The 144179-nt window shown below is 32.4% G+C and overlaps 11 protein-coding genes, 2 long non-coding RNA genes and 4 other non-coding genes across 25 annotated transcripts in view; 9 read left to right on the forward strand and 8 right to left on the reverse strand.

Annotated features, from left to right (window-relative positions):
• The window catches only part of LOC121220841 (pseudo histidine-containing phosphotransfer protein 6), a 1774-nt gene extending 1753 nt beyond the window's left edge, over positions 1-21 (reverse strand). Inside the window, exon 1 of the mRNA XM_041100488.1 lies at positions 1-21. This exon is cut by the window's left edge and continues 165 nt beyond it. The gene's annotated coding sequence lies outside the window, so the exon portion shown is untranslated.
• Positions 22-6394: 6373 nt separating this feature from the next.
• LOC107891675 (L10-interacting MYB domain-containing protein) lies at positions 6395-9736 on the forward strand. 3 transcript variants are annotated; one of them, XM_016816526.2, is made up of 5 exons: positions 6400-6997; positions 8284-8346; positions 8581-8919; positions 9008-9214; positions 9251-9736. In XM_016816526.2, the coding sequence occupies exons 3-5, from the start codon at positions 8581-8583 to the stop codon at positions 9632-9634; spliced, it is 930 nt and encodes a 309-aa protein (XP_016672015.1). In that variant the 5' UTR covers positions 6400-6997; positions 8284-8346; the 3' UTR covers positions 9635-9736. The 3 variants fall into 3 exon arrangements, with proteins under 3 accessions (XP_016672012.1, XP_016672015.1, XP_040956423.1); XM_041100489.1 differs by adding an exon at positions 7097-7303 and having other exon boundaries at positions 6549-6997; positions 9008-9736; XM_016816523.2 differs by having other exon boundaries at positions 6395-6997; positions 9008-9736.
• A 2345-nt stretch (positions 9737-12081) lies between these two features.
• Positions 12082-12983, reverse strand: LOC107891674 (uncharacterized). Its single transcript, XM_016816522.2, has 2 exons — positions 12573-12983; positions 12082-12445 (listed from the first exon to the last, which is right to left on the reverse strand). Exons 1-2 carry the CDS (start codon positions 12807-12809, stop codon positions 12260-12262), a joined length of 423 nt encoding a protein of 140 aa, XP_016672011.1. The 5' UTR covers positions 12810-12983; the 3' UTR covers positions 12082-12259.
• Positions 12984-22464: 9481 nt separating this feature from the next.
• On the forward strand, positions 22465-22556 carry LOC121221567 (small nucleolar RNA snoR114). The gene has a single exon (XR_005918955.1). It is a non-coding gene; the product is annotated as a small nucleolar RNA snoR114 (small nucleolar RNA).
• Positions 22557-26100: 3544 nt separating this feature from the next.
• LOC121221536 (small nucleolar RNA R71) lies at positions 26101-26207 on the reverse strand. Its single transcript, XR_005918926.1, has one exon. It is a non-coding gene; the product is annotated as a small nucleolar RNA R71 (small nucleolar RNA).
• Positions 26208-41844: 15637 nt separating this feature from the next.
• LOC107891672 (uncharacterized) lies at positions 41845-42854 on the forward strand. Its single transcript, XR_001682277.2, has 2 exons — positions 41845-42262; positions 42554-42854. It is a non-coding gene; the product is annotated as an uncharacterized lncRNA (long non-coding RNA).
• A 765-nt stretch (positions 42855-43619) lies between these two features.
• Positions 43620-43690, forward strand: TRNAG-GCC (transfer RNA glycine (anticodon GCC)). Its single transcript has one exon. It is a non-coding gene; the product is annotated as a tRNA-Gly (tRNA).
• Positions 43691-43696: 6 nt separating this feature from the next.
• Positions 43697-43780, forward strand: LOC121221566 (small nucleolar RNA snoR114). Its single transcript, XR_005918954.1, has one exon. It is a non-coding gene; the product is annotated as a small nucleolar RNA snoR114 (small nucleolar RNA).
• A 2394-nt stretch (positions 43781-46174) lies between these two features.
• LOC107891671 (uncharacterized) lies at positions 46175-49484 on the forward strand. Of its 2 annotated transcripts, none has more exons than XM_016816520.2 (2): positions 46175-46909; positions 49161-49484. In XM_016816520.2, exons 1-2 carry the CDS (start codon positions 46308-46310, stop codon positions 49177-49179), a joined length of 621 nt encoding a protein of 206 aa, XP_016672009.1. In that variant the 5' UTR covers positions 46175-46307; the 3' UTR covers positions 49180-49484. The 2 variants fall into 2 exon arrangements, with proteins under 2 accessions (XP_016672009.1, XP_016672010.1); XM_016816521.2 differs by lacking the exon at positions 49161-49484 and adding an exon at positions 48595-48989 and having other exon boundaries at positions 46198-46909.
• Positions 49485-60743: 11259 nt separating this feature from the next.
• On the reverse strand, positions 60744-64073 carry LOC107891670 (protein FAR1-RELATED SEQUENCE 8). Its single transcript, XM_016816519.2, has 2 exons — positions 63767-64073; positions 60744-63083 (listed from the first exon to the last, which is right to left on the reverse strand). Exons 1-2 carry the CDS (start codon positions 63845-63847, stop codon positions 60957-60959), a joined length of 2208 nt encoding a protein of 735 aa, XP_016672008.1. The 5' UTR covers positions 63848-64073; the 3' UTR covers positions 60744-60956.
• Positions 64074-64948: 875 nt separating this feature from the next.
• On the forward strand, positions 64949-68612 carry LOC107891669 (cis-3-alkyl-4-alkyloxetan-2-one decarboxylase). The gene is made up of 12 exons (XM_041100490.1): positions 64949-65369; positions 65460-65535; positions 65968-66053; positions 66150-66243; positions 66336-66412; positions 66522-66649; positions 66756-66827; positions 66968-67038; positions 67254-67329; positions 67475-67618; positions 67710-67796; positions 68488-68612. The coding sequence occupies exons 1-11, from the start codon at positions 65121-65123 to the stop codon at positions 67747-67749; spliced, it is 1113 nt and encodes a 370-aa protein (XP_040956424.1). The 5' UTR covers positions 64949-65120; the 3' UTR covers positions 67750-67796; positions 68488-68612.
• A 207-nt stretch (positions 68613-68819) lies between these two features.
• Positions 68820-69374, reverse strand: LOC107892585 (basic blue protein). Its single transcript, XM_016817650.2, has 2 exons — positions 69205-69374; positions 68820-69106 (listed from the first exon to the last, which is right to left on the reverse strand). The coding sequence occupies exons 1-2, from the start codon at positions 69362-69364 to the stop codon at positions 68907-68909; spliced, it is 360 nt and encodes a 119-aa protein (XP_016673139.1). The 5' UTR covers positions 69365-69374; the 3' UTR covers positions 68820-68906.
• A 1453-nt stretch (positions 69375-70827) lies between these two features.
• Positions 70828-71314, reverse strand: LOC107892917 (basic blue protein). Its single transcript, XM_016817936.2, has one exon. It carries the CDS (start codon positions 71234-71236, stop codon positions 70877-70879), a length of 360 nt encoding a protein of 119 aa, XP_016673425.1. The 5' UTR covers positions 71237-71314; the 3' UTR covers positions 70828-70876.
• Positions 71315-79392: 8078 nt separating this feature from the next.
• LOC121220842 (uncharacterized) lies at positions 79393-80077 on the reverse strand. Its single transcript, XR_005918064.1, has 2 exons — positions 79943-80077; positions 79393-79620 (listed from the first exon to the last, which is right to left on the reverse strand). It is a non-coding gene; the product is annotated as an uncharacterized lncRNA (long non-coding RNA).
• Positions 80078-80159: 82 nt separating this feature from the next.
• Positions 80160-87000, forward strand: LOC107891667 (pyrophosphate-energized vacuolar membrane proton pump). The gene is made up of 9 exons (XM_016816517.2): positions 80160-80302; positions 80459-81872; positions 83785-84359; positions 84468-84847; positions 85203-85289; positions 85372-85702; positions 85837-86247; positions 86382-86441; positions 86523-87000. Exons 2-9 carry the CDS (start codon positions 81623-81625, stop codon positions 86727-86729), a joined length of 2301 nt encoding a protein of 766 aa, XP_016672006.1. The 5' UTR covers positions 80160-80302; positions 80459-81622; the 3' UTR covers positions 86730-87000.
• A 13344-nt stretch (positions 87001-100344) lies between these two features.
• LOC107957518 (calcineurin subunit B) lies at positions 100345-103856 on the forward strand. 5 transcript variants are annotated; one of them, XM_016893049.2, is made up of 8 exons: positions 100364-100500; positions 100730-100782; positions 101053-101146; positions 101238-101362; positions 101520-101616; positions 101810-101919; positions 102430-102504; positions 103628-103856. In XM_016893049.2, exons 3-8 carry the CDS (start codon positions 101104-101106, stop codon positions 103676-103678), a joined length of 501 nt encoding a protein of 166 aa, XP_016748538.2. In that variant the 5' UTR covers positions 100364-100500; positions 100730-100782; positions 101053-101103; the 3' UTR covers positions 103679-103856. The 5 variants fall into 5 exon arrangements, with proteins under 5 accessions (XP_016748535.2, XP_016748537.2, XP_016748536.2 ...); XM_016893045.2 differs by having other exon boundaries at positions 100374-100500; positions 101053-101142; XM_016893046.2 differs by lacking the exon at positions 100730-100782 and having other exon boundaries at positions 100345-100500; positions 101053-101142.
• A 631-nt stretch (positions 103857-104487) lies between these two features.
• Positions 104488-112746, reverse strand: LOC107957517 (topless-related protein 1). Of its 2 annotated transcripts, none has more exons than XM_041100491.1 (26): positions 112496-112746; positions 112083-112211; positions 111753-111932; positions 111516-111629; positions 111272-111430; positions 110985-111162; positions 110775-110898; positions 110514-110623; positions 110223-110388; positions 110008-110117; positions 109863-109932; positions 109680-109753; positions 109501-109596; positions 109302-109397; positions 109092-109219; positions 108763-108997; positions 108523-108681; positions 108334-108423; positions 108007-108153; positions 106520-106630; positions 106227-106406; positions 105969-106097; positions 105792-105887; positions 105324-105458; positions 105077-105243; positions 104488-104956 (listed from the first exon to the last, which is right to left on the reverse strand). In XM_041100491.1, the coding sequence occupies exons 2-26, from the start codon at positions 112160-112162 to the stop codon at positions 104746-104748; spliced, it is 3345 nt and encodes a 1114-aa protein (XP_040956425.1). In that variant the 5' UTR covers positions 112163-112211; positions 112496-112746; the 3' UTR covers positions 104488-104745. The 2 variants fall into 2 exon arrangements, with proteins under 2 accessions (XP_040956425.1, XP_016748533.1); XM_016893044.2 differs by having other exon boundaries at positions 105324-105512.
• Positions 112747-144179: the final 31433 nt, after the last annotated feature.

The following is a 144179-nucleotide window of genomic DNA, read 5'->3' on the forward strand; positions in this document are numbered from 1 at the left end:
GGGTTTCGATATTTGCAGGGATTTAGGGTTTGAAGCGGGAATTTCGCACTCAAGAAGCCTTGGTTTCCACCGCTATTTATACTGTGGGAGTTGGCTAAGCTTCGACCTTAGATATTATAATGGTGTAATAATATTATCATATAACACAAGCATTCCTAATCCCAATGATAGCGCGTGGAAATACCCGGTTAATTTGGACATATACGAGGGTATTCTAGTCTCATCATGAGTTGTTAACTTCTATTAATTTTGTTGTGATAATTTGATTATTTGTTTCAATTTTTAATCTGTTTATATTATATATAATAATTTGATTTTACATTATATGTATTTATATTTTAATTATATTATTTATAAATTTAAAAAAAATAAACTTTGTTGAGAGACTTATTGAGACAAAATTATAGAAAGATTTAATGCACACTTCAATCCCTGAAGTATATCGCTTTTTTTACTTTGGTCCTTAAAGTTTTTTTTGCTCAATTCAGTCCATCAAATGTTTTCAATTTAATTACTAATATAATTAGACATTCTCAGTGTAGTCCCTTGGATGCTAAAAAACCCAGTGGGGATATCAGGCAAATCATATGCTACCCTATTATCATGCAACGACATCATTGTGACATAATCATCAGGAAAATGTCTTTAAAATCTTTTAAAATGAAAAAAATTACAGAATACAAAATTATTAAAAAGTAGGAAAATAAAGTTTAAAAAATTTAAAAATATTTTAGAAATTTAATATTTCTAAATTTTATAAATCACATTTACTAGAGTTTGAACGTGAGAATATTATTTCTTTAGGTGATTAATTTGGATAATTTTTATAAACCATATTTTTATAATTGGTAGATCTTTTTAGGTGATAAATTTGGATAATTTTTTTCAAATAATTTATAATTAAATAATAAATAACATCTAAGATTTTAATAATAATGTTTTTATAAATCACATTATTTTTCATCATCTAAATATTAAAGAAAATTATCCAAATTTATCACCTAAAAAGATTTACCAATTACAAATTTCAATTAATTGAATTATAAAACAAATATTGTTGGTGATATCCTTCCAAGAGACAACTACCTCATGTTTAAGCTCTAGTAAATATGATTTATAAAATTTTAAAAATACTAAAATTTCTATTTTTTATTTTTAGTAAAATTTATTTTTTATATTTTATAAGTTGTTCTGTTTTAATAATTTTAATAATTTGGAATTTTTAATAACTTTTTGTAATTTTATTTTCATTTTTTAAAGATTTTTTTGTGATTTTTAGATGATGAAATCATTGTATGACATGTGGCAATATATGATTGGCTTAATATTCCAATCATTAGTTTTTAACTTCCAAATGACTAAACTGGAAGGTCTGATAACGTTAAGGGTTAAAGTAGGTCAACAAAATTTTAAGGATCAAAGTGAAAAAAATGGTATATATAAGAAATCAAAATGTATATTATAAAAATTAGAAAATGTGAACTCGACTCCATCGAGTTGATACGTGAAAATTTTTGGATTTTCATAATTCCACCTGTTTTTCACTTTATAAATTCACTAGAGCTGTCGATGGAATTGGAAGATAAAATCATTACCAATGACACCACCAATTCGACCCCTCGATAAAATGGGTACAGTTAAGGAGTGTGAAGTAGACGTGCAGGAAAGGAGAGTGGGGGAAAAGGGGAGGGGAGGGCGTGCGAAATGGAGCCAAATCGAGGTGAATGTAGGATATAAACCTGACCAAGCAACCACACAAGCATTTACAGACTATTAAAAAAGAGAGTGACCTGCTGCCCCCGTAACCAGTCACCTCGCGTGCTGTCTGTTTTGCAGGTTAGTGCGGCGTTCACCCCTCCTTCCCGCCCGACAACTGCCTGCAGCCGGTAACTTGTCAGTCACCTCTCCTCTTACATAGAACCAAATAAAATATGTTAAAATTTACCATATTAATTATCCTGTAAAAATTTACATAAATATATTATTATAGTAAAGATATTGTTGAGCAATGTTCTAAATTATTACATGCAGTAAACATTATTAATTAATTTAACACTGAAAAATATTATGTTAACTAAATTTAAAAAGTTGTTTATAATAATATAAAGATAACATAAAATAATATATGAAATTATAATATATAGTATAGTAACCTATAAAACAAACAAACTAATAAATTATTTACCCTCCTCCATCTTCCCACATGCCACTGTCAAAACAAACAGACATCCTGCCCTGACCACCTTTTCTTTCTGTTTTCTGTTTGGTTTTCGAGAAAATTGCTGAATTTTACGGTCAGTTCATAGAAGTTTGGGGAGAATGGACAAAGAAAATAAGCTCCCACTAAACCGGTCCATGATAAGGTGACAATTTGAAGCTTGTTGTTGGTGGAGACGTGGCAATATCGGAGCGCTTGATTTTCATTTTGTTAGTGTTTTTCTCATGCACGATGAAAATCATATTGAAAAATGAACCAAGACGTGGGCTGTTGATCTAATATTAAAAAATTAATATAATACTAAATTTAGTGTACACTTGTTTTTTTTTAAACTGAATTTTGACCTTCATCTTTTTAAAAAAAAAATCAAATCACTTATTTATAATGAAAATATTAATTAAAACATTAATTTTTTTTATTAATATTGGTGTGATAACTCATGTGTATTTTATGTTAACATGACGTTATTTATCTTTTATGTCACATCAAAAAATAAATTAAAATTTATAAAAAATAAAAATTCATAAAAATAGCTTGAAGTATATGTGAATTCTCATGCAAACGGTCATGTTTAAAATTTTAACATCTTAGTCAATACTTCCGTTAAAAAATTTAGGGTAAACTATACCATTAGTCACTAAACTATGGATATGTTTTCTTTTTAGTCACTTAACTAAAAAAAAGTTATAATTTAGTCATTGAACTATTCGAAAGTTTTTATTTAAGTCATTGGACTGTTAAAATAGATGTTATATGGCTTTCTCTGTTCGTACTGCTTACACCAATCGAAAGCTCTCTTTCCCTTCTCCTCTACAATTCAATTTTTTTTCATATATCTTTGGACGTCACAAACTCGCAAACTAAAATTCAAACAATTTTTTTCTTCGATCTTTTACACTGATCATCAGATCGACTTGGATCTAAGGTCATTGATAGGTACTAATCCACTATACCGATTGTCGAATTGTCACTTAGAGCTCACTAACGAAACTTGTCCAGTGACTTTAATGAAAATTATCAAATAGCTCAATGGCCAAAATTGTAACTTTTTTTAGTTAAATGATCAAATTCGGCTTCTTCTTTTTTAAGATTGAAGCCAAATTTAACTTTTAAAAAAATAAATATCAAATTGACAAAAAAATGTAAACGTTGATTTTTAGTAAGCTTGATTGATACGGGTAAATTAAAGTTGTTGTTTTTTTTTTAATCATAAAAAAGAATTGGGTAAAAATTTTGTGTTGTATGTATGTGTATATGACAAATTGTGGGAACAATAGCAGTCCATTAACATTGGAAGAAGTGAATTGATGTATATAATGTACATATTATCGTATTAAATCATATTTAAATGTAAATATATTTGCATATGGTAATTTTAAAATGAGTAAATGTATGGATTATGAAATTGTGCATCAAGGTCGAGGCCTGCACATAAGACGCAGGCGGATGATGGGTTTAAGCATTATTTGAACTTAATTTTAATTAGATTATTATAAACAAGAAACCTCGACATTCTAACTTGTAAAGCATGCTTCTTTGACGTAAGCCAAAAGGCTCTTGTACTATGTTTCTGTTTAATTTGTCTGACTAATTCTTATTCTTCTATAATATCCTTTGTAGTTAAAAAATTCATGTAGGAGGTCGGTCCAAAATGCATTGTATTAATGAAACCCCAAAGAAACCTTAGTTTAAAGGACACACACTTTTGAAGGTGATTCTACCAATGTCTCCTAACCTTTGCATAGACTTCATAATCATGCTTTTATGCTCCCATGCTTATTTACGATACCCATTACCCATTTAAAACAATATTTTTTTAATGATAAATTGCACCCAAGTTATTAAATTATTATTACTAAGTTTATGTTTTGGTTACTTAACTTTAAAACATTACTATTAGAAAGTTTTTATTTAAGTCACTAGGTTGTGAATGGTCTTTTATGTTCGCACTAATCAACAATTCAATTTTTTTTTCACAAAACGGCTTTGAACGTCATGAATCTACAAACCAAAATCTAAACAACTTTCTTCTCCATTCTTTGACACTGACTGACAATTTGCTAGCCGTAATTTAATAAAAAAAATGAAAACTTAATAGCCCAATGACCTAAACAAAAACTTTCGAATAGTTCATTCACTGTTTTGTAATTTTTTAAAGTCGAGTGACCAGAACATAAACTCACTAATAGTTTAGTGACCTTAAGTACAATTTACCCATTTTAAACTTATATAGTTTTAATTCGAATAAATTATTACAAGTATTAATTTAGTTTAACTGAAATATTTAACTAGCCAGAATAAATTTGGATGAAAAATGCAAAATTGGGATATAGAAAATTTAAAGTCTGTGGTAACTACTATTAATACATAATTATGAATGTTCCAAAAATTGGGGGAATGGTGTCCTTAAAGTTGAAATGATGTCATTTATTATTCTGCTTCTATTGGGTTCGATTTTCAATTCATTTGAAAAGCTATGAGGTCATTGTTTTAGTAATTGTGAAACGACTCATTGCTCGAGATCTGTACTATACAATTACATTTCTTTCTTTCTTTCCTTATATAAATTTTGATGATAAGGACTTAAATTAATGGAATTCAAAGTAGAGGAATAAAATTTTAAATGTTTAAACAATAGATCAGCCGTTGAATTGGTGGGTAGATCATCGATTTATTAATTTAATCGTTTTTCTTGATTTGATAAATTTAATTAAAAAATTCAATTCACTTTTTTTTTTAATTCAACTCAATTGATCCAGTATGTTTTAAATAACCATAATCTTTAAAAGTAGTGTAATTGTGAATGCCTTTCATATTCCAAATTTGGTGTTAACTTGGGAATTCAATTGTGATTTTCAAGATATATTATTGCTTAGATCCCATAATAATTATTTTGTTGAGACAAATATATATATATATGAATGTATACAGGGGAGAGATTCATTTACGTCGTGGTTTTGTACTTTTCTGTAATTTCTTTATACGATTAATATTTTAATAATTCAACCATTACATTTCATACTCTATTTATATAAATTATGCAACATAAATCAGAAATTTTTAACTATTTGTTTCATGCAAAAAACTACAAACCATTAAATATATTGTGAAATTTGAACGTCGATGATGACAATGAATTGCAAAGAAAAGGGAGAAAATAGAACATACAGAGGAAAAAAAAACTACGGGCAGAAAAGAAGAAAATTCATTATGTCGAATTCGAATGATTCAAGAAGAGTATAGACTATGTCTATTTATAAGTTTGTAAAACCATATTTTAAACAAAATCTAATAGAAGTAATGCGGTAATGTTAAAACACCTTATTCTAATCAAATATCAAATAGAGGAAGTAAACTTCTACACAGATTCCACTTGTATAGCATGTACCGTACATTTGCCCTCACAGATCCCCCTATCTTGCTACTTGTATTTTATTTTAACAGGAATTTAGGTCACACAACACTAACATATATATTAATATATACAACATTTTATACCAATATTATAAAGATATCAAATAGATTCAAAATTTTACATGTATGACAAGTACAAGTATCTTGATAAATTCAATGGTTGGATCATTAAAATTTTAACCCAAATTATTTGATACATCATCAATGGAATTTTTTAGACTCCACAAGTAGAGTAATGGTTTGCCAAGTGTATTATAGGGTGTAATAAAAAATAAAAAATAAAAAATAAAAAATAAAAAATTAATTACATAAAAAATGACACTTGTCACACCCTCAACCCACTTGTGAAGTCTAAAAAACTCTACTGATAATATATCAAATAATTATTCAAATACTAATAGTATAAAGAGTTACGAAAATATGTAAAACTACTTAAGTTTGAGTTTCTTCTTATGGAATCTCATCAAATTTCTTTTTAACGATTTCTTCTCTCTTTTTTCTTTATCTTGTTGGTTAATATCTTCCTATAGTGTAAAAATTCAAAGTAATTCATGAAAAAGAAAGGGATATTCACATAAGAGTGAAAAAAAAAAAGGGCCTAGCAAACCCAAAGGTATCGTCAGGGACCAAAGGATGGACAGCAAAACCATGGCGAGAACCATGGAGCAACAAGACCCACACTACCTGTCATTGCCGGACTAAGGTTGAATAACGAGAAGGAGAGATCTTAAGGCTATTATGCCGAAAGCATAAGAGAAAAGCAAAGCAAATGGGAAAAATAAGCAGAGAGGCGAGCAATGCCAACCCGAAGGTTGGTAGACTAGTCACAAAGAAGGCAGAAGGTTAAATATATTTTCAATCCAATTTTTCATCTTTCATACCAAACATATCAATTATGTTTATTATCCTTCTACTTTTCTTCTCCATATTTCATATTTCCACCACACCAAACATAGCCTTAACTACTCTAAGGCCCCGTTCTTTATTCCGTTTCAAACTGACTTTTTCACCCAAAAGAACTTTTCTCTTGAAAGGAGCAAAGAAAAGCCTCCTTTTAGCTTAAAATTTCTCCATCCCAAAAGTGCTTCTCTCTAGACGGAGAAGCCAAAAAATTCTCCTTTTTCTTCTACTGTAGCTGCTTTTGGACGAAAATTTACCAAATACCCCTGTCTTCTCCCCTTTCCCCTCTGCTGGTTCCCTGTTCTTTCTCCTCTGCCAAACACACAAATTTCTCCAAGCTTTATACCCGATTTCTTTATACCCGAAAATTTCTCCTTTTATCTCCAGGCTTTATACCCGATTTCTTTTCCCCATTTTCAGCTTTCAAAGCTCTATTTTCTGTTCTTTGTTCCTCTTCCGCAGCAGGTGAGAGTTTCTTTTATATTTATTCTTCTGTTTTATTAGTTCTTCTCCTGTTTAATATTTTGAAGCTGTTGATTTGCTGTTGATTTGCTTTTCATTAAGAGTTTGAAGCTGTTGATTTGCTGGTATTTCTCTATACTGCTTTTGCTGTTAAGAGATGAAAAAGAATAATCGACTTCTCTTGCTGAACCGCACTCTAGCAATATGCAATTGACGTGCATGTTTTGGTTTACAATACGAGGATTTTTAGCCTGGTAGACTGGTTGAGGTGTGAGTTTACAATGGTGGATAACGAGTATGCGGGGTCTGGTAAGAGAGTTTACGTAGGAAGAGTGCTGGCTTTGGCTAATATGGGGTTTTGGTGCTTCAATCTGTTTGGGTTCTTGTTGCCTGTTTATCTACCTAAAGCTTTTAAGATGTATTACTCTGAAACTAAGGTCAAAGACTGATATGTTTCACAGCCGACTGGTTTGAGAAATGGCATTTTAAATTTGAAGGCTTTATTGAATTTCTGCTCTGCCATTGATCATATAGCTAATGCCGAATGCGATAAACTGAAAGTATTTATTATACTGTGTTGTCTAAGTATTTTGGACACCTGTGATTCCTTGTATTGGATAATGAAGAACTATTGAATAACTTACTGGCTAAACTGTTTGATAAGGTTGGCATGTTTGATCCTAAAAGGGATGTATAAATTGAACCTCTTGTTTGTTTATTTGAATGATTGGAAGAGAATTATGTTAATGTTGCTGGTCAGATTTTGTTCTAAGCTGTCTTTTAAGCAAGCAGTGATTATGCAGACAAGCTTTAGGTGGCTTGTTGGATTATTTCTAGATATTTTGAAATATTTAGCCTTTTATACTCTGACACTCACATGCTTGTTTTAAGTTTATTTATTTATCTTCTCTTTTTCACAGTAAATTATTGTAGCATGAAAAGCTTCATTATTTGGCATTGTTGTTTACATAGTTAAAAAAGGTTAATTTCATCTGTTTATACATCCCTTTTAGGATCAAACATAGTTAAAAAAAGGTTAATTTCATAGTTAATTTCATCTGTTTTTAATTGCATAGTTAAAAAAAGTTTGTTTATTTATCTTCTCTTGAATTCTTGGTTTATTATGCAGTAAGTTAAAGTTTTATCAAAGTTTTCTCTTATTACTAAGGTTAAAAAAGTTTAATATGGTTTACAATATATTTTGTAAATGACTTACAATATATTTAAGTTTAATATGATTGATTTACAATATATTATTTTTTAATTTATTTCCCCTTTACTATTTTCAGCTTATTCTCAATCAACATATTCTGGAATTCCTTGGTTCTTGGACTTGACAAAGTAAATCCCAGGTTTGTGAGCTTATTACGTTTCTTTTATTGCTTTTGCCTTGGATTCTGAATAGTTGGATGCAGTTAACATTGATGTATCATTTTGCAAAATTCTTTGGTAAAATTAATATTAGAATATGTATTTTCATATTAGAATATGTATTTTCATACACATGTAAACAAATATACTTATGGAATGTTTGATTTTCTTGATTGCTTTACTGGCTTCAACGAATATGTTCATATACACAATAGATGAGTACTTCGGCGGTTGAAGTTAGTGGTGACAAGGTGAAAGCAATGTGGGATAAGAGATTGACAGAAATATTTTGTGATATTTGTATTAAAGAGATATTGAAAGGCAATAGGCCTGGTACTCATTTTACGAGAGAAGGATGGTTGAAAATAATGACCAACTTTGAGAAAGAAACGGGAAAGGGTTTTTCACAAAGACAACTTAAAAATAGGTGGGATGCCCTAAAAAAAGAATGGAAAGCTTGGAAGAAACTTAAAGGCGAAGATACTGGTTTATGGTGGAATCCTATAAAAAGAACGGTTGATGCATCGGATGATTGGTGGGAGAGTAGGCTACAGGTACATTAATAATTCTGAATATTTTTGTTTTTTCTTATTTATGAGGTTATTGATAATTACTGTTATTAAACTATCATTTTATATGTAGGTTGTGCCTGAAGCTCAAAAATTTCGAACTTCGGGCATTGATCTCGAATTTGAAGGGAAGTTAAATCAAATGTTCATGGGGATAGTTGCAACAGGAGATAAAGCATGGGCACCTTCTTCTGGTATACTCCGGAGTGATTTTTTTGAGGATGTTACCAACGAAATACCTGAAGAGAATGAAGAAGAGAATATGAGAAATGATGTTCACATTTTGAATGATGTGAATATTTCAAATGATGTTCACATTTCAAATGATGTTCAAATTGATGGGAACGGCCAAAAAAGAAAAAACCCGGAGACATCAAGTTCACATTTTAAAACTGGAAGAAAGAAATCCTCAAAGCAAATTGGAGGGGCTGCTAGATTGTCCAGTCAAATAGAAAAATTATGCAATGCAGCTGACAATATGAGTCAAGCCACATCTAGTTTGACTCCTGTTATGGATCCATATGGTATTCCGCAAGCAGTCAAAGTGCTTGACAGCATGTCGGAGGAAGTTCCAGAAGCTAGTCCGCTATACTTTTTCGCACTTAAATTATTGCTCAATAAGGACAAGCGAATTATGTTTTTATCAATTAATCCCAATATTAGAGCTTTGTGGCTTAAGTCGGAAATGGAGGATAGTTGAACATTTTCTGATCTTCTATGTGGATTAAGAGATATCTATTATGTGACTAAACAACAACGTTAAACTAGTTTTATCAATATTTATTTATGTTTGGTTTTTGGATATTGAATTTATGTTCTATTTATTTATGTGTAATCTAGTTTTATTAATAGTTGTTTATGTTTGGTCTTTGGATATTGATTTTATGTTCTACATATTTATACTAAATTAGTTTTTATCAATAGTTGTTTAAATATGATTTTGGATATAAAATTTTTTCACAGGTGATGAGTATAGTTGAGGATTACAGTGGTGATGAAAATGATGATGAAAGAGAAAAGAAAGAGATTTTACAACGCATGGAATGTTTTAATCGATTATTCGTTGCTGCATCTTCTTTCGTACATTTATATTACGAGAAGTATATATCAAGGCAACCATGCATGGATTCAAAACAGTCAGGTGAGACATGGATACGAGAGATACTCGACGGTCATGAATCACGTTGTATGATTAATTTTAGGATGTCTAAAACGGTATTCACAAGTTTGTTGAGAGTTTTGGAGACAAGATACAACTTGCAAACTTCAAGAAACATATCTTCTACTGAAATATTGGGAATTTTTTTATACATCTTGGGCACCGGCGCAAAAGTTTCCCAATGTCGAGAAAGATTTCAGAGGTCTGGATCAACAATAAGTCGACACTTTGCAACTGTGCTTGAGAAAGTTTCAAGGATGCCCACTGATCTAATTGCACCCGAAGATTCTTTTTTTAGCTCAATACCCGAACAAATACGTAATGATTCTAGATATGTGCCGCATTTTAAGGTTAAAATTTAATTTTATATTACTATATTTTAATATTTTTGGTTGATTAAAAATATGCACGAGAGTAATATGATTATTTGTTCAGGATTGCATTGGTGCAATTGATGGTACTCACATTGCCGCTATTCTTCCACCAAATGAACAAATTCCCTATATTGGAAGAAAAGGTATCCCGACTCAAAATGTTATGCCAGTATGTGATTTTAATATGTGTTTCACCTTTGTCATGGCTGGATGGGAAGGATCGGCACATGACACTAGAATATTTCTTGATGCAATTCGAGATCCGAAATACAAATTTCCGCACCCACCAAATGGTTAGATATTTTTTATATGTATTTTTAAGTAATAAATTATAAGTTCTTTAATTCATAATTTTAATAAAGTAATATGATTAATTGTTTATTATATTATGACTTGTACGAAAATATTATCTTGTTGATTCTGGATATCCTCAAATGAAAGGTTATCTTGGACCATATAGAGGTCAGCGATATCATTTACCTGACTTTCGTAGAGGTAGACCGGTATCTGGTAAAGAAGAGACATTCAATCATTCACATTCATCATTACGTAGCGTGATTGAACGAACTTTTGGTGTTTTGAAAAAAAATAGGTCATTTTAAGGGATATGCCAAGTTATAGTTTTGAGAAGCAAACGATGATCATTGTTGCTACAATGACGATACACAATTTTATCCGAAAACATGTCGGTAGAAATGATGCAGATTTTATGGAATACGAAGATATTGATTTAGAAAATGCGCATGGTTGAGAAAGTGATGATGATGACGACGATGATGATGGTGATGATGACGGTGATGATAACGCTGAATCAAACAATTCAAGTGGTTTTGAAATGAAATTAACAAGAGATGCTATAGCTTCTAGTTTAATGAATTCACTTTAAATTGTAATGATATTGTAAAATTTTTAGTATTTATATTTGATATATAAATATTATCACTTTTTAAAACTTTTATCCAAATATATGTAATATTTTAATTTGTTAGGTTTATGTTTTCTATGTTATGTTAGTAAATATATGAGTTATATATTCAAATACATTTTAAAATAAAATAATAAAATGTGTTAAAAGCATTAATTAAAAATAAAAAATACTTTTTATAATAATATAATCGTGTCAATATCTAATTACAATATTTAATTTTTATATTTAAATATTTAAATATAGTTTATATATTCTAATTAATTTTTATAAATAATTAATATTAATTACTTAGGAATTTTTAAAATTAATATTATATATTAAAATATTAACAATAAGTTATAATAAATTATTTTTTATATTTTTGCTAAAATATCATAATATTAACTAATTTGAACATTATTTAAATACATATTTGTTACTTTATAATCTCATGTCTAAAATAGACATTTTATTCTTCAAAAACACTTTTTAACAGCAATGCCAAATACACAAATTTCTCAAAAGCACTTCTCAAAAGTAATAAAGAACTGGCCCTAATATATTATCAATGTGGGATTATGGTGTTTCTAAGATCACAACATTCTCCCTCATGATAACGAAGCCTCACCGTCTTAGTAGCATATCGCTAATAAGTTTTAGAGATGACTCTAATACCATCACAAGAAAAATTAAACCTCAGAAGAAGCTAGTATAAACACTTATTATGCAATTTATGTGAAATTCAAAATGCTTGCATTGGCATTTTTGGGTTCTTACAGGTATCTATGTGTGTACAAGCTCAACAAGAGAAATTCAATAAACGTTAAATAGAATACACGCAAATTAAAGGACAATCTATATACATACACCTCTATAGCCTAGCCTTCATTGCTTAACATGACTTTGCTTGATCAACAACAAAACAGCAATAACAACGGGTGCTGAAATCATTATCAAAGCCTGTACGATATTTGGTCTGGTAATCTCAGGGAAAAGAATGCTTCCATACTTAATTATGGCCGCACCCACCATTGAACCACCTCCTAATTTCAATACATAACTCAAATCTTCCTGTTTAAAAATCATAATCCAATCAAGTTCTGGGAGCAAACACAAAATCATTTGAATTTACATTGAAATGCATTAAATTTTGGATTTTTGAAGAATACCCATTTTCCATCAGCCAATACAAACTGACCTGAGGGATGAAGGCAGCATTGGGTTCATCGAATGCTGGAGTTTCTTCATCAGTTTGGGAGTCGAAGGCGCGAATGGGGAATGAGCGTTGAAAGGAAGTAGCTGAGGAGGGGCTGTTGTTGGCGTCGATGAGGAACTTTACGGAGCCCTTTAGCTTTGAAGCGGGATTAAGTCGGCCATGATTTGAGGCAGAGAAGCGGAGCTTGGGGGTTCCGGTTGCCATGGCGGAAGCTGCCATATCTTTTTCAATTAATTTTCTCCCCCTTGTTTTTAACAGCAACCGGGTGTGGCGGAAAGGGTTACAATTGGCTTGTTATCCTTCTTGCTTTAAAAACTAAAGACAAAATATGTTTTATCTTAAATATTTGGTTTTCAAGAAAAATGAAAATTCTAGTTTTTCTTTTCTGTCAGCACTTTTTTAAAAATTGGTATTTTTATTTTTTTATAAATTATTCATGAAAATAAAGGGCAAAATACCAAAAAAAGCCAATTTTTTTTAAATTTATCGAAATGGGCCCGATATTTTATTATTTACCGGAATGGGCCCTTTTCCCCTAAACCGCGTCCACGTCAGCGCGATGTCAGGGGACTTGTCAGCAAATCGTGTCCACATCAGCGCGGTTTGATGACGTGGCGGCAAATCGCGTCCACGTCAGCGCGCTTTGCTAACGTGGACGCGATTTGCTGCCACGTAGCTCGCCCCTGTGGACTCGATTTCGCCGTGTTTCCCAAGTTAGGATTTTTAGGGTTTTTAGGATTTTTGGAGAAAAAAGTAAATAAATAAGAGATTAGGGTTTCGTAATTAAATTAATTAAAATTTATTCAAAATTAGATTACGTTTCGTGTTTATGGGTTTTTAAAATAAAATCAAAGTAGGATGATTTATCAGAAGGATTTTTGAAGTCGCGGTCACGTGTACGCGCTTTTGCTACAGTAGGTCCTGGAAAAATAATTTCGAGTTGACGTTTCTGAGCAAATAGTTAAAAAAACACTTCAAGCAGGATGCTTTATGAGAAGAATTTGTGAAATCGCGCCCTCGTGGACGCGCTTTTGCTACAGTTGGTTCTGGAAGAAATAATTTTGAGTTGACGTTTCTGAGCAAATAGTTTAAAAAAACGCTTCAAGTAGGATGTTTTATGAGAAGAATTTGTGAAATCGCGCCCACTTGGACGCGCTTTTGCTACAGTAGGTCCTGAAAAAATAATTTCGATTTGACGTTTCTGAGCAAATAGTATAAAACAACGCTGCAAGCAGGATGCTATTTGAGAAGAATTTGTGAAATCGCGCCCTCGTGGACGCGCTTTTGCTACAGTAGGTCTTGGAAAAATAATTCTGACTTGACGTTTCTGAGCAAATAGTATAAAATCGCTTCTAGCAGGATGCTTTATGAGAAGAATTTGTGAAATCGCACCCATGTGGACGCGCTTTTGCTAAAGTAGCATGTTTGGGCTGAGGCTATAAATGAGACAAAAAATATTCTCAGAATGCATAAGATACAGCAGAAACAATTTAGAGAGGCTAAGAAGGTTAGAGTTTCAAATATGAGTGAACGTATTAGTGCTGTTATTTACTACGATGGTGAGGTTTGCCACACCATGAATGGTGTTTTTTTGTCGGAGAATACGGTACGACTGGTTTTTAACCAGAATATAGATTTGACAAAACTTCGTAAAAGAATTAGGCGTAAAATTTTCGGAACGACGCCAATGAAAGTTCTGTCTATTACATATCGATTTTGTTCTTCTGTTGATCCGGTGACATATGACTCATTCGACATAAAAGATGCTCGTAGCTTGGAGGTAATGGTGCAGACTCATCTTGCTAGTGGAGCACCTTATATTGAGTTATATGTACAATTTACATCGCCAAATAATGTACTTGCGACCGGTGTTCAAGATGTATACACGACCTTAGCCGACATTCGGTTAGCGGGTTACAAAACACAGAACAACCCATGTTTGGTAGCGGTATTGAATGCATATCCCCCACAAGACACTCTATCGGTGGATGGGACATGTACGTCGGTGGCTCGATGTTTGATGCTGGAAATACGTACTGGGGAACGATATCAAGTTCTAGTGGTTGGCAATCTACATACAATTGGGGACGTTATGAAATGCCCAGAAGAAGGGATGATGTACTCCCTACGACGTCAACCGGTGAGGGGACCTCGTATGCTGCAGATGATTGTGGGTTAGAAGATGACTCCGATGTGGATCCACCTCGAGAGCCCGGGCCCGATGGTGCAGAAGTTGGCTTATTTTCTGAACCGGAGCCTATTCCAACAGAATCTGAAGATGCTGAAAGGAGTTCAGATGAAGAAGAAAATCCATGATACTCACCTCCAGCCCACATGCATAATGTCGATCTGTCTGCAGATGATACGTTAGAGTTTTCAGATTTACCAAACCAGTTGCGTGATCGTACAAGTTCAGGGATAGATTCGGGTGAATTTGAAGTTGGTAATCAGTTTACCAACAAGGATAGTTTTATTGGTGCTTTGAAACAACATAGCATCAAAAACGACATTAACTACCACGTCGTTAAATCCAAATCTAATAAGTTTAAGACGAAGTGTGCGGTGCAAGACGGCACTTGTTCATGAAAAATCTACGCCTCGTTAAGGAAAATGACAGGGTTGTGGGAGATTAAAAAGTACAAAGGTCCACATACATGTGCTGCAGGTGCAGTATTGACGGTTTCTGAATAATACTTTTATTATGTAATGTTGCATTATTTAATGTACTCCATTTATAGGTATTTCACAAGATCATCCTAAGATGGATTCAGCTATGTTAGCTAGCTTGATACTGCCCACGGTAAAAGTAGATCCGAGGACTTCAGTGCCGGTGTTAATTACCAATATTCGTAGCTAAATGGGGTACACGCCCTCTTACCACAAGGCTTGGATAGCTAAGCAAAAGGCGTTGGAGAATATGCATAGTAGGGGGGACGCCTCATATAATGAAATATGACAGTGGTGTCAAGTGCTAGAGAGATATGTCCCAAGTGCCATCACAAACCTTGAAACGGAACATGCGTACTACAACGGTAAATTGCTACGTGGATGCTGAGTGTTCAAACGCCTGTTTTGGACCTTTAAGCAATGCCGAGACGCATTTCCATACTGCAAGCCATTGGTACAAATTGACGGTACCTTTATGTTTGGTAGGTATACTCATCGGCTATTGTTTGCAATGGCATAGGATAGCGGTGGGATAATTCTTCCAATTGCATTTGCAATAACACTGGGGGAGTCGTCTGATGACTGGGATTTCTTTCTCTTTAGGTTAATGAGGCATGTGTGCCCCAAACCTGATATCTGTGTTATTTCAGATCAAGGCGCCAGTATACTAGCTGCATTTGATCGACAGGAAAGCTTATGGCAGCGCACACACCATCGATATTACCTAAGGCACGTTGCTTCCAACTACTACAGGCAATATTCATCTAAGAGCGAACGACGACAAGTGACCAACATGGGTGTTTAGTCTTTATCTGTGTTCTTTCGTTTGTCAATTTAAATTAGTTGTAAATGAAGAAGTGGTATGTAATATTCGCTATGAACTTATATTGGCAGAGTATGAAATAAATAAAGACCGTTTTCACGATATGTTGACAATTTTACGTTCAATTAACGGAGAAGGGACGGACTACCTTTGTAACATTAATTTCGAATAGTGGGCACAAGCATACAATAGCGGCCTACGATATGGCCATATGACGTCAAACCTGGCTGAATGCATAAATTCTGCTCTTAAAGGAACGCGTCATCTACCGATAACATCGGTTGTGCGAGAGAGATATTTTCGTTTGGCGGCGCTATTTCCAAAGCGAGCAGCAAGTTATGCAGGCCAGATGCAGGGAGGCTATGTATGGTGCAGTAAGGTAGTTCAATAAATTAACAAGGCCAATGCGCGGGCAAACACCATGCACACAGTGTGTCACGATCGAGACAACTTATGGTTTCGCATGACAAAGTTTGATAGATCGCACCAAGCTGTTGTTGGTGGGAAATATCGTGTACACTTGCGAAATAGGACTTGCGACTGTGGGATGTTTGATGCACTTCGTTATCATTGTGCTCATGTTATTGCAGCTTGTCAAAATCTCCGTCTGGATCCGATGAGCTATGTGGACGAAGTGTACAAATTAGAAAACATGTACAACGTCTGGTGACATGTTTTCCCACCGGTCCCAAATGAACGTAAGTGGCCGCCCGCATCTCTTGCCCCTTTTAAGCTGTTACCCGATAGAGAATTACGTCACAAAACAAAGGGTCGACCTTACTCGACTAGAATACATAACAATATGGATATCCGAGAAACAGCTAGTCAACAGAAGTTGTGCGGATGGTGTAGGAATCCAGGTCATACAAGTCGATCATGCCCTAATCGCAATAGTTGAATGTAATTGTAAAAAAAAATTATATTTTTTCAATTATTAATTGATAATTGTATTAATTGTTAGTAAAATTATCAAATTATTAATTGTTAGTACCAGTTAAAACATTTTTCCAAATCTAACATTATGTGAATGTAAAATTATTAACTGATAATTATATTAATGGTTAGTAAAATTATCAAATTATATTTAAGTTAAGGGCTAAGGTTTTTAAGTTAAGTGTTAGGGTTTTTTATTTAATGGTTAAGGTTTTAAAGTTAAGGGTTTAGTGTTTTTTATTTAAGGGTTACATTTTTAAGTTAAGGGTTTAGGGTTTTAAAGTTAAGGGTTAAGGTTTTTAAGTTAAGGGTTTAGGGTTTTTAAGTTAATGGTTAGGGTTTTTAAGTTAAGGGCTTAGGGTTTTTAATTTAAGGGTTTAGGGTTTTAGGGTTTTAAGGTTTAAGGTTTTTAAGATAAGGGGTTAGGGTTTTTAAGTTAAGGGTTTAGGGTTTTAAAGTTAAGTGTTTAGGGTTTTTAATTTAAGGGTCACAGTTTTTAAGTTAAGGGTTTATGGTTTTTATGTTAAGGATTAGGGTTTTTAAGTTAAGAGTTTATGGTTTTTAATTTAAGGGTTTAGGGTTTTAGGGTTTTAATGTTTAAGGTTTTTAAGTTAAGGGTTTAGGGTTTTAAAGTTAAAGGTTTAGGGTTTTAAAGTTAAGGGTTTATGGTTTTTAATTTAAGGGCTTATAGTTTTTAAATTAAGGGTTAGGGTTTTTAGGTTAAGGGTTTATGGTTTTTAAGTTAAGGGTTTAGGGTTTTTAAGTTAATGGTTATGGATTTTAAGTTAAGGGTTTATGGTTTTTAATTTAAGGGTTTAAGGTTTTTAAGTTAAGGGTTAGAGTTAGTGTTTTTTAGGTTAAGAGTTTAAGGTTTGTCAATTAAATTATGCATTTAATTATAAATTATAAATTTATAAATTTTTAATAAATTAGTTTAGGGTTTTTAAGTAATAACTCAAAAAAATTTCTATTTTATTACATCAAATAATATCAAAATATTCAAAATATTTGTACAAATAAATTTAAACACAAAAATCAATATCAGTGCCAGCCGAATTCAGAGCCATATGGCGGCCGCCAACAGTTACGCGCTGGATTCCTCCTTTGTCCAGCTTCCGGTGGCGGTTGCGGTTCTTCCGGCGAGGATTCTGGTTCTTCCGGTAGGGCATCTGGTTGTCGGAGTTGGGACGATGAGCCACCTTGATAGAATAGTGAATGTAGAGGTGTTTGCATCACCAACGGTGACGGTGTTTGAAACCCATACGGTGGTAGGGATTGGTAAAAAGAAGAGCTCCCCGACGGCCCCTCTGGCGATCCCTCGTGCGTCGCTGGCCTATACATTGGCAGTCCACTCGGCGTAACAGGAAATGGAGTTGAACCGGGCCATTGGCTCTAACCTGCCATAGGACTCGGAAAATGAAACATATAAAGGTTAGGATACATAAAAGGCTAGGAATCGCACTTGGTGTCATCTAAAGAGGCGGTTGCGTGGGTATCATCAGTTAAACTGCTGGGTCGGGTGACTGTGTCGGTGCTATCGTTGGGCCTCGTGATTGAATGGCCGCTGATGATGGGCCGGGTGAATGTCTGGGCCTCGTTGAGGGGTCAGCGTCGTCGTCCTGTCGTCTTGGATTTAATGGCCCGCGTCTTTCCCTTTGGACACGTAATTGCCGCTGCCTCTCCTCTGGGGACAGTAAATACGACTTGCCATGGATCCTAAACCATGGCATGTATTCCGGCACGCACGCTAACTCTGGAACGATGATCGGTTTCTTAGTAGGTATATAATCATACGGATCTTCCCACATTTGGATGTACTCGGACCAGAATCTCGGCCAATTCGTATTCAATTACCGAAGGTCGATTTTGTGGTAATCGTCAAACACCTCAAGTTCTACGGAAATCAGTTGTCTACACCCAAATTGCCATAACACCCTGTCTGACTGGTACATCTCCACGGTCGCGTAGTTGATAAATGCGACTTTTGCGTGCCAAGCGTTTGGATTTTGTAAAAACTCATCCAGAATTACTGCCCGAATTGCCAGATCCTCGTATGGTGTCCATTGAAACTATATGAACATGATAGAAATATTAGTTATATACATAATACTAAATACTAAATACCAATCGACTAGCGAATGATGGAAATATCAATTTTATTTAATACTTACATGTGCTTCTGACTGTTGGTCTAATAGAAGCCGTATATCTTCAAGAGAGGTAGGTAATCGAGCATGACTTGCCGGATGGTTCCACCTAATTAAATAAATTTTTAGCATACTTTTATTTTTAAAAATTTACATAATAATTGTAAAATATAATATAAAATTTACCTCGTTATGAGTGAGAATGTATACGGGTGGTCCACTCGAGGAATAGAAATGGAAAGCGAAACCGTACCCATGACTGCAGTAGTGACAGGCAACCTCCGATTTTTTCTTTCCTCGGTTGCGTCGCCCCGTACATTTCCCGATATAACGTTGCCAAGACGGCACACCCCTAACTCAATTTACCAGCTGCTCTAAAATCAACGAGTTTCAGCAGCCATCTTAGATGTACGCGGCACCGTGACGAGCCCGGTATCAAATAACCTCTAATTAACTGAAGAATGTATGCCCAAGCATATCGAATTCTTTCTATTTCGGTTGAATCTTCATCCGGATCCGGGAATGTGTCTCGTAACCAGCCCATCTCGATCTTACCTCCGTCCATTTTCTCCGGAATAGCACCCAAAAGCTCGTAGCACACCGCTCCCCAATCGCTAGATTGGGCAGACCCGGTGACTGGGTACCCATCCACCAGCAATCCCAATTGCAGACTGACATCTCCCAAAGTGATAGTGCACTCTCCACATAGAAGATGGAATGTGTGCGTCTCGGGTCTCCACCTCTTGATCAACGCACTGATTAGTTTCGGGTCCACCTTGCATCCTCGGCCTACCGTCGCCACGTGCCAAAAACCCGCTTCCCGCAGGTAGTTCTTTACCAACGGTGATGGAGGAGCATGCATATTCCGGATATTGCATTCCAATATCCGATCTACAGACTTTTATAACAAATAACAAATTAATAATTATCTAAAAATGCATAAATAAAAAATTCTTAAATAATATTTAAAAATTAAATTTAACGCTTACCATTTTTATTTGTTCCACCGATATGTGCTGTTTATCAAGACGAGTCAATTCTCCGGCCATTGCTGAAATCGTACAAATTTTTACGGTTTAAAAAAATTTAAATTTTTTTAAATTATTTAAAAATAGGGATTTAAGATAAATTTAAGAGGAACTTGAGAGCAAATTGAGATTAAATATGAATTTGAGAGAAATTTGGAAGGAATTTGAGAGCAAATTGAGAGGAAATTGAGAGGAAATTTGAGAGAGGATTAGTTTGTGAAAAAAAAGGGTGGGGGTATTTATAGTTTTTTTTGGACCGTTGGGGGGGCAACGGTCAAAAAAATGACCGTTGCACTGTTCACGCACGGGGCAAATCGCGTCCCCAGGAACGCGCTACACGTCAGCAAATCGCGTCCACGTCAGCGCGCTGATGTAGACACGATTTGCTGACATGTAGCGCGCTCCTGGGGACGCGATTTGCTAACACATCCCCTAACATCGCGCTTACGTGGATGCGATTTAGGGGAAAAGGACCCATTCCGGTAAATAATAAAATATCGGGCCCATTTCGATAAATTTAAAAAAAATTAGGCTTTTAATGGTAAATTGCTCGAAAATAAAATTTATTCATTAAATTATGCAAATAAGTTATTCTACTTTTAATATTTTATATTTAACTTAAATTAAATATTTAATGATTTTACGTTTGCATATAAACACGCATTAGATTAAGACACATTAACGATATAAGTGGAAATTTTATGTAATAATTTTTAAAAAAAAATTGAATTGATAACCAAATATGGGTTATGTTATAAAGTTTTTTTCATTAAAATCATAATGTTTTGAGTTTGATTTCCATCATGTGCAACTATTTTTCTAGATTTTATATGAAAAGTTAACAATATATTCGAAATAATATCTATTATTTTATAAAAATAAAGGATTTTTGGTAAATTCTTCACTGAATTGAGAGTCGATTGAAGGGTCGGAAGAATCTTAAATATTAGTATAGTTTGATAGACCTAAATATTTGTGTGTGTTTGATTAGAGGTGAGTTTAGTTTAGTTCAAATCGGTCGGATTTTTTGTGTCATTCATTATTATTCAGTTCGATTCTTGATTTTTTCATACTAATTTTGAGTTTCGAGTATTTTAACTTTCTTTGACAAAATAAACTTTATTTTATTTCTTTTTGAAAATTATTTTATAAAGTTTATAACTCTTTTAAAAAGTAATAAATTTGTAAAGTAAATAAAGAAATCATCATTAACTCTTATAAGATATTTTAAAAAATATTTTTATATAAAATTTGTATGTAATTCTTGTTATGTTAAATATAAAAAATATTTAATTTTATATCATAAAAATTTTAATTTAATTATAAATTCAATTAGATTAATTATAATTTTTTAACTTATAATCTATTAATCATTTAAACACTTCAGTTCGAGTTGATTTTCTATTTTCTTAAACTTATATATGATTATTTAATTTTTTTTAAAAATAACATAATGGAAACTTAAAAAAAAAAGTAATTTTTTAAAAAAAATTAAGAAAGTGGGAGTGAGAAGTTTTTTTTAAGAGTGGTTTATATATATATATATATAACACTAACACCTTCCATATATGCTATTATATGTTATTATTTGAGTGAGGTGTTAAATGATTGAATTGGTGTCCCTTAATTTCTGACATCAAATTCAGTCAAATGATTTGTTTATAATATAAATAGCTACATACATGATATCTTTATTATAATAAAGTTCATCATTGAATTGATTTACGAGTTAACGAGGTACCAGTTTGATTAAGAAATGATTAAAACATCTATATCTAAACAAATATTATAATAAGAGTATTTATATATTTTAATATCGTATGTAAAACATTTAAAAGAAATTGCTTTCAAATATAATATCTATTTCAACTCTAAACATTATAAAAATATTTCAACTTATGCTCCAAAAATTGTCATGTATCATTTTTCACAATATATTTTGAGTGAATGTCATATAATATCTATCTATATATTTAGATACTTGAAATATATGTTTAAAAAAAACTAACTACCATGCAAACCAAAAACACAATGAAAACTCGAAATTTATAAGTTGGGTGTTCTAAATGTAATTGAGATGAGTTTAAGTCAAGCTTTGAGGTCCAAAGATGGACTAAGCTTGACTGAATATACTTTGTTGGATTAAGCTTGTTTCTTTTCTGTAAAATATAAATTTAATTTTTGCGTTTTGATTAAGGGGCAACGGTGGTCTAGTGGTAGAATAGTACACTGCCACGGTACTGACACGGGTTCGATTCCCGGCTGGTGCACTGAAGGAGCTGTGATGAGTAGTGCGCTCTCGCGATGAATTGGGTCATCACAACCTTCAGATCTTCGGATGTGAAGTGTGATACGCGCTGCTGAGCTTTCTAAATTTTTTAATTTTCCCTACAAATACAGCCTATATATATATGACCTTCCTGTTGACACGTGTAGACCACCCATAATGCTCCATTTCCTTCTCTTTTTTTTTTCATTTTATAAATGATTAAATTCCAGTTTTGGTCCTTTTAACATGCCTAAATTAGAGATTTAATCCATATACTTTATTTTTAGCAGAATTTAGTCCCTATATTTTTATAATTTTATTAATTAGTCCAAATAGTTAACATCGTTAATAAACATTATGTGGTTATATATAATTTGAATACCATAAGAATCTTAGAAACTAGCACTTAGCTTCTCATTTCTTTCAAATTTGCTTTACTTTTTTTTTTACATTATAAGCAATGGTCAAATTTCAATTTTGGCATCTAGACTATGATAAAACTTGATATTTAATCATTATACTTTAAATTTTGGCCTAATGTAGTTCATCTACTTTTATAATATCGTTAGTTAGTCTAACAGTTAATGTTCGATGTTAATTATTTCAATGAAAATGTCAATATTAATTTTTCTTAAGAAAAATATTCTAATTTATTTATCACGATGATTCCAAATGAGTGTATTTAATGGAAAAAAATCCTAATCAATATTTTCAATGTTAAATTTTTTGTTAAATAACTATCAAGTGATTTTTTTTAAAATTTCAAAATATCACACTAGAGAAATTAATAGAAGATTTTTATTGATGGTAGCAACTAGACCTAAATTTTTAAATCTATAAAGTAGATGACTATATTCATTAAAGTAAAAGTAAGGGACTAAATTTCAAATGCACGAAGTGCATAGAGACTTACAACATATTTTAGCCTTCAAATTTTTTTCTATAAATTGACATAAATAAATAATCAACCCAATGCAAAGTGTGACACACGTCACCTTCTTATTTTATATTAATCATAATGGTAAATTTTTAGTTTTACTCCTTATATTATTTTCAAATTTATGATGTTATATACCTATGTATAAAAGGTTTAAGTACTTTCCCATGACACGCCTCAAATCCAACCTATTTTTTTGCCTTATAATAGTAAAATTTTAGTTTTGATTATTTTATTATGTTCATGATTGAGATTAAATATTTAAATGTAACATAAATTGATTCTCTATTTTTACAGTATTATTAGTTAGTCCAAATAATTAACATTTTTATCTATTTTGATTAAATATTTTACTTTTATTTTTTTAAAATATTATTCTAACACATTTTTTTTCTTTTATTTTGGCATAATGAGTTGGAATAAGTGTGTGTTAAAATCACATCAACTATCAAAATTACGGTGCTAATTATTTAGAGTAACTAATGACACAACACTTTTTTTTTTATTTTTTCAATCACTATAAGATAACTGTAAATTACAGTTTCAAACTCTCTATTATGCTTACATTTAACATTTAGTCTTTATATTTTAATTTGACATGATTTGATCCTCTATTTTATAATGGCATTAGTTAATCAAAATACTATAATTATTAAGGGTATTAACTATTTCAATATTATGTAGAGGAACCAAATTATATCATATTAAAGTATAAATACCAAATCTTAAATTTAAACATAGTAGAAGAACCATAACCACAATTTGATCTAAAACAATTTATGCCTAATACAATTATTTATAATTTGATATAATAAAAATTTTGATTTATTAAGGTTTCCAAACCATTTGATAAGCCATAAAAGTAACATATTTTTAATCTCATTCTTAATGCATTTTTGAATTATTTATTATGTAAATTAGAGAATTTGATGCTCCTAATCCTTTAAACTCACGTTTATATACTTAGAAGAGCATTTGGGAGCCAAAGGAGCAAAAAAAGAGCCAAAATCGGGAAAATAACGTTCTTTCCAGGATCCACATGGCCTGAGCATTTCTACACGGGATGGCCATACGCCCGTGTGCCAGCCAATGTTGATATCGCACCCTGCTTCCCAAATACGCAGAAAAACCCAATTTTTAAGCTTTCTTAGCATTCTAAATTCTATAAATATCAATTAGAAGAAGATCTAAGGGAGCACGCAGAGAAGATTGAAGAAAAGACTCGAAGAACGCTATCAGAATCAACTCAGAAGCGGATCTCCTTCAAGATTGAAGATCCCCATTTAATTTCCTTCTAAGTTTTATTGAGTTTCTTTATATCTTGTTGTTATCTTAATTTTGAGATGATTTCATTCCAGATTATGAACTAAATTCCCTAGATACCTAGGGAAGATGAAACCATGATGAATCTTATTATTTGATTTTTTATTTACATGATAAATACTTAATTATTGTTCTCAATTCTCAATTCTCAATTATGTATGCTTATTTTGTGTTTTAATATTTTCAGGATATTAATTCATGTTTAATGTGCTTATTTCAGTGGAGCAAAAATCCTTGTTTAAGAGTAGATCTAGCATAATTGAGTACAGTTGCATGCAATCCTAGAAATAGGACAACATAAATCTACCGGATTAGAGTCAAATCTAATAGGGGAATCCATAGATCGAGTTAATGCGACAATAGGAGTTTTAATTAGAAAGAGATTTCAATTAATCAACCTAGAGTGAATTGTTCTTACTCTCGAAAGAGATATTAGCATAATTTAGGGATTTCTACGGATCAAGGCACAAGTGAATAAATCGTTTAATTCAGATTCAGAATAATAGGTGAAGTCTAGGTGGATTCTTTACTGGGATTGTCTTTCTCATTAGTTGTCTTCGATTATTTTTCCCATTTCATCTCTGTTGCATTCTTAGTTAGATTAGTTTAGTAGTTTTAGATTAAAAACAATCACTCCAATTTATCGGCTAAATAATAGAAAAACGGTAATTACTAGTACTTTTAGTCCTCGTGGATACGATATTCCCTACTCACCATAACTATACTATTGCTCAATAGGTGCGCTTACCTTAGTCGTATTTATAGTTAGTTTAGTGACCATCAAGTTTTTGGCACCGTTGTCGGGGATTAAAATATTAGGAACACTCGATTTTTATTAATTTAGCAATTTATTTTTATTGCATTTTATTTTTGCTTTTAGTTTAATTTTTACATTTTAATTTTTCTTTAATTTTGCTTCTGCCAGGTTCTTTTATTACTGAGGAAATGGCTGATAATCAGAATAATCAGCTACCTCCTGCAGTGGCGGCGAATCCTATAGATCCTATTTTTGTTCCTCGTACTATGTACGATTATGCCAAGCCCACTCTAACTAGGGTTGAACCGAGTATTGTGAGACCTATTATTACTGCAAATAATTTCAAACTAACACCGAACATTATTCAGATGATTCAACAGTTTGTTTAGTTTAATGGTTTGCAAGACAAAGACCCATATACTCATTTGGCTAGTTTTTTGGAAATTTGCGATACTTTCAAAATTACTAGCGTCACTGACGAGGCTATTCACCTACGATTATTCCCTTTCTCATTGAGGAATAAAGTTAAACAGTGGTTGTACTTTTTACCACAAGGTTCCATCACTATATGGCATCAAATGACCAAGAACTTCCTACTAAAGTACTTCCTTCCAACTAAGACAGCCAAGTTGAGGAACTACATCTCTTCTTTTGTGCAAGTCGATTTAGAGACATTATATGATGCATGGGAGAGGTATAAGGATTTATTGAGAATGTGTCATCACCATAGGCTACCTCTATGACTATAAGTTCAAACCTTTTACAGTGGTTTGAATCCCTCAATTAGGAAACTAATTGACGCAGCAGCCGATGGAACTGTGAACAATAAAACACCAGAAGCGACTTATGAATTTATTGAAGAAATGCCACTGAATAATCATCAGTGGAAGGTTATGAGGACGGAGCCGATGAAAATAGCCGGTGTTTTTAATTTAAATGTGATCACCATATTATCAAACCAGGTAGAAATATTAAATAGAAAATTTGATGATTTATATCTTTCTATGCAGGTAAATCAGGTGGCGCAATGTGATGCAAATGGAGGTGAAATAAATAATCTAGAATATTTACCCTTTGGTCCTAGCACGGAGAATGAGCATATCAATTATACGGGTAATGATTCTAGAACTCAAAATAACCCTTATAGTAAAAACTATAATGCAGGTTGGAGAAACCACCCAAACTTCGCATAGGGTGATCAAGGAAACCAAATATCACAACCCCTTCCAGGCTTACAACAACCTTATCAGCCAGAGAAGAAGTCAAACCTTAAAGAGATGTTAGCAAAATTTATTTCGGTGTCGAAGACTCGTTTTCAAAACACCGAGACAACTTTGAAAAATCAGCAAGCATAAATTCTTAGGCTTGAAAATCAAGTTGAACAGCTTGCTAAATTGGTTTCAGAAAAGCAACAAGGTAGTTCACCCAGTAACACTGAACCTAACCCAAAAGAGCACGTGAAAGCAGTTACATTGAGGAATGGAAAAGTGTTGGCTGAACCTGAAAAGAATCTACAACAGGAAACTGATAAGGCAAATGATGATGGGGTAAAACCCGAAGAAATTCAGACACCAATGGTTAAAGAATACAAACCACTGAACCTGTATCCGACCAAGTTGAAGAAAGATTGCATGGATGAATAATTTGCTAAATTTCTTGAACTTTTTAAACAATTACATATCAACTTACCTTTCGTTGAAGTTATTTCGCAGATGCCCACATATGTAAAATTCTTAAAAGAGCTATTAACGAATAAAAAGAAGTTTGAGAAACTATCCACTATGGAACTCAACGAGGAATGTTTAAATATCCTCCAAAATAAACTGCCAACTAAGCTGAAATATCCAGGAAGTTTTACTATTCCCTGTTTTATTGGTAGTTTAAATATTGAGAAAGCATTAGCTGATTTGGGTACTAGTATTAGTTTGATGCCTTATAAAATGTTCAAGCAACTTGGTCTTGGGGAACCTAAACCCACTAGAATGAGTATTCAGTTAGCCGATAGATTTGTTAAATATCCTAGGGGTATTATTGAAGATGTACTTGTAAAGGTAGATAAATTCATATTCCCTATTGATTTTGTTGTGCTTGACATGGATGAGGATACTGAAGTACCTTTAATTTTAGGCCGCCCCTTTTTAGCCATTACTAAGGCTGTCATTGATGTAGGTGATGGTAAACTTGTGCTTAGGATAGGTGATGAAGAGATTACTTTTAAAATCTATGATGCCATGCGATTCTCTAGAGAACAAGATTATTCTGGTTATTTTATTGACCCTATTGACCATGTTATTCAAGATTCATTACAAGAAATTATTCATAAGGACACGTTGGAACTGTGTCTTATTTAATGAGATGAGGTAGATGACGATATTGCTATGATAAGTAAGACAAAAATTGATTTAGATTCTAATGAGTCTTTAGTGAGATAGAAGAATTATAAGGGCATTGAGGTAAACGATGAATTAAAATTAAAACCCTCTATTGAAGAACCTCTGTAACAACCCGATTTCGACCCTAATCGGACATAGTGGTTTCAGGACCACAAATTCGAGTCAAAAAAATATTTTAGTATTATTTTGTGTGTTTATTATGTGTGAATTTGATTGTGTGAAATTTTCGTGTTTTAATTTTTGTCGTTTGAGTGACCAATTAAAGAAAAAGGGCTTAATCGCGTAAAATGAAAAAGTGGCTAGTTAATGTGTAAAGTGTTAAATTGCTAATGTCTTTTTAATGTGGAGTCCTTAATAGGTAATTAGCCCACTATTAAGTAAGTGGGTGATAATGGTCAAGAATGACCTTGTATTATAAAGTATATAAATTTAGAAACAAAGGTTAAATTAGTAAAATAATAAATGGTTAATATATGTTAAAGTAAAACAAAAATGAAAACCATGGCTTTCATCTTTCTTCATAGTCGTATGTAAACAAAAGAAAAAAAAAAGAAAGAAAACAAGCTAGGGTTCAGCCATTTTTTTGAAGCTTGATTCAAGGTGAGTTTTAGTTCAGTTTTTTGATAATTTTTACGTTTTTGAGATTGTTGCTTTGAATACTTCAAAACCCATGTTTTAATTTTGTGAATTGTTGATGATTTTGAAATGTGCCATTGATGAATTTTTGAGTTTTATGATGTTAGTAGGTGAAATATGAAATATATGTGTTAGATTAATATGTGTTGTCTTTGAATTTTTGGTGAATTTGAGTAATTAGGGCTAAATTGTGAAAATAAAATTTTGAGAGACTAAAGTGTGAAATAAATGAAATATGAGGACTTGTATGAAGACAAGGAACATTCAGCCCTAGCATGGTGTGTGCAAATTTTATGTATTTTGTGTTTTATGCACTAGGGACTAAATTGCAAAAAGTGTAAAATGTCAGGGGCAAAATGATAATTTTCCCATTTATGTGTTTTTGGACTAAATTGAATGGAATTATCTTTAAATTAGTTTATTTTGAATACATTTAGATCAAGAACCAAAGAAATCGGAGTTGGATCGAGGAAAAACCAAAGTTGTCGATTAATTGTCTTGTTTCGATTTTCATCGTTCGAGGTAAGTCGTTAAGCAAATAAATGTCGTTAAATTAAAATTTATATGAATTTTATTTGCTGAATTTATTTGTAGAAATTTTCATATGTTAGCCGAATGTGAAATGGTTGTGAAATTTGAGCAAAAGTTCGATCTATTTGAGATACTATGTTTAAAATGTTTAGTTTACATCTTAAAGATTTATTAGTACTTCCTATATAGATATGAATTATGTGTAAGATCCATTTTGTATCAGTGATAATCGGGCTTTATGCCTAGCAGGCTTTATGCCGGTGAATTATATCAGGCTTTACGCCTAACAGGCTTCGTGCCAGTGTATCATATTAAGATTTTTACTTAGTAGCCTTTACGCCGAAGTGATATCAATTGGGATTAATGAACTAAAGTGATTAGGTACGTGATGTTTACTTAGCTATTCGAAAAATTTGGTAAGTAAATTGGTTAGTTATCGCAAAAATGATATATAAAGCTAACATAAGTATATGTGTATATGAAAGGTGAGTTCGACCCTATGTTAATATGATGCAAATGATTGGAAGCCTGAGTATAAGCAAGTAGTCATGAAAAAAATGATTTGAGATATGTGAATGTATTAGTTATGTATAAACATGTGTATATTCGATCTTGATATATTGCCTATTTAATGATATATTATATAAGTATTTGCTTAAGACTTTCTAAGCTAAGTTAGCTTACTTCGTGTATCTATTTGTCATTGTTTTATAGATTTTGGAGGTTGTTACGTGCTCGGGGATCATCAGTGAAGTCATTCACACTGTCGACTACTTTCGGTATTTTTAAAAAAAAATTCATTTTGAACTTATGGCATGTATAGGCTAGTAAATATATATATACATATATATTTGGGTTTGATTTTGATTATGTATATAAAGAAAAAAGCCATGCGAAAATGGCTTATTTCCTTTTGTTTGATTTTGGTATTTATACATAAAGAAGATGATCAATAATGATGGTTTACTTACTTATATTCGGGTATGGCTTAGTTTATATTATATATGTATATTTGGTATGTACTATGTTCGAATGTTATGATGCAAACCGAATGCCGAGTGTATATGAAATGTGGATCATTAAGTTGAATATGTATGGCTAGTAATAGTAGTATGCCATATATGTATGTGCTTCGTTTGATTATGGTATGCCATGTATTCGGTTAAAACTTGTAAATGAAAGCTTAAGTTTGGTCTTAAATCATTTGAGAAATTGACTTAAAATGATGTTGATACTTTTGTATAATTGTCTATGAAAATGAAGCCTTGAGTTCGTGCTTACTAAAATTGATTTTTAATAAATTAGCCTAGCTTACTTTATAGGAAATCTATTTGTTAAGTTATTGATTTACGGTTGCTATGTTTTGCTATAGAACAGCAAATTATGCCATGTTTTTTTTTTGTTAGAAATTGAAGTTTAGATATACGTTTAATTTGAAATTGTAAGTACCTATGAAATTCGATCTTAATAGTTGCATTCTAAGGATGATTAGGTTTGTGGCTCAAATGATATAAGGGTATTACGGCTAAAGATTTTAGCATAATATGTTATATACATAAGTGCTTGATAATGTTCAATTTTAATGTTTTGTTTAATGTGACTATGTCATATAATTGTAAACTTATATTATAATGATGAGTAATTACTAAAATGGTTTGGTTGATTAATAAGTACAATGTAATAGGAATATATATACGTTCGGTCTTAGGTATAGATATAAAATTAGGTTTTAATGTGCTAATATATTTGGACATAAAATGTATTAAAATAATGAGACATATATGGATTGGTTGTGTTTCATATTTGAATATGCTAGTTGATATAATTTAGGTTCTGTTATAATATTATATAAGTATATTATGGATTAAATAATTTGTAAACAATGATGTAATATGCTTAAGTTAGCTAAGTAGTGATTATGGAATGTGAAGTTTTTAAATTGACTTGAGTGAAGTGGTTGTTTTTTTTACACAAATTTGGTAATAAGTCAGTAGAATTGACTATTAAACATGGATCATGTTCTTTTGTTTATATGTATAAGTTCAAATTCGTAATTTTTGAATATTATTGATTCGCTAATTTATGATTAGTCTTTTTATTGAACTGTGAATATTTTTAACTCTGATAATAAAATAAAAGTATAATTATGCCTTGGTGAGTAAATGATAGGGGTTAGGGGTGTTACAACCTCTCAAATTGGAACTGAAGCAATTACCAAATCACTTATAGCATGCATTTCTTAGAGACAATTCTACTTTGCAAGTCATTATTGCTTCAGATTTGAAGCCAAATGAGAAAGATGAGTTATTGCAAGCTTTAAAGGAACATAAAAGAGCCATAGCTTGGAAGATTTCCGACATTAGAGGGATCAGTCCTTTTTTTTGCACCTATAAAATTTTAATGGAAGATGAGTATAAACCATGTGAGCAAGCTCAAAGAAAGTTAAATCCTAGCATGAAGGAAGTTGTTAAAGCTGAGATAATTAAACTTCTAGATGCTGGAGTTATTTATCATATTTCTAATAATACTTGGGTGAAGAAAAGAGGCATGACTATTGTAGCCAACGAGAAAAACGAGTTGATTCCAACGAGAATAGTCACGAGATGGAGAGTTTGTATTGACTATAGGAAGTTGAATGACGCTACAAGGAAAGATTATCTGGTCACATGTATTATTGCTTCCTAGATGGACTTTCTGGCCACTTCCAAATCCCAATAGCTCCCTAGGACCGAGAAAAAACGACATTTACATGTCCATATGGTACGTTTACTTTTCAAAGAATGTATTTTGGATTGTGTAATGCTCCTGCTACTTTTCAGCGTTGCATGCTAGCAATATTTGATGAACTTGTAGAAGACATTATGGAGGTATTTCTGGATAACTTCTCAGTATTCAATAATTCTTTCCACCTTTGTCTTAAAATTTTAAAACGAGTTTTACTGAGATGTAAGGAAACGAACCTTGTGCTTAATTGGGAAAAATGTCACTTCATGGTTTGAGAAGGGATTGTATTGGGCCATAAAATTTTTAGTAAAGGGATCAAGGTTCATAGAGCGAAAATTGAAACTATCGAAAAATTACCTCCCCCTAGTTCAGTTAAGGTTATTCGAAGCTTTTTAGGACATGCTGGATTTTATAGAAGGTTTATCAAAGATTTATCTAAAATAGCTAAGCCTTTAATTAAATTGCTACAAAAAGATGTGACATTCAATTTTAATCAGGAATGTTTAGAAGCATTTAATACTCTTAAGGAAAAATTAATTAATGCACCGATTGTGGTTGCACCTGATTGGAATTTACCCTTTGAGCTGATGTGTGATGCGAGTGATTTTGCAGTTGGTGCAGTTCTTGGACAACGAAGAGACAAACATTTCTAGCCAATCTATTATGCTAGCAACTCTTTGACAGATGCACAAGAAAATTACACTACTACAGAAAAAGAATTTCTAGCAGTGGTTTTTGCATTCGATAAATTTAAACCATATTTAATATTGTCTAAAGTTGTTGTTTACACTAACCATCCTGCTCTTCACTATCTACTAACTAAATCGGATGCAAAACCTCGACTTATAAGGTGGATTTTATTATTGCAGGAGTTCGATTTGGAAATCCAAGATAAGAAGGGAGTTGAAAATATTGCAGCAGATCACCTTTCACGACTAAAGATTCCCCATCTTAAGGAGTTTGATGAGAACGAGATAAATGACTTGTTTTTTGAGGAACAACTCATGGTTATAGTCGATTCTAAAGTTCTTTGGTTTGCAGATATCGCGAATTGCCTTGCTGCTAACATCCTACCAAAAGGGTTGACACATCACTAAAAGAAACGATTCTTTGCCAATGTGAAAATTTATTTTTGGGAGGACCCTTTTCTTTTTCGTGTATGTGCAGATCAAGTAATTCGAAAATGTGTTACAAAATCAAAAGCGAATAATATCTTGGAACACTGCCACTTAGGACCGACAGGAGGACATTACAGTGGAATTAGGACAGCACATAAAACGCTTGTGTTGACACCATTTTTTGGATGAAAACGGAGCGACTTGGGTTTTGAAAAATGAAAGCAAAAACGGGAGTTACCGCCAATCCTTTTTGATAAGGTGTGATCGGGTCACCTTAAAAAGTGGTTGTTTTTAATAAATTATTTAATTTTATTAAAACAACGATTTTGGCCTACGAAATTCAAAAAAATAGGCTCGGGAGTCGGTTACGTACGAGGAAGTGTTAGCACCCTCGTAACGCCCAAAATTGGTACCTAGTTGATTAGTTAATGTCTTAATATCGAAAATTGAAAACTTTGAAGAATTTTAAAAATATGATCCTAAAAACTTTTGAATAATATGAGTTGGGATTTAAGATTCTCTTGTTCCGAAGGAATACCACATCCAGCACATTAGGATACGATATTTTAAACTCTCGAAACCAAGATCACCTTATGGTTTCCAAAACCTATACTTTGAAACTTTTAAAGGGTATTTGGCTACTTGGCTAAAAGAGAAATCGAAACCCAGTACATTAGGGCACATTTTCTTGAATTTCCAAACGCAAAATATTGCCTTTATTTTTTTAAAAAAAAAATCCTGATCTCGAGAAAACAACGTCATATCCAATATGTTAGGACACAACGTATCGAATTCCCGATACGAGAATAAATGCCGAAAATTTACTTATTCAAAAGATATTTAGCTATCCCGTATTTAAAAAAGGGATCATGCCCAGTAAGTTAGGACACGATCTTTTCTTAATTCTCGAGGTCGTTTAAAGCTTAGGTTTGAAAAAAGACTCGCGTATTTAGATTCATCGTGAAAATCGAAACTCAGTAAGTTAGGGTACAATTTTTGCGAATTTCAAAATACGAAATTTTGTTTATTTTAAAACCATATTAAATAAAATTAACTTAACATAAAATGGTAGGAATAAACACAATATTAACTTGTATAACAAAATGATGATGATAATACAAGCACAAATAATATACGCAATAATCACAAGAAATAAAATACATAAAATAAAAGAGTCAAGTATATGAAATAATAAATAAATAAACTAAAATAAACTAAAGCATTTCCTAAAAATAATAACGAACATATGAATAAATAAATAAATAAATATTGAATAGAACGACAATAACAATACAAATAATAAGAGATAAAATATCTACGTATGTATATTAGTAGATTATAAATTACAAAGATGCGTGAGTTCATATACATGTATATATGTAAAAAAACGAATGTACATATTAATGTATATAAATTATAAAGCGTAAAAAAGGACGTAAGTATGTATATTATGTAGGTATATAAAAACTATACAAAAATATATGTAAAAAACTTATAAGTATATGTATTTATGAAGATAAAAGATATATATATAAAGTATAAAATACAAGTAATATATATAAGTAGGCATGTATTTATAAATAAACTTAAAAATATGTACGTGCACATACTATAGAAATAGGTATGTATATGTGTAAAAATTTAAGATGTATATGTAAATACGTATATACAAATTATAAAGTAGATAGAAATGTACTCATTTATTGAATATTACGTATGTATATATGTAGATAAATTATAAAGTATACAAAAAATATAAGTACGTACATACATGAAATATTAAAAAGGTATATATATGTTAGTATGTATATATATAAAATGAAGTCTAAAAAGGGTATAAGTGGGTAAAAAATGATAATAATAAAGATATTAAAAGATATTTACATTTAGCTAAACAAATAAAATAGAAATATGGTAATAATAACAATGTAAAAATCATAGCATAATATAATAGTGAGAAACAAATAAATAAATAAATAAACTAAGTTAATTTATAAAATAGCAAAATAACAGGAAAAAGACTGATTTGAATTTTAAGACAAATATTCGGGGCAAAATCGAAAGTGAAATAAAAGGGGAGGACCGAATGGGCAAAATGCGCAAATTCAGACACGTGTCCGCTTTCAGTGCGCTGATGGGTCAGGGATCTGATCGAAATCTAAGCAAAATTCTGTGGGTAAATTTCAAAAAGGGTTAAAAATAAGCAACAGGACCAAATCAAAATAAGCTGAAAATGTGAAAGGACCTAGACTGCAAATAACCCACCCGCGCGAAAACACGCGGACCCTGGGTTACGGGTCGGGTCAACACGCGGGTAAGAGGGGGTAAAACAGCGCCGTTTTGTTTTTATTCTTTAAACCCCAAAGTTTTTTTTATTTCATTTCAGCCTCATTCCTTAGAAAAAAACAAAACTCTCCTCCCTTTTCTCTCCTATCCAGCCACTGAGTTCCTCGGACCTCCGTCGCGCCACCACCGTGGCCGGCGACTGACGCAGCGCAAAAGAGGCTTTTTAACCTCGTTTCGAAGCACCCACGGAGGCTGAGCCCTCTCTGCCTAAAAAAACCCAAAAAGAGAGACCTTTCTCCCCCCTTTCAACCCGATTTCAACAACGAAAGGGGAGATTCCGGTGCCGGGGCTCACGGGGATTCAGGTGACTATTCTTCTCCCCCTTTTTATTTTTTATTTTTGTAGATAAAAAAAGGAAAATAAATAATCAAAATAACTAAAAAAGATCTAAAACGAAAAGAACAAAAACAAAATATCACATTTGAATCCAAGTTCAAACTTTTTTCTTTTTTATTTCAAAAAAAACCCCCCTTTTACAACATATTTTCAGGCTTATAAAGCCGAAAAATCCATCATTTTCCTCCTATTTGTTTTTACTATCTTCGTTTCTGTTTATTGGCTATTGTTTTCGTCTATTTTGCAGGTAAGATGAAGTCAACGAGAGGAGCCTTTGCCATTTCGGTGCAAGGCGCAGCTGGCGGTGGCAGACCTCGGGCGTTGTGCGCGCCGAAAGTGCACATGGGTAGTAGTGGCGCTAGGAAAAGCAGGGAACCTTCCCTAATGTTGTTCAATTTTTGGGCCCAATTGGGCCGTTTTAGCCCAATATACATAAACTGTTATTTTGGTTTTGTTTTGGTCCCGGGCTAAATTGGGCCTTTACAGCTTGAATCAGGTTTTTATTGGCCCACACTGTTTAATGATGCTAACAGGTATGTTGCTTCTTGTGATAGATGCCAAAGAACAGGTAATATATCTAAACGTGATGAAATGCCTCAAACTTATATGCTTTCATGTGAAATTTTTGATGTCTGGGGCATTGATTTCATGGGCTTATTCCCTAGCTCTTTTGGTAATAAATACATTCTTGTAGTAGTTGATTATATGTCGAAATAGGTAGAAGCTCAAACTTTACCTACTAATGATGCTAAAGTGGTAGTTCGATTTCTTAAGAAGCTCTTTTCTCGATTTGGAACACTTAGAGCGATTATTAGTGATAGGGTACACATTTTTGTAATGCTCAATTTGATAAGGTCCTTAAGAGGTATGGGGTGCATCATAGAACAACTACCCCTTATCACCCTCAAAATAGTGACCAAGTTGAAGTTGCGAATCGAGAATTCAAACGCATCCTAGAAAAAACTGTAGAGTCAAATAGAAAGGATTCAACGATAAAAGTATATGACACTTTATGGGCTTATAGGACTGCGTATAAGACACCCATAGGAACATTTCCTTACAGACTTGTACATGGAAAGAGTTTTCATTTACCACTTGAACTCGAACATAAAGCATTTTGGGCAATAAAATTTCTAAACTACGACATTAAACTTGCAGGTGAGAAAAGAATGATACAGCTAAATGATTTAGATGAGTGGCGAGCTAATGCTTATGAGAACTCGAGACTATATAAAAAAATGACAAAGCGACGCCATGACGCTCGTTTGAAGCAACCCAAACAATTCACAGTTGGGGATCGTATCCTTTTATAAAATTCAAAGCTCAAACTATTTCCTGGGAAACTGAAATCCAGATGGTCAGGTCCATTCGTAGTACAAACCGTTTTCCCGTACGATACGATAGAGGTAACACATCTGGCATATGGCACATTTAAGGTAAATGGACATCGACTCAAATTTTATAGTGGTGACGATTTTAAAAACGATAGAGAGGAGCTTCGGCTCCGCGAACCACCGTGCCCGTGCGAATACAAGGTAAGTCGAGCTTAGACTCTAAATAAGCGTTTCTCAGGAGGCAACCCGAATGTTTAACTTTTTATAATGTTTTTAATTCCATTGCATGCTAATTTAAAATCTAAAAAAAAAGTGTGTGTTTGACCTACACAGCCTAGACACACGGGCGTGTAGAACACACAGCCTGGACACATAGGCGTGTTACAGGCCGTTTGTGAAATGAGGTAATCAACAATGAGTTACATGGCCTGACCACACGGGTGTGTGGGATCTCACATGGGCGTGGGAGAGCGAAGGAAAACACACACACGGCCTGGACACACGAATGTGTCCTAGGCCGTGTGAAACCTGGAGCTAATTTTTTTCAATTTTAAATCAAGTCAGAGAGTTACACAAGCAAGGCACACGGCCATGTAAGAGACATGGCCCGGCCACACGGCCATGGCCGTGTGAAAACTGGGTTAATTTTTAATTGCACACAAGCTGAAAATACTTCACACAGCCGTGTCACACGACTATGTGGCCCAAACCCTAGAATTTCTTTCTCAATTTGTCTTTCTTTTCTTCCCCAACCAAGCCACCCCTTTTATTTTATTTATTCTTATTTTACTAATTTTTTTAAAATTATTTATTTATTATTCTTATACTTAAATTTTAAATTTATTTTAATTTTTCTTGGATTTCTATTATTTTTAGTATATTTTTACTATCATTGAGTTTATTATTACTACTTTTGTTTTATTTTTATTTTATTTATCTTTCTTCTTAATTTTGTTTTAGTTGCTTTAATTTTTTTTATTTTCTTAAACTTTTTTAATTATTATCTTTTGAAATATATTTTTATAGTTGTTTCTAATCGAGTTATAACCCCTTAGTCTTCTCTATTATTTGTGTTTATTTTCTTATTAGTTTGCTAGGAATCATGCGCTACATTTAGATTTGACTACAATTCTGCTTTTCACTATTCTGGGGATTTCATCTAATATTTAAGGTAGTTTCAGTTTTTTCCCTCTCTTATGATATTAGGTTTATACTGTGATTATATTTGTTTGTACATTGAGGACAATGTACATCTTAAGTGTGGGGAGGTTATTTATATAATTATTAGAAAATCCCTGAATTATATCTTATGTTTAAGTAATTTTCTCATACTTTTATTAGAATGAATTTTTACCGATTTGTATTTTTATTGATGTATTTTGGATTAAATTCATAGATATTTGTGCATTGGTTGTTTTAAACTCTAAGACATGAGAGAATCAAGTATGATAAGTTTATTTTTAGAGTTAAAAATTTTAGGTTGTTTCCCTGAATTGAGGTATTACCTTGAAGTTTTAAATTTACAAGTTTGACATCAAAAACCATAATTTGTTGTGAGATTTTGAGCCTTTAGAGCATACATTTGTCTTGCTCATTTTATTATTGGTTATGAGTGTGTCAATTTGATTTGTTATTCTAGAACTTGCTTCGATTATGTAATGTCGAGACCACACATTTGATTTGATATACTAATATGATAAAGACACTTAGGTTTTAACCCATTTATCCCATAAAAAGCCTACCTTGTTAATTAACCCTTAGTGAACCCCGTTGAGCCTAACACACTGTTTCTTAATTTACCCATTAATTTTAACCCATAACTCATTTTTTTTGTTCATTGAGGATTTTTATTATTTTATCGAGATTTGATTTGGTTAGTTGTCTAACCGTGCTCTTTTGTTTGATTTGCTGAATTATCTATTATTGTAAAAAAATCGAAAAAAAAGAAGATAAAAAAATATTGATTATTATTTAGTTCTATGATTGATCTTGAATAGTTAAATTAATATTTTGAGAAGAAGCTCATTTTCTTATTCTTGAATAATTCTTAATTTATTCACTTACTTTTAATTCAGCATTTGTTTAATTTTCTAGTTTGGTAATTTATCAATTCATTCTCGATTTAAACCAACCTTTTCAGTCTTTCTCCACACCCTTAACTTAAGCCCCATTACAATCTCTTAAAGACCTTTTGATTTGTGTATCATATCATTTTATAGTGGTGGAGATTTGATTTTCATGCAAACCTATGGTAATGACTTTTCTTGTTTGACTATTGAGTGTTTATTCTTGAACCTTAAACACTTCGAGTGATTTGAGTGAACCTTTAGTGAGGATGTCGATTCTTGTCGATTTTGAATTAAAGGTAATTACTTAGATAAGGGGAAATACCTATATTTTCATGCTTTAAAAATGTTCGACTTGGATTGTTTGAATCTTTAGTGCTCTTTTAGTTGAATTATCAATGTATGATTATTTGTGAATTATGTCGAAACATTATTGATGAGAATTATAAGTTGAGAAAGATTAATTTTAATTGTGAGTTGAGGATTTTGCTTGAGGACAAGCAAACGCTTAAGTGTGGGGATATTTGATAAGCCATAAAAGTAACATATTTTTAATCCCATGTTTGATGCATTTTTGGATTATTTGTTATGTAAATTAGTGAATTTGATGCTCCTAATCCTTTAAATTCATGTTTCTATGCTTAAGAGAGCATATGGGAGTGAAAGCAGCAAAAAACGAGCCAAAATCGGGAAAATAAAGCTATTTCCAGGATCCACACGGCCTGGGCATTTCTACACGAGCTGGCCACACAGGCTGGCCACACACCCATGTGCCAACCCGTGTCGATATCGCACCCTGCTTCCCAAATACGCGGAAAAACCCAATTTTTAGGCTTTCTGAGCATTCTAAAGTCTATAAATATCAATGAAAAGAAGATCTAAGGGAACACACAGAGAAGATTGAAGAAAAGACTCAAAGAACGCCATCGAAATCAACTCAGAAGCAAATCTCCTTCAAGATTGAAGACCCCATTTAATTTCCTTATAAGTTTTATTGAGTTTCTTTATCTCTTGTCATTATCTTAATTTTGAGATGTTTTCATTCCAGATTATGAACTAAATTCCCTATATACCTAGGGAAGATGAAACCTATGATGAATCTTATTATTTGATTTCTGATTTACATGATAAATACTTGATTCTTGTTCTCAATTATGTATGCTTATTTCGTGTTTTAATATTTTTAGGATATTAATTCATGTTTAATGTGCTTATTTCAGTGGAGAAAAAATCCCTGTTTAAGAGTAGATCTAGCATAATTGAGTGGAGTTACATGCAATCCTAGAAATAGGACGACATAAATCTACTGGATTAGAGTCAAATCAAATAGGGGAATCCATAAATAGAGTTAATGCGGCAATACGAGTTTTAATTAGAAAATTAGAAAGCAATTTCAATTAATCAACCTAGAGTCAGTTGTTCTTACTCTCGAAAGAGATATTAGCATAATTTAATGATTTCTACGGATCAAGACACAAGTGAATAAATCGTTTAGTTCATATTTAGAATAATATGTGAAGTCTAGGTGGATTCTTTCCTGGGTATTGTCTTTCTCATTAGTTTTCTTCGATTATTTTTTCCATTTCAGTCTTTGTTGCATTCTTAGTTAGATTAGTTTAGTAGTTTTAGATTAAAAACAATCACTCCTGTCGAAACCATTTTTTTGAAAACAAAAATTTAGTTGTCGACTTTAAAACAAAAATTGGAGTCGCCACCGATCCTTGATTGAGGTGTGATCGGCTCACCTTAAAAATAGTTTTGGTCTGCGAAATTTAAGAAAATAGGTTCGGGAGTCAGTTACGCACGAGGAAGGGTTAGCACCCTCGTAGCGCCCAAAATCAGTACCAAATTGATTGTTTAATGTCTTGATGTCAAAAATTTAAAAGATTTTGTAAAACACAAATATTGAAATCTGAAAAGGATAGTCTATTATTCAAGTCATGCGAAGAAATTGAGACCCAATACGTTAGGGTACAATTCCTCAAAATCCTCGAATTTTGAATATCACTTTTGCTTTATAAGTAAATCTTCATTTCGAGGAAGCAATTATGTCATGCCCAATACGTTAGGACATAACAAATTAAGTTTCTAAAAATGATTTTTACTTATATATTTTAAATAACGAATATTCTCGGTTATTTGGAATTAATAAAGAAAAACGGAACCCAATACGTTAGGGCTCAATTTTCCTCGAAAATCCCTAACTTTGAATATCATTTTTTATTTTGAAAGCCTTTGGATCACAAAAATGATTTTAGTATTTTGACAAAATCAAAATGTTTACTTTTTGAAAGTATGATAAGATATTAATGCATATATACATGTATACAAAAAATAATAAAAATAACATAATCAAAAAAATATAAAAAAGCTTATATAAAAAAATATAAGCATAGTATATTACTAATTATAAAAAATATGGACACATATGTATATATAAAAGAGATTTGAAAGATATATTGATAAAAGTGTCGAATAATGTAGGTGTATATGTATACGTATTATAAAAAAATATTTGGATTATAAGATATTGAAAATATACAAATATTATAAAATACAAATATATAGACGCATACATATGTATATTAAGCTAAGGAAAACAAAAAATAAAATATATACGATATGTATATAGTATATATATTTAAAATGTTTTTTTTAAAACCAAACAAATATATATGTATTAACATGTATATGCGCCTATATAAATAAATATAATAATAATATAACATATAATAATAAACTAATAACAATACAGTAATAATAACGTAAATAAATAATATTAACAATATAATAAAAACTAAAAATAATAAATTAAGGATTAAATAAAAAAAACAGAATTTAAAAAGCTAATTTCAAAATAACGTGAAAGGGAGCAAATTAAAACACGCGAAACAGGGGGAGGACTGAACGAGAAATTTACCCAAATCTCCTACAATGTTGCGCAACATAGGACCAATTTGAAACAATTATAAAACATGTGATGAAATTTAGAAGAAATAAATAAGTTAATTTTAAAAAAACCATAAATCATGAGGACTAATTGCGAAAATAGTCCATTTTTAAAAAAGATCTTCCCCGGGTCGAATCGGGTTGCACATGGGCATGATCAATACGGCGCCGTTTTGGGGCCACTGAAACAGGCCCCAAACGACGTCGTTAACGACCTATATATGCCCAATTTTGGAACCCTAAAACACCATTCCTCTGCCAATCCTCAAGTGCGCCGCAGCTCTTCTTTCACTGCCGTTCTCCCATCTCAGACCAGACACCAGCAAAAAGAGGATGCCCGACGACTCTCTCGACGGTAAGTCCTCTTTTTCTCCTCTTCTTCGTTTATTTTTGTTGTTTTTTAAAAAAGAAGCAAAAGAAAAGAACAAGGTAAATTAAAAAAACAGTAAAAGAACAGAGAAAGAAAACAAGATCCCACCTTCAAAAATGTTTCTTTCTGTCTATTTTCTTTTTGATTTCGGTATAAAAAATTTGCTAACCCCCATTACAGATTCCATTTGACTTTAAATAGCCAAAATAACAAAAAGAAAAAACCCCCGAAAACCCCTTTTCCACCCTTTACTGTTCGTGGTTCGATTTGTTGCAGGTACGCGTGTGTGGCGTGCACGGAGTGCTGAACGTGGGGCGGTTTGGGAGGCTGCCGAACGTGGGGCATGCGGCGCTGACTGCTGCTAACCCCTTAGGGTTTCTACATTTGAAAATTGTTACGGCTATGTATTGGGCCAGTGTTGTATTTGGGTTTGTATTGGGCTTGTTATTATTTGGGTCTACTTTGGACTGGTGTAATGAGTATTTGGGTTGGTCTTATTTTGAATGGGCCGGGCAAAAATGGGCTATTACAACTCCAATTTTTCGACTAAATAATAGAAAAACAATAATTACTAGTACTTTTGGTCCTCGTGGATACGATATTTCTTACTCGGCATAACTATACTATTACTCAATAGGTGTGCTTTCCTTAGTTGTATTTATAGTTAGATTAGTGACATTACCATTCCTTTTGTCGACACCTGTCTAAAATCAAACACAGTTTGATTTTGAGATTTTAAAACAATGGTATACTTTCAGTTTAGTCCCTAGAATATGTTTAAAATCTATATACCTATATGATGGCACGTGGCGCACACCTACCAACTTCCTTTCTTTTTCCATTTTATAAAATGGCTAATTTTCAATTTCAGTCCTTTCTAAAATGCTTAAATTTGAAATTTAATCTTTATATATTAATTTCTAACAGTCTTTATATTTTTATAATGTTATTAATTAGTTCAAGTAGTTCATATCGTTAAATTTTTAATTAAAATGTTACATGGTTTTATGTAAATTGAAAGCGGATTTTTAAGTCCAAAAAGTAAAAGGATTAAATTCTTGAAAATAAAAGCAAGAATACTAAATTCTAAATATGTGAAGGACAAATATTTAAAGTTATGATTGTTTGAGTTGAGATCTAATTGGGTATTGATCCAGAAATATGCATTTTGATACCAACATGCATGATACCAGTGTGGTTTAAACTGCATCACATTCTGAAAATAAATCTTAGATTGGCTTAAACTATTTAAAAATAGCTTTATCTACGAGGTTTAATTGGGCTAAAATACCTTTATTAAAAAAAAGGACAAATATAAAATTTAATATTTCTAGGGCATGAAGCACCAGTGGTCTAGTGGTAGAATAGTACCCTGCCACGGTACAGACCCGGGTTCGATTCCCGGCTGGTGCATCATAGGAGCTGTGATGAGTATTGCGCTGTCTTGATGGTTAGGGTCATCATAATCGTCTGATTTCAGATGTTAGCTGCGCTGCTGAGCTTCCTTAAGCCTTTTTTATAATTCGTACCAAAATCTATATAACTATCTATATTGAAAATGTCCATGATGATGAACTAAATTTTAGTTCAGTTAATATTGAACTCGTTATTAGTATAAAAGAAATTATGAAAATCTAAAAAAAGCAAAATATTATTACAATAAATGTAGTGGTTTACAGGGTAATTTATACAAATGTTCATTCAATTATACTCGAATTTTCGTTTTGGTCACTCAATTTTAAAAATTTTCAATTTAGCTATCAACGTTTGTATTTATTCTTGTCTTGGTCACTCGTTGCATTGATAAGAAAAATAATGGCATGCCCTTTTTCTAAACTGATATAATAACAAATTTAGTTCTCAATATTTACATATTCTATCGATTTAATCTTAATTCTTAATAATTCAATCAATTTAACCATTCATATTTGTAAATTCTATCAACTTGATCTTAACCAATGTTTTGAGTTTTTAAATTTGAGGTATTGGATTGAGCACGCTGATTTTGGAATCATATAGCTACTTGTCAGGATTGTAGGCCAAAGTCTTTTGCTAGTCGCAACTTGCTGTCTAATTCAAGTTTATGTTCAACCTCAAAGCTCCTCTCAAGAAACTCAACTTGAGTCGCTATAAGCCGACTTTTCTTTCCACTTGGTGGCTAGCACGATCATCATCTCTTCCATTAACATACTTATATTCCATGACTAGCTTCTCACTTGATTGATTAAATCACAAGCAAAACAGCATAAAAATAAGATGATTTTACTATATAAATACCAATCATCCAATCTTTTTTACAAACTTCATTATCGAATGTTCTCAAGCAAGGGATATACGTATATGTAGTAAATTTAATATCCAAATGCTAAGACAACACTAACTGCAAGAAGCGGTCAACGTTTCCATTTTAGTACTTCATCTCGGTAATTCCCTTAAATTCTTCTCTGATTGTTTATTTCAGGGTTTTTTTTTCTACTCTTGATATCTAATTGTCATCTAATTTTCGGGTGTTCTTTGAAACCAGAAAACAGTAAGCTGATTTTTTATTTTCTTTCTTCAAACCTTTTTAAAGGGTTTAATGATCAAATTTATAAAATTTGTAAATGCGAAGTGATAAATTTATTGAATTATGTAGAATTAGGGTCAAATTAATAAGAATACGTAAGTGTTGAAGATTAAATGTGTTATTATACCATTTAAAAAATATCACATTATTTTGTTGTCAATTTAATCATGAGTGATCAAATGATGTGTGTTAAAAGTAACATGTTTTAATCTTGTTCTTAATGTGTTTTTGGGTGATTAATCGAGGCTTAATTGTGAATTTTATGCTTCTAGTCCTTTAAATTCATGTTTCTATACTTAGGAGAACATTTGAGAGCAAAATGAGCGAAAATCGAAAAATCGGAGAAAATTTTAGGGGTCACACAGGCTGGGCCATTCCACACGAGCTGGATACACAACCATGTGTCAGACCGTGTCAAAACGCAAACTGCACTCTAAAAACACGAAAAATCAAAATAAAAACGAATAAAAGCTTTTATGCTTAAATTAAAAATTATTATTATTATTTTCAGAAATTACCGGTGCAAACATATTAAAATTTTAGAGAGAAAAAATACAAACCTTTTAAAAGAAATTTCTTCCGCACTTTGGACGGGTTAGTATATATTATCTTATGTATATAAAAAATATATATTTTGAAAGTTTATTGAATTTTATGATGTGCATAATAGAAAATTTTGAAATGTATATACCATAAAATTTATCAATTTAAATAATTTGCAATCAATTGTCACAAATGCATTTATTTTTATTGGAATCGACTTATATAAATAACAAAATCGAAAAGTAGAGAAAATTGAATACACAAATATTTAGATGAAAAACTCCCTTAAAGAGGATAAAAAGATATAAACAAAAGAGATTTTGACTTTTTACTAAATAAGTAAACAAACGATAATACAATATGGAGAAAATAAACTTAAAATATCGCTGGAGTATTCAGACTTTAACTGGAAAAGTTAATAGAGTTTAATTGGAAGAAAAACCCTGCTTTATGTGGAGAATACATCACCACGTTGTAATGTCCTCATTCGCGTTGTCACGACGTGGTTCGTCGTCACAACTTAGATATGCTAATTTCTTTTATTGAAATATGTGGTTAATAAATGTTTCATTTGTATAGTAAAAATAAATAAGAATTCAATAATTAAAAAAAGTGCACTTAAATTCTACTCATATTTTAGTTTTTAAAAATAATTTTTTATTTATTTTCATTTAACTAATATTTTTTAATTTTCAAAATTAAATATAAAAAATATTTTTAAAAATAAGATACAAATATTTTTAGTAAAAATTTAAATATAAATATGGGCGGATAGTTTTTCTAATTTCAAATTACATATAAATTGGAAAATCAGAAAGTGGCTCTAAAACAACAGATCACTCAGTGTGTGGACTCCCCATTTTCTCTTCAAAAAGAAAAACAAACACTGTCGAAAATTTAGGGTTTTCGATTTCAATCTCAATGGATCAAGAACTAGACCCATATATCTGCGGTTGCATTATTGAATTCCTTGTCAGGTACTCACCCGACGATATGCATGTAAAGAAAGTTATTGAAGCTTTCCCGCCATTGAAGCCCAGGCCTCAGTTGAAAAAAGCCGTGCTCCTCCGTACCATGCGAACCGAAGTCTACGCCGGTGACGTTTCCGAGAAAATACTCGACGCTTTGGAGAAGATTGGGCGCATTGACAGCAACCAAGGGCTCCCGATTCCCGATTCCATGAAGGAAGCCTACTGCGCCGTCGCATTGGAATGCACCGTCAAGTACTTGCCCGGAGATACTGACACGTGCGGCGGCAAGTACTTGGATGCGGTGGATAGGATTTGGAGGGGCCGGATTCAAGATCTGGAAAGATCCAAGGCGTCCGATTTGGTTTTTGATCAACTTAGAAACCGTCGATTACAAGTGGAGGCTGCTGCCACCGGGGACGAGGATGCGGTCCGCTCTTTAAGTGCAATCAATACTCGAGGTTATGCCATAGTTTGCCTCAGGCGTTATCTGCGCGAAGCGAGTGGGTCAATGAAGCCGCCGGTCCTTGAACAAGCATGCTTGAAGCTTGGAAGGTACTTTACTTAATAGTTTCACTATGTATGCAGTATGGCTAAATCTAGTTCTAGCTATCATTTTGGAATCATTTATGATTTTGTCTATAAACCTATGGTAAATGCTGTGATATTGAACTGCACTTAGTCCTCTTTTAAGCTTTTAAGTCAACATTAGAAATATTGTGTGCATGATAACCCAGAATTAGGAATCTTGAAGCAACTAGCTAGGAAATGATCAGATAGGTTTATAGAAATTGCCAGAAGTGCCCAAAATTTAAGGCTATAATGGTACCAGAGTTGCGATGAAAACTAAATACGAGGTCTTGAGTTTGAAACATGTGGTAGTTGCCCCTTTTTAAGGGTGACAAAGCCTTAATGGTTGCGCATTCAAAGAGGACAATATCAATTCGTATGAGTAGGAGGTAAGAGGTTTTGGGTCCGAAACTTTAAGAACACTCACTTTTAAGTGTCAGTCTTGAGGATGGGGCGGCCCATAGCATCCAAAGAGGAAAATGTTGATTTGTGCAACCATAGAAGAAAAGATGGGTGGCAATTGACCTGGCAACCCATTATGCCAAACAAGAGCTAGGATTTAAAAGTTTTTAGAAAGAGAACTTGAGTTTACATTTGTCTTATTGATTATAATATATTCTTTTACCTTATTATTTTATAAAACTTATCGCGTGATAATTTTTTTGCATGTGGCAAAAGATATATTAAAATAATTTATTTGATACATCTTAAAAACTATTTATAATTCAATTATAAATCATTTTCAAATAAGATGTTTATGTTTTATATCCCTACAATTCTATGTATGTTGATTCCCCCAAACCAATGTAGGTAATATATGACATGATGATTATCGAAGGCTGACCCTTTAAGGAGCAACCTAAAGGGGTTGTTCAAAGTATTTTTTGGATTTGTCCCTCTGTGTGTATAAAGAGAGAGAGAGAGAGAGAGAGAGAGAGAGAGAGAGAGAGAGAGAGAGAGAGACTTTATTAGTAAAATTGTAATGATCCAATTTTCTGTCGGTGTTGGAAAAGTTGGTTTAAGGATTGAATTTATTATATCGGGTTGTCTAAAAATTTTAATCAAATAGTTATGAAGTACGGAAATTAGAAAATAGAAATATTAGTAATTAATTTAGAAATAAAATAGTACAGTGGCTAAATTGTTGGGGTTGTGAAATTGATGGCATAAATGTAGAGAGACTCAAGAGAGAAATTGACATGGCCTTATGTAGTAATTAAATCAAGAATTATTTTGTGTTAGTGGAGTAAAGTGATCTAAACCATTCATTGCCATTAATTTTCCCATGCATTAATGAGGGTCATTAGATTAAAAAAATGTTTGAGATAGATGTAAAGATTGAACGTGAATTATGATGTTATGATGTTGAGATTGAATTGTTAGCTATAAATGATAATTCGGATATGTTTGATTATGTCTTGTTGAATTTCGATTCATTTGGTAATTTCATCGGGTGTATATATACAAATAGCACTGTGATATGATTTTGCAATGGTATTGTGATGAGGAGCATGCGAAATGTTATGTTCTGGTATAATAATAATAGAAAGTGATATTGAGAAATTGATATTTGTATAATTTGATAAAACAAGTTGAAACTGTGATTATTACGTGTAATGATATTATGAGATTATTAAATCGCGCTATTAAATGATGCTAAACATGATTAGGGTATAGTTGGCATTCCATAAGATTCGTATATGTTGTTGGTGGGAGCATTTGGGCACTTTAATGCGATTCATTCTGACACTTCGGTGTGATCCATTCTGGCATCTTGGTGGGATTCATTCTATGGAGTGTTAGGGGGATCGGTGCATTTATGCTTGAGCAACACTTCGGTGCTTATTGAGTGTTAGAGGATTAATCCATGTACTTGTACTTATGTTTACATCTTGTTAATAGGGGCTAAAAGTAAATAATGACATGTAATTCTGATTTTGATAATGCAATGTTATTTTGATTCTGGTAATCGAATGTCATCTTAAATTTAAATATGATATGTGAAATTGGTCATGCAGATAATGAATATGAAATGATTCTGATAACGAGATTGGCATTAGGAATATGATATCATGATGTTGATAAAATGCTAGATGGTAGAAATGATTTAATGATTTGCAATAAAGTATTAGTAGCATATTTATAAGTTTAATGTTTTTATGATTGAATTTAAATTATGTTAGTATCAATGAGTATACAATACCCAGTGTACGAATTTGTTTGTTTCCGTGTGCAGGCTTAATTTAGGTTCTTGAAGTGATCATGAGCCTAACAGCATTCAAGACACCAACTGTCAATCTTTTGTAATGTGCTTACCTTGATAGGTCATATACAACATGTATCTAGGTCATTAAGAAGTATTGTGGAGTTTTAGTGACGTTTTGAACATGGCTTAGATGTTTTGGATGATTTTAGTATTACATATCGTATGGTCTTGATAGGTTACATACAACATGTATCTAGGTCATTAAGAAGTATTGTGGAGTCTTAATGACGTTTTGAACATGTCTTGGATGTTTTGGATGATTTTAGTAGTACATATCGTATGGTTAATGACTAATTTTGCACAAGTTGATAGTTGATTCAAATAGATTAAGTATGATGCAATGAATGTCATGATTTAAGGTTTTTGAATGTAGTTTTACTTGTCAAATAGGTGTGCATTGGTTTGGTGAAGTTTTGGTGTGAATTAAGTAGCGTTAAGACATTATTTTGCATGCTTATATTGCACTTTTGACATTTTATCATTTGGTCTCCAGACACTAAGAACAAATTGATCATTTCAAGTATTTTTGAGCAATGGTCTTGAACATGTCTCGAGACGAATTAGAGGTGTTCATGGGTCGGGTTAGTTTCGGGTTGAGATTAAACCTGATAGTAATATAGCATATGCTTGCTCAAGTCCGGTTCAACTTAGAATATAAGTAAATTTTGGCCAAATACACTTATATTTGTAGATGGCTAGCTCAAGTTTATTTTAAATCCATCCATATTGTTTTTTAAGATTTAAAAAATATTTATATTTATATTTATTTTAATATTTAATAATTTTACATGTGGTCATCTTAAAATTTTTAATGTTTACATTATAGTAGTATTATATATTATTATAGATTTAATTTTTATGTGTTATAAATTATATAATATGTAAAAATAAAATATTATAAACTTAAAAAATGAGTTGGGCTTGGGCCTTTATTGTTCAAGCTCAAGCTTGACTTATATTTTAAATGGGTTTAATTTTTTTGTCCAAGTTAATTTTTTGGGCTTATCTAAATTTTAAGTAGGCCTTTGGGCTTGAGTGGGTAGTTTAACCCATGAACAAGTTTAAAATGTGCATTGACGTGTCTTGAAACAATTAGTACTTTGTCTCGAGACTACTAAATATTGAACCTAAAATGATTGTCTCGTTTTAGGTCTTGAGACAAGAATCCCTTTGTCTCGAGACATCCAAACATTGAAGTTAAGGATTTGTAACATGGGAGCTATGTCTTGAGACATGAATTTGACAATGTCGAATTTGACACATTGAATTCGAATTCGAATGATAGCTGCGTATTTGTTTCTGTTTAACCTTGAAACACTTTAAATGAGATCACTTAACATTGTCTAATCATGTTTATGTTATAGTTCTAAGCGTATGGGAATTATTATTATTGTTTGATCATGTTTATGTTATAGTTCTAAATGTATGGGAATTATTATGATTGAATGCTAAATTATTTGATAAAATGAATTGAGATAGCCTAAGTTACTCCGGCAATATAATGTGATGCCATGCATTTAAATCGAATGTGGGGTATCATAAAAATGGTTCCTAAATCATTCTTTGATTCCTAAATTGACTGTTAAAGGTTTTTTTTTTTGCCAGTAATCATTCATAAAATTTACTTTTATTATATATTTTGGCTCAAAATGTAATAGTTCGAACAAACGAAATAGTGACATATGGTGTAATTTTAACGTATAACTACTGAAGTAACTCCTATATAATTGAAATGATAATAAAATATGATTTTGAAGAAAATAATTTGTAAAAAAAATATTAATTAGTAAAATTGAAAACCAAGTAAAAAATACTTTTAATGACAAAAAAAGGGATCATTTCCTACTCTCCTCTGCAGTTTCATTTCCAAACCCTATACTGCCATTGAAATACATTTCAAACTCCGAAAGGCAACTGAAAACCTTGGCAAGATATATATATATGTGTGAAAAAGCCCAAAAAGCACCTTTCCAGGTAGAACAAGAACAATAAGCACCTCCATCCCACCAACAGCAGCTTTGAAGAAACGAACAATTCCACCAAAAAGTAACTTCAATTTCATGACATCTTCAACTCATCTATTTTCACCAATTTCATCACCTATTACGCGTTTCTTTATTTCATTTAACAACAATTGGATTTTATCTATCAACTCATCTACAATATTCTCGTTCTTCTCTTTATTCCTTTATTATTCATCCTTTCAACCCATTGAAACAAAAATCACACCCATTCTACAAATACAAATGAATACATATACCTCTTTGTACTAATTGCATACAGATAGATCTATTTTATTACTTAGTTTATTATTTTATTTTAAAATTATATTATAAAGGAATTGACCCACAAATTAACCATTGTGTCTGTTTTAATTCTATCACGTTCTCATCTTTTTCTAATTTATCTTAATTTAATTTCAAATTTATTTTCATAAAATATTAAAAATATAAAATGATATTTTAATTGAAAATTATTTAATATAATTAAAATAAAATTTTAATTTCAATTAAAATATTGCATCATTATGCATAATTTGAATGTTCTGAGAATTTTTTAGAGGTTTCTATTTTTATTAGGTTTGTGTTGCTTTTTTATTCTGCATTGTAAAACGATTGTTAAATTTTAGTTTTGATCCCTAAATTATGTTAAAATTTGCGTTTTAATCTATATATTTTAAGTTTTGACATATTTTGGTCCCTCTACATTTATAATGTCATTAGTTGATCTAAATTGTTAATATTGTTAACCATTTCAATCAAAATGCTGATGTTAATTTTTTTCTTAATAATACCATTCTAATAGAAGAAATTATTTTATCATGATAAGTTCAAATGAGTGTTTTTAAGAAAAAAAATCTTAATCAATATTTTTAACATTACTTTTATTGTTACATGACTACCAAGTGAATATGTATATTTTTTTAATTTCAAAAAGTCACGTCAAATAATTTAATAGAAGAATTTTAATAGTAGTAACAACTAGACTTGAATTTTTAAATTCGAAAAGTATAGAGACTAGATTTTTAAAACTAAAAGTAATGAGAACTAAATTCCAAATTGCAAATAAGTGCTTGAAATAAAGAATGTTACGTATCCAAAGATTGTAATATGAATATGAATGTTTATTTCTTTATGTGGCTAGATCCTTTTAATACATATATGATACGGTTAGTTGAGGCAAGATGAGTTGATTGTTGCTTAGTGGCACTCGGCAGCACTGCAGATTGCCACTGAGGTAGTTTGATCACTTGCCTTATTTGATTTGACAATTTAATGAAAAAAATATTTGAACATGTTAATGAGTTGTTATTTCGAATATACTATGGTCATTGGAATGTGGGAATTTGATGGAGATAGTATTACTGATTTTAGAGAGCATATCTTCGACTGATTTTGCTTTGATTGAAAAAGTTTGGGGTGTGCATTGAGTCGGTTTGATTTTTTTATACCAAAAACCGAATAAATCGAATTATCCGTGTAAACCTAATAAACCAGACTGACCTATGGAGCAAAAATGAATAAATCGATTTGCTTAATATATCGTTTGGTATATGAGTTTGATACTATTTTCTAATGTGGTACATATGTTAGTTTTTAGTTCAATTTGGTAATTGTATTTGATAAAAGTTATATATTTTGGTATCCAAAGGTCACAGTGTTAACTTTTTAGTGTTTAATTCGAGTTCTATAGTTGATTTGATGAAGTTAATTGTTAATATTATTGTTAATATTAGTAGTTGTAACTTTCTACTGGTTTTCTTTGTTATTAGTTTGTCCCTACATTTTGAAGGTAACTTTCTATTTTGATTGATTCAAAAGTTGCAGATTTTATCTGGCATTTACATAGTTGCTAAGGACATTTTCATGTTTTCCATTCATTTTGCCTTTGGTTTTTTGTTAAGCTTATTTTTATTTGGATTTTTTAGTTGGAACCATTATGTGTTAAATGTGTATCCTCTTGAAATAATGGAATGGCTTGTGTTTTAGCTAAAGGAGTGGTTGAAGGTAGCAACAAGAAGGGGAAAAATATCACTCAAGGGTGTGCTAAGGTAGCAACAAGACAATATATACATGTTAAACTACATTTACAATTCGGATTTGATTTTTTTACTTTAAACAACAACATTTTGGTTATATTTATTTTTCAATATGTTTTTATTTTTGATATGTTTCATTTAAAACTATTTTAATCTTTTAATATATTTTTAAACTATTTTTATTTTCGATATTTTTAATTTATGTTATATTTGATTTTGGTCTTCAAACAATGTTTTATATTACTTATATTGTTTGGTTAAAAATTATAATTAACACTAAAAAGATTATCTCAACAAACGAAAAAAAGAAAGAAAGTGAAATGCTACAAACAAATCATGTTATGGTAAGAATGTGAGGATGAATACAAACTTGCAAAGATAGTTAAGACACTATATACGAATTGCAAAGAATATGGAGTTTTAGATTTTATGGAGTTTTAGATTTTATTTAAATAAAAATAATAATCGAATATTTTAAAATACATAATTTTTACAACATTTAACACACTATATACCTATAATCGAATTGAGTTAATACAAAATAAAAGAAATTAAAACCTTATTTTCTTTTCTCTAAAAATTATTAAATTCATATTATTTTTTTCCTTTTACTAATTTTAAATATTCAAACAAAATAATATATATTTTTCTATTCACAATTATTAATTCAAATAAAACATTAGTTAATTACAATGTGAGGATGAATACAAACTGGCAAAGATAGTTGCTTGTATGGTCGCCTGCAAAGATAGAAACCAAAAGGAAATGAGTTCCAAAAGAAGATGCTGCGTTGGTTACCTGTATGGTCGACTTGCACAATCTTGGAACCTTCAATGCCGATACGAGATTCAAAGTCGGTTATTTAAATGAGTTGGAAAGAATGTTAGAAAAAGTTTTACCCAACGCCATGTTGAAGGCTAAACCTAATCTTGAATCGAGGATTAGGACATTGAAAAGGGATTGGTCAATCGTTTATGACATGCTTAGTGGAAAAAACAATAGCGGTTTTGGTTGGGATGAACATAGGCAACTTGTTGTTGCTGAAGATGCAGTGTGGAACTCATATATAAATGTAAGAATTATTTTAAGTCTTTATTATCTTATTTTGACCAAACTTATGTCTAATATGAATTCCTCATTTTTATAGAGTCATAAAGAAGTCGGTCAATTCAAACATCGTAGTTTCCCTTATTATGACCAACTTACTGCCATCTACGCAAAAGATCGAGTCACTGGGAAAGATGCTCAAATAGCCGCTGATATTATTGAAGAAATAGATGTTGAGGATGTAGCTACTACAAATATTCATGAAGAAAGAAACGATTTATATGGATGCGAAGCTGATGTTTCTTTGGATGACATGGATGTTTCAGCTACGCAACCGCAACCAGCTAGAAACCAAGGCGATTCCACATTTTCAAAGAAGAAAAAAAAGATTTATGTTGCAAGTGATCATATTTCTTCTACTTCATTTCATGATGCTGTCACTTTATTGGTGGAAAATGGACCGTTGGCGTTGAAATCAGTAGGAGTATTGCCTCCGAAGTACTAATTCAACAAAAGTCAGAAATGACTATTCAAGAAAGAACTTTAAAATTATATCCAACATTATGTGAAGTAGAAGGTTTAACTGAGGATGAGCGCTATCGCGCATTGAGCAAAATTCCAGATCATCCAACGGAAATGCTCATTTTCTTTAGTTTACCTTCTTCTGTGCGATTGGAATGAGTCAGAAGATTTCTTGCTAACCATTAAAAATCATGGTTGTGTTGATGATATTTTGGTAACTTTTTGTATTTGTAATATTTGTATGGTATAATGACATGATAGGATGTTATTACAATGTTGTAACTTTTTGATTTTGCAAAATTTTAAAACATATTGATTATGACATATAAGCTAATGAAATCATGTAACTTTTTGTTAATATATGAATATTATGTTTGGATGTGAAATATAATTCTCAAGTTATTTATTACTTCTAATATTTTGTTTTTTATTGTAGAATAATTAAATTATTTGTTTTACTAATGATATTTTAGCACATTAAATATGCATTGCAGTTTAAAAATAATAAAGTAGATTATAATTATTTTTATTGTATTATATATTATGATTTTTTAATTCATATAATAATAATTATATTAAGAATTTTATTAAATTATATATTATTTTATTAAATTATATTTAATAATAATTATGTTAAAATATGGTTAAATTATTTTTTTATTAAATTATTTTTAATAATAATCTTATTAAAATTTAATAATAATAACAATAATCATTTACCTAAAAAAATTCTGCTAAGGGTATTCTAGTCATTTTAGTTTTTTTCCTTATGCTATTACAACATCTCCGTTCAACCAAACACAAGAATACTATTACAGTTCTATTCCATTCCATTCAACCAAACAATTGAATTACTGATTACAGCTTTATTCCATTACAACTCTATTAAATTACAACTCTATTCCATTACAGTGAATCAAACGTACCCTGAGAAAATTGGGGGGTGACAAAAGTAAGAAAGAAGAAAATGAAAAATGTAGAAGTAGACGTAGTTGCAAAAAAAGAAATAAAAAAGGGGAAGAGGAGGAAAAATAAAAAAATAAAACAAAAAAACAAAAACGAAAAAAAGGAAGTATAATAGGACACCACGTTGCAACACGCAATTGGCCAGTACTGCCACATTAGCAAAAAAAATAACGGCGTTAGTATCAAGTGCTAACATAGTGGACGGAAAAAAAGTTCGGGTACCAATCTGGGACAAAAAAATCATAAGTACTAATCTGGAAGAAGTGGACAAGCTTAGGTACCAATTTTATATTTAACCCCTTAATTAAATTATATAATCAATTTAAATTATTTATTAGATAAAATGATAATTATTTAAATTAAAATTTATGCATATAATAAAAAATTTAATTTATTTTATATTTATACAATTAATAAATAATTAAAATTTATTAAAATTATATATTAAATAATTATTTTACTAGTGAATTTTAATATTATTCATGTAATATTTATTTTTATTATTTAATACTAATTTTATGATAAAAATGTGTTTAATTATTAAATAGAATTTTTTTAAAAGTTATAAGAAAATAAATTGATATATTTACTATGTAAAAAATAATTTATTATATATTCATTTCTTAATTAATACATAACCTCAGTTTTTCTGAAAAATTAAACTAAAAGTTTTATGAAAAACAAAAATAAAATAAAGGATTTAAAAAGTAAATAACCATTTGACTGAACTGCTTTTTTTCTTACTGGAGCTGTAACCTCCAGTATAAAATTTGGTGGTCAGTGCATTTATAACAACTCACTGGTGATGCTCCAAACACCTCCAAAATGACGTGCGTTTCAATCACATTTTTTTCTCCTAACATTCCCAACGCACTGGAGATAAAAGGAGCCCTTAGTGTTGTAATAAATGAATAGGTGGTTTGACCATCAGATCAATAATAATTAAATAATTAATTAAAAATTCATAAAAATAAAAAAAATTATTAAACTCATTCAACCTGTTCAATTGTTGATTTTTGTCTTAGTTTTTGATTTTTACCAATTTCAAGTAGTGTATGATTTCAACCGGCTCAACCCCTTTGTTTATATCATTATATCAATAAGTTCTCAATCTATCTGATCTGGTCTCATTCTAATAACATTGGTTAAATCATCAAATCTTGACAGAATCCAAGTTTAATGACTAAAATGGGTCTAATTACCAAGTTCAAGGACTAAAGTGGACAAAAAAAGTACAGGAACCAACGTGGACATAGTTGCCAAGTTAATGGGCCAAAAATTATATTATCTCTAAATTTTACTATTAGACTTATATCATGCATAAGTTTTGGATTTAGACATTTAGTTCTTGATTTTCAATTTGATCATGCTTTATTTGTCCTTGTAATTTTTCAGTGAGTGTTATGTAAAAATAGCAAGCTAGTATAGCATTGTGTCACGGGTCACAAATTAAAGCCCGTGATGAATGCACACAAAATGTCCTATGGAGGTCAATTGATTAAATGTGGCTCATTTGACTCACTTAAACTAGTCCAATACATAAAATATGTGGAGAAACACATCTAGTTAACCTGGTGAATATTTTACCAGGGTGAATATTTTTTAATCTTAGAGGATCTTGGAAAATACTTTAAGAATCTCAATTTGTAGATTGCCTTTAATCTCAGTCGTCAATGTAATTTAAATTGTACCATTGGATATGAGAGAGCTTAACTATAAATAGAAGTTTTCCTTCTCATTTGTAATTATCCCATTATTGAGTAACCAAATACTTTTGAGAGCATTTACTCAAATACCTTGTGTGCATTACTTTTTTGTGGCTTATTCGGTTCTTTTGTTGCTTCTTTACCTTTAAGTTTGCTTTTGATAAGCTTGTTGCCTTAGAGAATTTTCATTGTGAATTCTCACTTTTGAGAGTTAGGTTGACTTAGGTGGATTTGAATTTAAGTTTTTGTCTAAGGTCGTGCGGTTCGCTAGACTAAAGTTTTAGCCCTGTGACAGTTGGTATTAGAGTCAATGTTTAGTAAGTCAGCAGTTAAGATGACAAAGGAGTAGGCGATTAGATTGAGCCTAGGGAGACCCATGAGGGGGAAGGGGGCATGAAAGCTAGCAAATCGAGGGATATGCTGTTGACTTTGGAAGGTCAAGTGATCGATCTGGAGAAATTTGTGGGTGATACGAAGGAAAACACTCGAGGCAGTTAAGGGACACATCGAAGAGTTGGACTCAATGAAAGAGTAGCTCAAGTAATTTATGATAGAGGCTCTCGATTCTAATGTGGAAGTAATGCAGTGGGTGCTCAATTCTACTATGGATAAGCTGACAGTGAAGGATGATGCTCTAGAGGTTATGGTGTTGACTTTAAAGGAACATATTGAGGAGCTCAAGGAGGAGCTCGTTATCTGCAAAGCTGATTTGGGTAAAAGGATGCTAGATTCAGTTCCTAAACAACATAAAATGGATGTTTCCAAACCGAAAGGGTTTAAGGAGACGAGGTTTGCGAGGAATGTGAACAATTTCTTATGGGGAATGAAACACTACTTTCGTGTGATAGACATTGAAAATGATGCCATTAAGGTAAACATTGCTCCAATTTATTTTACCAATATCACTATTTTATGATGGCCTCATAGGTCCACAGATGAGAGGTAAGAGGTGATATCACTATTGGGATTTGGTGGAGTTACAGAATGAATTTAGGAAGCAATTTTACCCTGAGTATGCTGAGGAAGAAGCTTGGGCTAAGTTGTGTCGACTTATGCAGCAAGGCACAGTTCGAGAGTTCACTAAGTTGTTACTCAAAATCCTTGATTTGAGTGAGAAAAGAGGCATTTTACTAGTTCAAGGATGGGTTAAATCCTTAGGCAAAGCAAGAGTTGTGTCAACTAGGGTCAAATAACTTACCAAAGCCATGGCTGAGGCGGAGTCCTTTGTTGAGCTTGATCTGAAGAAAGACAAGTTTGAGTTTTCCAAGCCTAAAGAGACAAGCAATGGTGGGGGTGGCCATTAGGAAGAATAAGATAAAAATGACAATGATGGCAATGGCAAGAGTAATGGTCATGAGAAACCACGCAATGGGAAGTTGAAGGCCAACGATAAATCAGAAAAGCCAATGAAGTGCTTCGTATATTGTGGTCCGCATAGGGTACGAGACTGTCCACAGAAGATTCAAGTTCATTGCAATCAACAAAGAAGAGGAAGCGGAGCTTAAGGAAGATAAATTATTAAAGTTTGGTTTAATAATACTCAATTTTGCTAAAGTGAAGAAGGATCACAAGCAAAATGGGTTTATGTTTGTAGACATTAACATCGCAAGCCGAATGAGGAGTGCTCTTATTGATACAAGGACATCTAATTTGTTTATGTTGAAAAAAGTCGCAGATAAACTTGGTCTATTAGTTAACAAATCGACTAAAAAGATCAAGATTGTTAATTTCAAAGAGGTCCCAACTATGGAAGTAACATAAGGAGTTGGGCTACAAATTGGGGATTGGAAAGGCAAGGAAAACTTTGAGGTAATTCACTTAGATGATTACAAGTTTGTTCTTTCCTTCACAAGATTAATGCATTGTACTGGTGAGTCATGATGAGAAAGGTGGAACCAATGTATTTTCGGTAATCCAACTAGTTGAGGATGTTTATTGTGGTAAGAATATTGACTTGGTGGATTAGAGTGCTACGAAGAACCTCTTGAAAAATCTAGAGGTGCAACAAACCGATATGAACTCTGTTGAGTTATTAGTGGGGTTACCACTTATGAGAGAGGTGGGTTGTGCATCAAACTTTGTGGGAAAGTGGTGATGCAAACTGGATATTTAAAACGAGTAAATGTTGTGAGCAAGGTACATCTCAAACACTTTTTAGTGTTTTTCATTATGATTGGCCGTTGACGTGACAAAAACATAGAAACCTTTTCAAAGTTTTGAAAGGGGTAAGTTGAGGGGCTTACAAATCAGGCTTAGCAGCAATACTCAAAGTTAACCCAATGTTTAATGTGGGTGTGTTAAAGTCTTTTTGTATGGATCAAGGAGATCTCGATCTAGGCAAGTCATAATGGGGGCAAGTAAGAGCAATGACCTCTTTCGATTGAGATGTACAAAAGAGAGAGACAAGTCGAGTTAGACGAAGATAGAGACATAAGTCGAGACAAATGTTTTGAGGATTAAAATTACCCAACATAGGGAATAGTTGGGAATTAGTTGAGGCATCGTGGGAGTTCAGGGGCAAGTTGGACCAGTGACATTCCGAGGATGTGACAAGAGCATCGCGAGAATGGTTGGGGGAGAATGTCACGGGCCACGAATTAAGTCCCATGACGAATGCACACAGAACGTCTCATGGAGATCAACTGATTAAATAAGACTCATTTTGACCCACTTAAATTGGCCCAATTTGTATAACATATGGAGAAACCCATCTACCTTAGCTTGGTGAATATGGAAAGTAGTTTATATTTTATCAAGGTGAATGTTTTGTAATCTTAGATGATTTTGTAATATTAGAAGATCTTAGAAAATCCCTTAAGAATCTCAATTTGTAGATCTTAGTTATTAATGTAATTTAAACAATATTGTTAGATCTAAAGAGCTCAACTTTAAATAGATACATTCCCCTCATTTGTAATCATATCATTATTGAGTAATCAAATACTTTTAAGGACATTTACTTAGACACCTTGTATGCATGTTTTCTTGTGGCTTATTCGATTCTTTCATTGCTTTTTATCTGAGTTTGCTTCCGCTAAGTTTGGTGCCTTACAGAATTTTTATTGTGAATTATTACTTTTGATAGTTAAGTTGACTTAGACAAATTTAAAACTAAATTTTTGCCTAAGACCACGCGGTTCATTAGACTAAAATTCTAACCTCATGACAATTGCACGTAATAATATATTTGTCGCATATGACTTTGAAAATAAAAGAATTCAAATTAACAAATTTAAGGATTATTTGTTGGTTAATATTTCAAAATTCAAAAAATAAAAATAAAAATAACAACTAAAATATAAGGACAAAATCCACAATTAGCCATAATACAAGGACTAAAAACAAATTTTGACATTAAAATTAGCTATGTAACACTTATTCCAAATTCAAGAACTATGCTGGAAAAACTCGACTGTGTACAAATATGGACGCAAGAGATAATTATAAATGCTACAGAGAAATTTATCTACATGTTCTTTGTTTTAACTATACATGCTTATCTGCAACAAGTCGAACTTTATTCAGAGATTCTTTAAAGGCCTGCCATGCAACAGTATAATGATCTTGGGATATCATCCCTTCTTCGACAACTTGCATTGCCCGTCTGTGCAAATGGTCGAACCACTGAACTGGGTTGCTAATGTCGATGTTATTGGATCCAAGTTCGGGTATGTATAGTCGCTTAAAATCTTTCCGCCAGCGAGACAAGATATACTGGAAAGGGATTTCCTCCACGCCGTTGTAGTGGAGGACACACAAGCAGTGTCGGCAAAGGTACCCGTTGAAGTTAAAGCAGCTGCATATGCAACGGATTTCTGTTCCGGCTTTGTCATGCATGACTTCGAAGTTCTTCATATTGCTCCGGTCTCCTTCGACCTCGTGTTCCTTAATCATGTAGGTTATAACCGATCCGTTGGCATGAACTTGGGTGATGCTAAAACAAGGCATCATCACAACTTCATCTTGGAACCTCCTGAAAATTTCATTCGTATACAACTTCGCAAGCTGTAATTCGTAAAAGCATCTTGTTTTCAACAATGGACTTGAATCTCTCGATTCGAGATCAATGATTGCTTCTGTTTTACGCTCTTCTTGCACAAGTAATTCGTACTTGCCAAAAAATTCTTTCAAAGAAGTTTGCTTATGCACAAAACCGTCAAAAAACGAGCTCCTGAACTCACCATTTTCAAAAGTGCACATTCCAGCAAAAAAGGTATCTTTTTGGTAAACCGGAGCCCATCGCTCTCTTTCCTCGTACAGAGTACAAAGCCATGCATGATCTACAAGTCCGAACCGTCGAATCATATCATCCCAGCCCATTTCAAATTCGTCCACCTTCACGGTCTCATAGACTGTCCTATTTAATATCATTTGAAAGACATCAGATTCCTGCAACTCTCCCAAATTCTCGAATAAGCTTTGCATGACATGCGACAAATGCAGTCGATGATGAGCCCTGGGAAACACCTCAGATATTGCACTTTGCATGGCCCTGCAGTGGTCTGTGATTATGGTTTGCGGAGAGCGACCAGACATACAAGTAAGCCATGCCCTAAATAGCCAAACATATGATTCGAATGTATCATCAGCAAGCAAACCACAGCCCAGCAAGATAGACTGCCCATGATGATTTACTCCAACAAATGCCACGAGAGGAATCTCGTATTTGTTTGACAAGCACGTGGTATCAACTGCAACCACATCACCAAAGTAACCATATGCAGCCCTAGACCTAGAATCTATCCAAAAAACATTCCTTAAACAACCTTCATCATTCAGATCTATCAGGTAAACGAAATTCGGACTAGTAAGCTGAATGCGGCTAAAAAAATCATATATAATTTGGGAATCTCCTTTGTTAAGCTTCAAGCGCTTCGAACGATCAATGGTCTCACTAATTTCTCCTTCAAGTATGTTCAAGTTTCCATAACCCACTGGATCGGCCGTAGATGTACGGTACAACTTGATAGTCCGCACTTCTACATCCACAGTAGGCTCTACCTTCCTTTTGGCCACAGCGTCCATCTTCTTGTGTGACTTACAATTTTGTGCTCTTTCATGGTCAAATAGGTGATTGTGTTCCAGTTTGACTTCATCGACCCTCCATCTATTTGATTCTACTAACCTCAACCTTATCATCGCGAGACAGCCAGTTCTTGTTTCCTTCCTACGACTATTTGCTTCTTTGATTGTTTTGAAGCCCTCGCAGTTACAACAGAGCACGGCTCCGCGCTTCTCTTTGCTGTTACGCTTCGTCCACGAAGATTTGACCCTAATTGCAAATCCTAGTTCCTTGGCATAACAGTTATAGTAATTATAAGCATCATCGTAAGATTCAAACTCCATTCCCACAACCGGCGGAGGATAATTTTTTCCTTGGGATATGCCATTTTCAATGGAAACTGCAGTTGCATCATCCCCGTTGCTTTCATGATTGTCATCAATATCAAGCATTCCGTCACAATCATCCTGAAGGCCATTGCTTTCAATGTCGAGGCAGTTTCCTTCTATGTCAAGGCCATTGCTGTCGATATCAATGTCATTCCCTTCCATTTCAAGCTCATTTCCATCATCCTCAAATAGTTGCTCACTATTTTGAGAACCCTCTTCCATCTGAAATGGAAACCCCATCAAATGGATAACCGACACTTAAAGAAAATACAAACAGAATAACTGAAGAAGTAACGCATAAATGATGCTAATAAGTGATCTTTGAGATTCCAACTCTTCCCCGCGCATTTTGTTTTAAGGAATGGTTACAATAAAAATTTAAGAAAACATGACATTATTAGGAGAGACAGCCACGAACCCCAAAAATATTAGTCTTTATTACCATAAAAAGGACATGAAACTATACCATAAAAAGGACATGAAACTACCTTACTTATACCAAATATATATAAAAGATTTAGTACATTTAACTATGCTCTTCATCCACATTCATTTCTTAGCATGGTTTCACAATTAAAAGTTGTAATCATTTACTCATATATTCTAACACAGAAATTTAGAAAATTTCATCAAATAATTTGAATTTTATTGCTTTAAATATCAAGAAGTAAAAACTGGAACTGTAATGGCAAAGAAATAGAAAACAAGGTTCTCTACTCTTAGCATATCTAAAGAACGACGTAATTTCTTCATTGAAAATCAAGGTTCAGCTTAATTAAGTAATAAAATAAGAATTTTATTAAGAAAATCCAAGAAATTAAAGATCAAAACCCTAGAAATGGGGGGAAATGGGAACTGGGAAAGGCAAAGAAGTAAATCGAGTGAAGGAAATGGGGGAAACGAACCGTGATGAGAAGGTTGGGCGGCGGGGACGGAGACAAAGCGTGATGTTGATCGCCGGTGGAAAACGCCGGATTGCCGGTCATGGTTGGAGTGAGGGTGAGGGAGCCTTGCGTCAAAGTATGAGAGGTTAGTTTTACCCTAAGGCTCTCAATCACTATATTCCCACTTTGGTCCTTTGTTTTCCTTGTATTTGCTTTTGCTTAGTTGCAATTGAAAAAGAATGGTGCTACTTTTAGAAATATTGAAAAGTTTAGGGACTCAGCCATTTGATTTTCCATTTTGAAGTGAGTCTTCTTTCCTTTCTGGTGGAGCTAAGGGTTCCGTGGTTCTGTTATCGATATGTTAGATTCTGAGTTGAATGATAACTCCACGCGCCGGTTTCAACGTGACACACGCTCCAAAATCTAATCTAACTAACAATCGATTCAGTTATAAAATTACCAATAGTGATTCTTTTTATAAAGGAACAATTATTAAAAAAATACATATACTAAAAATTTTAATATTTGAATCCAAAATATCATATCTTTACTAACTTAACTTAACCATGTAAATCTAGACCTGTTCATGGGTCAGACTATTCGTCTAGGTCCGCCCGAAATTTGAAAAGTTTTTGGCAAAAATATTAGACTCGTTTAAAATATGAGTTGGGATTAAACTTTAACATTCAAAGGTCGACCCGACTCATTTTAAGTTTATAACACTTTATATTATGTTATTTTTATATATTATGTAATTTAAAACACATTAAAAAATAAGCATATATTAAATATATAATATTACTCTAATGTAAATATTAAAAAATATTAAGATGACTATATAAAAAATTTCAATAAATAAAAAATATTAAATTATTAAATATTAAAATAAAATAAATATTTTATTTTATTTTAAAAAATAAAAATAATATGGGTAGGTCTAAAATAGGCTTGTATTAGTCTTTTATAGATATGGACGAATTTGTACAAAATTTTTGGCTCAAATTTTGGGTCAAGCCGGACTTAAATAAGTATAAAGTATATTAATATCATGCTTAGATCCGACCCGGCACATGAGTACATCTATTTAAATCAAATTATATTTATTTTTCATATAATTTTAGCTTAACTAGTTTTAATATAAAAATAATTTAGGAGGCGTTACACTAAAAAAACTTATAGCGCGTGGGTATGTGGCGAACTAGTAATACTGTTTTTTTCCCTCTGTTTTTCTGGTCCATAATTTATGAACAAAACACTAAAATCTATTTTTATTTTCTCAAACTTTTAAGGAGAAAAATAGACAAAAATGGTGGAGGGAGTTTAGTTCGTTAAAAGCAGTGGCAAAGAAGGCGAAGGTAAATAGCAAAAAAAAAAAATGGCGACGAATCTTCTGCTCACTCCTCAGCCGCTTGCTTTTTCAAAATTCTCTGTTTCAACCAAAAAAGTAGCGATTAATAGCCAAAGAGCGACGAGATTCGTCGCCAAAGCCAGTGGTGGAGAAGAGAAGAACGACGAGAAAGGCTTCACTCCGTTTGGTTTCGTCACCGATAATCCTTCCAGCCGCAGCGCCATTCAATTGCCGGAATCCCCCGCTGAGGATGGCAATGTCGGCCAAATGCTTTATGTGAGTAATTTTATTATAGCCGTCGTCGCCTATGCACTTAAAGTTGTGGATTTTATATTCGATGAAAAATTAATGGGATCAAAATTGCAGAGGATAGAAGACAAGGGAAAGGAGTATGGCTCATACATAAAGTCTGGAAAGCTTAGATGGTTTGTTAGAGAAACTGGTAATGCTTCACACTTTCCCTATATTTAAAATCTTGATTGTAATGGTTGAGCTTTTAGCTCGATTGGTACCATTACTATTGCAAGTTGTAAGAATAGGAGTACGCGAGTTTGAGTTAAGCACGAATTATATTCCGACTTAAGGGTTTTAGGGAGAGTAAGAGTAGTAATAGGAATTGTATAAAAATCTTCCATTGCATATCACGTGTTCATGCTCAGGATTACTTGTCCAAACTCAAGTGTAAAAACTCCATAGTTTGTGTATGGGATGATTTTCCTAATACTAATGTCATATTTAAACTTAACTCTAATTGCTTGGTTGCATTTAGTTTATGCATTTGCTAATTATTTTTACTCATTTGAAAAGAAAATGAAAAATGAAATCACGCAAAGGTATTGTTATTGTTTTGAAAGTAATGTTGGGTGGTTTGTAGGGTCACCTGAAAGCCGACGTGGTACAGTTGTCTTCCTACATGGGGCTCCAACACAATCTTATAGCTATCGAGTTGTAATGTCTCAGGTTGTGTTTAACACATATTCGAATATTAATTTCGACATATAATCTGAATTTTCTTTTTTAAAATTTGAGATTTCCCTTTTGTGTGTTATGCATTAGATGTCAGATGCTGGTTTCCATTGCTTTGCACCTGATTGGATAGGATTTGGTTTCAGTGACAAACCACAGCCTGGATATGGGTTTGATTACACAGGTTTTCGTAGTTACATGATAAAACCATCGTCTAATTCACTAACAGTGCGTCAGATGTAAATCCATTAATGCTATATATGTTAATATTTGCAGAGAAGGAGTTCCATTTGGCACTTGACAAGTTATTGGATGTCTTGGAGGTCAAGTCTCCTTTCTTTCTTGTGGTTCAGGTTTGATAATCCGCTATGACATGAATACTTTAAGATTTAAAATGAAGAGTCATAGCAACATAATCTACATACCTAATTTACTTTCTTTTTTTTTTGGATATGGTTGAAGGGGTTTGTTGTAGGTTCATATGGATTGACATGGGCATTGAAAAATCCCAGCAAGATATCCAAATTAGCAATTTTGAATACTCCATTAACAGTTTCATCTCCTGTTCCTGGACTTTTCCAACAGCTAAGGTTTGGGTTTATCTTTCTATGAATATGCTATTTGGATCCGACAATTACAAGCTAATTGAGTTGGAGTAACATAGATTATGAAATTGTCCTTTTGTTTCTCTCACAGAATACCACTTTTTGGAGAATTTACTTCTCAAAATGCTGTGATAGCTGAACGCTTTATTGAAGCAGGTAGCCCGTATGTATCCAATTCCAATATATATCCCTGCTATTTTCACAATATTTCTCTTCTTATGTTATAGCAGATACCTATCCGTATTTGTTATTCTCACCTAAATCCGAGTTTCTAAAGATGAAATGGTAAATGTCTTTTGACAGATATGTGCTGAAGCTGGAAAAGGCTGATGTCTATCGATTACCATATTTGGCCAGCAGCGGACCCGGCTTCGGTTTGTATTTCATCCTTACATTTACGGGCTTTTTTCGGTTAAATGCTTAACATGATGTCATAGCTCGTATTATGTTTTGAACCTGAGACTAAATCCAGTTGGTTTATGCATTCACCTAACAAGTCCAGATTTCAAATCCTAGTGCTTACAACTCCTTTAATTCGGGTTTTATTCAAAGACAATCCCAATAATGCAAAAATAGTTTGGTGTTTCAGCATTACTTGAAGCAGCAAGAAAAATTAATTTCAGAGACATCTCAAGTCAAATAGCTGATGGATTTGCATCTGGAAGGTACATTTTCTTCTTTAGCATTTTTATTCTCATATCCAATACTTACATCCGAGCCCGAGCAGTATTGCTCTATAGCTGTATAGCAACTTTCTCCCGTATGGGAATCTAGATATAACCCTTTTAAAAACCCTTTTCTCATCTTCAGATGGGATAAACCAGTTCTGGTTGCTTGGGGTTTAGCGGACAAGTACCTCCCTCAAACAATAGCCGAAGAATTTCGGAAACAAAACCTGAGCTCAGTTGAGCTCAAGCTGATAGAAGGTGCCGGTCATATGCCACAGGAGGACTGGTAAAACTAGATTCCATTTACATTATCCGTTTTCATTTCTGCATTTTTATTTTATTTTATTTTTTGGTCTCATTATATTGAAAATCAACAGGCCTGAGAAAGTTGTCGATGCTTTGAGAATGTTCTTCTAAGTTGCATACCCTTGTTTATATGCTATTGACTTCCCTTTTCTTGCAAGGTAAGTTACCTACAATTCCTTCAATGTTAGTTCACCTTCTTTATCTTCTTTTTAAAGTATTTGTGTCCGATATTTATGTCCAATAGATATCTGGATAGTGGTGAGTATTTATTGATTTGAACTAATTTAACCAACCAAACCGAATAAATTTAATTTATTTGGTTCAATTTTGGAAATTGATTTATTTAATTAATTCGATGAATTACCCAAATTTTTAAATTGATAAGCAAATAGATTGAATCAGCTGATTTTTTTTTATTAATTTTAAATTATATGTGACTGTTATATCATTTATGTTTATAATATTACACGTTATATAATATATAACTAATGGAATCAATTGACTTAAATTGGGGTTTTTTTTAAGGCTTAAATTATAATTTTATTATTATATTAACTTAAAATATAAATTTGTAATTTTAGCAGAGAGGCCTTATTTGCCCCCTTTAGATCAGGGTGGCAGTAGGGGAACTGGCAAGGGTTTGACTCCTAAAATTGAAATTTTAGTTAAAATTGGTAAATTTTTAATTTAATCATAAAAATATAAACTATTAAAATGGTGAAATTGCGTTTAACTCATAAAATTATATAAACTAATTTCCTTGCAAAACTCAAAAACATATAAAGCTTATACAAAAATTTGCTTGCAAATCTTTTGGATCTAAAACTACTTATTTCATATTTCCTGCAGGTATTTTACAGAAAACAGAGCAATGTAATTTTCTGATTAACTAAAACTATTGTATAGATTTGTAGTTTAGATGATGTATTTTTATATATCCAATGCACAGCACAGGACAAACATTTTTAAGCTCAGGGACTTGCATAAAACCTTTCAAATCGGACGAAATTGATTATGTAATTGAAATATAAAATAAAAAATATTTTTATCAATAAAAATTAAATTGATTATGGTATCAATAAATAAAAGTGAATTTTTCAAGGTTCTAATTTTGGAGGTAATGAATCTATGGGTATAGACCATAAAACGGATCCAAAGAATAATTTTTAGTCAGATGAGGAAAGAGAAAAGAAAATTAAATAATTTATTTAGTTATATTGTAATGGATGTCATCCCATATATATGGTATATAGAAAGAGATAGAGAGATTATGTAGCAGTGACGGCTATTTTCATTCCATTATTACAGTGAGCGGGAAAACCACAAACAAAATAGTTATGTCCTTGTTGAAGAGTGATAAGGTCATCTCCCGTCTCAAATACTTGAGCATCGTCTGCCACATAGCATGATTCATAACCTTCCTTATCTACCACTGCAACATCGTGGTTTGGTCGATTGTACTTAAATTCTGCAAATATATTTTCACATAAAAAAATCCTGATTGACACGAGTTTCAAAATTTAAACTGGACAACTCGATCTCTCGTATGTACGTATTTAAACTTACCAAGGACATCACCAGCCTTGAAGGATTTGCCATTAGGCCAATTACTAACACCAAAACCCCAACCAGAAGCATCACCCACCATGAAAGTGGCTGCAAAGCTGCTCTGAAAACATAACAGTAGAGTCAACCAAATCATTGCACTGCCTCTTTCTTGGCCCATTTCTTCTATGCTCTTTTTACACTAGGAATTTTAGAGGTATAATTTGTGATCTAAATGGGTTTGCCCTTTTTATAGCCATTATTTTTAAGGAAAAAAATATAAGAATTTGGTAAACCCCAAAGCCAAATCTTTTCCATTTAATTTGAAATCAACGAATAAGGATTTTATATGACCTAATTGATTCTCTTCTTCACCATACAATCAACATCCAAAAGAAAAAACTAAATTCAGTATATTCATTTTTTTTCCAACATTACGTACTCAAATCAAATGTAATTTTCCTCGGCATTGTAATGATAAAAAATAATATATGTCAAATTAAATTATCTACTTTTTAGAACAAAACAAACAAAATATTTCAATTATTATTTTAATTCTTATTCAAATGTAAAAAAAATATTTAAAATAATTAACAAAAATAAATTCTAATATTAAAAAAAGTTTAAATTCAATATTGACATATATCTAGACCTGATCATAAGCCAGGCCATCTGGCTCGACCCGAAGGCCTGCCCAAAAGTAGAGGGTTTGGACAAAAATATAAGCCCGAAAAATGAGCTTAAGTAACATTGGGTAATCTTTTTTGGCCCGAACACAGCTCGACCCGAATTTGCAAAAAAAAAAAACTTGTTGCTTTTTGCTGTTGTTTTATCACTGTTTTGGTGTCATTTCACTATTACATTGATACTATTTTGTTGTTATTGTTTGGAGATTCTATAACTCTTGTTTTATTGTTAATTTTGCTACTATTTTATAGGTATTTGTTTGCTAAGTTGCACATATTTTAGTGTTATTTAAGTATAAAGACTAAAGTATTCTAAACAAATAAATATTTAACAATAAAATGTATCATGCCTTTATTTGTCACTTTACACGTATCAACTTTCAACTATTAACTAAGTTTTACCAAACATTTTTAAATAAACAGTTAATAGAATCAATTGGTTAAACCAGCCACTGCAATCACCTTAATTTTGAATATAGTTTAATTTGATCACAAAAAGAAAAAAAAGAAAGGGAAATAACATCCTCCATTTAGATTTTGCAATGCATCCCATAAACATAGAGAGAGATTAGGTAGGCATGAACAGCTATTTTCATTCCATTATTGCAATGGTCGAGAAAACCACAGATGAAATAGTTATATCCCTGTACAACATTAATAATATCATCGACTACTCCATTTGATTTTTTTTATCAATCTTATTATAGGTTCTGATAAATATTTACAAATCAGATATTTTTTCCGATTTAAAAGTTACATAAAAAAATATCAGCAACAACACTACACCAAAACTCATAATCAAATTTTTGCTTTTCTGCTCAACCAACACATGGTTCAAGTCGGTTTTAATTTATAATTAGGTTAATTAAGTTAATTTTGTCTGTTCATTGAAAATATAAATATTAAATATATTAACTGAAGTCTTCATTGTTGATGAAATAAGAAAGAAAAGAAAAGAGAAAAGAAATTTATTTATATATTTATTGTAAAATAACGAATCGAGATGACTACGTAGCAGTAATAGCTATTTTCATGCCACCTTCACAGTGACCTGGGAAACCACATACAAAATAGTTATCACCCTTTTTAAGCGGAATAAGGTCATCTCCCGTCTCGAAAACTGGAGCTTCTTGTGGAATTTTACACGACTCATACGCTTCTTTATCTACTACTGCAACGTCGTGATTCGCTCGATTATACGTAAATTCAAGGACATCACCCGCCTTGAAGGTTTTTCCCTTGGGCCAATTGCTCACATCGTAACCCCAACCAGAAGCATCACCCACCATGAAAGTGGCTGCAAAGCTGCTCTGAAAACATAACATTAGAGTCAACCAAATCATTGCACTGCCTCTTTCTCGGCCCATTTCTTCTATATCTTTTCTTTACACTAGGAATTTTAGAGGTACAATCTGGGATCCAAATGGGTTCGCCCTTTTTATAGCCATTATTTTTTAGAAAAAATTAATGAATTTGGTAACGTATAAGGATTTTAATTTACCTCATAAATCTCCTTTAATGCAATACAATCACCGTTTATTTATTTGGATACTCATATTAAATGTTATTAAATACATAATGGTCACTAAAAATAGTTAAAAAGAGATAAATACAAATTATATATATTTTTTAAAAAATAAACTATTTATTTTTCTACTTTTTTTTATTTTGATGGGAATGTTTTTTGTCGCAAAAGTGTTGATTAAAATCTTGAGAAAGTTCAAATAATACGTACTCAGATCCACATATAACCTTGAAAGTTTCGAGCTGACCCTTTCGCATCATAATCCAGAAATTTTCCAATAAAATTTTCAAATTGTTTTGCCAACTCCTCAAACATCAATCCATTGGATAAATCATAAATTTATACCCAAAAACCACCCTATCAACGTCCACCTCATAAAAAAATGAAATAAAAACAGTTTATCACTCAAATTTGAAATAGAACCCCCAAAGGGTGCAAGATATTGACCAACGTAGTCCTCATCACTTGGAACTGAATTGTGCTTGCAATTAGAAAACTCCCAACCAAATGGTATTCATAAACCTTCAACCTTAGCCTCTAACAGGATTTGCCAAGCCTCCTCCTCTCTCCTTCATCAATCCTCAGATTTGCGATTTCTTCTTCCATGATTGCAATCTAGACCCCACATTCGACAAACCCACCCCAAGAAGAAAACATGCAAAAAAAAAAAAAACCTAATTAAAAGAGAAAACATGCTACAAGAACAGACCTATACTATCATAAATTTAGTTTTTAAACTTTATATATATAAAAAAAATATAACAATCATGTGTACAACTTTTGAGTTATCAATTATTCTCTATATATAAGCCATCCAAGTGATTGAAGTGTACAAATACCATAATTGGTATACATTTCAGAGTCAATCGATACTAAATTAACCAGTGCTTCAAATCAGTGGAAGTGCCACCCAATGATTAAAATGTATACCATAGTTGTTTTAAGCATTTTATTTTTTAAAATAAATTTTGAAAAATATTTATAATTTTTAATATATATTAAATGGTAGCAATAGAATTAAAGCATTTATACCCATATAATATTTTTAAATAAAAATATATTTTTTTAAAATTTTATATAATTTAGAAAAATTATCTTCAATGACTTTTTTATTAATTTTTAATTTTTTTAACTTTTGAACTCTATTTGATATTTTTATAAAATTTAATAATATTTTTACAAATTTAAAAAAATTTAAAAAATATTTTTTAATTTTAAAAATTTAAGTTTTCCAATAAAAATAAAAATAAAATACTTCTTTTACTTTTAACTTTTTTTTTTGTTGATGTGATAGCTAACGTGGTACTAATACATTAGCAACCATGGTTGACATGAAGCACCACGTTGTTAATGGACATGTTAACGCTGTAACAGTCAAAGATGAAAAACATTGGTCAAATGATTTACTTAATTAAATATATTTTTCTATGAAGAGGGCTTAATTAATTTTTTTCCGAAAGTTTAAAGGCATATATATCCCTTTAGTTATTATTATTATTTGCATAAACATTAATTTTAAATATTATATACAACATACTAACAAAGAATCTCGAAGCATGCTAAAAATATATAATAACTTTTAAACATATTTTAATACTTCATTAAATTTTTTTGGGATTTATATTAATACCTGAATAATTTTTTGATGACGTGGTACTCTAAACCTAAATCTTATCATCGTATAATTTTTTTAAGAAAAAAATATAAAAATTTATTGTGATGACATAACATAATATCAGAGGGCGATATTATTACATGGGCTAAAATTAGAAAATATTACAAAATTTTAAGATTAATGTAAGAAAAATTACGCAGCTCTAAGATAAAATAAAAGAGTAAGTTATGGAATAAATATTGTTTTATCCAACTTTTAGGACTTAGGAGTTTGCCGCCACTTTCATTTGTCCCGTTAAAAAGATAATTAAATGTAAATTATATGGACTTAAATTTTGTTTTTTTGTTTTTAAGTAGCATTAAGAAGGGCAGAGCGCAGAGACGCTTCAAATCCCTCAGTTTCCCTCACAATTCACACTATAAAATTAAATTTTTTAATTCTTGTTTTTGGTGAAGGAATTTAAAATGGGGCCACCTATGTAAATACTATAGAAATACTATAAGTTCTGAAAAAATGGAGGACTTCAAAATAATTTTCTATTTTTTGGTGGAGCCAACTTAAATGGCACCACTAGACCCTTCTTTTATTTTTTATTTTTACTTTTTTATTAACTTTTGTCCTTTTTTTTTAATTTTTTTCTTTTTTTAAGTTTTATATTTTTTTCTTATTTTATTTTGTTTATTTATTTATTTTATTTATTGTTATTAATTTTAAAAAATTTGGAATGTATATTTGAAATGTTTTATAATATATATCTTTTAAAATTTTAAATACTATTTTTAAATTATTTTTAAAATTTTGAATATTATTTTTTAAAATATTAAATATATATTTTTAATAATATAAAATATTTATATATTTTAAAGGTATGACCTTTCAAATTTATTATTAGTTTTTTAATATTTTTAATATTATTTAATTTGTTTTATAATATTTTAAATTATGATTTTTAAATTATTTTTAAAGATATTCAGCTTTTTAATAAAAATAACCAAAAACATTTAATTAATTATCAAAATGACCCATTTTTTAATTTGGCTCCACCAAATTTTACTGTAGATTTCAGGTCACTTTTGTGTTTAATTAAAAAAATGAGTTATTTTGATAATGAATTAAATTTTTTGTGTTATTTTTATAAAAAAAGTCAAGATATTGAAACCATTTTTTAAATTCTATTTAAAAATTAAAAATAATATTTTATTTAAAAAAGTGAAATTTGAATTAATTAAAAAATAAAAATATTTGTTAAAAAAGATTTATTTGTTAAAAAATAAATTTATTTAAATATATATATATTAAAAAGTAAAAATTAAAATTAAAAGTTAAAAATATATATTATAAGATCACATCATGTCAATAATGTGACTAGACATGAAATTAAATATTAAATAAAAAACTAATCTTATATAAGGGGGTTTGGTCCCCCTTCATAAGAAAGAAAAGAGAGAAAAAAAAAAGTTAAGTTAGTTAATTTTTTTATATTTTATAGTTATTGTAATATAATAATTATTTATATTGTATTTATGTGTTTTTTTAATATTATACAGATATCAAAATGTCTTCTGGAGATACGGATCGCACTTCATCGAGGATCGACGAAACAGTAAAATTAATTATGAATTAAATAAAAAAATCGTTTTAATTTCTCTTTTTTTCTTGCTAAGCACTGCTTTGCTCAACATGTTTTGATTCATGAATGTGATCTCTATTTAGTTATTATTATTCCTTTTTAACTATTTTCTTGCATGAAATTAATCTGTATGTGTTGGTTATAATTTTTTAATCTTAGTACACATTTATAATTTTATATATTAATTTTTTAATTTTAGTACACGTTCATAAATTTATGTACTTAATATATATTTTTAATAGATAAAGACAAAAAAGATTTTCTTAATAGATTTAAAATGTTTAAAAACTTAAAGAAATTAAATATATTAAAAAATGTTATGTATAGCCAATTTTAAAACTTTAATATATTTAATATATTTTTAAAAAATTAAATATATTAAAAAATGTTAAGTATAACCAATATTAAAATTATAATATATTCAATATATTTTTAAAAAATATATTTTAAAATGTTAATATATATTTTAATAGGAAAAGAGAAAAATGATTTTTTAATATATTTTAAATTTTAAAAAACGTAAAAAAAATTTAAATATATTAAATTTTTAAATATGTTAAAAGAAAATGTTGAGTATAACCAATTTTAAATTTTTAATAACTGAATATATTTAAATATATTAAAATTTTGAACATATTAAAAAAAATTAAGTCTATATATTATATGTAAGATAAAAGGTCTCGTATGTAAGATAAATTTTCGAGTTTGATTATGCCTGTTTCGGAGATCAACTCCGTAGGACCGTGGCGGGATCCCCGACCGGCGACCAATATACTCTATCACTCGAAAAGTTTCCAAATTTCGGAAATATAGTTCTGCATTCATCAACCTAGCCCTTTGAGCGTTCTTTTTCATGGCATCCCTAATTTTTTTCATCATACACGTGTCCTGCCTCTAACTGTGTTGCTTGTTTCAACCCCATTTTTGGCATTAAGGTTGCTAGCCTATAAAATGTGGCTGAAAAAACCGTTGAAATTGGCAAGTGACGCATACGCCTCAAGACGGAGTTAATGACCTCAACGAGGCTAGTTGTCATTTGACCATACCGATACCCCTCATCAAAACATTGAGCCCATTGCCACGGCTCCATGCTACCTAACCACTGTCTGAGAGAAGGATTGAACTCCGCCATATCAGTCTCTAACCTCGCCAACTTATGTTTGAAACGGTGTGCTTCCAGCTCGTATCCTATGTATGTATTCCAATTTTAAGTTATGTTACTATTCGAATTAGGAAATGAACTTGAAATAATTACAAATACGAATTTAAATACGATATTTTTACCCATGTTCACAATTCGTTTGCGCCAGTCTTTGTTCCTGTACTGATTGTAGAAGTTCACAGTGATGTGACGAATACAATAAACGGACCTCCATGGAACCTCAGATTGTCAAATCGCAGCAACAAGACCCTTCGACCTGTCGAAGATAATGCAAATGTTGTCTTGCTTGACAACATGTCTCCGTAAGTTCTGAATGAAATATGCCCACAATTCGGAGTTCTCAGACTCCACGATGGCAAAAGCGATCGGTATTACATTTCCATTACCGTCTTGTGCAACCGCAATTAGAAGTATTTGCGTGTATTTTCCATAAAGTCATGTTTCATCAACTTGCACTAGTAGTTTGCAGTAGGGGAAGGCTCTAACACATGGATCGAAAGTCTAGAACAATCAACGAAAAACTCTTCTCCCTAGTTCCAATTGTCCATTAGGGCCTCTATAAGGCAACGTTTGCAAGTCCACGATAGTTCCTAGGATGTACTCCACCATCGCTAAAATCCAACCTTGAAGTTCATTGTATGACTCATCCCAGTCTCCGTACAATTTTTGCATAGCCATTTGTTTCGCCAACCACGCTTTCCTATACAAAACTTTGTACTGAAATCGAGCTTGCATGTCTGCAATCAATGTTGACATAGGAATGATTAGACTACCTTTCACTAGTGGCATGATGCTGTTGCAAATACTTTTGGCATCCAATTTCCGGTGGTCTTGAGACATACGTGCGACACTACATGTATGACACCCTTTTAATTTTCGTATTTGCCACTATTGAGTCCTCTGTATAAATGCAGCTCGAACTCGCCAACCACACCCATCGCCGGCTCTCCAACATTCCCCGACATATAATGTCGGTGTAGATTTGACAACCTTGTAATTAATCGACAACTTCATAATGTATTGTTTGATGGAAAACACACAGTCCGCCTTGTTCTCGAACCGTTGCCCAACGAATAACTCCTCAAACTGTGAATTTATCTTCAATCTATGAGCAGATACTATATCGGCATACTCAGGAAACTCGGATGCATGCGTTGCAACTGGATCTACGTTCAACATGTCACCCCCAGGTTCATTTAGTTAAATAATGCCACGACTTGGGTTACTGAATGAAGGGTTGTGAACACCTTCAACCTCTTCTGGGCCTTCATCATCAATGTCGCCCGGAACCTCATCAACATCGGGGTCACTAAAATCTTCAACGTCTTGATCAGAATCTTTATCATTATTGGTCATTTCTCTGACATTTGCCTCTGTGCTTATTATCACCTCTGGATGTATTTGTAAACGGGGACCGGAGGTAGGGTTGTTATACGAACTCCCACCATAATTAGAATTTTTGGGCATCTGTGATGTCCCTTCACATTCTAATTGGTCTATCCATCCAACATTAAGATCAAAGTCAAATTCGTGATGTTGACTTATTAGACTAACATTCTCAACAGGCTTTAAGTCTGCGAACTCGGCAAATAATTCAATTGGTTGGGGGTTCTCACTCCCAGTCGGCCACCATATTTCCATCATAGTGCCTAAGTCGTCATAATCTAACAGCTGCATCTCACAAAATTTGAACGGATCTGTAGAGACTGGAAACTTGTAAAATAATTTGGACATCGCACTTCCACAACTATTTTCGCACTGATCTTCCTTTTCATTTCTGCTAGCTCCACATTTTTTTTGAAAAGCAAACCTACTCTTTGCCGACCTTGAAATACACAACCAACATCACTTTCTTTAATTTCACCATAAAAAATAACATACACCAAAAACACCTCATTATTCATCTTGAATAGATTTTTTTAACTCTCCTAGTGAACACAATAATTTCTCCATTCTATATATGGTAGAAAACCGAGAGGTCCACCAAAATAAAACATTAAATATTAAATTATTATATTAAAAAATTAAAAAAAGTACACTATAAAGTGATGGAGCCATTCTAAATGGCTCCACCAAATAAAATATTAATTCTTATAATTTTAAATTTAATTTAAAAAATGTTTGAATATCTTTAAAATTAATTTTAAAATTAATAATTTATAAAAATTATATTTAAAATTTAAAATATATTTAAAATATATATTTAAAATATTATAAAACAAATAATAAATTTGAAAAGTCATATCTTTAAAAATAATATATTTTAAATAATTTAAAAATCATAATTAAAAAAATTATAAAACAAATTAAAATATACATTTAAAATATTATAAAACTAATAATAAATTTGAAAGGTCATATCTTTAAAATATTTAAATGTTTTATATTATTAAAAATATATTTAATATTTAAAAAATAATATTTAAATTTTAAAAAAAATTAAAAATAATTTCAAATATATATTTAAAATTTTAAAAAATATATTATAAAACATTTCAAATATACATTTCAAGTTTTTTAAAATTAATAATAAAATAAATAAAAATAAATAAATAAATAAAAATAAAGACAAAAATAAAAAAATGTCAGAGAAATGACAAAAGTTAAAAAAAAAGTAAAATTTAAAAAAAAAATAGAAGCAGGTGTTTTGGTGGTGGCGCCATTTAAATTGGCTCCACCAGAAATTAGAAAATTGTTTTTAAAGTCTCTCATTTTTTCAGATATACATTTCAAATTTTTTAAAATTAATAACAATAAATAAAATAAATAAATAAACAAAATAAAATAAGAAAAATATAAAACTTAAAAAAAGAAAAAAATTTAAAGAAAAAGACAAAAGTTGATAAAAAAGTAAAAAAATAAAAAAAGTGGCGCCATTTAAGTTGGTTCTACCAAAAAATAGAAAATTGTTTTGAACTTTGAAGTACCTATTTTTTTAAAATTTGCAGTATTTTTATAATATTTATACATGACGCCATTTTACATAGCTCCACCAAAAAATTAATTTTTTAATGCTCCCTGCTGACGTGGCAAGTTGATAGCGCCATATAATTTAGCTCCACCAACTTTTACTGTAAATTTTAGATCATTTTAGTGTTTAATTAAAAAGGTGGGTCATTTTGGTACTTAATTAAATTATTTGAGTTATTTAAATAAAATAGCCGTGAATGGCTGATTCCCAATATCTGATAAGAAAATGAACATAAATATGTGATTGTGAGGCGACATTAGGAATGGGTAATGGAGTAGAGAAAATCATAGTTCATAATGTGGGGAATAAGATGCCATTCTCTGCAGTTTGTTTCCTGATAAGTTAGAGTGTTGTCAATTGAATTTGGAATTTGAGGAATCTGATAAAGTTGTCTTCTCTACTGTCGGCCTTCGAACTGTTCATCTTACTGGTTAATATCTGCCTACTTCCCTTATTCATCATAATGATGAATTGTATCTTTTTTTTGGATTTTTTATGTTTTGAATTTACTTCATGTTCTCTGTGGCGTAGGACTTCTTTTCTACTGTTTACATTAACTATGTTGGTTAGGGAATCATATGGGGAAGATATTGCAGAAACAAAAACAGAAAGATCGGATAAAAGCGAAGAAAGTGAGTATGGCGGTAGTTTTATTGACGATGATGATCCGAAATTCGTCTCATCTTCTCAAGAATTTTCTGGCGAAGGAAGGCGTAAGAAGAAATACCAGATCAGTGAATCTGAAAATGAGGGAAGTTCTCAGCAAATGGATTTCACTAGTGGTATTGCTGCTACTGTGGAAGTATTGGACAGTGAACTTGAAGTTACATTGCCCATCTCCTCACTATCTGCATCGAAGAGTGGAAAAGCTGATGTGAAGGAAATAGCTTGAGAAAAATAGATAATCATAATGACAATGAGATTGAAGATGATGCTACCATGTTAGAAGGGACTAATGCTGTGAGAGGTGTTGAGCTTGAATGGTATGATTGTTCTATGGCTTTAATAGAAACAGATAAATCTATCAAATGATATTGAAATTTGATGCAATATCTAAAGTAACTATATTATGAAGGCGAGTCATGGGTGCCAACTATCATCTGTTTAAGATATGGTTGTTTGCTTCATAGGATTGTGTTTATGACTTTTTGTTATTTCTTACTGGCTTACCGTAAATCAGGGAATAGGCATGGAGAAAAACAAAAGCATGAGCTTCGTGAAGAGCTCTGGCAAAGGAGGAAAGATCACCGGGACCTGATCATCGCATGATTGAAAAAGCTTGTCTACTTAGTTGTAAGCTTTACAATCAAATTGCCATGTAAGTAATGACTACTTGCTGGCTTCCAGTGAAGTGGGTACTGAAGATGGAGCTAAGTTAAAGAGGAAAAGAAAAGAACATTTTGAATATAAAACACTCGAAGACGATGTTACCAAAGAGGATGAAGTCCAGAAAAGTGGTTCAAATTTGAACACTGTAACCGAGGATGTAGCAGTGGAGGATAAGGAAACTCAAAACCAAGATAATCACAAGTAGGTGTTTATCCTTAGACTCACAATACCGTGAATAGCCATACTGCAATTGCAGTTTTCTCATTTCTAATTTCTAATTTATGATACATATATCTTTGATGCCTGAGTTCGCTTTGCTAGCAAATGACATTGTTTTCTTTCTTAAAATCCTTCTAGGAAGAGGGAAAATAAGAGAAAGTGTAAGGATAAAGAAGGGATGCTATGAAGATGGAAGTTGGAACCACCTAGCTTACCAGCCAATGAAAAGAAGATAACTGTTGTGGAAATGGATGCCAAGGATGCTAATGATAAGGAAATTCAGCTGTCAAATTGATTTATCATTGAAGAGTTAGAAAGGTTCTGATATATTCTTCTAGGGTATTTTTGTTCTATCATGCTATTTTTATTCTAATTTCGGCACTCAATGGTAATGATTTATTTAATTCGGTTTTAAGGTTGATTTGATTATAATTATTTTCTAATATTATTAAATTTAATATTTTTATAATAACTTTTGTCAAATACGGATTTGAGATTAAACGAAAATCATGCATTAAGCAATTTGAATAAATGGAAGATGATTGATTAATGGATACATAGATGATTTAATTGTTGATTGGAGTGGAATAATCTGCCATTTGCGAATAGAATTTTCTTTTCTTTAAAAAAAAAATCAGTTTCAAAATTTGTAGTTTACGTTTCATATTGGAGCTCGAGTCTTGTCGGCATTAATAAAAAAAATCGTATAATTACTTAAACAATGTAATTAAAATAATCGACATCACTGTTCAGGCTGAGGCAACGGAAAGATCCAAAGATATTTAGAGAAGAAATAGAGACCGTTTAAATGCGATATTGTATTTTTATTAATAAATAAAAAACAAAAAAATAATTAATTAATCAGTGGAATTCAAGAAGATAAAGATTGAGTGGAGGTGGGAAAGATATTTAGAAAAAAAAAAACACTTAAAAAGAATTTAATATAGGACTAATATTATATAGCTATTTACGAGCTACGTGGCGCATCGAATGAAAATAAAATAAATTCCTGACATTTATGCGTCTAAAGAACGCGCTGATTCCTCCATCAGTCACCGTTTATCATCTACTGATACGATAATCATACCAGTTACCAAGCTTTAAAACGAAGGTTCTAAAGTTATTATAATAGATTCGTGTACAGGTAATTCCTATCTAAAATAAAATAAAAATATATTCCGCATTTCTCGTTACTATAAATTCACCTGAACGTTCAAACCAAAACCGCTCAATTCAATTCAATTTAACTCAGCTCAGCTCAGCTCAACTCAACTCACTTAAATCTTTTCTGCTGCGGTGGCGATGGGGGCGGCGATGTTGTCGGAGTTGGCGACGGAGATCGTGGTGCCAGTGTGCGCCGTGATTGGAATAGCTTTCTCGTTGGTGCAGTGGGTGATGGTGTCGCGCGTGAAGCTTACCTCCGAGCGCCATGCGTCGTCGGCGAATAGTAGCAAGAATGGTTACGGTGATTACTTGATTGAGGAAGAGGAAGGAATCAATGACCATAGCGTTGTCACCAAGTGCGCTGATATTCAAAACGCTATCTCTGAAGGTTAGATCTAAGATTTTTTTGTTTTTCTTTTCTTTAATCTTTTTTTGAAGAATTCTTTTCTTTAATCTTTCGCGTTATCTTTTCAGTGGCAAGAATTTTCAAGAAACGTTATACCATTGATATTCACCAGTTTAGAACGTAGTAATAAGCGATTTAGTTAACATGGAAATTAAAATTTAGTTATTTTAATGCTCAACTTCGTTATTTTGTTAAAATTTTAAGTATGTAATTTTTGTTAAAGTTTAACTTTACGAGGAGGTAATCAACGGTTTAATTTAAAAATTTTAATTTAGAGGTTTTTTATTTTTGTTGCAATTAAATTATAGAATTTGTGATGAAGCTCAAACAGCGAGTTTTTTAAAGGTAAGTATTTGTTTAATTATTTTCATCTCAAATGACTTGGGTTGAATTTTGAATTCTTTGCACACCATCAAGGAAACTATCAGTAATAAAAAATCGAATTCTTTTATAAAAATTAAAAATTTATAAAATATATTTGATCTAGTTTTTAGTTTAAGGGGAATGGAATTGGGTGCTTAGTAGCATTGGTTAAGGTTATATTACTGTACTAATGTATAATTACTAAAAAAAGTAATGTATAATTAATTATTTTTTAATTCAACAAAAACAATATATTAAATACAAAATAATCTTTCATAAAATAGTAATTTAATAATTAGATCAATTTTTTATCAGTTGGTTCAATATATATATATCTTCCCGACTAGACAGGCCACCAATTCCCAGTTCATAGAGTCTTCCATTTACATTTAATTTAGTTTTAATTAATCTTTTTTTTAATTGGATATAAGATTGATTCTTTTTAGTGTTCGGTATGGAGTTATAACTGGGACAGGCTTTATCTTTGATGTTACTGTAAGTTATTATACGTTGTCTTATGCAAATAAAGGTCATTTGCCCTCCATGGATGTTAGAATTATTAGCCTCCCTTGCACATGTGCTGCACGTGGCCTGTTTTCCTTATCTTCCTTTTCTTGAAAGTTTCTTTGGTATGCTGAAAATGGAAGATTTAACTTTCCAGTGGGATCAAGAAAATTAGCTTGGGGTTAACAAATTATTATCTCACGTCTCACTTTTTTTAATATACATGGAGGAATATGTGTCATCGATGATTTCACTTTTGAAGTTATAACAATTTTCATTAAAGTTGTATATGATAATTTTCTTTTTAAAGTAATAATAATAATTGAGAATATAATATCAGCATAGAGTATTGTTGGAGCCTTTTAAATAATTGATACTTATTCCTTGCTCCAACTTTTGTAAACAAAAAAGATAATCATTTAATAAAGATATTTTCTGTTTTATTGCTTTGGAAGCTGTTTAAGGTTTGGAAGCTTGTCTTATGAACTTGTTATGCAGCTTTTATTCTGTAAGGGTTAAATACTTTCAGTTCCGTATTTGAGATTTTCCAAATGTTTTAGCACCAGTAACTAAATAATTTGATAATAGAAATGAAAATTTATTATTGACACTAATACATTTCAATACGACAATTACAACAACAAAGATAATATATTGATAATCTAGGAGTTATATATTAATTGATAATTATGATTATAATATATTATTTAATAATAACGTAACTATTTATTTCAAAATAATTGAAGTTGAGAAATGCTTATGTATCTACATGATGATGCTTTTGTTACCTTTTTTTTTGTGAAAAAGATTTCAATATCATGAACTATTTGGGAGATGCATTATTGAACTTTCTAGTACTAAAGAGTAAAATCCTAAGCCTTGTTGCTCTGGTCTTAGTTTCATGCACAAGTCAGTTCTTCAATTCGTGGTGATGCAGTATCCTGCATTTGTGCTCATTGTGAGATTTGGTCTCGTGTATGATTCTTGATCATCTCTCGGTTAACCTGTGGATGTATCGGTGTAACAGGTGCAACATCCTTTCTTTTTACTGAATATCAGTATGTTGGCATCTTCATGATTGCTTTCGCTATCCTGATTTTCCTCTTCCTGGGCTCTGTTGAGGGCTTCAGCACGAAGAGCCAGCCTTGCACCTATGATAAGGAGAAGATGTGCAAACCAGCTCTTGCGACTGCTATCTTCAGTACTGTATCCTTCTTGCTTGGTGCCATCACTTCAGTTCTTTCTGGATTCCTTGGAATGAAAATTGCTACCTATGCCAATGCAAGAACAACCTTAGAAGCAAGAAAAGGCGTCGGAAAGGCTTTTATTGTTGCGTTTAGATCTGGTGCAGTAATGGGTTTTCTCCTTGCAGCAAATGGTTTATTGGTACTTTACATTGCCATCAATCTATTCAAGCTGTACTATGGTGATGACTGGGAAGGCCTTTTTGAGGCTATTACTGGTTATGGTCTTGGTGGATCCTCTATGGCACTCTTTGGAAGAGTTGGTGGTGGTATCTATACAAAGGCTGCTGATGTTGGTGCTGATCTCGTAGGAAAGGTTGAAAGGAACATTCCAGAAGATGACCCAAGAAACCCAGCTGTAAGCCTAGTTATTTTTTTTGGAAAATAGTTATTTGATCATCTTTCTGCAAGTAATTATTTTCTCGCATAGAACCCTTAAATGATATAAATTTTTTTTATTAATCAGGTCATTGCTGATAATGTTGGTGATAATGTCGGGGACATTGCTGGAATGGGGTCTGATCTATTTGGCTCATATGCTGAATCTTCTTGTGCTGCTCTTGTTGTAGCTTCTATATCCTCCTTTGGAATAAACCATGACTTCACGGGCATGTTGTATCCTCTGCTCATTAGTTCTGTTAGTATTCTTGTCTGTTTGATCACAACCCTATTTGCTACCGATTTGTTCGAAATCAAGGTTGTCAAGGAAATTGAACCAGCTTTGAAGAAGCAGCTCATCATCTCCACTATTCTTATGACAGTAGGAATTGCAATTGTTACTTGGATTGGTGTGCCATCTTCCTTCACCATTTACAATTTTGGGGTTCAGAAAGTTGTTAAGAATTGGTAAGTTTACATGGTTCTTATAGATAACATTCATGTTGTAAAAGTAGCATTCCTTGAATTTCCTGATGGATGCATACTATAACACAGGCATGCTCCTAATTTTGTGAGATTAGGAAAGATTAACTTGTTATTATCTTTTGGTGAGTTACCAGTTGATATTGGGCTAATTAGTTTCTTAAAATCAGCATAGTTTGAGAAAATTGACTTGGTATGGTTGTACCCTAATAACATGAATATTATAATGAACTTCACAAAAGATCTGAAGCAGAAGTTTGCATGTGGTATATCTTTGCTTAGCATCCTATTTCTCATGTAGTTGCTTTCCTCATGCTTGTAAAATGATTTTGATTTGCAGGCAACTATTTTTGTGCGTGGGTGTTGGTCTCTGGGCTGGACTTATTATTGGTTTTGTTACCGAGTACTACACCAGCAATGCTTACAGGTATGGGAATAGTGCTTTGACTAATTATCTATAGTGGTATTCATGTTTTTGCATCTTAATTGATCATTTCCTGTATTTGCAGCCCTGTGCAGGATGTTGCTGACTCTTGCAGGACGGGAGCAGCAACCAATGTTATATTTGGCCTTGCTTTAGGATACAAATCTGTGATCATCCCAATTTTTGCCATAGCAATCAGTATTTTTGTTAGTTTTAGCTTTGCTGCTATGTATGGGATTGCAGTTGCTGCCCTTGGAATGTTAAGCACCATTGCAACTGGGTTGGCTATCGATGCTTATGGTCCCATCAGTGACAATGCTGGAGGTATTGCTGAGATGGCTGGTATGAGCCATCGCATTCGTGAGAGAACTGATGCTCTTGATGCTGCTGGAAACACCACTGCTGCCATTGGAAAGGTACTGCATTTAATTATCTTTCCCAGGGGCTGTTGTTACGAAAGTGATTTTAACTTCAAAAGCAGTTCACTTAAATTTTAGTATAGCATAAATGGAATTACCGTGTTTGATGAACTATCCTTATATGTTTCCAGGGATTTGCCATTGGGTCAGCGGCGTTGGTGTCTTTGGCTCTATTTGGTGCCTTTGTGAGCCGTGCTGCTATCACGACCGTAGATGTCTTGACCCCAAAAGTTTTCATTGGTTTAATAGTTGGAGCCATGCTTCCTTACTGGTTCTCTGCAATGACCATGAAGAGTGTGGGAAGTGCTGCTTTAAAGATGGTTGAGGAGGTTCGCAGACAGTTCAACACCATTCCCGGTCTCATGGAGGGTCATGCCAAGCCCGATTATGCTACCTGTGTCAAAATCTCAACTGATGCCTCTATCAAGGAGATGATCCCTCCTGGTGCCCTTGTTATGCTTACTCCCCTCATTGTTGGAACTTTCTTTGGTGTTGAGACTCTTTCTGGTGTCCTTGCTGGGGCTCTTGTTTCCGGTGTTCAGGTAGCAAATTCACGGTTTATTTTCCTTTGGTTTATTTATGAATGGTCACTATGCAATCTATAAGAAAATTTTTGTAAGTTACCATTGAAAGCTTGACTGATTTTGTAAGTTAATTGACTTCGTACTTTTGACAGATTGCAATATCTGCATCCAATACTGGTGGGGCATGGGACAATGCCAAGAAGTACATTGAGGTAAATGACCTTTCCCTGAACTTCTTTATGGGCTTCAACACTTTCTTTGCGCCAATTGATTTATATCATGTTCATTGCCAGGCCGGTGCGTCCGAGCATGCAAGGACCCTCGGTCCAAAAGGATCCGATCCTCACAAGGCAGCTGTCATTGGTGACACTGTTGGAGACCCTCTCAAGGATACCTCCGGTCCATCACTTAACATTCTTATCAAGCTTATGGCAGTCGAGTCACTTGTGTTTGCTCCCTTCTTCGCCACACACGGTGGTCTACTCTTCAAGATCTTTTAGGGAATGGATGGCTGGAAATGCACCGTGGAAGGCTGGTTAGCATCTCTGTTTAAATAGTGTTGTTTCCATTCAGTCATTACTTTTAGTTTCTTGCATGATTGTATCCATCCACAGTCTGTTATGGGGTCTTTTTTTAGTTTTGCATAGTTGCTACTGATGATAACTGAGATGGGTTAGGATTGGACCTGGCACTTCGTATCCTGTTTGTGTAATTGTTTTTTGTTAGAGTCGTAATTTTTGATAGGTTAATAAATTGTATCATAGATTTTGACATGCTTGTGTTTTTCTTCCCCTCATATTGTGTAATTGTTTCGTGTTTGATATTGCGGAGTCTCTTTAGGGGTATGGATGAAAATGGGAGCTTAAGGATGAGCTTAATTTGATTAATGGCTAATTTGATGATAACTAATGTTTTGTTATTTTTAAATGGTTTAATATATAATACGATAATTGAGTTTGACATTTTTTTCTAATATGGTACCTGTATTTCATAAAAGTTGATATATTTTGGTGTTTGAAGGCAACTTGTTTAACTTTTTAATGTTAAATTTAGGTTTTAGAATTGATTGGATGAAAATCCATAATTAAACTAATTATATTAGTAGATAGTTTTCATCAAATTAACCAGGGCGTAACTAGCGGGTTGACAAGGGGCCGGTCCTTTTTTTCATTCATTTAGATCTTTTAAAATTTTTAAAATTTTAAATTAATAAAGGTAAAATTTTACTTTGTTACCCTTAAAAATGATAAAATTTTGATTTAATCTTTTAAAAATGGTAAAGATATATACTATGAAAATGGTAAAATTATATTTTTACTATTGTAAAAATTCTAATTTAATTTCGGTCTGCTAGAAAAATTTTTTGCTTTCACTCTTGAATGAAATCATATTGTTTGGATGGTATTTGACTAATTAAGCGTAAAATCAAACAAATTATCATTTAACATTACATTTATTCTATTAATAAAATCATGAAATATTAAATTTTAATCAAATCAAACCTAAACTTAAATATTAAAAATTAGAATCATTACTTTTGTTAAAATATATATATTTGTTAATTATAGATATCAAAGTAGATAAAAATGATACAAGTATCGCATTAGAAAGCATCAAAACATATATTTTTAAGAAATTAAAACATTGTTGGCAATATAATTGGATTTCAAGTTTTAGAGTATATAAATAAAAGATTATATATACACATATGGAAACATTTTTCAAAGCAAAATAAAAGAAAGACAAGATAAACTTAATTTCGGACTGTAATTGTTTAATACATTAAATTTATCATTTTAATTTTTTTTAAAAATTACCAATCTAGCATTATTAGTCATTTGTTAAAATAATTCTGAATTTACAAAGAATGTTTCCTTTCCTTAGAAGAACCAATTCTTCTGCTAGCTTTGTTTCTAATCAATCCCAAGAATCTGACCAAACCTCAAACAATACTGTTAATAAACAAGAAGAACATTATGAAAATATTTCCAAAAGATTTGATAATTGAACTCTTCCAAGAGTTCCAACAAACCAAGTTTACAAAAAAACAACTTTTGAAAATTTAAATGTTTTTTGCAGTTATGTTATAAAAAAAAAAGAAAGGAGTTTACCTATTCAAAAAGAATATGAAACAATCCAATTATTAGATAAAGTCGTCATTAATAAACTCAAAGAACAAAGATACAAATACATCCATTTTGGATTAGTCCAGGTTGGAGTCAAACCTCTTAGTGTTGAAGCCACTAAAAATACCTCAATATTAGTAGTCTTAAGAGACCAAAGACACATCATGTTTAATGACTCATTATTAGGAACTATAGAAACAAGCCTATGTACTGGCCCAATACATTTTAATTGTTATCCAAATTTTATGGTTTCTTTGACTGATAAAAACATTTTACAATCTTTAACACTTCAAATACATACCCATAACTACAAAATGCTTCCAGGTACAGAAGTGTTAACTTTGGTTTATAGACTCCATTTCAAAGCCATGTATTCTGTAGTTAATACCAAGGCTTTACTCCAAAGCCCAAAAGCATGGTCATTGATTAATCTATTTTGATTTTGGGTTTTATAAACATTTGAAACCATTGTCATTTGTTGTAATAAACTAAGAATATTATATTCGGACATTCCATCTATATTCCATTCATAGATTGTATTAGCATTGTATTTATTTTGAAAAACAGGTTTTTCTTCTATGTTAAGATCAGGTGCAGTGATTTTTGGATAATATAATCTTTTTGGTTCTTTCCAAGCCATCTTGTTAATTTGTTGTTCATCTGACTGATCCGAGTCAGATTGGGAGGATTGGTGTAATGTATTTACTGAATATTGGGTTTGTATTGGGGTATCAGGGGCGATTAATTCAGACTTATGGCTTTCTAAAGCATTAAGTCTATTTTGGATTTCTGTTAGGAAATCATTTTGGAATTTTTGGAAAGCTTTTGGAATCTCATAAGGTGTGAATATTGGTTCTTTGAAACTTTTTTCGGTTATCTCTTTTACCGGTTCTCTCTTGATTGGTTGACTTTCTACCAAATTTTCAATATAATCTAATTGTTTTCCTATTGTATGAAGATTAATATTTGTATAATTGTTTTGTTCTACTATCATTTTGATATCCTTTGATGAGATTTGTTCTTCTGCATCGGGAGCTCTCATTCTTAAAGGGTTTTCTTTTATTCCAGTATTCTTATGAAGATATTGAACCTCCATTAAAGGGGGATGTCGAGATTCAACTTCTCCTTTATTAGTTTGCCATCTAGTATTATATCTTATTGTATTAACAGATCCTAAATAATATTCTTCAAACCATTCAAAGAATTTTATATGGACTTTATGAGTATTCATAAATCTATAATATTCTTGAAGAATATTTTCTTTTTATCATTATAATTTTTAAAGTAATCTTCTCTTTTTTGCTTATTTTTGTTGGAATAGAAGTGCTTTCTACACCATTATTTATTTATTTCAAACAATTTTTCTAAAACAAATATTTCTGAATTTTCTCTTTGTCTTGCATTATTAGTCATTGATGAATAAGTTGGTGACATGTTGGGTGAATTTTGGGGACTCTCTTCTTGTCTGGCATAGATAGGTTGAGCTATATTTGAGGAATTATCTATTCCTTGTAAATTGGTCCTAAATGTTGTTGGGATAGAAGAGACAGAGGCTCTGGCTGTCCTAAAATCTACTGTTTGTGTTTCTGGATTTGACTCTTCTTCTATATTTAACCTCCTAAAAGCTGTGCTGGTACTTTCTATTTCGAAGGAGTGTCTTGGAGGCATTCTTTGTGGCCTATTGAATTTTAATTCAACTGTGCCATCTTGGTGCTGAGAAATTTCACTTAATGAAGTGTTTCTTATGGGGTTGGTGCCACAGGGTCTGTAGCACCTTCAAGTTTCCACTTATCAGGAAGGTTTATCTCATGCCATTGTATTGTTTTGGGGATTGTAGTATGAGATCTTGTGGTGTCTGTCTCTATTAAGAGGGTTTCTCCTTTTGGGCTTTGGAGTAAAGCCTTGGTATTAACTACAGAATACATGGCTTTGAAATGGAGTCTATAAACCAAAGTTAACACTTCTGTACCTGAAAGCATTTTGTAGTTACGGGTATGTATTTGAAGTGTTAAAGATTGTAAAATGTTTTTATCAGTCAAAGAAACCATAAAATTTGGATAACAATTAAAATGTATTGGGCCAGTACATAGGCTTGTTTCTATAGTTCCTAATAATGAGTCATTAAACATGATGTGTCTTTGGCCTCTTAAGACTACTAATATTGAGGTATTTTTAGTGGCTTCAACACTAAGAGGTTTGACTCCAACCTGGACTAATCCAAAATGGATGTATTTGTATCTTTGTTCTTTGAGTTTATTAATGACGACTTTATCTAATAATTGGATTGTTTCATATTTTTTTTGAATAGGTAAACTCATTTCTTTTGTTTTTATAACATAACTGCAAAAAGCATTTAAATTTTCAAAAGTTGTTTTTTGTAAACTTGGTTTGTTGGAACTCTTGGAAGAGTCCAATTATCAAATCTTTGGGGAATATTTTCATAATGTTCTTCTTGTTCATTAACAGTATTGTTTGAGGTTTGGTCAGATTCTTGGGATTGATTAGAAACAAAGCTAGCAGAAGAATTGGTTCTTCTAAGGAAAGGAAACATTCTTTGTTTTCGTATTTCCTACAGGGGGTTCTACTATCTGAATCTCTGAATTAATTAAGTTGCCTACGGGGATACTTAGTCCTTGACACGCCTAACCCATGGCTAACTGGACACTGTATCAATTCTCAGCAAAATAATAATACGATAATAAAGATAGTTAAACCAGAACTCAGAAATAACGAAAACAAATTGAATATTTTCTTAAACTTAAGAATACCTGCTCCTCCTTGGCTCTGATACCAGGAAGTCCCGAGGATCTGAGGACCGGATTGGTAATGATATATTTTTAAGAAAATAGTTTAAGTTTGAAAACTTAATTTTGTAAATGCAATTTGAGAAAATATTATTTAATTTGAAATTTTGGAAACTTAAAATAAAACTTTGTTAATGCGAAAGTTTTGAAAAACTTTGAGAAACTTTTGGGAGAAACAACTCAAATGGGTAAAATCGAGTTCTGCCTTCCATTCACAAACTGATAGCCTTTTATAGAGGGCTATTCTCTCCTTACATCATCTAAATCGTTTAATCATTACATTTGAAACTTTTGAAAATAAATTTTCAGAGAATATATTCTCTGGTTACAAAATACAAATTACTTAACTATTCACTTGTCTTTTCTTGCAAGGAATATTTCCCGTTCACGCATTATTCTGTTGCAGGGAATCTTTCCTGTTCACATCATTTCTTGCAGGGAATCTCTCCTGTTCACGCATTATTTTGTTGCAGGGAATCTCTCCTGTTCACACATTATTTTGTTGCAGGGAATCTTTCCTGTTCACATCATTTCTTGCAGGGAATCTCTCCTGTTCACGGATTATTTTGTTGCAGGGAATCTCTCCTGTTCACATCATTTCTTGCAGGGAATCTCTCCTGTTCATGTATTATTTCTTTTTGGACCTGGTGATGGTTACCGAAGTGGTATCATCTGCAAGATCCACCGTTTTGATTGAGGATGCCGGAGATTCATCTTCAGATTCGGAGTCCAATGAGCTGAGCATTTCAGCCATGAGTTTTTTGTATTCTTTTTTGGTCTTGGCTTGAGCTAACATTGCACTGGCTGTTGACTTTGCTTGAAGAAATTTTGCTGTGGTTTGATCCGGGGCTGCGGACTTACATAATCTTGGATTTTTGTTGAAAAAATTATCCAAATATTTTGAATCATATTTCTCATCATTAAATTTGTCCCACCATTTAGTCCTGTAATTGCGAACTAATAATGGAATTCCAGTGTATTGGTCTTGCTCATAAGAATAATTCCATGAGACAATCCAGGAAATGCATAGTTTTGAGAAAAAATGGATTGTCCTGTAAATGTGTTTTTGATCTGGTTCAGGATGAAATTTGTCAAAGAATTTGGGCCATAAGTTTTGAATTTTTTCTGGTAGTATCTCAAAGGATGATGGTCCATACCAATTCCACCACTCTTGGAACCAGTTTGGGAATTTGAATTGGGTGCCATATTTGAAATATATGAGCCACGAATGTCTCATGTGTTGGTTGTTCATTAAAAAGGCATTGTACCATGCCATTTGGTAATCCCAATATGTAAAATATGGGTAATGGTCTATTTTAGTGGTAAATTTGGCTGGGAATTTCTTTGAAGCATTTGGGTTTTCACTCCAATCTCTTGGTCGGAGAATTTTTAATATTTGGGCTGTTGAATGGGTAATAAAATTTGGATCTTTTGGATCTGTGTAATGTTTGAACAAAACAGATCCAGTTTGGACCAGTATATTTTCATAATACTGTTGGGGTTTTTGAGAATCCAATGGTTTGAAATGCCATCCATTGAAAAGTTCTTTTGCCAGTATATGTGGAAGTTTTTCTGAAAATTCTTCCTCCATAACAAGAATTTTTTCAAAATATTTGTTTGGAAAATATTGTGAAGATTTTTATGTAGCAGTTTGTGAAGATACCGCTATCTCTTTTGGAAAAACCTCTTGGAGAAAAGTCTCTTTTAAAACATTTTTAAGAGATTTTGGTTTGTGTAAAACAATCTCTTTATTTTTTGAAACCTTTGCTGCTTCAGCAGCAATTTGTTTGAGAGGAGTTTCCTCTTTCATTTGCGAAAAGGCCAATGCTACTTCTGGAGATTGAGATAGGGACTCAATCCATTTTTTGATTTGAGAACCAATCTCATTTGGATCTTGTGCATCTTGAATTATTGTATTTTTGGAGGATTTTGACGATGATGATGATTTCTCATCTTCTTCTTGGCAAATTTCATACCATGTTTTAATTGGTTTCGATGTGATTTGGGTTTATGATGATTCTTCTATTTTCCCTTTTCCTTTGTCTCGAAGTTTGGGGGGCATTTTTGAAGAAACTCTCTGGTGAGAAAATCAGGCAAAGAATTAGTTTCTCCTTTGATGTATTCAATATCAAAATCAAATATGCTCAAAATTGCCTGCCATCTTGCAAAAATCTGTTTTGAGGCAATGTTTTGAACATCTTTTTGTAAAACTTCTTTTGCTGATTTGCAATCGATTCGCAAAAGGAATTTTTGATTTAATAAATCACTTTGGAATTTTGTAATGCATAAAACAATTGATAAAATTTCTTTTTTAATAGTACTATAATTTTGCTGAGTAGGATTCCAGTGTCTGGAAGTAAACTGGACTACTTGCTCTTTTCCTCCTTTAACTTGTTTTAGGATCCCACCATACCCTATTTCAGAAGCATCTGTTTCAACTATCTTGGGGGCATTTGGATCAGCTAAATATAAACAAGGAAGCTTAGTGATTTGTTTTTTGATTTGGGTGATAATATTGGTATGGTTTTTTGTCCAAGGTTGTGGATTCTTTTTGAGTCTATCATATAATGGTTTACATAATTTGCTAAGACCTGGATAAAAGCCTATAACATAATTGAGGCTTCCTAAGAACCTTTGTAATTGGACTTTATCAAGAATTTGGTCTGGGAATTTGCTAGCAAATTCTATAGATCGTTCTATTGGGGTAATGGTTCCTTGGGTAATGTAATGACCTAAAAACCTTACTTTGGTTTGGAATAAACTTATTTTGGATTTAGAAACTACTAAACCATTATTTCTTATGACTTTTATAAAGATTGATATATGTTTAAAGTGTTTTTCTAAGTTTTCTGAAAATACTAATACATCATCGATGTATACTATTGTGAATTGAGAATATTGGTAAAAAATATCATTCATTATTCTTTGGAACTCAGATGGAGCATTTTTTAACCCAAAAGGCATTACATTCCATTCATATTGTCCAAATGGTACAGTAAATGCTGTTTTATATCTTTCTTCTTCTTTTATTTGGATTTGCCAAAATCCGGATTTCATATCAAATTTTGAGAAAATATTTGCATTACAAAGTTTTTGTAGCAAATCTTTCTTATTTGGTATTGGGTATCTAATCCATTTTAAGGCTTGATTGAGAGGTTTGTAATTAATTACTAATCTTGGCGTTCCTTTTTCAAGTTCTGCATTTTTTATTACATAAAATGCTGAACAACTCCAAGGGGAACTGCTCTTTCTAATTAATTTTTTATTAAGAAGGTCTTGTATTTCTTTTCTACAAAATTCTTCCATTTCTTTGTTCATTTGTATTGGTCTTGCTTTTGTGGGTATTTGTCTTTCATCAAAATCGTTTTCGTATGGTAATGTTACTTCATGTTTCTTTCTATTCCAAAAGGCATTAGGAATGTCAGAGCAAATTGTTGATTCTATTTCCTTTTTGATTTGATCTATTCTTTTTTGTATTTCTTTTTTTCTTAATTGTTCATTTAATTTTTTAAAACATATTTCTTCTTTTAGGAAAGAGATTTGCTTCTGTTTGTAATTAATTAAATTATTAATTTGTCCATTATGAATGGATAAAGATTTTAATAGGTTGAGGTTTCTTATTTTCGGTTTTTCTACAAAAGGAAATTCTACCTTAGTGTTTAAAACTTTAGTGGAGATAGAATTATTTGTTACTTTATAAGGTTTGAGTAAGGATATGAATGGGGTTCCTAATATGACATCTTGGGTAATATCTTTTACCATTAAAAAACATGTTTGATATTTTATACCTTTGTTGGATATTTCTGCATTAGGAATTTTGTAAGTAATTTTTAATTTTTTACCATTTACAGCCTTAAGAGATTCTGATGTTTTATTATAATATTTTGTTGGAATTATTCCTTCTCTAATGCAGTTTTGGTCTGCTCCTGTATCAAAAAGGGCTATTGTTTCTAATTGAAATTCATTATTTATGACAATATTTATTTTTATTAAATATCTTTGAATAGATACTTCAGTTAGAACCATCATATATTCTTGTGTATTTTCTTCAGGTTCAGGTTCAGTTTCTGATGAACTTTTTTCTGAGGTTTCGTCTTTTAAGGATCTAATTTGTTCCTTCATTTCTTGTTGTTCTATTTTAAGCTGAGAAAGTTCTGATTTAATCTGTTTTATTTCCAACTGTAATTCAGAGTTTGTAATTTGTCTTGGTTTTATTTTTCATATTTATTAAATATTATATCTTGTATATTATACATTTGTGATTGACTAGAAATGGTTTCTTTTTCTTTTTCTGGTTTATCTTTTAATGAGGATTTTAATTTCAAAAGGTATTCTCTTTTAAGCTCTAGGTCTTGAATTTTATCAATAACTTCTATCATAAATTATTGATCTTTAGTTAGCATATTAATTGAAGGTTCATTCTCATCTTCAGAAGACTGGGATGTTGTATGTAATTCGTCTATTTGTAATTCATCTGTTTCAGTAGATGTATCATTTTCAGAAGAAATTGTTTCTAATAGGATTTCATTTAATTTTTGTTCTATCTCTTCTTCTAAATTTAAGTTATTGATTTTTCTTTTGATTTTACAATATTTTGAGATATGTCCTGGTTTTCCACATCTATAACATTTTATTGTTTTGTCAATTTTGTTTTCTGTTTTTTGTTGTTTCTTCCCTTTTCTGTTTTTTTATATTTAGGTTTTTTATAATATTCTGAAATATTCTTTTTCCTATTTTTTGGCTTTTCAGGGCAACATGTTTTTGAAGAAGAAGGCTCATTCCTGATGTCAAATTGGTGGCAGAATGATCCTAATTCCTTTCTACATTGATATCTTTCTTTCTTGAGTTGTTTTTGTAATTTTAAATCTTGGCAAATTTTTAATCTTTCTTTTTGGGTGAAACTAATTAGTTCACCATATGTAAGCTTTTCATATGGAATAACACCTTTGTAATTTTCTCTTATTTGATTCCTAACTTTTTCTCCTAATAATGTGGGAAGTCCTGCTAGAAATTTTTCTTTCCAAAATAGTTGCTGGATTTACTGGTCAATTAAAAGGATGGTGGGATCATGCACTGACTAAAACCCAACAGGAAGAAATTTTAAAAGCTTAAATTTTTATAAAATTTTTAAATTATATATTATATATTTTTAATAATTTTAGAGTTTTTTTAAAGATTATTTTGAAATTTTTAAAAAGGATTAATTTTTTCATTTTTGAAATTGATGGCCACCCAAAGGCAAGGAGTAGTTATTGTTTACTTTTTTTTAATTTTTTCAAAAATTTGATTAATTCAAAATTTAAAAATGTTTTTGAATTTTTTTAAACCGAAACAAGTTTTTTTCGCCCCTATTCATTGGTGTCAATTTTAGCCCAAACTTGCTTGAAAGTTTCTGTTTATTATTTAAAATAATATGGTAAATTCTAAGTTTAATCACTTATATTTACTTAGAATTACATTTTGATCATTGAACTTTTAAGAATTGTTATATAATCATTGATATTATCAATTTGTTATATTATAATCACTGAGTCATTAACTTTTGTTAACGGTGCGATGACAAATTTAATATCATCATTTCTAGCGAAAATTTTGGATCAAATAATATAACTATTCCTTGTATTTTTTTTTCAAGCAATTTAACCAAAATTGATATTGGAAGAATGAAGATGTCATGGACTACAATGATTTGTGTTGATGAAAAAGGATGTTGTAGGCGACTTTTAATGAAACTAGTTTTTACTTATGCTCCGCCTTGGGTTAAATAGTTCAATTTAAAGGTTACACTATGTTTCAAGTTTCTATCTTTATATATTAGGAATTTGGTTCCTATATTTTTATGTTTGAGAATTTAGTCCTTCTATTTTTCGAATTTAAAAATTTAAGTTCATTTGTTAACACTGTTAAAATTCTTTTATTAATTTATTGGTGTGGCATTCTAAAATTTAAAAAGTACTCACTTAATAATCAAGTGAAAAAATGGCCTTATAATGGACTTGATTAACAAAGAATTCTAATAATGTTCACAATACTTAAAATTTATATCAACATTTTAATTAAAATAAAATATTTAGATTAACTAATTGCACTATAAATGTTGAGGTACCAAATTCTATAAAAAAAATTAAAGTATAAAGATTAAATCTCAAATTTGAGTATAGTATAAGGATTAAAATAAAAATTTGACCTTTTATATAATCTTAAAAAAAGGAAATCATTATAGAAAAAAAAAACCAAACAAACAAAGGCCTTCCTTTCATATATTACATTTGTTGGACTGATCCATGCCATAACCCTTGGGTAATTAGGTTTTTTCCAGAGAGATTATCTCATGGAATGCTCAAAATGGAAGCTTTCAGGACATTTTTATCGGCAACTAAAGAATGGAATATAAGGCAAATCAAAACACATTGGGAATTGGGAGTGTCTTACAATGCAATTGGTTCATGTCAACATATACATGGAAAAGTATTAAGTGGAATTTTTAAATTTCATAAGTAGGATTAGAGAATTAAAGAAAATCTGGTGAAGGCCTACGTTATTGTTTAACCAGTCATGGGGAGGGTAAGATTAATTCAATTGACTCTCAATTAATCTCGTTACACGAACCAACTTGAATAGTGCTCATGCAAACTGAGTATACTATACTTTGGTGGTGACTCGTGTATGGCGTGGTCTTAAAGACAGTTAAGTCTCCTACAACTTTTTCATACACTTGATAGGCTTTTCATACTCAGCCAAAACTATGCGGTGTACTCTTCCTTCGCTTGAAGATATACTATAAATAAATCCTTAGATACTGCCAACGGGTGGATACTTTAACGCTAGTATTGCACCAATACTCTAACTCGCTAGAAAGTCAGCAGGGTGGCGGATTATACTACCCTAGTGCGCCAAAACAGTTTACTTACATACTTTACTCACTTTTTTGGATATGTCGCTTTCGGGGTGTGACAAAACCACCATTAATGGCTCAATAACCATAACATAACAAATCGATAATGTTAGTGATCATTTAGTAATTTTAAAAAAATGATAACTAAAATGTAATTTTGAGCAAATATAAGAGACTAAACTTATAGTTTACTCAAATAATGTTAAAATGTTAATTATATTTTAAAAGATCACAAATATAAGCAATCTAATTACAATCAATATTATAAATTACAATTTAATTAATAATTAAAATATATCTAAACTTAACACACATGATAAGACTCGAACCATAATAAATCACGGAGAAGAAAAACTCAGACGTAGTTTACTAAATTATGTCACATGAGTCAAATAATTCATATAAAATATATATTTACAAAAGATTTAGTCTTTAATTAATTTATACATTTGAGTGGTAAAGAATTATGTAATTATTTATCAATTTTTGGTTCAAACTTTAGACATTTGATTTATTTTTAGTTGTTTTATTTAGAGATGATGTATAAAAAAGTGAAAAGTAAAAATTATTATAATATTATTTAGGCTTAATGACAAATTTGGCCACTAATGTTTACATATTTTATCAAAATGATCTTAATTGTATTTTTAAGCCTTTTTTGGCCATTAACCTTTGTTTTTTTTCAAATTGCTTTTTCTAACAGATTTGATGAAAGTGCCATTAAAAAAATTAACAGGGATGATGTGGAATATTTTTAATGAGATATAATTTATTACTTAAGTAACCCAATAAGATAATTACATGTGAAAAATAATAAAATAAATAAATCATACATGAAATTAAAAAAAATAAATCTTAATTTAAAGAAAATAAATGTAACTATCTAAAATAAATTTCAAAATGAAAGCATACCTTTGTTTACCTAGAGGTTTCAAAAAGATAATTAATAAATTAAACCAAAAATGCTAAATGTGTGCATTCATTTATTTTCTTTGTATTAAGACTTATTTTTTTTTAACTTCATGAATTATTTATTTAATTATTTCCACATGTAATTATTTTATTGCGTTATCTAAATAATAAATTACATCTCATTAAAACATCCCACATATGAAATTCGATATCATCCCGTTAACTTTTTTAACGTACTTTCATCAAATTTGTTAAAAAAAGCTATTTGAGAAAAAAAAATAAAGGTTAATGGCAAAAAAAGGCTCAAAAATACAACTAGGACCATTTTGACAAAATGTGTAAATGTTAGCGGCTAAATTTGTCATTAAGCCTATTATTTATTACTTTTAAAAAATTTAGTATTTTCTCTAATCAAATTGATATCGAATTGACTCGTGATATCAATTTAGTCAGTCACATTATATATAAGATTGAATAATATATATAATAAGCCTTTAACTGAGTTAGTGTCACAGTCAATTGAGTACCATTTCTATTGAGAAATTACTAAAATATAGATAATTTTATCTTTTTATATTTTATAAATAAATAAAAATTCAATCATAGTAAAATTCGAATCATGACAAAATGAATTTTAAATATTTAACTTTATCATTTCAATTAAAGTATTATTTAATCTTGTATGAACTTTTAATAAATATATTTGTTACATAATATTTTCGCTCACTGGGTGTGCTATAATCTAGTATATATAATTTATATTAATATTGAGATATATTTATATTTTATTATTAATATGAATTTGGACAATAAAAAATTTCTAAGGTAAGCTATTCAAAATGTTTTATTTAAGTCACTGAACTATTAAAAAGTTTTTATTTAAAGTCCCGCTAGCAAGCTCCAAGTAACGCTTTGGCGATCGATACAATAGATTAATAATACCCATTGACGAGTAGGAGAACATACCTTAGGTCTAAGTTGATTTGACGATAAGTGTCGGAGATCGAATAAGAAAATTGCTTAAAATTTGGTTCGTAGATTTGTGATGTTTAAAATTATTTTATAAAAGAAAATCGAGTTGTAGAAGAGAAAGGAGACGAGAACTTTTAATTGATACGCGAATAACTAATGTCATATAACATCAATTTTAATAATTTAACGACTTAAACAAAAATTTCCGTGATATTTTATAAATTTTTAAAATTGAATAAACAAAAATAAAGTTGCTAATGGGTATAGTTTATCCAAAATGTTAATAATAATTTGTATTGTAGAGAGAGAAAAAAACAAACAAAAAGAATGGATGAAACCAACGGTGAGATGATGCGTGCGGGCCCAAAATAGAAGACAAATTAATTCCTCGTGTAAGTGAACCAAGTTCAAACGAAAGATCTGCTGTTTTTATTAGGAATTTCGATGTTGACGAGGGTTTTTGCTGCTGCGCTCTCTCTCTCTCTCTCTTTCTTTCTACTTGCCCATTCCCATCTTATCATTTCAAACCCCCATTTAACTGTCTAGTTTTTTCCCATTTCAGGTTAGGCTCTTTTTGCCTACCTTATTTTTCTCCTTTTATTTTCTTGGGTTTTCTGTTTGGTTGCTGAGAAACATCTTAATGGCATTGATTCTGTTGCTGGATTATTTCTACAAAAAATAGAAAAAGAACTTTTCACTTCAAATTTAGGCCAAAAGCTCGGTTGCATATGCATCTCGTTTGCGGAATTCTGATTTTCCTTGTTTCTTACTATTTCTCTGGAATCAAACAGTTCAAAAGTTTTGTTCTTCTTTTCAATTCGTTGAAAAGTAGATCATTTTAAAGGTAATCGATGTTCTGATTGATGGGTGTTGGTTATTTTGGTATAATGATTGATGGGTTTGCTTTCGTTCGACTAAATGTATAGTTACCTCCTCCAAGTTAGATGATTAGTATTATAATTATCAAGCCTAGTTTATTTGCATGGCCATCTTGAACACATTAATGTTAAAGCTTTTTTCTTTTCTTAACGTAATATGTATTCTGATTGATTGACATTGGTTATTCAGTGATAATGATTAGTTGGTTCTTTTTGTTTGATGAAAAAAATTGTAGATTTTTATCAGTGAGATACAATGGGGAATTCTTCTTCAATGCTAACTCAATATGATATTGAAGAAGTTCAAGAATACTGCCAGAATTTATGTAGGTTGTCTATATGCTTGATTTCCCCTACTGGTTCTTCCATTTAGTTGTTTTGTTATCAAAATTTTGATGTGTTCTTGGTTGTTGGAGTACAGTCTCTCAGCAGGAAATTGTTTCATTGTACCAAAGGTTTTGCCAGTTAGATCGAAATGCAAAGGGATTCATATCTGCTGATGAGTTTCTATCAGTTCCGGAGTTTGCAATGAATCCGCTCTCTCAGGTAGTAGTCTTTCGAGTGTATGTTATTGGAGTAGTTAATTAGATTCTGGTATGTATATATAAATTTGTGGTCCAACTCCAATGATAGTCTTTGCGTGCTGTTTTAGAGATTTATGTAAATTTTCGAGTTTGTTTCGTTGGAATTGTTGCATTTGCAGAGACTGCTTAAGATGGTGGATGGTTTGAACTTTAAGGACTTTGTCGCCTTCTTGTCAGCGTTTAGTGCTAAAGCAAGTGTACAGCAGAAAGTTAAACGTGAGTTCTCACCGACTTTTCTGTAGAGTCATTGACCTTACTGGTTTAGGTATAATCTGATTTCAGTTCAACGGTCACAAGTAAAAGCATTTAGATGATCACCTTTCGGGTGCCTTAGTATTGCAACTTGCACATTGAAGTTGAAAAATGTTTCAAAATTAGTTTTATGTTATTAATTTTCTCTCTGTTTCAGTTATCTTCAAGGTGTATGATTCTGACGGCAATGGAAAGGTGTCTTTCAATGACATGCTAGAAGTTTTACGTGATTTATCTGGTTCATTTATTTCCGATGTCCAAAGAGAGGTAAAATTATTTCTGCCTTTGCATTTTTTTTTCTTTTTTCTCATGCAATTGAAAAGAAATATGTATATATATGTATATATTCACCTGCTTGATTTGCTGATGTTGGTCTAGTTTATGTTCCTTGCTAAATCTCTCATGGTAATTACTGAACATTTTTTTGATCAAAGATGTTTCAAGTAGGGTGTTTGGTGCTGAAAAGAATGCATTGGACTAAGTGGCTAGTAGCTAATGGCGTGATTTAGTCATTGCATCATAGGACACTGTTTGACTGGTGCCATTGACTACAGCGTTCTTAAGATTTTCTTTAAATTACAGAATAAGATTTTCAGAGTTCAACATCATTCTGTAATTTATTTAAGTAAATATTTCCATTTCGTTTTAGCCTCCAAATTTTGGTTATAACTTACTTTTAACAAGATAAGACTTTTATAATTTAAGGATAGCATCATGTAAGATTAATTACGAGTGACATATGATAACATCTTACTCTTTTGTTCTTTGTTTTTGCAGCAAGTCTTGACCCAACTTTTAAAAGAAGCGGGTTACTCAAAGGACTCTTACCTAACATTGGATGACTTCAATAAGGTGATTTCCATTCTATTTTATATTTATTATAGTTATTCAATTTTCTGTTTTCTGCAAAACAGTTTAATTTATTAGGCTGGTAAAAGAAATTAGTGATGGGGCGAGGTCAATATGATTAAAGCTGGAGATCAATATAGTCAATTCATGTTGGAAATGTAGATTATAATAAGGAGAGATTGATGCATCTGAATGTGACACTCACATTCAAGTCTGAGTAACATAAACAATTAGTTAACTAATATCATCAGGATTATATTGCTTTGACACCTGTGGCCAACACATGTTTGTTCGGACACGGGTATGAGGGTGTGATTCTCCAAATATATGGAAAAGCTTATAAAAAGTTGTTTATGCCTGTATCTAACAACCTTGACTCCGGATGACACAGGTCTTACATACAAACCCGAGGTTAACATGTCTTGCCTACTTAGAGTTTAAATCTTCATGCTTTCTCTTGGTTGATTCTTTGGCTGTTGAGACTTAAGGTGTTGACTGGACTTGTTTTCGACTATATATCTTTAGTTCTATGCGTATGATCTTCCTCTCTGTTATAATGGATTGAACTAGAAAAGTACCTACTGGATAGGATTTGAATTGTGGTCCTTTTATCATCGATAAAAGACTTCAGACCAACAGCTACTAAGCCATGTCTGATTTGTTTTATACCTTATCTTAAGGTTCTGTATTCTGTTATGTCTAGAAGGAAGCTAACAATTTGACACTCGGGATATAAGGGAGGTTAATTGTATTTGTTGCTTGCATTTTATACGCTTTCTGCAACTAGCAACAAATTCATAGGATGGGGTAATTTGCATCTATGACATCTTGATTGAGTAAACTACTCGAGATAGCAGTGTATTAGGAAACCCAACAATTAAGAGAAGATTTGTTCATAAACATTTACATCTTCTGCAATGAAGTAAATAAGCTGAAATTACAATGCGATTAAGAAACATTTTAGAAAACTGCCTAAAGGATCTAAAGCGATCTGCATGTTATTGAGTTGTCGAAAATCTTCCTTGGATGGCTAAGCTACAACCCCTTTTTGTTGTATGGCTTGTTTTACTTAATGTTGTTAGGAAGCAATCTATATGTTTATCATTGCATTGTATTTATGATGCAGATTTTTGGGATCTCTGAACTAAAAATGGAGGTCGAAGTACCAGTGGATTAGCTATTTACAGTGTTTCCCCCAGAGAATAATTTGGTTTAACAGCAGGCGTGGTATGAGAGGCTATGCATTTTAGAAACACACATAAAATACTCATGTACTATGGCTTTTCATGTTACCATAAATAAATCAACCTATATATATATATGTATCAGAATAAGCTTCAGAGGTTTCCTATTTATCTTCACAAATTTTATTTTTTTATAATTCTAAATCAATTTTGATGACCAAAAATGTGGGTTTTATTGTTTGATGCTCAAAGTATCTGATTCTAAAGGAAAGAGATCTGAATGTTTTGGTTATTTGTAAAAATATAGGGGATTGATTCATTATTGAGTATTGCACTCTAAAAATGGTTGGTCTCTCATGATGTCATATATAATTTTCTAAATTCAATGGTAATATTTACTCAATTTAAGGTTTGATTGTTACCATGGAGTTTAAAGGGTTTATTTATAATGGGATTCATTGTTGCAAATTTGACACTTCTAACATTTGTTATTAAACCATCATTTCTACAAAAAAAAGTTAGATTTTCTTTTACCAATCCATCTTTTAACAATACAATAAGAACAAAAGTAAGAGCTTTTTACCAATTCAACATTTACAGTGAAAGCCAACTTCTAAAATAGATAATGCCAACAATGCTGAGTGGACCACCAAAATATGGTATGCTGCTCGTAACTTGAGTACAGCCCCCTTCTTGCATCCAAAATTGAACATTTGCAACTTTTTATCTCAACCAATACTGAAATGAAGTGGCGAACAATAGAGTAGAGCCAAAGGACTTATGACAAAATGAAAACCGAAAATAGAGAACTTGAAATAGGCAATTTTATGAATTGCTGCTCTAACAAACACCATGAAATAATGTTGTAGTTATGGAACTTGAATTCAGTTGTAGTTCAAATCAACTTGTTTTTGGCATTGTCTTGTCTTTCCTTTCCATCAATACTGTTTTTGTTTCTTGACAAATTTGACACTGGGAAAAAAAAACAGCATACCTAAATTAGATGGGCCTGCAAGCCAAGTATATAAAAGAAACTTGTGCTCCATCACCCGTTTTCATATCATCTTTGCGCTTGTTCTGATCCTTGAGCTGCAACTGAAGGTGTCGCTGTTATACTGCTGGCTGACCCGTTGTCTGCTGGTTGAGGCACTCCCCATCTGTTTTCAGACTCTAGGGGCTCGAAGACATGAACCCCTCCATCGGAGAGTCCCACCGCAAATTCATTTGGCTCTGATGGATGAGCAGCAATTACAAGAGGGTGAACATTGGAGCTGCAACATAGAGGAAAAGACCGTTTCTGAATAAGAATAGTTATATCTGAGATGGATAGTGTAGCAGCCATTCCAAGTTCAAATGGACTCAAATTATAACAGCAGGCAAAATCCAAATACCTGACACTAGCTGGCAGATAAGCCGAGGGATTTATACGGCAACGTGGTCTGAGGTTTGCAGCAACAAACACACAAATAGTTGCATCCAAAAAGCTGGCATATACCAGTTGGCTATCACATGAAAATGTTGCATGAGTTATTGGCGCGAAAGATTCACGAGGGACCCACTAAACCAGAAAAGAATTAATATTAGAGCACCGCAAGATAATGTTGTTCTGAAACAAAACAAACAATGATAAAGAGGTACCTGCTTAAAACATTCCAACTTCGTTGTTTCGTATAAGGCAAGCTGAGTCTCATGTACAACAAGAAGACGTATCTGGTCTTGATGGAATTGTACGCGTGTCTCTGATTGTGCAGTTGGTGTTATCCCAACAGGAATCTGCAAGAATTTAGTCTTCAGCTTTTCCCATCCATCAGTGTTCCATACACAAAGCTGGAGAAGATTGTAACCACACCAACAAAGCATTAATGATAATATTTCAACTTTATGAGATTAATTCGTCGGCAAAAAAAAAAAAACTGAGATTAATTGATTATTTCTTTGTAAAAAGAAAGCAGATGAGACTTTGATTTCCCAAAATTATTTGTAAAAGCTTAGAAATTTTGCAAACAATTCGGTGTTGGGCAATGTTGGAGCTGTTACCGAGCAGAGGGAACAAAGGCAATACCATTTATTCATCATAGCATGCATGTAAGATAGAAAGACGAATACCTGAGAATCTGCCCCGGATGAGACAAGCACATTCAGTGCATGAGAGAAGGCAAGGCCAGTTATTCTTTTGGAGTGACCTATGAGTTTACTCTTCACCTGGATGACAAAAATGGTAAATAAATAAGCAGTACTTCCAACAAGAATTAGATAAATAATTCTCTGCGAGATGCATCATACCTCATCCACACGGACATTATATATCTGAATTGTTGAATCATCCATGCCAATAGCAATAATATTATTATCTTGTGGGTGGAATGCAAGAAAAGTCGCGGCAGGTGGCGGTGGCATGAAAGTTGCCATTGTCTGCATGTATCCATAAAATGATTATAAGCTTTATTAAGATCATTGACAAATAGAGAGAGACAGATCTCAAGGAAGAAAATGGGATGGAAAATATAGAAAAAGAAATTGCATTCAGCATTCATGGGTCACCTTAAATGTCATCATATTAAACAGGGAAATCTTTCCTCCAGATGCTGACATTACATAAGAATCATTCTTAGATAAAGCAAAACAAGGAACAGCCTCTTCTGGATTTGTATCAGCAACATCATTTGTCATAAGAATGCCACTTGATGGTTGCCACAACTGAGGTGATACACTGGCAGTTGCCTAGGGATGAAGCAACAATAAGAAAATTACAGTACAAGTCATTGCAACGTATTCTTTTATGAAAAATAAAGTTGGCAAATCATGAGCAGAACCATTTTGGTAAATCTCCATACCTTGCCATTTGAATTACGATCACTTCGCTGCCATTTCCAAAGCAAGTGAATAGCATTTGATGCTAACGCCAGGATAGCATTACCGGAATTTGTGAAGATTAACCTTGATATCTGTAATAATCATAGAGAAAGTTGATAAGATAGAGGACGAAAAGAGGAGACCAATTCTGCAAAGGGTAATTTTGATGCAAATAACTATAGAAAATAGAAACAGGTAAACAACAGTATGAGTTCATAAAAATGCAATTTAACGTAAGGTTTGACTTTCTTTCCACAAAGCTTCGTTTTTAAGTAGATCAACAATCTTCCGTAGTAAATCTCATGGTGACCAAACCGAGTAAATCACTATCACGTGTTTGCATGTAGTGCATTGGATTTCATTCTCAGCAATTTCCTTAGAGCTACAAAAAAATATTACAGACATGCAATAGCTAGAAAATTGTTTACATGATAATAGTTTTTATATAATAATATACAATAAAAAGGTAAAATTGATATTTTCCTTTTGGTACCATTATGAGCTTAGAAATTGGGAGAAGGGGATGTAATAGCTAGAACTCGAATCTTGAACCTAGAGGTGCCAACACAAAGCTTTTCAACTTAAGGCTGCTCGCTAAATTGAGATACTTTTCAGTTAAATATTAACATGCAATTAGCTTTTCAACTTTTTAAAAATCAAAATTGTAAACTAAATAGCTAGAATGTTGAAAAAGTCCATTACCTTAATAGCTTAAGCTCAGAGACCCTAAATCATTATGTCCTAAATTATTCAACAAGGAACTCTTTTCTTATTTGTCTCACTTTATGCTGCCTTTGTCTCCTTCCTCACTTGTTCTCGGTGTCTATAACACATTTACATCAATGCTTTGCTTTCTACTCTCACTCTTTCCGGCTTTTAACTCTCAGTTTTTGTTTTTTCTCCTCGCTTTCTTTTTTTTTCTATAAGGATGTCAAGCATCTAACTCCCTTAAGATTTGAGTTTTTGCTCATTGTTGATTCCCAAATTAGGAGAAAATGTTAAAAAAAAATAGAACACTCTTCGGCACATGCCAGATATGTCCCTATGTCTAACCATGTTTGGGTTTGTCCAAATGCATCTTGAGCATGCTTTGACTGTTGAATTTTATTTTAATTTTTGATGCATCCAACACATTCCGCCAAGTCAGAGCCAAACACAGATATATGTCCGATTTTGGTAGATGGGGCACAGAGTGTCTGTGTTTCACTGCCTTAAAGATTAGCTAAGTTTATAACCATCCTATACATGGTTTACTTCAGTAGAAGAACAATTCAAACCAAGAAACTCCTCAGCTAAGCAATGGTATCTTAAAATAGCCAAATTTCTAGCTTCGAATAAGATAGAAGCAAAAAGACTTAGTTTTCTCTTTCCTTGATATGCAAGATAATTAGAAAATGGTGACTAGTAGGATAATATGCCTACCAGTATGTTGGAAAATCTATGAAAAAGGTACGAAAAATTTCTTTACCTTGGTCACCCTCAAGTTTTCAGGAAGCCTCAAGGATCGACACTGAGAAGATTCACTGATTTCGGTGAGCTTCCAAATCTTTGATTTATCACTAGATTCTTCTGTTATTCTGGGTTTCACATCCGCAAAACTCCTGGCATCCCCATTCTGGAAAAGCCATAGAACATGAACCACAGAATCATACATCCAAGCTCTGCTACTCAAACGAGAATCAATGACGACATAATAATAACACAAAATGATGTTGAAAGCAGCTAGCATAAATATTCTGATGTTTGCTATGAGAGAGTAAAAAGAGAGTAAAAAAAAAGTTGCAGTCTAACAGACCATTCCAGGTATAGCAACCACAGATGCACTTCTGTCTGCAAGTGCAGCACTAGTAGCTGCTGCTGCAGCTGAGATTGGATTTATTGTTGGCTGAAGAAAACGACACATTATAAGAGAAGATTTAATTAAGATATGGAGCAAATATGGAAAATTTTAATCCGCTAAAGAAATTAAATGATGTAATAGTACTTTAGGAGCTTCCGGTGTTCTTGAGTTATCATAAGACAGATTCTCCAAAGTGCGCAGTAATCGCATACCATCTGAATTGGCCAAAATCTTAATTCCGTTATCATTGGCTGAAACAGCCAGGAGAGAGCCATCTTTATTAAAGCGGATCCGTGGGCTTGCCTAGGAATTAGGCAACAACAGAAGTAAGTAGCTGATATCTTCAAAAATGATATAGAATTTAATTGAATACAATGAACTTACAGGAAGGCCTCCTTCGGCATCATAACTGGTCAAAGGTTGAACATTGTCCATATCCCAGAATTTTATTGAGAAATCGTCACCAGCAGCCAAATACCGGTTCTTAGTTGTATCAAATTGCACAACACCTAAAGAACGTTTGCGGAATCCTTGATAGGTCCTCTTCACAGCCCCTTCACTTTCATTCCATTCTACGATAAATGACTCCCCTTCTTTACTGGTTCCACATGAAAAAAGCCTACAATATCCAGCCACCAAACTAACTTTAATCACAATAATTCTTGACAATCGGCTTAAGATAAATATACGAGTAATGGTGCAAGAAAACTAACCTTGTACCATCAGCACTGTAGGCCATGGTTGTGCACCACCGACCAGGAGCTTCATAGTCAACCCGCGATCCCATATTATCATACAACCATGCCTTTATCTTTCCATCTAAGGCAGTTGAAAAGATAAACTGAGGCCAAAAAGTCAAAAGGAGGCACATCAGGACAGAAACAAATGTGGAGAGGGTAAGACATCTAAAGCCACATTATTACCTGAATGTTCTCTTTATAGTGAGGGCAGACAGAATACACGGGAGCCTCGTGACCTTCAAAGGTATACTGCTTTGTACCATTGGAAGCATCCCACACCTAACATTACAACACGAAATTAGCAAGGACAAGCAATTTTTCCTCCTAGAATGATAAACAACCACGTAAAATGATAAACAACCACGTAAAATGATAAACAAACCTTAATTGTCTTGTCATCACCGCAAGTTATTACACAAAGTTGCTTATTTGGAAGAGAGAATGCAATATCATTTACTCCACCAACATGAGCATCAATCTAGACAGGAAATTTTAAAATATCAATTTCAGACAGCCAACTCAAACTCGAGAGGACTATACAAATCCAAGATAGTATAATACCTCGAGATGCTGTCGAACTTCATCACCACCATGGTAAGAATATATTTGCACAATATGCCTTGAATAAGCAACTCCTGTTTTCCGAACAGATATGGCATCTCAATCAATGTTCCCACACTACCTATATCTATATAGAGGTTCTAGCAGATAATCATGAACTAATTCTAATGGATTAAATCTCACCGAATAAAGAACCATCGGGACTCCAAATTACACGATTTACAGAGACAGCAGGATCTTTGACTAGAGCAGCCTGAATTCAAGCAGATAAATTGTGTTTAGTATGTCTAAAGAGAAAATACAGTAAACAACAATTAAATACACGAACCTGAAGAGGCATTGAACAAACACTAAGATCCCAAACTTTGAAGTTCTTTGAAACCAGCCGCTCCCGAGAGCCAACTTCCCACAAGGCAATGTCTCCAACGTTGGTACCAACTGGTTCATTGTATACAGAAGTCTATTATCCGAGATCAAAATACCAGCCAGCCAAAGGCAGAAAACCAAATGCAACTATAAATAAAAGGCAGAAGTATAGCAGACCTAGAAGTAGAGTCTGCCGAACAGGATGGAAATCCATGCTCATAGGAGATGAACCCTGATTCAGAGTTCTTGCAACAGCCTTCGGAAGATCGTCAGGTGCAATGAAAGTTTGACTGTGACCATGGCCCGGAAATGTTACCTGCAGCACATTAACTGGCAGATTTACCTGCACAAAGTGAGCAAATATCAGTAAAATAACCTAAGGCAGAAAGACGCCCATAACCACAATACACCCAAGCCAACAGCTAGAAAACATATCAATTAAACTACTTTAACCAGAAACCAGAGTACCTCATCGGAAATCCCCATGGGCCTGGCCCTTTTGGAAACATGATCAGAGTCTGCAGATGGGTAGTCTACAGACGGATTAGTTGGAGGAGTCCTTGGATGCTTCAACGCAGCTATAAGTCAACAATGAAACATGGCTAGAGTTAAAAGAAGAAAAAGAACCAAAAGAAGGAAAGATATCAGCATTATGCTAAAAAGAAACCTAGAGAGGGAGTGATAACGGAAGAAAGAAGTTAAAAAGCAAAAAGAGAAAGAATAAACTACCTGGTATTGAAGACGCACCAAGACCAATGGCACCAGCTGAAACTGCTGGATGAGTTACAGCTGAAGGATTTGACATCCAACCTGCAAGGGGTGCTGGAACCGGTGCAGGCGTAGGTTGAAAAGGCTGAAGATGTAAAATAGGGAATGTTAAGGAAAGTATATCAATAATGAAAGAAATTTTTTATACTACTATCTAAGCTGTGTACCCACCCCATGAGCACCTAAGGGAGGAAAACCTCCAGCTTTTGGTAAGGATCCAAGAAGTGGATTATTGGCAGGTGATGGTGCTCGTGCACCATTTGGCTGCCCACATGAGTGATCCACAAAGAGAGTTTTTATATCTGGATTTGGTCTCGGGTTTTTACAAAGTTGATGCTGCCAATTCAAGCTGTAGTTGCACAAAAAATCAATTGTCCACTAAAATCACAACTACAACAACGACCTTATTGAAAACACCAGTCCCAATACAAGCTCAAGAATGGCGACAATATGATTACCTCTGATTAATCAGGGTTCGTAACCTCGAATTTTTAAGGGTCGGGAACTGCAATTTGTCACGGAATAAAGGATTTGCTTCAATAAGCTTCTTGAGTTCAACTAACATGATTGCTCTAGCTGACTTTGTATCTCCATATTTTGACAACTGTTCATTCTCTCTGTTACGAAAGTAACGCATTCTTCAGCACATTCACTATTATTTATTTTACCTCAAGACTTTAACAACTAAACATGAGCCTGTACCTGAAATTCTCCAACGTCAGAAGCTGAGTGATTTCCTTAAAAAGTTCCTCATTAAATGTAGCAAAAACTTTCAAATCCTTAACTAATATCTCCACAGCTTTGGATCGATCATGCCTTACAAAAATTTAAACAATTCCAGTTGTAACCGAATTTGATTATCGACAAAGTTTTCAATGATACATAACAAACTAGTGATTAATACAATAAATCAAAATTGAAAAGTCTGCAAAAACTTACTTATCCAATGCCTCAAGATACTTCTGCTTTCTTATCTCGAAAAAGATTTTCATGGAATATCGATTGTCATCGACCTTGGTAAAACCAGAGAGGTATTTCTCAACCTCATCCCAATTTCCATTATGCACTTCATCCTCAAAATATTTCATATTGAAGAAAAACCCAGATTCCTGTTCAAGCCTATTTAAATTCAAATAATAAAGAATACTTTGATAAGCTGAAATCATTACATTTCAAATTATGATTTAACCATAAATACACCATACAATATAACCTTTAAAAGGTACTAAAACTAACATTCTATTAATTAAATTAAAGAAAAAGATTTACTTATGAACAGTCTCTTTAAACTTTTCCTCATCTAGGAACTGTAAGATCAAGAAAACAAGCTCTCTACTGAGAGACGACATCGAAGCCGCCCCGTTTCAAATCCCAACGCTGAAACGAAAATCACCAGATCTACAAAAGATTTGCAACAAAATACAAAAATAAAGGGTCAGCCAAAAATACCTTAAAAATCCCAAAATAAAACCTAAAATTTAAAATATATATATAACTAGATCATTGAGCAATCTTTAACCTCCCCTAAACAAACCACAAAAGGGTAAAATTCTACGTTTTTGTGGGGGATTAAAGAGAACACAAAATAGCATCTAAAAACACATAAATAAAAAAGCAAAACAGGAGACCAAACAAAAGAGAAAAAAAAAACAAAGACAGCAACAGATTTGTTAGAAAATCACCTTGTTCTTTAGAAGAGATCGAGTTTCAGACCCTTTAAGAGATTAAAATAACTTTCTCTCTTAACAAAAAAAAAAACCAAAGGCAGGCAGAGATTTCACTTTCTCTCTCTTCTCTCTCTCTCTCTTTTGTATATCCTTTTTATATAAAAACCCAACCTACAGCCTTGCAGAAATGGAGAATTTTAAAGGGGGAGGCAGATAAAGAAGATGATAAGTAGAGTTACTTATCACTTGATAGCTTATTGGAAAATGTACTAGTTATATGGACAAGGAATGAGCAAATTTATAAGTACAGTGAAGTAATTGGGCCCCACTTAGCCGGCTACTTTGTGTGGAGTTTATCGGCGCGTAAGCCATTCCATTTGTGGAGATTATTACAAGCGTTGAGGTGTACCGTAGTTTTCCTTTTGAACCCGTCGATTTTGAAGTGTGCTTTTTCTAATGTTATGATCCAACAGTTAAGGATAGGGATTAAGATAAGGGTGAGGAGTAGAGGAATAGAACCTAGAAAGCGATATATACTTTTCTCGGATCCCCAAAGAAATGAAAGGTTTTCCTCGACGGGGAGATCCAGGGAGTCTGACCCTGGATTTTGCTAAATATTACGGAACCTGCCATTTTTCGAGGGAAGAATGGGGAAAATATAATTTATCATATCACGTAAACACGAATTTAGTCGTGAGATATCGTACCGATAAGTTGCTTTTGATTTTGATTTTAAAAGCAGACAATTATTAATGGTGCAATATTTTATGATTAAACTACGTATTGGATTTTTTTTAATTATAGATTTATAACTAAATTAGTCTAATTTGCTTATTATATTTTTAATTTTAAAATTAAATAATAATAATAATAAGCACTTTAATGCACGCAGTCAATTGAATTAATGCTTAATTAATAAATTAATAGACATGTTAAAATAATATAATTAGGCATTTTTAATATTTAATTTTATCATTGTTTAAATTCTTATTTTTTTAGCCTTTAAAATTAAATGTACGAGATTAACATGATGTTTAATAAAATGAAAAATTAAATATTAAAATTTGAAGTATAATTTAGTAAATACTAAACTCAGATTATAAAAATGGTTGAAAATTAATAATTGTTAAATTGAAAAATTGTTCATTTTATATTTTTTTTCATGCATTTTGAATAACAAAAATATGATAAAATATATCTAAACTGATAATAAAAACAATCAATTTAAATTATGGTGGATTGATTCAATTTATTTAAGATAAAACGAAATTATTTAATAAAAATTTAACAGTAATAAAATCTTTACTCATGTGGAGTTATGGTGAAGGTTTTTGTCAAACATTTGTCTCGTACAAATTTAAACCCTATTACCCTCATCTTTTACCTCCATTATTGGATAAAAAATTTATAATTTATTTATTTTTAGTAACACTATATAATGTGCATATTAACTATATATGGATTTATATCTACAAATAATTGCAAGATAAATCAAAACATTTTAAAAATAATTCATTTTATTTTCAAGAAAATAACATAATGTAATTTATTACAATATCGTTCATCAAATATACATTTTTAGTTCTTTAAATGTAACATTATTTAATAAATTTTGGGAAAAAAACATTATACAATAGTTAAATGATCGGATTTTTTTTTTTTTTTTTGCTTTCTTTGTTTGGTTGCGGAGATGAAGGATCTTAGATTGGTGTCATAATCTAAGGGGTATATATATATACTAATTTTAGTACACGTATAGGACACAAGAAAATTGAAATAAAACTATACTATGCATCCTGGGCAAAAAAATTAAATATGATTTTAGTTAAAATCGTAAAGTTATAATAATTAAAATTAGGCTTAAACAATAAAAAAATTATATTTAAATTGTACTTATTTTTCTAGTTGGTATTTATTTCTTTTTTTGTCACAAGTGGTACTTAAACTATATTTTATTACTCAAGATGGTACCTAAATTATGTTTCATTACCCAAATGACCCCAACTAGGGATGTCAATGGGGCGGTTACGTTGGGTCTCGCCCCACTTCACACCCAATTGGGCAGGGATAGGTATAGGTTTCGTGGGTGGTGGAGCGAGGATGGAGACAAAAATTAGATCCGCCGTGGGTGGTGCGGTAGGCGTGGGTACGGCCTTGTATCCGTCTCATCCCCACCCGCCAGCCTGCATAATGTAATAAATATATATTTTTTAAAAATATTTATAAAAATTTGATTTCATAATTATCTTAATAGTATTTTATTAATTTAATAGTATTTAATTTTTGTACTTGTGTTGCATTTGAAGACTTTTATGATGTATTTTGAGACATTGTTTGTATTTGAACATTATGTAGGGACTTTATTTTCTTAATTTTTAAACTCGTGTTGAAGTTATATTTTATTTACCAATTGAAGGGTCGCGAAGGCTTTTTTTTTTGAAAAAAGGTGACAATTGAAATAATGTCACATATGCGGTAGAAGTATAAAGGACAGATATTTTAATACTTTTTTCATTAAAATTTTGGTTTATATTTATTTAACTGATACTTATAAATATATTATATAAAATGGGTCGTAGGGCAGGTATAGCGGGGATTATGTGGGTCTAGGGACCCACGTGCGTGGTGGGGCAAGGATGCTTTTAGTCTTGCGGGTCATGGGGCTGGCATGGTTTTGGGTTTTGTACCTGCGGTGGGTTGCGGAGCGGGGATGGAGATGGAGATGAAAATTCTTGGCGGGGATGGGTGTGGTGGGAGCACTCCCCGCATCTGCCCAATTGACATCCCTAACCCCAACCATTAAAAAAAATCACTTAGCCAATCATTTTGTGACACGTCGTAATTTTTAACTAAAAACAAAAAAGATTAAATATTATTTCCTTTTAATTTTTTTTTTAAATAAATTTATCTCTTTTGTTCTTCACCTAAGAACTCTGGGGGATAGAAAATTCAATAATCCATCGGAAAACTCATCCAGAACTCGTCTTCACCGACAAAACTTAGATTTCAACAAGCTTCTTTAAAAAAAAATCTCGATTTCGATTCAATTCTCACTCCAACCAAAATCTATGTATATTTTTCTTAAAAACAATATTCTTCATTCTTTTATATACACTTTGCATAAAATAATTATTGGTAGGTAAACTTCTATAAAAGAAAAAACCCAATGAAAGCATGAAATTCAAATACATAGAAGAAATTAAGTAAAAAATGATTAGAGGATTGCAAAAAAAAAATCTTTTTTTACAAGAGAAGAAAGAATTGTGGGAAATGAGAGTGCGTAAAAAAATTAAAAAATTTTAATTTAATTAAAGAAAAATTACCTCATACATATCTTATGGAGTCTTTTAGATTTCACAAGTGAGTTGAATGTGTTAAATGTGTCTTATAGGGTGTATTAAAAAAGTTAAAAAGAAAAAAAAAAAGCTTGCCGATATTTGGGTTTTGTCACTGAAAATTGAGTTTGGGTGATTTTTTTTATTGAGTACTTGAATTTTCTGTTACTGAAATTATTTGGTGAAAAACAAAATAGCTGAATATGTTTAAACAAAATTTAAGGAAATAATATTTAAATATTTAGGATTTTTTAGTTAAAAATTGCCAAGTGTCAGAAAATGATTAGTTAGGAGTTTTTCTAAACGGCCGAAGTAATTTGGGTAATAAAGTATAGTTTAGGTACCGCTTTGAGTAACAATATATAGTTTAGGTACCAACTTAAGAAAATTGATATAGTTTGGTACCATTTTGTGATTTAAGCCTTAAAACTGTAATGGCTTGAGTTCAAATATCATGATTCTCATCAAGAATGTGTATTTTTTTTCTAGATTTATCAAAATGTAAAAAGATATAAATACTCTCAAAATAATATTTATTTCTTTGTAAAATGAATTGGCTTTTGATAATTTCACTATTGAATTTGGACTCGATTAAGGGTAATACTAAATTGATCAAATTCATTTATATGATTTAAAATGATATTAGGAATAAATTAGGCTTTAATTAACAGTAAAGTTAAGACATTGAAAATTGTCATATTTTAAAATGACAAAAATACTATCATAATAATGTTTATTGTTTGGGTAAATTACATCCATTATCACTTTAAAATAGGGTCTATCTTATTTTGGTCACTCTAATTTTTTTTCTGAATTCACTCTAAATAAATTAATTGTGTGAATTAGTCACTGTCGTTAAAATTTTTATTTTCTTTTAATGGATTGCTGACGTGGCAAATTAGCACATTGAGTGACAGATAAGTGACATTTTTTGTTGACTTTTAACTAAAATTTAGGGACCTCTCTATAATTAGTCCAAAACATTTTCTCCCTAAACTTTAGTCAAATGTCAACAAAAAAACGCCACATGTCAGTCACTCAATGGGCTAATGTGCCACATTAGCAATCCGTTAAAAGAAAACAAAAATTTTAACGGTAGTGACTAATTTGCATAATTATTTTATTTAGGGTGACTAAATTTTTTTAAAAAAATTAGAGGGACATAGGTATACTTTACCTTCATTTTTATAAATGGAAGAGTTCTCCATAATTACTCAACTGAGTTGAGACTCGATTGATGGATAAGATCAACTTAATCAACCTTTTAAATATTGTATATATAAACCCAACACAAATTTATAAATTAACATGGTAAAAACCTTTAAAAAAAATCCTCTCCCAATTCTCACTTTCCAAATTTGCCTTGAGGGAGTGGTTGGCCACTTGGCTGCTAATGGCCAATCGTCACCTCTTCCCTTGTCTTCTATTTGTTTTCCTCATTTTAATTTTGCGATGATTATGTTGTGGTGGTTCCAATGGCAAATCGGTGTGAGTGATGGATCTTTATCGGGAAGACATCCTCGTGATTATCTCATTGAGAGGTTCATTGAGCTGTTTTCCCATTTAATGCATGTTGTGTAATAAAGTTTAAAAGCACCTCATATGTATTTTCTGTGAGATGAGATTTCGTGATTATCTTAAAGTAGAGTAGTGAGAGCATTTCTTTACACGACTTGGTGGCGTTGGCCTTTAATTTCAGATTCAATGTCTTGAATTCCTCCGTTGGCTAGTTTTGATCAGCTCATTGCTTGACATTTTGGCAAATTCTATACTGCTCCTAAATATTCTTAACCTGCGAGCCAAAATGGAGATTAATTATCTTCTTATTTTCAGATATCTTATAAATACAGATAGGTTATTGTTGACTGTTGAGTATAAGATTTCTAATTAACTCGTTTTACTATGTTAGGATGTAATTTTATATTTTAAGAGGTGATAACAACATTTTATTTATATTGATCTGTGATTATATACGACTACTTTATTTTATGAACAAACTATGAAAGTTAAGTGAGGTGGTAAGAGTCTCTCTTATCTTAACTAGTGATCAAAAGTTCAATTCTCACTCTGGGTATGAAGTAGCTTTAAAACTTATAGTTAGCATCTACAGTCTTAATGGACCTACAAAATGTGAAGGATTAGCTACTGGACTCGTTCCAATATGTTAAAGAAATAAAATATAATTGCACTCTTTTAAAAATTTATAAAATATTAATGAATAATTTTTTAAAAAATATATTAAATATGTTTATGATAAGAGATAAGACGCATTATTCGAATAAGATTATCGCATCTACTGTAAAGATGGCTTTAGGTGTGTATCCCAAAAAAAGAAAAAAAAAGAAGAAGATAGCTTTAGTTCATTTAAGGTAAAGATTAATTATTCCACCAAAAGAATTCAACAATTTTCTCATACTCTATTTGTCCTTGGAATTCCCAACTCTTTTCACTATATTTGTCTTTTATTTCTAAACAATACTTTCTTTTCATAGAAAATTAGGTTTAATTATCTCCCAAACAATCCTACATTTGTATTTTGATAATTTAAATTTTATATATTTTTTTAAAAATTTAGTTCTGATTTAAATTATAACAGTTTAATTTATTTGGTTAAATTTTATTATTAATCTTTTACTGTGCATAAAGTTATAATTTAGGTCTCGAGACTCTGAGTCAATAGTCTCAGAATATATCTAGATGTTTGCATATGTCTTGAGACATAGCCTCCCAATGACTATATAACAACTATGTTTCAACCAAGTCTCAAGATCCCTTGATAAGTCTTGAGACTTGGGTTATAGATTCACCTTTTTATCTTGAAATTAATGCTTCTAACAACTCAAAATCATCTTCAATGGCTATAAAGGATAAACGTCCAAAAACTTATTTCTTGATATAAATACTCATCGAGAATATTTTAAGACTCATGAGAGACATATACAAATATTGAAACCAAGAGAATTCACTTCAAATATTAATTTTCTCATATTCTCTTGTATATAATCTCTTAGTTTCTTATTTCATCATTCATATTTCATTTATTTTAAAGAGCTACATCCATTTAAGAGTTTTAATTATTGAAATTTTTTTTTTGTATTAAGAATATTCTTAAAGTTTTTGGGTACAAAATATGTAGTGTTCATGTTGATGAGCAATCATAAATTTGTCCATATACATACACATTTGTATATATACATATTAATATGGTATTTGGTTGATGATGACACCATCTAATTATTTGATAATGACACCTTAAAATCAAGAAAAAGAAATGTGTACATAAAGCCAGATTTATAGGATCCATTTGATCAAACAAAGAGTGCTTTCAAACGTTAACCCACTTTGAAAACGACAATTCAACCTTTTGAGTATATCTTTAACTTTGTTGAATTAATTTAAAAACTAAGATAATTATGTTTTGGGTAACCTAAAAACTTATAAAATTTCAAAATATATTTTCTATAATGGTTATTAATAAAGATTTTTAAACCATTAAGTTGGTACATTTTTTTAATTAACTTGAAATATTTCAATATAATGGATTAATATGTTATTTGTTTTCGAACTTATTCAAAAGTATTTAGTTAGTATTTGAACATTTTTATTGTACCTAGTTAGATCTGAACTTGTATTATGTCATTCAGGTTAATATCTCTGCACTAACATTGTTAGTCTGTGCTGACATAACACTGATAGCGAATCCTATAATGACATGCGACAACCTCTCAGAATGACATATGGTGGATATAAATTAAAAAATTAAAAATCTTTTTTAAAAAAAATATAAGTTTGTTATAAATATTTTATTATTAAGTGGATGTCCATCAATATCAAGATTAATTTGATATATATTAGGACTTTAATGTGATTAAAAGTAGAGTTTTATACCATATATACTTCTTATGTTTATAAATACGTTCTCTTTCATTCTTCTATTTTTGATTCTTTTACTTTCTTTTTTATTCATTTCATAATATGTTATCAGCACGATAATTTTCTATTTTTTTCTCTCTTCTTCTCTTCAAAATATTAGATAGTAAAGAGAATGAAAAAATCTTAAAAAATAATAAAATCCCATAAACTAGCTAGAATTCAAACGGTAGCCTAATTGATTTAAAACTCCTTCCTTAACCACTTAGCCGCCATATAATATTATTATTTTTCATTAAGAAAACTATAAAACTGATCAACTCAACAAATTTATCGATTCGAGGATTAAAGATTAGATTTATATTAAGATTGTTTTTAAATTTTGCAATTAATTATGATTAACTTGTTTTTGTTATAAAATAAAGAGAGATAGAGAGAATAAAGGACAAAGAAAATATGAAAGCAATAAAGAAGGTACTTTATTGATTAAAGGGATGATTACAACGCTCCATCAAAGTCTATATTTATAGGCATAAGAAGTATAAAAGAAGTAGAGATCTAATTTCTAATAACTATTAGAATTTAAAGTACATTAAAACTTTATCTTGATCATGATGGACATCCACTTAATAAGATATTCATAACATTTCCCCTGAGATGTCCATTGGTAGATAATGTGTCTCGTTAAAACTTTATTAAGAAAAACCTTGTGGGATAAAAACCTAATGAAGAAAAAATCGTACACGATCTATAATACGCATAATATGCTGCCTCATTAAAAACCTTACCAAGAAAACCCAATTGGACAAAACCTCGGTTAAGGAAAAAAGAGTACAACGCGTATTTACTCCCCCTCATGAAAACATCACATATTTTCTCATATTCTACATATTCAATCTTGAATACTAGTTTTTCAAATGATTATTTGAGTGTATTGCTAAGCATTTATATCACCATTCTTTTAAAAGTCATGAGTGAGGGAAATTTAAGGAAATATATTTTGAACTCTTCAGGAGATTCAACAATAATCATAACAAACTTTAATCATTATTCTTTTATAAAAACACAAATAGGTATTTTGGATCATTTTATAATCCTCCTTTAACTACTATTCACTAAGTCAAATTTACCACATATATTCAAATTATTTTAATTCATATAAATGAACAATTTCTCGAGAATTTTAATATGCTTCTAGCATCCTAAATCCTTTAAGGATTTTAATATAAACTTTACTATATAGTGATTCATAAAAGGTTGTAACAATAACCATTAGACGCAAGTTAAATGTTTTATGAATTGTCAATTTTATAATATATCTAAAGGTTATTGCATCCACCACAAAAGAATATTATATCTTTTCATAATCAATGTCAGGACTTAGCGAAAAACTTCATATGTTTATTCCGCTTTTACAAAACTACTTCAATTGAACCCTCACTGGCTTTATACCTTTAGATATTTGGACTACTAGCCAAAAATTCCACGAATTTAATTGTATTTAAGTTGTGTCTTTCTATTTTGATCAATTTATTCCATATCTATATTTCTCAATAGATTTATTCAAGATTCTCCTTTTATCTCATTATTTTAATAATAATATTGCATGCAAAATCATTGTCGGCGACTTTTATTATTTGGTTCCATATTTTCTCGAATTGACATAACTTATCAAGATATCTTATTTTCATTATTTTAAAATTCAGTTTCAGGTACCTGAATCTCTTCTAAAGTTTTACTTATTAGTTATGTCTTGGGTCTCTTCTAGAGCATCTGCCTCCACTATATGACCAACTAAAAGAATTTTCATTTTTGGAACCGGTCAATCTATTATTTATTCTAACTGATTGTCTTACTGGGACTTTGATTCAAATTAAAATATTAGATGGTATATAACACTTGGTTATTCTCATTAAGTTTGTAAATACATCTAACAATTAACTTGTAATGAGTTATCCTTATTGAACTTCTAGTTCAAATTACTCTCCCCCTAACTCATTACAAGTTATTATTTCTCTTTCCCTAATGTCAGGAAAACTATCGAATCAAAATTGTAATCACAAATCATGTCATAATGGAATCTCGAATACATTCAAAACATCTAATAATATAAAGAAACTTGTAATTAATATATATTCTCAACTTTTTTTGAGGATTCACTCATCTTTGTGCATTGTGGTGGAGCAATCAGAACATATACGCACATGCAAAAATTCAAAGATGAGAAATATTTAGTTCTTGATCAAAAACCAATTGTAATGGGGAGTATTTATAACTTATTGATGCGTACAACACATAAATCAACATAATATCATGTTGAAATAGAAAGTTTAGTTCTCATAAGTAATGGTTTAGACATTCAGAGGTGTTTAATCAATAATGTAACAGTTCGTTTTCAGTGAAATCGGAATAGTGGTTTTGGGACCACAAATTCGAGTCAGAAAGAAAATTTATTTTAATATTATTGCATGGTCTTCATTATGATAGGAAAGACGTATGAAAATTTTGATAAGAAAATTTTACCGATTTCATTTTTAATTGCTAGTAAGGACCAAATTGCATAAAGTGTAAAAGTTGAATTCTAGTAGCTAGAGAGATTAAATAGCTATATAATTCAAAATTTGAGGTCCTTATAAGACAAATAGACCAATAAGAGAAGTTAGTAGGTATTTATGATGATTCATCCATGGAAATTTAAGAAAAGAAAATGACTAAATTGAAAAAGGGAAAAATAAAAGATGATAATTAATTAAAAGATAAAAATATCATCTTATTTCATCATATTCCCCAAATTTTTCTATGGAAACCCTAGCTAAGAGAGATAAATTCAAGTAAGTTTAATTGGGTAAGTAATCATGTCTCGTTTTTAGTAATTTTTATATTTCCAATATCGTAATAACCTAATCTATCTGTCTTGGTGATGCGGTCATTGAAAGCACCAAAAATATCATATCCTTAATAGATAATGAAAAAAAGAATAGTAAAAGGGAAGTAGGGTCGAATCCTCAAGGACTGGATTTACACAATATCTTGTTCTGTGGAATCCCAGGCAGAGTCTTGCCCAAGACAACCTGCGTTCCTGAAAAAAATAAAAAATAACAGAATTAAAGGTTTGGATCTGGAAACAAAGAATAAAATAAAAACAGAATTAAGAATATTGAATCGAAAATTTGAGAAATTAAAAATAGAGTTGAGAGAAAGGAAATTCTTATGGGAGATTCCAGCCTCCAGTTGTCTCGTTTCGCCTTGGGTTCAATCCCCGGCTTTTAAATGATCTTTCCCAAATCGAATAAGCCAGTAATAGTGGAAGAGGATGCCTACGACCACCAGCTCCAAGGATTTAGACTTACGATTTAGTGGAACCTAACTCTAGCGAACAATCGCTTCTGTGGGATCGTCTTATGCTAGATCAACACTTCTCAATGGTGAATCCCACGCCATTTTGTCTCTTGGGCTCGCCAACCTCTGACACAGTAAGCTAAAGAACCGACTGTGCAACCTTCCCAAAACATACAAAGCGGCCGCCTTTGCATACGTTGAAAAGCTTACTTCTTAAGAGACATGGACAGAGTACGGAGAAACGATGAATACTCAGCGAAGAGGTTAAGTACGGATTCTAAGCCTCATGAACTCTTTTGGGGATTTTTAACAACTTTCGGCTAGATGGATTTAGTGGCTCATGGTTGTGGTAGAAGAGAAAATAAATAAATAAAAATAAAAATTTTATTAAAAATAAATTTGAGAAGAACAAAAGCCTAAACTTTTGGGGAGAGAGTGTTTACAGAAAAATATAAGATGGCATACCCTTTTGAGTTACTTCACCCCCTATTTATAGTGCTAGGGGAGATAGTCTAATCCTACTTAAATTCCTAAAAGATAAATACATTTAATTGAAGATAAATAAAAATAAAAATAAAATCCTAAAAATAATCCTTAATAATTATCTCAATATTAATTATCCTAATATAATTAAAATAGAGTTTAATAGAATAAAATCTCTTCTTTTTGCATTTCAACCCTTGTGTCCTCCATGCTTGCACTTTTGGCACCAACTTTTACTTGTGCCGCACATTGGCCCATTTTATCTCTAAATTCATGCTTTTGGCCTTTAATTTTACTTTTGCCTCAAATTTAGTCCCTATGAGATAAAAGATCATAAATAATTCAAATTAGCAGGATCATACTCAGAATAAATATACAATTAATGCATAAAAATACGTTATTCTAGAGTGTTATCAAATTGGGGATCAATTTGAAAAGTTATCAAAGTATTAAAATTTTTCCATGGATGAGTATGCAGAAATTTTGAAGTTTATATAGTAGAAAATGAAAGGTTATTGATAGATAAACAACTTTTGTAAAGGAAATTTTCATGAAATTGTGATTTTAGGACTAAATTGAAAAGATGTAAAATTCATGAAAAATTTCTGATTTTTGTGAAATACATGGACTATTATTGTTATATGAAAATTTTAGCTAGGCTTGGAATAAGGATTAAATTGCATAAATTTCATTTTTTGAGTCTAGAGACGAAATTAAAATTAATCAAAAGTATAGGGGCAAAATGGTACTTTTGCCTAAGATGTAAATTGGATTGAATTGGATATGAAATGTGTTAAATTGATGTTAAATTCATTTATATAGATTTGAAAAGATCAAATAAGGAGTTAGATCGAGGAAAAGAAAAAATGTCAGATTAGTAGATTTCTATATACAAGCAAGTGTCGAGGTAAGTTTGTGTCACTAAACTATGTATATTAATATGTCTGTATTGAATGTTGTATATGTGAAATGTATAAATTTCTTATGTATGAAAATGATCACATGTCTGATAATGCCCGATAAGTAATAAGTCCCGTTTGAATAAATGAAATTCGATGGATACAGGATTTCACGTATTGGTTGTGGTCCAGCATATGTTGTAGGCACACCATAGCTCTTACGAGCATCCCGTTATAAGCCCTCTCGAGCATCCTGTTACATGGTTCCTACAAGCATCCCGGTCGGTATTGATCTTGTATGTGTTGCAAATATACTGCAGCTCTTTGTGAGCGTCCTGTTATATGATCGGTATTGATCCTGCATATATTGTGGACATACCGCAGCTCTTTATGAGCTTCTCGATATAAGGCTCTTAATGAGCTTCTTAATATGGCTCTCTTGAACTTCCTGATATACAGTTATCCGGAGCTTCCTGGTAATAGCTCTTCGAAGTTACCTATTAAGCTCACATGAGCTTTTTGTTTTAAACTCTTATGAGTTTCCTGTTATAGCCCGTATAAGCTTCCCGTTACATTGTTCACATGAGCTTCCCGTTATATGGATCAAAAGAGGGCTTCCCATTTATGTGCTTTAATGAGAACCCTGAATATGAATTGACGGATTACTGATTTGTACACCTCGTGTGTACTACTTGTATATCCATCGATATTTCAATGATTCAATGGACAAAAATCATGGTGTGGGAAAATATGAGTTTTAAATTAATTAATTCTCAAATATCCTTGAAATACCAGGAAATTGTTACATGATGAGCTCATCTCTATTTTATTGATATTTATGTGAATTAGATGACTAACTTGTTTGATGAGAATATGTGTTTATGAAATTGGCCAAAATGTTTTGGATGCATGTTTTGTATGCTTACTTTATATGAACTTGATTGGTAAGTTAAATTCTTGTTATACGAGCTCACTAAGCATTAAATGCTTACTTTGTTTTATTTTCTGTGTTTTGGAAGCTCGTGAAGGTTGGAACTTGGTCGGAGGCACATCACACTATCCCTCAGACTTCTCGGCATATATAAAGCTAACTTTTGGTATAATGGCATGTATAAGCTAAGTTAGGCATAATGATGAAATATTTTGGTTGTAACTAGACATTGGAATGGCTAGTGTAAGGCATGTTTTGATATAATTATATAAAGCCTTATCAAGTTTGATGTGTGATAAAATGGTGAAATGATGGGAAGAATACAAACCTATTGATGAATGGTTTTGAATTAGTATAATTTATAAAGTATGCTTATAAGCATAAATGTGTTTTTGTTAAGTTTAAACACTTGCACATATGAGATAATATGTCATGCATAAAGCTTGGTATTGACATTGATTTGAGGGTTATGAATTGGCTTGTGAATGTGTTTGGATGATGTTGTAGGTGAAAGGCAAATTAGGTGAGAAAAGTGGCCTGAAAATGACTTATTTTTTGTCCACACGGGCAGAGACACCGGCATGTGTCTCAACTATATGTGACACACGGTCATGCGCACAGGCGTGTGGTTTGGCCATGTGTCCCCTGCACCTAATTTTCGAAAATTAAATTGTCCACACGGCCTAGCACACGGGCGTGTGGCTGGCCGTGTGACCCAAGTCAGAGAGTTACACGGGTATGGATGTGACAGCCCAAAGTTGACCCTAGTCGGGAAGTGGTTTCGGGACCGCTAAACCGAGTCACCGAAATGTTTGAATGTGATACTTATTGTGTAGAATATGTAATTATGAATGTGTGAAAATTTCAAGCTTCGATTTGGTTGATTGCATGTGAATTTAGTCAATAGGACTTATGTGAGAAAATTCAAACATGTGATAGGTCAATGTGTGAGGACCTATTAGTGCATGTGGACAAAGGGGGGACTTGCATGTCAAATTTCCCCCCCCTAATGAGTAGTGGCCGGCCATGACAAGGAAGGATGGGCAAAACATGTCATGAAACATGTTTTGTTAGTGGAAGAATAAAATAAGGAGTATGGGTAATAAAGAAATGGAAAACAAAAGAAAAAAAATGTGTGTGTAGTGTTTGTCCCCCATTGCCGTGAGCTAAAGAAGAGAAAGGGGGGAATTTTGTTCATCCTTTTCTCATCTTCATGCTTGCCAAAAACTAGAAAGAAAAACAAAGAAAAATTTTCTCATCCTTTGGTTCATCCTTGGCCAAAAATTTTAAGGAGGAAAGAAGAAGAAAGGTGAAGAGATTCGGCCATGCATGTAGCTAGGCTAAGGTATGTTTGATGATGTTCCATGAGAGGCATGCATGTTTTAGTTGTTAGCTTGAGTTCTACCTAACCCATGGTCTAAATCTTGCTATGTGATGGAAATGGCACTTGACCATGGATGAATCATTCTTGGTTGATGTTTGATGTTGTGGTGATGAGGCATGAGGATGAGTTAAGATTCGGCCTAGGTGGAGATTGTGTTAATGCCATTGCATGCAAAATATGAAGCTTGTTAATGATGCATGTGATGATGGCTTGATGATTCTTGAACCTCCTTTTTAGCATTTTTTTTGTGTGAGCACATATGTGCATTGGTTGCTAAATGGAGAAGAATCGGCTAGCAAGATGTGTGCTAAGGCCGAATGTAACTTTGCATGTTAATGAGCAATGCATGTGTTAAATTGATGAAAAGGGGGAGGATGCTTTACTAGTGTGTATATGTGTGTATTAAGTGTTGAAATCGACCCCAAAAATGGACATGCATATTCGGCCAAGGGCAAAGAAATTAGCTAATATGTTGTGTTGATGCATGATTTTTGCATGTATGAGACTTTAATGTCTAATGTATAAATATGGGCTAAGTGCCTTGTGTTCATCTTTTGATGCCTAAATGATGAAATCAATTTATTTGTTTGATTAAGCTCAAGAGCAAAGGGGAAATAAAACCGATAAAGGGAAGGAAAAAGTGGTTGAATAGCTAGCGGAATCGTTCGACAACACCCGAGGTAAGTTCTTGAGTAAGAGAGCTTAAATTTCGATGTGATTAAATCATGCTCTATGTGTGGCTATTAAGCCGAATGTGCAAGGACAATATGTGCCTTGTGTTTGAGTTTCGTAAACGAAAATGAAATATGAATGTACCATGAATTATTGTTAGATGTGCATGATTAATTGAATGCTGTCCGGGCTAAGTCCCGAAGGCTTTGTGCTAAGCGAATATATCCGGACTAAGATCCGAAGGCCTTTGTGCGAGATACTAAATCCGGGTTAAGTCCCGAGGGCATTCGTGCGAGTTATTAAAGCCGGGTTAAGTCCCGAAGGCATTCGTGCGAGTTGTTAAATCCGGGTTACGTCCCGAAGGCATGGTGTGAGTTACTAAAACAGGGCTATGTCCCGAAGGCATTTGAACGAGGAGCTATATCCGGTTAAATCCCGAAGGTACGTGATTTGGTAATGAATGAGCTTGCTGTAAAATTCCAGCGAATACTCGAAAAACATCCCAATATGGGGATATGTTACGTATGTGTTGAATTAAATCGAGCCCTTACAAATAAATGTTCGCTCAGTTGATAAACGAGCTATCGGCCTTCGGCTAAGTTAGTCTATTGTGTATGTGCATAAGGGTTGTTAATGTTGTGAGGCAAGTTTAATATCGATAAATTGCGTATTATGAAATATTCCGTTTAGCTAAATGTGTGATATTCTTTGTTTATGCTGGAATTCCTTGCTCAAACTTACTAAGCATAAATTGCTTACTCGTTACATTGCTCCTCTGTTTTATAGATTTTTGGTTCTCCAGCTATCGGACTCGGGATCTTGAAGTCGAAGTCGCCCACACTATCAAAGGCTCTTTTGGGTACTATTTTGGTTGAATTTTGTTATGGCATGTATAGGACTACCCATTGTTGTCTTTCGAATACTTTATGATATGTATAAGTGTACAGCCATGCGAAAATGGCTTGTAGAAGTGGAGTATGGCATTAGACCATTCGTATTTATGAATGTATAGATGGTTTCATGATGTAACTATGTTGGAATGGAAGTGTTGAGCAAATGATCAGCCACTAGAATGGCTAAGTATGATCATATGTGGGCTTACGTATGACAAGGCCCTAGTTGGTCCATGAAACCCCAAATTAGGTAAGGTTCACTTTGAAAACAGAAGCTGATAGCAGCAGTGGTGTGGATTGGAAAAATCACAAGAATTCGTAGGAGTGGAATTAAATAGTGAATAAATTATGTAATCGAACCTTGATGAATCTACTTTCATATGGAAGTAACGAAACAATTATAGGAACAGTACAGAAAGAGATATTCGGGTTCTTGTGGAACAGGGCCAGAACAGTTTCTGGATTCACTGTTCCGCCTTTGGAAATTCACTATAAATTGACCAGAGATAATTAGGGGTCATACCATATATGTATGGATTCCTCTCCGAGTCTAGTTTCCATAGAAACAAACGGCATCAGTATTGAAGCTCTGTGCAGAGAGATATCCCAGTCGTAATGGGAAAAGGTCAGTGTAGTCGACCCCTGTAACATGGGAGACTTTGACTAATAAACTGTACTAAGTGGCCCGACCAAAAATTCTAGAAAAAAATCCATAGGTGAGGACATGAGTCTAGTTTCAGGGAAAAATCACAAAACTGATTTTTGAGTTGTGAAACTCAAGATATGATTTTTGAAGCGACTAGTACTCAGACTGGGCAGTGTCTGGAAAAATTTTTCAAAGTTTGTTAACATCTCGTGTCCGACTCCGGTGTCGGTCTCGGGTTCGGGGTGTTACATTTTATTGGTATCAGAGCTACGGTTTAGTCGATTCTAGGACTACCGTAATGTTTTGGGTCTAGCTATACATGCCATTTTATGTGATTACTTGATAGTGTGGTGATTTCTGACAATCGTAAATGTGTTTATTTATAGTAATGGATCCCGATCGTGACCGAGAAGTAGCTGATGATCTTGAGAATGTAGCGCCTGCTCCCGCACAAGGGACAGTGCCGGCGGACTCTCAACCTAATGCTAGTAATCAGAATGATGAAGCTAGACAAGCATTCTATAGCGTGATGAATGATTGGTTTAACCAATACATTCGAACTAATATGGCTGTTCCACAACCTCCATTCCCGACAAATACTACCCCCGCACCTACAATACCACCGGTAACGGACCAAATAAGGTCAAATAAGCCCCCAGTTGACAGAATCCGAAAACATGGGGCTACTGAATTTAAGGCTATGGATAGCGATGATGCCGAGCAAGCTGAATTTTGGCTGGACAACACTATCCGGGTACTCGATGAGCTATCTTGTACACCCGATGAATGCCTAAAGTGTGCTATCTCCTTGCTACGTGATTCTGCCTACTATTGGTGGAGTACTCTGACTTCTATTGTGCCCCGAGAGCAAGTAACTTGGGAGTTTTTCCAAACTGAGTTTCGGAAAAAGTATATCAGTCAGAGATTTGTTGATCAAAAACGGAAGGAATTTCTTGAGCTTAAGCAAGGCTCCATGTCGGTTACTGATTACGAGCGAAAATTTGTTAGACTTAGCAAATACGCTCGGGAATGTGTTTCGTCCGAAGCTATTATGTGTAAACGCTTCGAGGATGGGCTGAATGAAGATATAAAAATGTTCGTTGGCGTTCTTGAAATACAAGAGTTCGTGGTACTTGTTGAACGAGCTTGTAAAGTCGAAGAGCTTAGAAAAGAAAAGCAAAGAGTTGATGAGGGAACTGGAGAGTTTCGTAAAAGATCCTCGGGGAGGTCTCTTCAACAGACATCGAAGAGATTTCGAGATGATGCGGGCCAGTTTAGAGGCACTTCGGTCGCCAATGTTGGGAATGAACGTCGAGACAGGACGAAATGTCGATATTGCGGTAAATGGCATTCGGGGAGTTGTAGATTTCCTGACCGCTCCTGTTACAAATGCGGATCAGTGGACCACTTCATTAAAGATTGCCCGAGGTTGTCGGGGCAGAATGCAAATCAGAGTGGGAGACCGGGTGCTACCACTGCTCGAGGTAGACCATCTGGAAATATGGGCAATGCTGGTGGTGGTCAGAGAGGATCTAGAGATGATATAACCAGATCCGAAGCCCGTGCGCCTGCTAGAGCTTATGCTATACGTGCCCGCGAGGATGCTTCTTCGCCTGATGTTATTACCGGTACATTCACTCTCTTTGATACTAATGTAATTGCTTTGATTGACCCCGGTTCTACTCATTCTTACATATGTGAAACCTTAGCCTCCAGTAAGACTTTACCTATTGAGTCTACTGAGTTCGTAATTCGGGTGTCAAATCCCTTGGGTCGTTACGTGCTTGTCGACAAAGTGTGTAAGAAATGTCCCCTGGAAATTCGAGGTTCCTGTTTCCCGGCGAACTTGATGCTCTTGCCGTTTGATGAATTTGATGTTATCCTTGGTTTGGATTGGTTGACCGCGCATGATGCGATTGTGAATTGCAAGAGCAAGACTATTGATTTGAGATGCGCAAATAACAAAGTAGTCCGAATTGAGTCTGCGGACTTAGAGGGGATGCCAGCTGTAATATCAGCAATGTTGGCACATAAATATGTAAGAAAAGGGTGCGAAGCATACCTTGCGTATGTACTTGGTGACAAAGAATTAGAAAAGAAACCCGAATCTGTGCCGGTGGTTTGTGAATACCCGGATGTTTTTCCGGAAGAATTACCGGGTTTACCACCTGTTCGGGAGGTAGAGTTTGGTATTGAGCTTGTACCTGGGACTACGCCGATTTCGATAGCTCCGTATCGTATGGCACCAACCGAGTTAAAGGAGTTGAAAGCTCAGTTGCAAGAACTGACGGATAGAGGTTTCGCTCGACCAAGTTTCTCACCTTGGGGTGCACCAGTATTGTTCGTGAAAAAGAAGGACGGAACCATGAGGTTGTGCATTAACTATCGTCAGCTGAATAAAGTGACGATAAAGAACAAATATCCGTTGCCGCGCATCGATGATTTGTTCGACCAACTGAAGGGAGCCTCAGTGTTCTCAAAAATAGATTTGAGATCGGGCTATTATCAGTTGCGAATCCGAGATTCAGATATTCCCAAAACTGCCTTCAGAACGAGATATGGTCACTACGAATTCTTAGTGATGCCGTTTGGGCTCACTAATGCCCCTGCAGTATTTATGGATTTGATGAATCGGATCTTCAGACCGTATTTGGATCGGTTCGTAGTGGTGTTCATTGATGACATTTTGGTCTATTCAAGAGACGAGACCGAACATGCTGAGCATCTGAGGCTAGTGCTGCAAATTTTGCGGGATAAGCAGTTATATGCTAAGTTCAGTAAGTGTGAGTTCTGGTTAAGAGAGGTTAGCTTCTTGGGTCATGTGGTATCCGCGTCGGGTATTCGAGTTGACCCGAACAAAATTTCAGCCATACTTGACTGGAAACCTCCGAGAAATGTTACTGAAGTTCGGAGCTTTTTGGGGCTCGCCGGTTATTACCGACGATTTGTGAAAGGTTTCTCGATGATAGCCACACCAATGACGAAGCTACTTCAAAAGGATGTTAAGTTCGAGTGGACGGAGAAATTTCAGAAAAGTTTCGACCAACTGAAAACTCATTTGACTGAAGCTCCAATTTTGGTGCAACCCGAATCAGGTAAAGAGTTTGTCATTTATAGTGACGCATCCCTACTTGGGTTGGGTTGCGTATTGATGCAAGAAGGTCGAGTCGTGGCCTATGCGTCGAGACAATTGAAGCCTCATGAGAGGAATTATCCGACCCATGATCTCGAACTAGCTGCCATCGTGTTTGCTTTAAAAATATGGCGACATTATCTGTTTGGTGAGAAGTGCCATGTATTTTCGGATCACAAAAGTCTCAAATATTTGATGACTCAACGAGACTTGAATCTGCGACAAAGACGTTGGCTTGAGTTGTTGAAAGATTACGAGCTTGTCATTGATTACCACCCAGGAAAGGCTAACGTGGTTGCGGACGCCTTAAGCCGGAAGTCATTGTTTGCTTTACGAGCGATGAACGTGCATTTGTCTGTTCTACCAGACAGTGTGTTAGTAGCTGAATTAAAAGCTAAACCATTATTGACTCACCAAATTCGTGAAGCTCAGAAAGTCGATGATGAATTGGTTGCAAAACGGGCTAAGTGTTTTCCGAACGAGGAATCAGAGTTTCAAATTGATGATGATGATTGTTTGAGGTTCAGAAATCGTTTGTGTGTTCCAAGGAATTCGGAACTCATTTCGATGATTCTGAACGAAGCCCATTGTAGCCGAATGTCAATTCACCCGGGGAGTACGAAAATGTACAACGATTTGAAACGTCAATTTTGGTGGCATGGTATGAAACGGGACATCTCTGACTTTGTTTCGAGATGTTTAATATGTCAACAAGTGAAAGCGGAACATCAAGTGCCTTCAGGATTACTCCAGCCGATCATGATACCCGAGTGGAAATGGGATCGTGTCACAATGGACTTTGTGTCCGGACTGCCTTTGTCAGCAAGTAAGAAGGATGCGATATGGGTTATTGTTGATAGACTGACTAAGTCGGCTCATTTCATCCCCGTACGTACGGATTTTTCATTGGAGAAACTAGCTGAATTGTACGTTTATCAAATTGTGAGATTACACGGGGTACCTGTTTCTATCGTGTCGGATAGAGATCCGAGATTCACCTCACGATTTTGGAAGAAATTGCAAGAAGCTCTGGGTACCAAGCTGCATTTTAGCACTGCTTTTCACCCCCAAACCGATGGTCAATCCGAGAGGATAATTCAGATACTTGAGGATATGTTGAGATGTTGCATCCTCGAGTTCAGTAGTTCATGGGAACGGTATTTACCTTTGATTGAATTCGCTTACAACAATAGTTTTCAATCAAGTATTAAGATGGCACCTTACGAGGCTTTGTACGGTCGTAAATGCCGTACACCATTGTTTTGGACCGAGCTCGGTGAAAGCAAAATTTTCGGAGTTGATTTGATTAGAGATGCTGAACAGAAAGTAAAGGTAATCCGTGAAAGTCTGAAGGTAGCCACGGATCGTCAGAAATCGTACGCAGATTTGAAACGAAAAGACATCGAGTATCAGGTGGGAGACAAAGTGTTCCTTAAGGTTTCACCTTGGAAAAAGATACTCAGGTTCGGCCGTAAGGGCAAGTTGAGCCCAAGATTTATTGGGCCGTACAAAATCTCCGAACGAGTTGGTCCGGTTGCGTATAGATTGATTTTGCCCCCGGAGCTTGAAAAGATTCATGACGTCTTTCATGTTTCGATGCTTCGACGCTATCGATCTGATCCATCGCACATAATTAGCCCATCGGAGGCTGAAATTCAAGTCGACATGAGCTATGAAGAAGAACCGATGCGTATCCTAGCTCGTGAAGTGAAGGAGTTGCGAAACAAAAGAGTTCCGCTAGTAAAGGTGTTATGGCTCAAACACGGGATCGAGGAAGCTACTTGGGAGACCGAGAGCTCGATGAAAGAACGATACCCAAACCTATTTACCGGTAAGATTTTCGGGGACGAAAATTTCTTAAGTGGGGGAGAGTTGTGACAGCCCAAAGTTGACCCTAGTCGGGAAGTGGTTTCGGGACCGCTAAACCGAGTCACCGAAATGTTTGAATGTGATACTTATTGTGTAGAATATGTAATTATGAATGTGTGAAAATTTCAAGCTTCGATTTGGTTGATTGCATGTGAATTTAGTCAATAGGACTTATGTGAGAAAATTCAAAAATGTGATAGGTCAATGTGTGAGGACCTATTAGTGCATGTGGACAAAGGGGGGACTTGCATGTCAAATTTCCCCCCTAATGAGTAGTGGCCGGCCATGACAAGGAAGGATGGGCAAAACATGTCATGAAACATGTTTTGTTAGTGGAAGAATAAAATAAGGAGTATGGGTAATAAAGAAATGGAAAACAAAAGAAAAAAAATGTGTGTGTAGTGTTTGTCCCCCCATTGCCGTGAGCTAAAGAAGAGAAAGGGGGGGAATTTTGTTCATCCTTTTCTCATCTTCATGCTTGCCAAAAACTAGAAAGAAAAACAAAGAAAAATTTTCTCATCCTTTGGTTCATCCTTGGCCAAAAATTTTAAGGAGGAAAGAAGAAGAAAGGTGAAGAGATTCGGCCATGCATGTAGCTAGGCTAAGGTATGTTTGATGATGTTCCATGAGAGGCATGCATGTTTTAGTTGTTAGCTTGAGTTCTACCTAACCCATGGTCTAAATCTTGCTATGTGATGGAAATGGCACTTGACCATGGATGAATCATTCTTGGTTGATGTTTGATGTTGTGGTGATGAGGCATGAGGATGAGTTAAGATTCGGCCTAGGTGGAGATTGTGTTAATGCCATTGCATGCAAAATATGAAGCTTGTTAATGATGCATGTGATGATGGCTTGATGATTCTTGAACCTCCTTTTTAGCATTTTTTTTGTGTGAGCACATATGTGCATTGGTTGCTAAATGGAGAAGAATCGGCTAGCAAGATGTGTGCTAAGGCCGAATGTAACTTTGCATGTTAATGAGCAATGCATGTGTTAAATTGATGAAAAGGGGGAGGATGCTTTACTAGTGTGTATATGTGTGTATTAAGTGTTGAAATCGACCCCAAAAATGGACATGCATATTCGGCCAAGGGCAAAGAAATTAGCTAATATGTTGTGTTGATGCATGATTTTTGCATGTATGAGACTTTAATGTCTAATGTATAAATATGGGCTAAGTGCCTTGTGTTCATCTTTTGATGCCTAAATGATGAAATCAATTTATTTGTTTGATTAAGCTCAAGAGCAAAGGGGAAATAAAACCGATAAAGGGAAGGAAAAAGTGGTTGAATAGCTAGCGGAATCGTTCGACAACACCCGAGGTAAGTTCTTGAGTAAGAGAGCTTAAATTTCGATGTGATTAAATCATGCTCTATGTGTGGCTATTAAGCCGAATGTGCAAGGACAATATGTGCCTTGTGTTTGAGTTTCGTAAACGAAAATGAAATATGAATGTACCATGAATTATTGTTAGATGTGCATGATTAATTGAATGCTGTCCGGGCTAAGTCCCGAAGGCTTTGTGCTAAGCGAATATATCCGGACTAAGATCCGAAGGCCTTTGTGCGAGATACTAAATCCGGGTTAAGTCCCGAGGGCATTCGTGCGAGTTATTAAAGCCGGGTTAAGTCCCGAAGGCATTCGTGCGAGTTGTTAAATCCGGGTTACGTCCCGAAGGCATGGTGTGAGTTACTAAAACCGGGCTATGTCCCGAAGGCATTTGAACGAGGAGCTATATCCGGTTAAATCCCGAAGGTACGTGATTTGGTAATGAATGAGCTTGCTGTAAAATTCCAGCGAATACTCGAAAAACATCCCAATATGGGGATATGTTACGTATGTGTTGAATTAAATCGAGCCCTTACAAATAAATGTTCGCTCAGTTGATAAACGAGCTATCGGCCTTCGGCTAAGTTAGTCTATTGTGTATGTGCATAAGGGTTGTTAATGTTGTGAGGCAAGTTTAATATCGATAAATTGCGTATTATGAAATATTCCGTTTAGCTAAATGTGTGATATTCTTTGTTTATGCTGGAATTCCTTGCTCAAACTTACTAAGCATAAATTGCTTACTCGTTACATTGCTCCTCTGTTTTATAGATTTTTGGTTCTCCAGCTATCGGACTCGGGATCTTGAAGTCGAAGTCGCCCACACTATCAAAGGCTCTTTTGGGTACTATTTTGGTTGAATTTTGTTATGGCATGTATAGGACTACCCATTGTTGTCTTTCGAATACTTTATGATATGTATAAGTGTACAGCCATGCGAAAATGGCTTGTAGAAGTGGAGTATGGCATTAGACCATTCGTATTTATGAATGTATAGATGGTTTCATGATGTAACTATGTTGGAATGGAAGTGTTGAGCAAATGATCAGCCACTAGAATGGCTAAGTATGATCATATGTGGGCTTACGTATGACAAGGCCCTAGTTGGTCCATGAAACCCCAAATTAGGTAAGGTTCACTTTGAAAACAGAAGCTGATAGCAGCAGTGGTGTGGATTGGAAAAATCACAAGAATTCGTAGGAGTGGAATTAAATAGTGAATAAATTATGTAATCGAACCTTGATGAATCTACTTTCATATGGAAGTAACGAAACAATTATAGGAACAGTACAGAAAGAGATATTCGGGTTCTTGTGGAACAGGGCCAGAACAGTTTCTGGATTCACTGTTCCGCCTTTGGAAATTCACTATAAATTGACCAGAGATAATTAGGGGTCATACCATATATGTATGGATTCCTCTCTGAGTCTAGTTTCCATAGAAACAAACGGCATCAGTATTGAAGCTCTGTGCAGAGAGATATCCCAGTCGTAATGGGAAAAGGTCAGTGTAGTCGACCCCTGTAACATGGGAGACTTTGACTAATAAACTGTACTAAGTGGCCCGACCAAAAATTCTAGAAAAAAATCCATAGGTGGGGACATGAGTCTAGTTTCAGGGAAAAATCACAAAACTGATTTTTGAGTTGTGAAACTCAAGATATGATTTTTGAAGCGACTAGTACTCAGACTGGGCAGTGTCTGGAAAAATTTTTCAAAGTTTGTTAACATCTCGTGTCCGACTCCGGTGTCGGTCTCGGGTTCGGGGTGTTACAATGGACACAGGCTGGGACACAGCCGTCTGCCTCACATCAAATGCCCACACAACCTAGGACACGGGAATGTCATTGCTCACATGGCCTGGCCACACGGGCATGTGTCCCTTGCACCTAAGAAAAATTTTGAAATTTCGCGAAAAATTCTCTAAGTTCGTGATTTAGTCCCGACTTGTTTCTAATGCATAAATTGGGTCTCAAGAGCCCATATAAGGGACATTATGATTGAATATGTTAGATTTTGGATATGAATAGTAAATGATACGATTTGATTATATTTGATGTGTAAACTCTAGTAATGCTTCGTAACCCTGTTCCGGCGATGGATATAGGTTAGGGGTGTTACAAATAATTTCTTTAAACCATTATGCACAAAATTTTACAAAAGTTTTTCAAACTCAATCAATAAAAGATTAAGATATAAACTCATCAATATTAGCAAGATGAATTGTCTTAATTGCATGATCTGAAATTAATTATTTAAACAAGCAATCTTGCAAACAACAGGTTGCAAATTGATAACACATATGTGATTATTTTGTAGATACATCTACCAAAATCAAATAATATTAAAATCATCCATATGGTGGATGAATGGACCCATATTCATTTCAGAAATGCAAGACATGAAATCTCAAATTTAGCTAGTGAGTTTCTAAGAATCAATTTTCATTGAGAACAAGCAACAAATGAGAATTTTTTATATTAAAGAATCTTCTAGTTCTTTAATGGATGTCCATATGAATTCTCAATTAATTTTCACATAATATATGATTCAGGATGGTCTAACTGGTCACGCCAAGTAGTAAACACATTTGTATTAGTAAATTTCTGGTTTACTTTAACATGTGTTTCATTTGTACTAAATTGTAACAAATTGATAATTTTATTATCATTCCTTTTAATTTGTATCCACATATAAGTACTATTGTGACATTTACTACTGGAAATGTCTAAATCAATGTGAAGTCTATAATGCCACCAAGTCAATAAATATAATTTCCAAATAATTATATGCAGTATTCGCTTCAAGGAATATGCCAAAATCTTCAAATGCCCAAAAATCTATTAATAACAAACTTTAAGAGTGGATCTTATTTTTCAGATGTACAACAAGTACATAACCAATGACTTTTCATACATAAGTTCTCTCTTGCATGTTCTCATCAGTAATATTTTACCACGTAATTTTAATTGAGAACTTATTCTGAATACTGTAGAGTTATACTCACAGTTTTTAAAAAAGCTTGCAACTTTAGGTGCATCCAACCATAATAAGCTTTAGATAGAATTATCATATTCTATTGCTCATAAGTATATCTTTCACAGTCAAATATTTTGTTTTCAACCCTTTAATAGGGATGATGACAAAAGAATATCACAAAGATTATAAAATAAATATAAATTAATAACTCAATCCCCTTTTTTATTCATATGAAATATAATATTTTCCTCATTCAAAATCTCAATATGAGATCTATTACAAATAACTTTTAAAAGTAATGTATTAACCATCACTAATTTTGTGCTTTTTAGATAGTGATATATTAGCTCTTCTAGAGCTTTCAACTAATTTTGTACTATCAAATATTGGAATAATATTTGTTTGTTTCAATACCAAATAAGATAAATATTTTCTATCTGTAATGATTGAATTCATTACTACATTTTCATATCATTTCTCAAGGAATATTAACATAAACAAAATATTTGCGCATAAGCCATATATGTGACCAATAATCTTTCATATCACATTGATAACATAATTTATCTTTACCCTTTGAAAAGTTATCTTAAGAACTCTCGTTGTTCTCTTATTTATTACTATATTCCCACTTTTAGTGGTCCATGACTATATCTTTTATTTTCTTTATATTTACATTCACTTCGGGGAATGCAATAGATTTACTAGGACGAACTTATAAACGTCCCAATAGATTCTTTATTTCATAATCACCATATCAAACATGCTTGAATTTTAAATTAGAATCTATCTATTCATGTTGTCATGATTAGTCTCTAATTATAATAAATATGATATAATAAATAAAATATAGTAAAATATACCTGAAGATCTTTAACATCATTGTCAACACATTGACAAATCTATTCTTTACCCATGCTTGTACAATTATAAATCAAAGATCGGGAATAAGAACCACAATCCATTAAGATTGAATCTTTCAACATCCTGAAGATAAAGTTGTAAGGGAGAAAGTTTAAAGTGAAAAGGAATTTGATTTGTGGGATGACTTCGAAAGATTTTGAAAAAATAGAGAATCATCGTGCTAATAATGTGTTATAAGATAAAGAGAGATGGATAGAATAAAGAACAAAGAAAATATGAAAGCAATTAAGAATCTAATTTATTGATCAAAGGGATGATTACAATGCTTTATCAAAGTCTCTATAGGGATGATTATAGTGCTTCATCAAAGTCTCTGTTTATAGGCATAAGAAGTATAAAAGAAGTAGAGATCTAATTCTAATAACTACTAGAATTTAAAGTACATTAAAACTTTATCTTGATCATGATTGACATCCACTTAATAAGATATTCATAACAGTTTTATTTTTATTTCAAGGATGGTGAATGATTAATCTCAATATTGATTTTGGTTCTTAATATTGGTATTCAATAGACTCTCCTCTCGGTCTCATCTATCTAAATATTCACCTAGAGTCGTCAATTCTACGTTTTGAAGATTATTCAATTTAGTCTAATTTTTATGATTTAGTCCATGCACCAAAAACTAACCAAGCAACACTTCCATCAACCAACCACCATAGATTTAGTTACCACTCATCATCATTACACAAACAACAATCAAACATGTACTTAAATGATACATTAAAGAACACATAAAAGCAAAGTTAGAGAAATCTTAGGGGTTTTTGATGGATGCTTTGAAAAAGATGATAACATCAACAATGGAGGTGAAAACACAACTAAAGTATTTTTACACTTAAGGTAAACAAAGCTAAAATATATTACGTCACTTGAAGAGAAATCAAAATACAAAGTAAATGTTGAGGATCTTAATTGCAAAGAAAAGAAAGCTACAGTAAAAATTGAATAAACTAACAACTACAACCATTAATCTTAGAAAAGTAAATAGCCTAAACTTAAAAATGGAGAAGAAGCTAACAACAAAGCCTAATAGATGAAAAAGAAATGTGGCTTCTCTAAGTTGATAGCCAAAATGTTTTTGATATAGCTGAAAATTCAACCCTAACAATGACAATATTGACCTTAAAATGTGTGTGTTGACTTGGGTTGATGTTGGACAAAATACTACCCCTGCAGTATTATTCACCCCGTTAGGCAACAATGTTGCAACATCCAGGATTCAGTGTCGCGACACCCCCAATGCTCTAGGAGTTCTCGAAGTCACGACATTCATTGGCTGGTATTTCGAAGACCTTGGTGGTGACCATGATTCTTCACTTCAACAACCTTTAATGATATCACTACCTTGGAGGCTCAGTGTTACGACTTTGGGCTTAATGTCGCGACACAACACCCTTAGTGTAGCGACTCTTTTGACAATCAGCTCCAAGTTGATTTCTCATTGAAGTCTTACACCCTCGAGGCAAAAGAAGCTCGGTGTCGTGACATCCTAGCATCGATGTTGCTATATATCGTAATTAACATGTCTTTTAATTTGGGCTAACCTTTTATGACAGTAAATAATAACATATAATTACCCTTATTATATATGTGATATATATATTTTCCAATAATCTCCCACTTGGACCACATATATATACTAATTACTCTATGATTACATGTCATTATATAACCTTATGAGCTCAAAACTTTATTATCATATCCAAAAGGTATTTCGAACAATCTCGTCCATTAATTATGTTAACATAGAACCAAGGTGACTTTCATTAAATATATCGTAACTAAATCCATCCTTGATCATGTATATTAACATAACCAAATGATATAAATCAAGTATGGATGTGTAGCATGGAAATTACATGCAATGTGAACCAAACATTCCTATTTCCAACTAGTCCTCCTTAAACTTAAGTGAGGTCAATATCAAACAGAGTGAATAAACTGAATACTTTATTTCTAATTAGAAAATAATCGAATACTTAAATGTCTAAAAGCAAACATAAAGCAAATAAAATACAAACTCCCACTAAACCATGATATCCTCAAATAATATAACACCCATATGAGCAATGTGCTCATGGAAGACCTTGGGTGGTAAATCTTTTGTGAGCGGATCCGCTATCATGGAGTTTGTCCCAATGTGCTCTATGGATATTTGTCCATTTTATACTATCTTTTTTCACAACTAGGAACTTTATGTAATATGCTTTGACTTAGATGAGCTCCTGTTGTTATTGGAATACAGTACTGCTGCCTTATTGTCACAAAATAATTTGAGTGGTTTTTCTCCATTCTCATAATTTGTAGGCCAATGACAAATTTTCACAACCATATTTCATGGTTTGAAGCCTCATAGCATGCTACAAACTTTGTTAGCTTAGTGGAAGAAGCTATAAGTGTTTGTTTAACACTTTGTCAGGATATTGCTCCTCCAGCTAATAAGTAAATATAGCTTGATGTAAATTTCCTACTATCTTGGCACCTAGCAAAATCAGAATCTGAATATCCCACGACCTCCAAATGATCTGATCTCTTATAAGTGAGCATGCAATATTTTGTTCTTTGAAGATATCTTATAACCCTCTTAGTTGCTATCTAATAGTCCATACAAGGGTTACTTAAATGTCTTCCTAACATCCCAGCAATTTACTCAATATCTGGACACGTACATACTTGAACATACATTAGACTCCCAACGGCCGATGCATAGGAATTTTTTGCATTTCTTGAATTTCAAGGTTACTTTTAAGGCATTGAGTAAGACTAAATTTATCTTTTTTAGCAACAGGGGTGTCACTTGGTCTACAACCTTGCATGTCAAACATTTTGAGCATTTTATCGATATAGCTCTTTTGTGACAATCCAAAAATACCTTGGATCGATCTCGATGTATCTGAATTCTTAAAACAAAATAGGCATCCCAAATATCTTTCATCTTAAAATAACCAATAAAGTAGTTGCTCATTGTTTTGGAGTCCAATTTCTTTTCATGTGGATTATAATACCTTGCCTCAACTAGACATCCCCAAATGTGAAAGTGTTTTAGACTAGGCTTTTGACCTGCCCAAAGCTCATAAGATGTTTTTGCAGTTGCTTTAGTGGGTGCTCTATTCAGAATGTAAGCTATTGTCTTTAATGCTTCTCCACAGAGGGACGCAGGTAAGGTAGAATGAGCTATCATGCTCCTTACCATATCCTTAAGAGTCGTATATTGTCTTTCAACTACACCATTCATACTAGGTGATCCTGGCATAGTGCACTGTGGATCAATTAATAAATGCATGAATCACAAAAACATATAATCATCTTAATACTTTAAATAAACAAATCTAAACAAAAGAGATCACTTTGGTGACATTTTGTTGTAACTAATTTATTTAAAATATTAGACATCCTTAATTAAAACCCAAAACCCAAAGCCAAAATCTAACTTTATTTATTTTAAAAATATTTCTCTTAATTTCATCTTACAATCAAATTAAAAGATAATAGTATATATATTTATCCCAGAACAGCATACACAATTGAATAACACAACGTAAAATCAGTTAGGTTTATCAGCCAAACCTTAAAAATTTATGGCACTTTTACCACGTGCCTTCAAAAACATTAATAATAAACTTGCAGCTATAATGCATCTATATAATTTTGATCTTTATTAGAAACAAATAAACAGAGGCCTTTAATGGCCATCAAATTAAATTAGCAGCATCAATCCTACCAAAACCAGAATTCACACAAATAGAAGGAACCATTGCAAGAGTAGAGTGATGAAACAGATCACCTGTTACTTGATGAAAATAACTTGCAACTTCTTACCAAAACTGAATTTGTGTTTAAACAAGCGTAAATATCTCAATCGCAAAACGATTAACCTCAAATCGTTGAATTGGAATCCAACAAAAAATGTCAAGACATTCTCGATCACAATTAGAAAAAAATACATTATCATCAAAATCCTAAAATTTGAATTATGTTTCCATTATAATTATTCAACATAAATCCAAAAATCTAACATCTTTATACTTGGAACACCAAATCTATATATCAAATCCATAAACTCTCAAGAATGGATTAATCTAAAAATAATAGAAAATTAATTCATTCTCAATATTTCAACATGACGAGGCTCTGATACTACTTGTTGAAACCCAAAAAAACAAGATCTGACATAAGAAAAACTTAACAAACCAGGATCTGTCTTGTCAAATCATTAAGAATAAATTAAGAACAAAACTAAATGCGGAAGCGTACAATCTTTGGATCTTACAGTTTTGATCTTACAAATTAGCGCACAAGAATTCAGAGAAAATTTGGTCTCTCTTTTCTAAAGACGAGATATTAAAAAATTTATATTGTGTGTAATTTGGGGACTATAACCCTAATTTATAACTTTTGCACATTAACCCTAATTTCTAATCAGCCCATCATTAATTAGAAATTAGTTACTACAGTATCTACACATATTTGACTCATACTTTATTTAATTACTAAAGCCCAATAAACCTTAGCCAAATTAGATCACTTTTAATTTGGGCTATCCTTTTATAATAGTAAATAATAACATGCAATAACTCCTATTATATATGTGATATCCACATTTTTTAACAATATAACTCTGCTATCAATTAAGTGATAATTAATCTAAATCAATCTCTATTTTATGCTTAGATTTCCTTTCAAATCGTAACTCTATTTTACATCAATAAAATAAAATTATCACAACATTTTTTAAATAGAATTATCATACATATACTATTTTATATAACTAATAAATCTAAATTATATTATTATTATAGCATTTTTTATAGAACTACCATAATATATTTAGAATAACTAATTGATCTAAATTATTATTATTTTAATTATTATAACTTCTTTTTTTTAAATAACTATAGTAATCAAAATTAGATTATAGTTATTTTTAATAGGGTAAACTACAAAAATAGTCACTTTTGTTTGCCACATATTACATTTTAGTCATTTATGTTTAAAAGGTTACGTTTTA

This window comes from Gossypium hirsutum, chromosome D09 (genome assembly GCF_007990345.1).
Source record: "Gossypium hirsutum isolate 1008001.06 chromosome D09, Gossypium_hirsutum_v2.1, whole genome shotgun sequence".
NCBI classification, from domain to species: Eukaryota; Viridiplantae; Streptophyta; class Magnoliopsida; order Malvales; family Malvaceae; genus Gossypium; species Gossypium hirsutum.

What these genes read in the sequence shown, in the direction of transcription:
- LOC107892917 (XM_016817936.2), bottom strand. Translation starts at nt 71,236, where the DNA reads ATGGGCCGAGAAAGAGGCAGTGCAATGATTTGGTTGACTCTAATGTTA.
- LOC107891670 (XM_016816519.2), bottom strand. Translation starts at nt 63,847, where the DNA reads ATGACCGGCAATCCGGCGTTTTCCACCGGCGATCAACATCACGCTTTG. An exon ending in CGCCCAACCTTCTCATCACG is followed by an intron (nt 63,084 to 63,766) that starts GTTCGTTTCCCC and finishes TTTCCATTTCAG; the next exon opens with ATGGAAGAGGGTTCTCAAAA.
- LOC107957517 (XM_016893044.2), bottom strand. Translation starts at nt 112,162, where the DNA reads ATGTCGTCTCTCAGTAGAGAGCTTGTTTTCTTGATCTTACAGTTCCTA. An exon ending in GTGATGACAAGACAATTAAG is followed by an intron (nt 109,398 to 109,500) that starts GTTTGTTTATCA and finishes TTGTAATGTTAG; the next exon opens with GTGTGGGATGCTTCCAATGG. An exon ending in ATAATGTCCGTGTGGATGAG is followed by an intron (nt 105,888 to 105,968) that starts GTATGATGCATC and finishes TTTGTCATCCAG; the next exon opens with GTGAAGAGTAAACTCATAGG.
- LOC107891671 (XM_016816520.2), top strand. Translation starts at nt 46,308, where the DNA reads ATGGATCAAGAACTAGACCCATATATCTGCGGTTGCATTATTGAATTC.
- LOC107892585 (XM_016817650.2), bottom strand. Translation starts at nt 69,364, where the DNA reads ATGGGCCAAGAAAGAGGCAGTGCAATGATTTGGTTGACTCTACTGTTA. An exon ending in CAAGGCTGGTGATGTCCTTG is followed by an intron (nt 69,107 to 69,204) that starts GTAAGTTTAAAT and finishes ATATATTTGCAG; the next exon opens with AATTTAAGTACAATCGACCA.
- LOC107891669 (XM_041100490.1), top strand. Translation starts at nt 65,121, where the DNA reads ATGGCGACGAATCTTCTGCTCACTCCTCAGCCGCTTGCTTTTTCAAAA. An exon ending in ATGTCGGCCAAATGCTTTAT is followed by an intron (nt 65,370 to 65,459) that starts GTGAGTAATTTT and finishes TCAAAATTGCAG; the next exon opens with AGGATAGAAGACAAGGGAAA. An exon ending in GGACTTTTCCAACAGCTAAG is followed by an intron (nt 66,650 to 66,755) that starts GTTTGGGTTTAT and finishes TTTCTCTCACAG; the next exon opens with AATACCACTTTTTGGAGAAT.
- LOC107891674 (XM_016816522.2), bottom strand. Translation starts at nt 12,809, where the DNA reads ATGGCAGCTTCCGCCATGGCAACCGGAACCCCCAAGCTCCGCTTCTCT. An exon ending in ATGCTGCCTTCATCCCTCAG is followed by an intron (nt 12,446 to 12,572) that starts GTCAGTTTGTAT and finishes ATTTTTAAACAG; the next exon opens with GAAGATTTGAGTTATGTATT.
- LOC107891675 (XM_016816523.2), top strand. Translation starts at nt 8,581, where the DNA reads ATGAGTACTTCGGCGGTTGAAGTTAGTGGTGACAAGGTGAAAGCAATG. An exon ending in GGTGGGAGAGTAGGCTACAG is followed by an intron (nt 8,920 to 9,007) that starts GTACATTAATAA and finishes TTTTATATGTAG; the next exon opens with GTTGTGCCTGAAGCTCAAAA.
- LOC107957518 (XM_016893046.2), top strand. Translation starts at nt 101,073, where the DNA reads ATGGGGAATTCTTCTTCAATGCTAACTCAATATGATATTGAAGAAGTT. An exon ending in AGAATACTGCCAGAATTTAT is followed by an intron (nt 101,143 to 101,237) that starts GTAGGTTGTCTA and finishes GTTGGAGTACAG; the next exon opens with TCTCTCAGCAGGAAATTGTT. An exon ending in TTTCCGATGTCCAAAGAGAG is followed by an intron (nt 101,920 to 102,429) that starts GTAAAATTATTT and finishes TTGTTTTTGCAG; the next exon opens with CAAGTCTTGACCCAACTTTT.
- LOC107891667 (XM_016816517.2), top strand. Translation starts at nt 81,623, where the DNA reads ATGGGGGCGGCGATGTTGTCGGAGTTGGCGACGGAGATCGTGGTGCCA. An exon ending in ATGACCCAAGAAACCCAGCT is followed by an intron (nt 84,360 to 84,467) that starts GTAAGCCTAGTT and finishes TTTATTAATCAG; the next exon opens with GTCATTGCTGATAATGTTGG. An exon ending in TACACCAGCAATGCTTACAG is followed by an intron (nt 85,290 to 85,371) that starts GTATGGGAATAG and finishes CTGTATTTGCAG; the next exon opens with CCCTGTGCAGGATGTTGCTG.